The sequence below is a fragment of the Pygocentrus nattereri genome, chromosome 3, assembly GCF_015220715.1.
Source record: "Pygocentrus nattereri isolate fPygNat1 chromosome 3, fPygNat1.pri, whole genome shotgun sequence".
In the NCBI taxonomy this organism is placed as follows: Eukaryota; Metazoa; Chordata; class Actinopteri; order Characiformes; family Serrasalmidae; genus Pygocentrus; species Pygocentrus nattereri.
The window spans coordinates 16,658,605-16,802,783 of record NC_051213.1 but is presented as its reverse complement, the minus strand read 5'-3'; the positions used below and the strand labels follow the sequence as shown (position 1 = coordinate 16,802,783).

The 144,179-nt window shown below is 39.1% G+C and overlaps 2 protein-coding genes across 6 annotated transcripts; both read right to left on the bottom strand.

The window, feature by feature from the left end:
* Positions 1 to 46,771: 46,771 nt before the first annotated feature.
* scrt1b (scratch family zinc finger 1b) lies at positions 46,772 to 55,393 on the bottom strand. 2 transcript variants are annotated; one of them, XM_037536573.1, is made up of 3 exons: positions 55,249 to 55,393; positions 51,698 to 52,117; positions 46,772 to 49,045 (listed from the first exon to the last, which is right to left on the bottom strand). In XM_037536573.1, exons 2-3 carry the CDS (start codon positions 51,810 to 51,812, stop codon positions 48,327 to 48,329), a joined length of 834 nt encoding a protein of 277 aa, XP_037392470.1. In that variant the 5' UTR covers positions 51,813 to 52,117; positions 55,249 to 55,393; the 3' UTR covers positions 46,772 to 48,326. The 2 variants fall into 2 exon arrangements, with proteins under 2 accessions (XP_037392470.1, XP_017568573.1); XM_017713084.2 differs by lacking the exon at positions 55,249 to 55,393 and having other exon boundaries at positions 51,698 to 52,250.
* A 1,867-nt stretch (positions 55,394 to 57,260) lies between these two features.
* On the bottom strand, positions 57,261 to 137,209 carry mroh1 (maestro heat-like repeat family member 1). 4 transcript variants are annotated; one of them, XM_037536743.1, is made up of 43 exons: positions 136,917 to 137,209; positions 135,936 to 136,019; positions 133,900 to 134,045; positions 132,511 to 132,642; positions 132,234 to 132,396; positions 131,814 to 131,912; positions 131,507 to 131,658; positions 129,576 to 129,716; positions 127,851 to 127,943; positions 127,237 to 127,315; positions 125,696 to 125,809; positions 125,072 to 125,145; positions 124,796 to 124,918; positions 122,828 to 122,935; positions 121,379 to 121,523; positions 120,731 to 120,774; positions 120,222 to 120,363; positions 119,990 to 120,042; positions 119,760 to 119,867; positions 119,385 to 119,504; positions 118,737 to 118,859; positions 118,318 to 118,464; positions 116,649 to 116,675; positions 114,890 to 115,012; positions 114,590 to 114,669; positions 111,812 to 111,950; positions 110,720 to 110,815; positions 110,527 to 110,631; positions 109,543 to 109,678; positions 109,052 to 109,164; positions 108,542 to 108,694; positions 108,226 to 108,380; positions 107,935 to 108,100; positions 107,061 to 107,266; positions 106,620 to 106,757; positions 106,183 to 106,297; positions 105,328 to 105,474; positions 104,721 to 104,909; positions 103,378 to 103,527; positions 103,089 to 103,223; positions 102,312 to 102,414; positions 102,040 to 102,105; positions 57,261 to 57,424 (listed from the first exon to the last, which is right to left on the bottom strand). In XM_037536743.1, the coding sequence occupies exons 2-43, from the start codon at positions 135,964 to 135,966 to the stop codon at positions 57,279 to 57,281; spliced, it is 5,025 nt and encodes a 1,674-aa protein (XP_037392640.1). In that variant the 5' UTR covers positions 135,967 to 136,019; positions 136,917 to 137,209; the 3' UTR covers positions 57,261 to 57,278. The 4 variants fall into 4 exon arrangements, with proteins under 4 accessions (XP_037392640.1, XP_017568647.1, XP_017568649.1 ...); XM_017713158.2 differs by lacking the exons at positions 57,261 to 57,424; positions 135,936 to 136,019; positions 136,917 to 137,209 and adding exons at positions 98,714 to 100,551; positions 134,333 to 134,376; XM_017713159.2 differs by lacking the exons at positions 57,261 to 57,424; positions 136,917 to 137,209 and adding an exon at positions 100,469 to 100,551 and having other exon boundaries at positions 135,936 to 135,966.
* Between the last annotated feature and the right edge of the window lie 6,970 nt (positions 137,210 to 144,179).

Genomic DNA, 144,179 nt, shown 5'->3' with positions numbered 1-144,179 from the left:
TGTGCATTGGTCTGAGCAGTTTTTGGTGTATTCTACACTGCTGCACAGCTGATGGATGCCACTTGTCAAGCTGAGCTGTGGAGCTACGTGGAAATTCCGTGGGAGCTCGGCGCAAAGTCTAATATTTCCTCAGAAGGCAATCTCTTTGTATGCCCGTATCTATTTAGACAAGATTTCGTTCTGCCTGTCAAAACTTCAGAGCAGTCGACAAATTACATGACTATGCTGATGACACACAAAAGTAGCTACCTCTCAGTACTCCGGGTATCAGTAATCACAAAAACATATATAGTCTACTGTATAACAGTCCAAGCAATATCATGATTTATAAGAAAAGCTGTGTATATGTGCTTTATCTTAAGATTCTAACTAAAAGGGCTCTTCCAGCTGTAACACAAGCTTGAGCTTGAACACAGTTGCTATTAATAGAAAGACTTTACATTTATTCAACAAGCTGTCTAACTGTAGATCAGTGGCACAGTTGTGGTAAAAACATGCAGTGAGTAATGCTAATCACCTAAGCCATCATCTCTACAAACGCATATAACAATAGCACACTTGGGCTAGATTTAAACACACTTCTGTTGTGCTTTCGCACCAAAGAGAGAATCAATCACACATTATGAGAAGAAGAGAGACTGAACACATGCTTAAGAGGTAGTTTGATGGACAGGAAAACAGAAAGGTATCATTTTTATGAACATTTATGCTGTAAATTCATCTTGTGTGATAACTAGGGATTGTCACAGAGAAATCTCAGCTTAGGGAGGCCTGCTTGTACGTGCTGTATTCCTTTGCAATGACATTTGTCACAGTTTGCACAGAGTGGCTTTGCTCAGCCACTGCCAGAGTAGATGAACCCTGTGGGCCCTGCCTAATAGACCTCCAACCAAAACCATCCATCACCTAATCTATTTATCTGAGCACATTCTGAAGACAGGCAGGGGTGAAATCACTGCACTTGGTCACTTCTAGTACAGTAAATTACCAGGCATTCATGACTATTTTTAAATTCGTGTTTACAATTTGGATGACAAAGTTGTTTACGTGACCTTTTGTTTACCAGATTATGGCAGTCTAGTCTGCCTGTGTGTTTTATGCGGTAGGATGGCACTCTTGTTGCGAATTCAAGATTATCAAACAAGCAGTGTTTTTGGTCTCAGTGTGCATCAGTGAACTCAAATGATTTCTTAAGAATCTGACATCACATTATGACAAGTTGATTTAGGTAAGACTCATAAAACGTGACTACTATTGTGCACTTGTAACATTTATCTCCAGGCGAGGAGGGTTTGATAGATGAGGCCTCGTGATCTAGTGTTGAGCGTCAGGCATCGATTCCCCTGAGAGCAAACCACCTGCTCTCCGCTTCCCAGATTGTGAGAGACATGAGTGTGAAATATGATAATTTTATCTTCAACACTCTTGTCAGGGAGAGATCCTTGCACTTCTTCGCTTCAACTGAGATAAAGTATGTAGCTTCTGGCAAGGTATCAAACCAAAAGTGTTGCTAAGCTGGACTTGTTTATCTTCATGGAGAGAAACAGTGATTCTTTGTTTCCTGCATGCAAGATTGTCCTATTCTTCTCCTGGCATGATGAAGAAACTCTGAGAGGTATATTTGAGAGATCCCAGATAGCTACATGGGAAGTAAGTGTGGATTAGAGAATGTGAGTAAACATTTGCTGGAATGAGCAATCATCTAATTCTCTACAGTCTATAGACCTGTGGAAATTCAGACACCACCTTTCAATTATTTTCATTTCCAGTAAATAATTTTTTCAGGTGATATATGAGGTGATAACATTTAGGATTATTCACTTGCATAAGGACGAGCAAGGTCAAAGGAAAATAAATGAAAAAAAAATTCCGTTCAAAAAATGATCCAAAGATGGAAAGAGAAAATGGACTCTTAACAAGCATGCAAGACCTGGTACAGTGCATCTGGGAAGTATTCACAACACTTTTTCCACATTTTGTTATGTTATAGCCTTATTCCAAAATTGATTAAATTAATTCATTTTTTTCCTCAAATTCTACACACAAAAAAGGGTGTTTAAGTGTTTCACAAATTTATTAAAAATAAAAAACAATCACAAAAAATAAATAAATAACAGCCTTTGCCATGACACTCAAAATTGAGCTCAGGTGCATCCTGTTTCCACTGATCATCCTTTAGTTGTTTTGAAAACTTGATGGAGTCCACCTGTGGTAAATCCAGTTTACTGGACATGATTTGGAAAGGCACACACCTGTCTATTTATGGTCCCATAGTTGACAGTAGATGGAAGCCACTCCTCAGTAAAAGGCACAAGACAGCCCACTTGGTGTTCGCTAAAGGCACCTAAAGGACTCTCAGACCATGAGAAACAAAATTCTCTGGTTTGATGACACAAAGATTGAGCTCTTTGGCCTGAATGCCAAGCGTCATGTCTGGAGGAAACCAGGCACCACTCATCACCTGACCAATACCATCTCTACAGTGAAGCATGGTGGTGGCAGCATCATGCTGTGGAATTGTTTTTTGGAAGCAGGAACTGGGAGACTAGTCAGGGTTGAAAAAATGCATGCAGCAATGTACAGAGATATCCTTGAAGAAAACCTGCGCTAGAGCACTCTGGACCTCAGACTGGGGCGAAGGTTCATCTTCCAACAGGACAACAACCCTAAGCACACAGCCAAGATGGCAAAGGAGTGGCTTTGGGACAACTCTGTGAATGTTCTTGAGTGGCCCAGCCAGAGCCCAGACTTGAACCCGATTGAACATCTCTGGAGAGATCTGAAAATGAGAGATCTGTGCACCGACGCTCCCCATCCAACCTGATGGAGCTTGAGAGGTTCTGCAAAGAAGAATGGGAGAAACTGCCCAAATATAGGTGTGCCAAGCTTGTAGCATCATAGTCAAAACAACCTGAGGCTGTCATTGCCGCCAAGGGTGCTTCAACAAAGTACTGAGCAAAGGCTGTGAATACTTATGTACATGTGATTTTCTTGTTTTTAATTTTTAATAAATTTGTTAAATATTCAAACAAACCTTTTTCACAGTGTCATTATGGGGTATTGTGTGTAGAATTGTGAGGGGAAAAATTTATTTAATCCATTTTGGAATAAGGCTGCAACATAACAAAATGTGGAAAAAGTGAAGTGCTGTGAATACTTTCCAGATGCGCTGTAGATACCAAAACTGTCACCATCCAATAAACAGCATTGGATTCACAGCTTTCATCTTTGAGAGAGAGGAGAAATTCAAGCTCCACCCTTCAGATCTGAAAAAATCCACAGGTGTTTTTGTCCATCCACTGTGAGAAGACAACTCAGTGCTATGGGTCTGAAAGGATATGTAGCTGTCAAGAAGGTATTACTGAGAAAAGATAGATAAATAAGACGATAAAACAATCTAGCTGATGGTGTTCTCAGAATAATGGACCATCCAGCCCAGACCTCAGCATTATTGAATGTGTCTGAGAAGCAGAAATTGCAACTTCTAATATTAAAATAAATTGCAATGAGCATTAGTTATTGAGGCTTCTGTGTAATTTTCTGTGAAATGTATGTTTCTTGTATTTCTGATGCTAAAAAACTGTTTTGACACAAAATTTAATAAATGTAGGGTGGTCTCTGAGGTTTGCAGAGTACTCTGTGCTCTTTGTTTATTCCTTGTCTTTGACAGGGTTCAGGTTACATCATCATATGGAAATGAAGACTTTGATTTACAGAATGTCTTATCAACCTGCAGTCCTTTTTCAAGATAAAAAAGCATTTATTGATTATGCGTAAGGAAAGTACATTTCTACCACACCTTGGAGTTCGGAACTAAACGATTTAGCCTTCAGAACCTCATGATCACCCATTCGTTAGTGACCTAATCTATTTTAATCTTGATGTCCTTGTGACAATGTGCTTAGGCAACAGTTCTCCTGTCTAGACAAAAGACACTTTCCTGCTACAGATGTCTTCCCCCACAAAGGCTGCTTCTGCCTCATCAGTCAGAGTCTTTGATCCCTTCTCTCGGCTTCCCCTTGTCAATCTCGCCCGGAACAATGCACCTCCGTACTCAGCCCCCCTTGTGAAGAAGCCAAAGATTAGCCAGCCTTGCAGGGAGGGCTTTTGAATTAGACTTTAATAATTCAGTTATTTTAAGACCATCCACCACTTGCTTCCACTCTCTCTGCATGGATCCTGGTGAAACATGGCAAATAATGCATATTTTTCTTCTAACAAAATGGGATTTGTTTCAGCATTAGAGGTTTTGAGGTCTGTTGCATGCACTTTCCCTTCACACAGATATCCTCAATGTATAAAAACACTAATGAATCTGTAGAACACAAGCCGTCAATGAGAGTCTACATATAAATACTGGAAGCCAATATCTCCTACAATCCAGACTGATAGAGTGCTGTCAGCAGAGAACTGCAAGCATTGCAGGGGCTGGTCAGTCGTGCTTATTTCTCTAACATAACAAGCCCCTGTCGAGTTCAGATACTGGTATTCCCACCTTCGTAGCATGACTGGCATGTAATCTACCTGCAATTGAGTGATTAAATCAGAATACAGCTAGCAAGTCAAGAGGCTTTCATTATCATTCCATCTATGTACAAGTACACAGTGGAGTGAAATTACGTTCCTCCAGGAACAACACAGTGCAACAAGGAACAAAAAGTACAAAGTGCGAATATGCAGACATAGTGTGCAAACAAAAAATTAAACTTGAAACAATAAATAGGATAAATTAAACAGACATTAGACACAGTAAACAGACAGGACAGTGCAGTACCGACACAGCACTCATTCACAGCAGGAGCTTAACCTTCAAAGGGATGAAGTGGTTTTGATAGGGTATGGGTCTTTGGAAGGATATTTGCTGGGACACATTAGCTAAGAATGGCTTTGAATTGAGTTCAACACTGAATTTAATTGATTAATCTTTCAATTATGCACTATGCTGTTCACTTTCTAGAGTCATCATTGCTAATTATCTATGACTGTATCTTTGTACATGCACTTAGAGGACAGAGAGCATGATTACCTTCAGTTCAGGCTCTAATCAAACAGGCTATTTTCTTTAATCCCTGCTGAGATAAGCGAGCGCACAGAGGCGAGTGAATCAGTCTCTGACCTTTGTGTGGGTGTAAAGTCACCTCCGTGCCTCTCCCCGAATGTGCTGAGCCGTGAAAGAGGTGCCGCTGGGTTCTTTTTCTGTCCCTCGCATAGAAACGGTGGGTTTCGCCTTCGCGGAAGGGGGGGAAGGGGTATTGCATTGCTGCTGCCTGTCGAGCATGCCAACTTCGCATTTAAGACAATGATGTGGGTGCCGGCAGCTCTGCGGGTGGGCACGGCAGGCCAGAGGAGCTGCATATGCTCCAGTTGCTGCCAGCACACTGCCGGCAGCATATTTTTGGGCCTGGCTCAACAGGACGGCGTGTACTCAGAGACTGGAAAATGCTTCAAAGGCAGAAAATAGCCCCTCTCGCGTTTGGAAATTGGTGTGATTTCACTGTTTGAGTTTGAACTCTTTAGGGGGGTTGGGCGCACTGTAAATATTTAGAAACAATAACACGTCTGTGATGCAGGAGGGGGGTCTTAAAGAAACAGCCAGAGAAAGAGCCACGTTAAAGTAACTGCTATGCGGAGGCTGTTTGTGAGCTAATGCCACCTGCTTATTGCAGTGTCCATTCTTATGAGGATAAAGAACTCATTCGCAACAACCCAATAACAATCAGCTAAGCCTTTCGATTGATACATATCGCCACCGAACAATGACCTTACTTAGATATTCACTCGGCCTCATTCAGGGACAAGTAAGCAGAATGAATGGAAGCAAACACAGGGGATCAGCAGAACAATTATATTTCTTTATGAGTAACAACTGCACAGTAGGCAACGCTGAGGTCCCTAAAGCCATTTGCTTCGAATCAGATACTGCAATGCTTATCACAGTAAGAGACATGTGTCCAGGTTTTATTAGATTGCTTATTAATCCTGCTCTGCTGGCTGTCACCCGTGAAACAATGAAGTGTACACTTATCTATAACCTCAGCTCTTTCATTAGCTCCAATGGTACACTCCACAGTCCTTCATAGCCCCACAAACAGTGACCTTCTGGAATTATGTGGATGGTTAGTCGTCACCACGTTGTTCTGTACACCATTAAAGTCAGGCCATGTGTGACAGGAGACACATTTTCTCCCTGGTTTTGGCATGTTGGCAGGCTAGCAGAGCCAACGTGTGTATAAATACAAAACTCATTCCCTGATTATTGCAGAAAGTCATGCAGGACTCCGTGCAGTACCCAATCATCGCAATAAATGAATGTATTCAGCAATGAGCTGCAATCAGACTCCCACAGAGCTGAGCGCGCACTTCCACAGACTTCCCCCTCACTGGAGCCTAAGCTAGACACAAATGATTAATTAATACACCAGGCAAATGACTTACAATATTCTCTCTCCTCCTAAACAATTTCATCTGCCTTACAGTTACCGAGCAAATGGCAGTCTCACATGAATGGGTCATTATTTTTTGCCCTCAGTTAAGGCGAAAAAGCTCCCTCCACAGCTCCTGTCAGTGACACGCAGACTAAACAGCCACAACACAGAGCAGATTCGTCTCAGCGCACAAAAACATACATATAGTCATAAAGAATGGCTCTTATAAAATTCAAGAGAGCACATCAGAAAGTAATACTTGTCTATTGTTCCACCTGCAGGCGCCACACAGTGAAATCAGCAGTGTGGAATGAACTCCCACAGAGGTAAAGTGAATGAAACGTAGCTCTGTAGGAGTAAACTCTGATGATATTACCGCATAGAGATTAATCTCAAGAGTCAGTCTAAGCTCTTTAAAATCAGAGGGAAGTGAATCGTTTGGGAGTGGATGCTTGCATATTGACTTTATTATGAGCTTGTTCTCCATGCCTCCCAGAGAGATTCTCATCTCTTTTTGTCACCGCAAGGCAGCAAGAGCTTTGCATTTGATCATAATGTACACATTTCTATGCTGGTGATCCACTTCAGTCGTAGTGTGACAAATTTAGCAGCTTTGAAGATTTGTTTTGTTGGCATGCCTCTCCAAAGATGATGAAATAATGGATCTCTGGGATCTTTTGTTTCCAAGAAGACTGATGATAGACAAATAAATAAATGCACTGTTGTTATTTATACAGCCATGAGTGCTGTTAATGTGATAATTAGCCTTTTTGTGACTGTTGGTAAGGCACTTTTACCATCCTTCCATCAATCTCTGTTCCTTACTGTTGCTGGTTGGTAGTGTTCTTCATGTAATTATTTTGTTAATACATTTCATGAAAATCTATTAAATTATTAAGATTAATAACTGACCAGCACATTGATTTATCAGTCTACTCAGCCTTTAGCAGGGCTCAGTAACACAGATTAATAACTGATCATGTTGATTTATCTGTCTACTCAGGCTTTAGCAGAGATCAGTAAGTAACAGATTAAAGATTAATAACTGATTAATTTTTGTATTCTCTATATGTATTTTCAATATTTGCATTCTGTTACATCCTATCCCTGAGTAAATGATAAAAAGCACAAATGTAGTGGTATGCATATAATTTTGTTCAATCTTATAAATTATATTTAATAAGAACCTGGTGCCTCACATGAGGTATGTGCCAAAATCTGTGAGTGTCTCAGTGTTAGGTCTGTAGCACAGCACTGTAAAATTTCTGGTTAATGTGTTTTTGCAGGCAGATAGCTTCTTTAGAATCCCTCCCTCTTACAGCTTTGATAAAGTTCTGCTTGAAGCCCAAGGCCTACATTACACTGCTATAGAGCCTGCTCTCTGGCTGTCAGGGTGGTGGCTTCAGAGTGGGGATCAAATAGGTATCTCTCCCAGGCACTCGCTCAGTCACCAGGGAAAACGGAGGAATCAAAGGCTGACTTGTTACCGACCCCTCGCCCTCCTACTGCTCTCTTCCTGCCGACCACACCAAAATGAGTTCAAGTGAGAAACGCACAATTAGGATGAACTCCAGAGGAGCCTGAGCCCCAAGTGTCTCCCAGGGGACAACTAAAGGACACAAAGTCCCTCTACTCCTCCACATCACTGCCTGTAGAGAACCGTGCTGTTAAGTCTGAGTAATAGTACAAAACAAACAAAGAAAAGAGCGTAAAGGAAACGTCAGAGTATTACAATTATCTCTGTAATGCATCATGAATCACATTATATACAAATTATTCATATTCATATGTTTAAGAATATGCATGAGCAGTTTCATTTATAGCATTATTGTCTCAGTATCAGTAACGATGAATACTGTACTTAAAAAAGGCAATATGCCTTTTGTTTTCCCCACAACTTGATCAAATAGAGCTGGAGAAAATTCCTCTGATTCAACACATCTGAGCCAGATGGAACTAGTGGTCCATCACAATGTGCTTGACAGCAGGGATTTGACAACTTCAAAGTGCAGTTCAAACAATTTTGCAGTGCACTTTGATGAGGCGGAAGAAATACGACGCTCTTAAAACCCATATTGCCTTCTCTGCCAAAACTTTTTGAATATTCTCACATGGGGACATGCGCCATTTCCACTTCTAGAGATAATGAATGATTATACTGGGTCAAATAGTAATGCTTGAATACATTATTTTGCTCTGATGAATTTTATTTTTCTCCCTATAACTTTGCATGATCATTTCTAATGAAGAGGTATAATCAATAAGGTAGAAAACCCTTGCTTTCAATAAAGGCTTCTTGGCTGCAAGTGGTCTCTGTCCTATACACCTAATATTGATACATAGGGGACATACCTATTGCATTATAACAATCTCTTACAAGCCCTTTCTGTGTTAGCTGTGATGGTTTTAAAGAGCATTTAGGTAGGAACATCCACAGGAACTTTACAGGCCTGGATGACAGAACAGTTGGAAAGTGGAAACAACTTGATGACCTATACTTTGCTGGTGACCAGTCACTGCTGTGCCAAACATCAGCCACACATTGCCCTATATCCACAAGGGGAAGATCCTTGAAGCCTACAGCTGTAATGCAGAGCCAGTCACCCTGGAGGGCAAGGCAGTGTCAGTTTTATCGACAAAGAGGGAGGCACAGATGCCAATGTCAAGGCAAGAATTAGCAAAGCTCAAGCAGCCTTCCTGAAGCTAAAGAACATAAAGCACCAAGGTCAGACTGTTCAAAACCCAGTCCTATTCCACAGAGCAAAGATGTGCTGGATCACACTGTTAGCTACTAAAATCTTCAGACCATCAACACTTGTTTAAGCAGGATCCTACAGATCCGATGGGCCAACAATGAAGATCTTTGGCAGAGGACAGAGCAGTAGGAAGACACGGTGGATGGATTGGCCACATGCTCTGCAAGCCCACCACGATTGTCACCAGGTGTTGCCTTATCTGGAAATGCATGTGGAAAAAGGGACAACAACCCAATGCTGTGCTGAGATCTGGAGGCAGAAATGTAGAGATTGGGCTACTCCTAGAACCAGTGAGAAAAAAGGGCTCAGGACAGGGATGGCTTGTCCGTAGCCTATGGCCCAGGTAGAAGGCTTAAATTAGAAATGAAATAGCAGCTAGAATGGGAAAGAATGGAATCAAAACATATTACATAACCGAAATCTCATCTGCAGCACTGGACTCCTGAGGGCTCCTGGTGCTGGTGAAATAATAAACCGTGTCTATGCAAAAGCCCTCCTACTGTATATTTGTTAAGGCCTTTTTTCACTACCCCACTAGAAAGGACTATTTCATGTGGTTCTTTCCTTTTGATTTGTGGAATCTGCTCTCCTGTCTGTGATACATCTGCAGAATCTAATTAACTACAACAGTCTGCTTTCTGATTTGGTTTTAAACCTGAGAATGTGCTGCACTGTGAGGCTCCACAGTCTCTGGAAGTGATCTTAACAGATCATTCACTGTAAGCTTTACACAACCTAGTGTAACACGCAATTGGAATTGTCTGCTGCTTACAAACCTGGCAGAGCAGCCGTACTAGTGGTCTGCTTCCTTCCCACTATCTTTGATATGAAGAGAGATGCGTGGGGACAGTCCACTGAAAGACAAGACCTTGTGAGCTGATAAATAGAGCTAATCTACAAAGCATTATTGGCTGAACTTTCATTTTAAGTACAAGTTCATTGTAAGTGCATGTTAAGATGAAATACTACAGATGTTTATGCAGACTACTATTCAAATCCAGTGAAACCTCCATCAAGGCAGGCTAGGTGCTTAAGAAATCAATCAGTGCCTAAACTGCCTGGGTCAACATAAAATCACATTACCTCTAAAGACAGAAAGCCACCATTCAAATGCAGAAGAATTTCACGGCTGTTGGTACAGAAAAACATGAAAAACACATAGATCGGTAATGGCCATGACACTGAATGTAATCCAATAGGGCAGGGTGAAGTGATTGGTAACAAATTGAAGTCTCCTTGTGCCGGACCTCACGTCACTGCCAGTTTACCCCGGAAGGCTCAGGGCGATGGGTGAGAGTTTTTATCAAAGGAGCAGCTCTGAGCCTTTCATCGAGCGTCTGCCCAGAAATCAATACAGCAATATATTATAGTGGAGCAAAGAACTTTTGACTGTGCTTTCTGTCAGGGAGATCATCCATCATGGGTAGTAATGGAGGCCCTGAAGACTTTTGCTTGCTCCTTACATCTCAGTCTCAACGTCAGCAGAAAGACCATCCGATCGCTGTACGGTCACTCAGTGTACAGTGCTAGCTAGCAGTATGGACTAATGCCAAACCAGTGCTGCCAGGGTGGTTTTCACTTAGAAATGTGCTGTATGATGATCTAATACTGACCTGAATGATGATACATTTAAAGTGTGAATATATTTAAGAGAAGGCATTTTGATGATTGGAGATTTGAAAGACTTATGACATTATTGATGAAGAAAAAAAAAACACTAGATCAGAACAAAACGATCTCAGTGTATATAAGAATTGAGTCAGCACTAAAAAGTCTTCTGCTTAGCAACTGTATTGATCAATTTAGCTCTAGAGGCTTGTCATTGCATTGCATCCTACAGTCAGATCTTTCATCTGTGGTTACTGCTCTGGAGCTCCTCAACATCCTGTCCTCAGCACTGACAAGATCACGCTGACCTGACAGCACCTCCTACGGGGGGCCTTACATCTCCTCATGGTTACCCTGGGTTATGGGTTGGGGTTGGGTTGACTGACAGCTCAGTCACTTTCATGGAGCAGAAAAGTAAGGCTCAGGCCATTTGAATGTAGTACTAGGTGCTCTAAATTAACATGGATTATTATTATTATTTTAAACAGTATAGTCAAATGTATTATTGATTAGTTGCACATGCTCACATCTAATGGAACTGAAGGGATGTATAAAGCTCTGAGATTGCCATATGGAAAATTTCAATTGGGAAACAATAAGCGGTCCAAGCAAAAGCATAGCTTTAACAGTGTTTAATTCAGAAAAGTCTGACACATTAACTAAAAAAGGGTGAAAATAGTTTAAGCATGACCTTTAAAAGGGAGAGATAATAAAGAAAATCAATATGAGCACAAGCTTCTTCAGTGCATAAACACAAGACTGCATGTTGGTTTTATAGTCACATATATGTCATAAGACAAATCGAATGACCAGAACCCAACCGGTGAATACTGATAAACATGATACTCAGTGCAAAGATAAAATCATTGTACAAAAAGTGCTATCCACATAAAAGATAAAATATATAATAAGCTCAGGCATCAACAGTATAACATTTATTTGCCTGAAAAAAAAAACTGTCGCTGTCCAATAAAAAAAGGTGCAGGTAATGGTAACTGTAGCATTTTCCATTCCAGGTAATTTTGGACTATGTCTATTGGTCCATTCATCACAAAATTTTGAAATAATATAAAGGACAGCTGCTCAAATGTTGCTAAACAATAAAAATTAAAAAGGAGATCAGTTTTTTTTGACAACTATGAAATGTGTTCTTTTCTTTCTCTATTCCCTATACACTAAAAATCTATAAAAAAACAACGTACAAAGTCTTTACTGTGCCTGTCTTTCAGGATCTTACTGTCTAACCACATCAAGCACTCTCACACAACTATCACAGCTTTCATTTTTTCATCTTTTTTTCATCAAAAATGATGCAAAGGAATGACAACTTGCTTGGTATTAGGGGACTTGGTTGTGCTCTCATGGTGTTATCTATTTTATTAATGCTGTACATTTGTACAGATTTGGTCTGGAATGCGTTCAACATGCATTTCACAGTCCATAAGCCAAGTCACTAACTCCGCCCCACCAACAGCCTGTGAATGCACTTCTCTCCACCTCTTTACCAGTCTCTTCCACTGCAGCACCTTGAAAACTTGATTAATTGACTTGTCAGCAGAGTATTTTTATCCTGTTCCCCTGATGGTTACGGATCCACAGACCTTCCCAGTGTCCTTCTGTGTCCTGGGTGCCGCTCAAGGCCAATGGGGACCTTCCAGCACCTACTGGAATGGGCTAACCAACTCACTGGCTGCTAAGAGAGCTGGGACGTCCTGTTCAGTTAAGAAGCCTTGAATCTGGAGCTCCAAGTTACCTAATGTATAAACAAACGTACTGTATAGTCATTATGTCATTGCTGTAACAGTATAGGCTCCAGGTGGCAATGTTACATCACAGCCTGCAGCAAATGAATGGAGACATCTGTGTGGAGTTATGGAAAGCTCATAGGCAACCTTACACTGACAATGAGAATGACATTCACATTATCATAACACATTATGCAAACAGCAAGATATTTAGGCAGTTAAAAGAAAACAGGTTCAGCAATGCTACTGCATGCAGAAAGAGTTTGGCTAAGGAGCTTTGCCATTCTGCAAGCCCTTCAAAGCGTCCCTTGAGACTGTGTAATGCAATTAAGCTCATGAGTTTCTGCCATAGCGGAGGAAGTTAAATTCAATTCACTTCTTCTGATTGTTAACAAAAGCCCCAGTTGCCGCTTGCTATTTCTGTGAAACAGAAACCTTTGAAAAATATTTGGCTTGGTAATTATTCAATTTCATTTAATGGGCCACACCACCACGAGGGAGATGCTTAAAAAGTCAATGCTCTGTCTATGCTCAACATGCCATGCACTTCAAATAGTCAAGCTGGAAAGTAACTTATTTCATAGGATTCAGCAAAAATCTAACTTTCCTTGATAAGTGGTGTCAGTGGGGTGTGATGGGAAGGATGTCGTTTCATCTCAGAAGGGACTTGCAACTTGCAAACATCTGTCTAAAATCTTCCATTTTAGTTGATGAAGGACCAAAACGAATATGCTACTGTAAACAACATTCATTGCTTTGCTCCCAGATAAAATTAGGCTGTAACTGAAAGCATATCACAGTCGCTTAGTAATTGGTGTAGCAGTAAACAATATAGTCCCTATACACCTATGCTTTTCAGGCAGCTGATGGCAATGGAGTCAATTTCAGGACTTTAGAAACATATTATAGATTCATCTTGGTTGTGTACAGTCAGAGACTGCAGCCCATATTTTTCTATGCACAATTTGTGTTGGTCATATTCTAGTCCCTTTCAGTGGTCACTTTCTGGGCTTACGGCTGAATATTTCTCAATCGTCAACTTATTCTTATCCCAGCAATGGCACTGATGTGTGCATATATATAGCAATGCTGCTGAACAGAGTAAGCCATTACAACAATGTAATAACTTTTTCCTGTAACCATGTAGCATAACGCATTACAGGTTAAACTTATTAGTTCTTGACTTCATGAGAATTATATGAGCTAAATATGAGAGACTTGCATTGTTTTTATGTCTCTAAGAGAAGAATATCAATTATTCACATAATTGCATAAATGACACTATAAATTTCCTCTATATATTCATAATCTTTGCACTTATGTGTACTACCTGTGACAGTAGACAGTGTGACTCTAAATGTCAATATGAGCAGCACAGTGCGAGCGCTGTAAACTTTGCAAACAATGTGTCAAAGCATCTAATCATGTTAATGTGAAACTGATAGATAAAAATTCCCATGCTGAAGAAGAATGAGTTCAAACCTCACCTAAACAGGACAGACTGCTTTTCTTTCCAGGCAATGGCATTAGACAAGTGACATATAATCATAGAAATAAAGTGAGTGATGAAGTTCTTCCAGGGGTGTAATAAGTAAACTAATCCCTTTACAGTCTGAGAGAAGTAACTTGTAATGGATTCCTTTTTTTGAGTAACTGTGCCATGTGCTTGTGTTTGTGAGCATGTAACTATGCACTATATGCAGTGGTATGCTTGTGTGCATGTTTGTTTAAGCTTTGTGATGTTTGCAGTGTACCATTTATCTCGCACCAGTGACCAGCCTCGACTGGTCTGTGTGTGAAGCAGATTTGTTTCATGCATCACAGAAAACAAGTCACACATGAGCACTGCAGCCTCTAGATAGAGACGCAAAGCCTGCAGGGGCATTTGAGAGGAAGGCTTTGCATGGAAGAGAATATTAAGAGCACTACAGAAAACACCTACAGTTGTTCATAGACCCAGGATGTAAAACTCTGGTTGACTCCTGGTTGATGTGAAATGTGGAGGAGCACCATTTAGCTGGTCAAGTGTAGCCCTAGTGGCCAAATGGTGTCAAAAAGCTTGCTTCTATATAGATTTTCATTCAAAATGACCTTCTTTATCTGACCAGTTTTTTTCCCAAATAACATTTGTCTCTCATTCTTCATTTTATTATGCTAATTCGTTTCCCAGTGTTTAATGTTTTTAAGAGGCACTAAAGCTGTTTCTTTTTTCATTATCTTGTGGTTGGTAAACCCACAAATGCAGAGCTCAGTTCTCATATCTAAGCTTTTGTCATGAACACCAAGTTAGTGCCATCATCCAGTCAGTGTTGTTAACAAAAGGTACACTACCAGTCGAGACATGCCTGAGACATATATGAAAACTGGACATCAGACTCTATCTATCTATCTATCTATCTATCTATCTATCTATCTATCTATCTATCTATCTATCTATCTATCTATCTATCTATCTATCTATCTATCTATCTATCTATTTTTTTTATCTAAGCCACATGTCTTTTTGGTTTGCGGCAGATGCTGAAACCAATCCCAGTGGTTATGGGGCTGAAGGCAGGAATCACCCTGGACAGGTCACCAGTCCATCACAGACAACTCTGATACCGTAAGAAAAATTTAATTTACAATATCAGATAGACGGTTATATCGCCCACTGCGAATTCCAGGAGGAAGCTGTGTATGAGAAAGGCAAGACAGTATAACATTCATAACAAACTAAAATATAAGATAATGTTAAATTATCATTGCATACATTTATAGGTTTTGTTTCAGTTTAATGTCTTCACTCTTATTATGAAGTGAGTAAAATTGCAGGCGAGAAATAAGGAAGGAGCTTCTATGAATAGGCGTATCCAAACTTTTGACTGCCAGAATACTTCCCACTGAAATGAATAGGCGTTGATGCTAATGACTCTGTCCATGGTAAAAATGTCTTATGACACAAAAACAAACAAATTCTATTGAGTCTAAATTGTTTAGAGTCTGTGCAGAGAGCTAGAGCTTGCTTGCTAACATGTAAAAATAAATAAACTCTCAGCAGCCCAGCTGTTCTCAAGAGAGAAGGACTGATTGGCTCTCTGTTGGGGAGGATTGTGGAGCTGACAGTGAAGCTTGTCCCACAGCTGGCTTAGCGCTGGCTTTGCTGGAACTAAACAAGCCTGCAGCTGTGTTTAGCAAAGCATGGCTCTCTAATTAAAACAGGTAGGCCTTCATAAAGGCATGCTGTCCCTTGACACCAGCTTTCAAACAATCATGACTACTTCATTGTCGTCATCTGAGGTTGAGATTTCTGTCAGTACAACTGCAAATTTCTCTATGATGGGACCAAAGGGTCCACAGTATCTATTTAATATACTGCCTTTCCACTGTATTGTAGAACTACAGTGCCCTCCACAAATATTGGAAGAAATATGGGCTGTAAAAACCATTCATTATTCAGAATATGAATAAAAATATGACCTTCATTTGAAGTACAGTGAGTGAAAAAAACTATATTATTATGAAATAAACATTTTTCTCAAATCCTTCTGCTATAATTCTTAATGAGACTGGAGAACACATGTCAAATGATCTGAGGCCATTTCTCAACAGATTCTTCAGAACCCAAGTTCCATACTTGCAGACTTTCCTCTTCAGCTCATCCCACAGGTTTTTTTATGGGGTTAAGGTCTGGGGACTTGGGAGGCAATGGCAAAACTGAAACGGCCATGGCCAAACCTTGATGCCGTGGTCAGCGAACTATGTTTGTGTTCTTTGGATCATTGTCCTATTATAAGATCCAATCACAGCACAGTTTAAACATCCTTGCTAATGCAGTCAGGTTTGCTGCCCATGATACCAAGTATCTCAACAAGTTCTCCATGGACTTTGGAAGAAAAGCAGACCCAGAGCATTACAGATCCAAGACCATACTTCACATTGGGGAGGTACTTTTCTGCCTAGCTATCTTTGTGTCCACGCCAAATTCACCTCTGGGGTTTGTTTTCAAAAATCTCTATTTTGGTCTCACAAAAAGATCTAGTAACATCTGGCAAACTATAGATTCTTGAGTTTGTCTATTGCTTTCTAACAACCCCCCCTAACTTATGGTTAGATAGGTGTTGTCTGATTGTAGTTTAGGAGATGTTGTGACCCCAAGACTTAAGTAATGTCAGCAATTCCCCAGCTGTGACCCTTGGAGATTCTTTGTCAAACTGTCCTCTTCACTGTGTGTGGGGTCAATCTAGACATATGTCCACTTCCGGGCACATTCTTAACATCTCCACTTAAATCTCCTTAATTACTGCTCTGTGGATAGGGGAAATTTTCAAGTGTTTAGCTATTTTCATATAGCCACTTCCTGATATGTGCAGTTCAAAAAACGTTTGTCATACATCAGTGCTGTTTTCTCTGGTCTTTCTCATAGTTATGGATGACTGAAGGAATATGTCCTGTGTGTCACTTCATATTTACACCCCCGTGAAACAGGAAGTCATGGCTTGACATTCAAGTGTTCCTAATCCTTTAAAACATAAAATATGGATAGGAAAATATAAATGGGATCTCACTCATAATATCTGGCATATAGATTTAAGATGTAAGATTATTTTTTCAATCACTGCACTTTAAATAAAGGTTAGATTTTTTTGTTAATATTTTGAATGAAAGATCAGAATGATAATCAATAAAGAACATTTTTTACAATCCATTTGGCTCATGTTTACCAGTGGTGCCAATATTTGTGGATGGCACTGCACATATCATATGTATTCACATTCATCATGGAATATGTGGAAGAGCTGTGCTTCAGCAGGAATATGAGCTCATGCAGGAAACCACTGCCCATTTATCCACCCTATGATGTCTCATGTGCGTGCAAGAAGCTGAAAGCATGCAGCGTGTTATTGATTGCTCTGCTGTTATGCATGCTTAGCATATTTTCCCCAAACCATTGTGGCCAGAGGGAGAACACAGATGAAAAATAAATAAATAAATAAATAAATACAGGAGCTGCTGTTTATAATGAAGAGAGTGGTAAAATGCTGAGCTTGTGCAGGAATATGAGCACCCATGTGGCAGCTGTGCAGATATGGCGCATGAGAGGTGCTTCATGTTAGCATACAGAGCCGCTAAACAGTGTTTAAGTGCCCAGAGGAACGTTGCAGGCAGCGTGAACAGGTCGCTCTCTGATCAGTTGAGCCCTTGCAATGAATACAGTACACGTGACATTTGTGGTAACAATCATGTAAGCATAAAAGGGTCAGAAGGAGAAGAATGTCGCATTCCTGTTCTATACCTCCACATGCCTACACATATACTCATACCTAACTGAGGTAAACAATTACAGGTTTCCATCTTCTTATAAAAACAGGTAGTTTTAATTGTATCTGGGCTGTCATGTGTTCCATCATGTTAACATGTTTGACCTTTTGTAACCATTGAATTGCTGGGGGATTAGGCTTCATCCAACTTCTTGGTAGAATATTTTTTAAAAACATACGCAACCAGTGGGGTCCTGAAATACCTTATTGTAACCTTCCAATCAAATTATTTCCATAGCTGGCTCCCAACCCCCCTATGACATCACACACACACACACACACACACACACACACACACACACACACACACACACACACATCTTCTAAGCCGCTTCTCCTCCTGGGTCACGGGGGGTGCTGGAGCCTATCCCAGCGGTCATCGGGCATAAGGCAGGATACCCCCTGGACAGGTCACCAGTCCATCGCAGGGCAGACAGACAGACAAATATATTCACTCACACTCCCCTGTGACATCTGGATACTTAATGTTATTTTCTTTTGTCTTGTGTATTCTTATTCTTTGAGTATTTATGCAGAATTGAACCACAGGCACACTGAAACACAAGCAGCTGATATTGTGTCTTACTTTACATAAAGCGTCCTCTTGTTTATTGATGACAATATGTATTATTGTGGAAATGGGACAATATATACTGGGGTGGCTGTCAATTTACTTTCAGGGCTCAATGTAGCCTGTGTGTGTGAGAAACACTAAATTTTACTAACTTGTGTTTCACAACCTTTTTAACATGGCTGTGATGAATGGTGGAACAACGCAGAGTCAAACACATCCACAAACACACACATAACACCAAAGGAGAGAAAGGCCTGGCTTGCCAAATTCCCATCTAGATAAATGTTTTACGCTATAAACTACTCGAGCAGCTAATTTGCTCAAATAATTGGGCATAAATCAATGAACACCATTAAGCCAGCCAAGGTGCTTAAAGCATTACAAATGTGAAATAGATAGTTCCTCACATTAATTCTATCAAAAGGCAGTTGAACTGCTCCTATATAGTTACTGTTTATTGATGTGAGAGTAGTCAAACTCCATTACTTTGAAAATATGACAATCTGTCTGGTCTTCAGTGGAATTAGACAGAAGACTTTGACGAAGTGCAAATGAAAACAGAACTTTGCAAGCAGAACATTTCTATGCTCCATGACTATCATTTTGAAGCAAGATGTATTTGCTATATTGAAAAAGTGTGTGAAGTGCATGACATCACCTATTTAAATGTTATTTAAAACTTTTCCTGAACCATTTAGAAGTTAATAAATTAGAGCAAAAGTATTTGCCTTCAAATGTACTTAAGTATCAAAAGTAAAAGTACTAAAAGATTAATTAACTTAATTCAACTTAGTTACAAGTTTAAGTTTAACAAAAACTTGCTTTAAGGTTCCTTTACTACATTGCGTCTGCAGGTCATGTTATGTTCCTAAACATAAACTAGCCAAAACAAATTTACTATAAAATGAAAGTGTTTGTATAAATTAAGAAAAAAGACACGGCAGTCAAAATTGCATATGTGTACATATTTCTGTATTGTGGTCTATTTACACAAAGTTAGGTTAGTTCCATCACTTATGTTGAAAAGACACTCCCAAAATTTTACATTGCTGCACTAACGTTGAACCCGGTGCTTGCACTGCGTCATATGCACCCTGATTGGTGCACATTTTGCATAATGTAGTGGAGTAAAAAGTAAAATATTAGACTTTGAGATGTAGTGGAGTGAAAGTAAAAAATCATCCAAAATGGAAATACTTAAGTAAAGCACAGATACATGAAAAAAGTACTTAAGTACAGTAACTAATTACATTTACGTAGTTACTGTCCACCACTGGCAGCAGGTCACCTATTTTAAAAGTCACCAACAAGCCATGTTTAAATAATGACCTGTGGGTGGTTATTGGGCATGTCAGTCAAATGGCTTTTTCTGTCAAAGTAAGCAGTTTTGGTCATGTTGAGCAACAAAACACACTAGACTTTCTGACAAATGTCTGGCTTGTGTATGGCAATTGGCTCCTCGTCCCTAAAAACAAATCTTTAATTGAGACTAGAAGAACCTACACATATGGTCCTTTAAGGGGTCTTTAGGAAAGGAAATGACTCTTGATCTTGAACATTAAGTGAACCCTTTGCATGATTTAAGTAAAAGGTTTCTTCAGATTTAGCATATGTTATATATGGTTCTAAACAGCACCTTTTTGAAAAGAGTTCTCTGTAGCACCAAAAAGTGTTGCGCTGTTGTTTGCTTGATATTGTAATAATAGAAGAATGCTTTTTGGTACCTTTAAGTATCAATGATTCTACATAGAACCATTTTCTTTACTAAAGAGCACTTAAAGAACCATCTTTTCTAAGAGTGTATGCTTTTGCTAATCTAGAATGTTGCAGAGTTTGAGAAAGATAGTGAGAGAGAGAAACAATTTAGTACAAAAGAATAACTGAAGTAGGTGAATGTGAATTACAGGAAAGCATACATCCTGTGGGTTTAATACCCTGCTGCACCTCTTTGAGGGAACTGTCCCTGTAATGCCTTCAGCGCAGGTAACTACAAATGAAGCGATGGCTCTTTGTAGAGCACTCAGGAACTGTCATCATCTTCATTGAGATGCCGATGAAGACGTCTTTGGAAATTTACTTTCAACACACGCCATTATTTTCTCAGCAAAGTAAACACAAGGTGTTTACTTTTATTTGTTATGGAAATGTAATCTACATTGCAAAATTATGCCAATGTTTAAAAGTACAGACAGGTCACAAGAGCTTCTAACCTGTTGGGAAAACTTTGCTCTCGCTCACCTTGCAGTGTCAGCTCGGCAAACCTGTGCATCCGTCACACTGTCAGTATGACCACAGAGCCATGTGAGAATGGAGCTGATTGACTGACAGTCTAGATATCCTCAAGAAGCAATCTCACACAGCTAAAGGCTCTTAGAAATGCATGTGTGTGTGTGTGTGTGTGTGTGTGTGTGTGCGTGTGTGTTTGTGTGTGTGTGTGTGTGTGTGTGTGTGTGTGTGTGTGTGTGTGTGTGTGTATCCTCTCATCCTCCTCCTGAGGAGTCGAGGGAGTCACTGAGCAAAATGTAAAATAACCATACAATAAACCAACATGAAAGACTCACTACATTCAACAGTGGTAAGCTAATTATGGTAACAGCCTCAATGCAGCTTCATTACTTTAGCTGTCACTGAGTTCCATTAGAGCCCATGTGCTCTGTTTCAGGCTCTGACAGAATCCTGACATCTGCATGACACTTCACATTAAAGCTGATCACATTCATCTGTGCGATCATAATCATTTTAGCTGCACATGTGACAAAACCCAAGACATGAAAACTTTAGTTCAGTTCTCAGTGTGCTGCGGCCACACAAAGGAAAAACCTGCTGTAACTTACGAAGGCTTTTGAAAGCCAAGTTGATTGAGTTGATGGAGGTGCTGAATGTCAAACTAAATCTAGAGATTACAGTAAGTAAAGTGCAACAGTGGATGAACACTTGAATGCTTCAATCCACAGCTCTTAGAATTTGAGAATTATTCGTTTTGTTGTCTACATTTGGTTCTGCAAGCAATGCAACAGTACAGTGTTGTAAGTACTGGGAGGGGAGAGGGGGTCAATCACACTGGGTCATATGAATAAGGGCAGCCTTTGATTACCTGCCCCTTTCAGAAATCTTTATTGGGCCCCCATAGCGATACTGCCACAGATCTACAGCTTCCATTAGCACCACAAAGATGTCTGTTTATTCATAATGTATCCCATGGCAACCTTCACAATCTGCAACATGATATTCAATATTTATCATTTTTAAATCTTAAACAGGCAGTCTAATGTAAACATTTAGGTTAACATTAGATGCTAGTGGGCGGAGTGGCATGTTTTGATAGCATCAACTTGTTTTAAAGAATAGTGAAAGAATAAGAAACTACACTGTAATTTTGTATTAACTAAATATTTTTCAATGGGGGGGGTATGTTTTCGCTCTGTGGCAGCCCATAATAAGTTATTAAAATTACAAAAAAATGTAGTAATATTTTGTATGAAAGTTGATTCAGCTTTGTCATTTTTAAGTATATTTAATCCATTTAAGCCACTAAAAATATACTCGAACAAATTGCCACAGTAAAACTGAGTCACTAAGTCAGTGTAATTTTTATTTACTGTCAATCCAAAATATTTTGTTGGAATTTACTGAAGGTTTGTTTTAAATACAACTAAATTAAGTCTAAATAAAGCACTATCCTATGTGCATTTCTGTCTATTTCTGTCTGTTTAAATGTCATGAAATGCCTAAACTGTAAACTGCAAAAATGTAGAGAATGGTTTTGCTTTCCATAAAACAAGACCACGCATAATAATTAAATACAAAACATAATAAAATATCTCTTCTATCTATTTATCTACAAACACAAATCACCTGAAAACACTTTCAACAGAATTTATTTTAAATGAGCAGTGAGTGATACATAATTAATGTAGATGATGATCCACTGTTGATATTGTCAGCAATTAATGTGACTTATGCTTAAATTCAAAGTAGCATATCAGTAATGGTTGGCAGTCACTCAGTACGGAAAGCCCAAATAACATGAGGGTGAAAATCAGAGATAGTGAGAAAGGTTATACTGACCTACAAAACAGCTGCATTCTGGTTGTTTACCTCTAAGCCATCCTCTTGCGATCTTCAGGTTCCTGAGCGAGGAGGGGTTTGCCTTGTCCAAGCACAGTAATGTTCAAACGTGGCTGCTCCATGGCTCTGCTGTTATTACTGAGTAGAAAAATGAATACGTTAAGATACCGGACAGCATTTGCGTTTCTGAAACATGCATGCCTTTACATTATTATTTGTTGTTTTCAAGGGCGCTTTGTCTCCTTTTTGAGACTTCTTTATCAAAGGACTTCCTTCAATTTTACATGACAGACCTTGAGACCAAGAGCATTTCTAATCCTTTTCAGAAGACTATAGGACAGCTTGACCCACTTTCACTGGGGATCATCCAAAGTTTGAGAATCATCACAGGCTTTTATTCTGGATTCTAGGAAACTCTTCTGCTCCCCACAGCAACGCAGCCTTCAAGAATTAGCCTCATAAAATACATGAATCTTTAATATACTGCAGTATATAGTCTGTGTGGTTTGACTGGAAATGATAGAAAGAGCAAAACTTCAATCTTTATGCAACAAAACTGTTACTTACTAACAGACTTATTTAACAGGTTGTGAAGTTATGCAAGATTTTTGAGGGTTGGGAAATGAGCTGTGATCAGCCAGTGAAGTGGGTTTAATGTTATGATATTGCTAAGGTGTTTGTAGCGTGAAAGGAAACAGAACAAAGGAGGTGATGATAAACCATGGCCCATTATTTTTTACACTGATAGCAAATGACAGATCAAAGCTCTTTCTCTTCAAACCCGTTAGTAGGGTTACCTGTCACAACTGTCCAAACCTTTTTATTTTTTATTTTATTTTAAAGTGACACTATGGCCAAAATGAAACAATCCTACGTCTGCTGTAAACAAGCTTACTCGCATCATACAGTGGTGTGTCAGTAGTCTCTAGAGTGAGATTTTCTGGTTTAAGGCCTGTAAACAGCACCTTCTGATGATGTATGTTGAAGGTGGGAGGAGTTTTTTTAACTATCAATAGTAATGGGTCCCATGGGCTGGGTGCTCTATTTTTCCACTTGTTCTTTGACTACTGTATGTAATATTAATATTTTGGAGCTTTGTCTCGAAAATAAAACATTTTCTCACAAAAAACCCTCTTACTCAGAAATAGTCAAGCAGCGTTGCCGCAAGACCGCAGCAAAACACGTTTAGAGCAATGCTGAAACTAATTCTTAGCGAAATGTTCTAGATGATGTATGTTCATATTTTCAGATAAAGTGGCGCATTGATTTTTAAAAAAGCTGCAGCATGAAGTTTGAGTTCAACATGTTTCATGTCACATCTTCCTCTGTGAGTTTATTGTTGGGTTGCAAAGCAGAAATGTCATTACTGCCTGACTCATGTAGACACAGGCTTTTTTGATGTTGGATTTTTACCCAATTAGGTAAAATGATACCCAATAAGGATATGATGCCACCAACTTGGAGGAGAATGCTGACTGTCAGTTCTGTTAGATCACCTAACAGACAACGACGCAGACTTTAATCACAGTGAATGATGGGGGGAAAAAGAGGGCCTTCTACACTGACAACACATATCAACATAGATTTCAAAAACTGATCCAACTGCTCGCAATTTGCTCAACATCCAGTGACTATGCCCATTCATACAATTGGTTCTAAACATTAAAACAGTAAAAGGTATGTATGCAAATTCAATGTAATAGCCATGACACACTATAACAATTGATGACTAGGACATACTATAACAATGAAATTTATAACATTTATGTAAATTATTGTATGGAAAAAGTACATTTAATTCTTTGAAAGAGTAATAGCTAAAAGTGGACAAGAAAAAGTGCAAATGTGTGCATGCAAAATGTGCAATAAAAGTTCACCCTTGCAGTGAGATATTTTTCATGATGCTGACAAGTAAAAGCAATATGCTGATGCTAAAATGCACGTTTACCCCTCAAATGGCCAGGGCTCACCAACAGGCCCAGAATTTTATTACACACTACTAAATCTAATAATAGCTCAGCTAGTTTGCACTTAAGTCCCCGTAATAAGCCTGGGACTTTAAGGAGTTAAAGTAGAAGCAACATGCCAGCTACATCTCCACTGGGGGTCATAGAGCAAATATGGCTGCATGATTACAGAGTGCATCTGAAATGACACATTTCTGACGTTCTGTAAGACCTATCTGAAGTCTGATGGTGAGAGAAAAAAATAGACAAAACTCCCTGGAGAACCATCAGTTGCACATTGTCAGCTTAGAGGCACAGGGCTAACAGCTCAACACCTTCAGGAACACTTTATCAGTTGCTTTCACTCAGTAAAGGTAAAAGCCTCCACACACTCTGGGGGTGTAAAAGGGCAAGTGGGCCATCGTTACTGAGCTCATAATACAGCACCAGAAAAAAACAAGCCAAGAGATCAACTGCTCATCATCTTATCTTGCCCTGGTGCTGCCCCACAGAATACAGATGTGGTTGGCTCACACATGATTTTGCTTAACTGGGCTTTGTTGCCATTAGCTCAATGAAAAACACTGTATCCTAGAAAAACAGAAGAGACCACTCTGTCTTAATGATCCATGCTTAAGCTAGTTATAAGGAATGAACACAATTGATTTAAATTGTTGATTTTTTCCCACTATATTTATGTGCTGAGGGGGATGACACATGAAAGGATGCATGTGAATTTGAAATGCTACAGGTTTGTGCATTCACAATTAAGTTATGCCCTGAACCGCCTTCCAACTGTGTTCCTAAGTCACACACACACACACACACACACACACACACACACACACACACACACACACACACACACACACACAGTCTGGAAAACATTCTAATGAGAGCCTCTGGGGATGTCAGACGCACACACTCAGACACAGACACCTACATATAAATATACAGTACATGCACCCAAACAGGCAAGCAAAACATATTCACACCCATTAATAGGGCATCTATTCAACACACACACATACATTTGTTTTTATACAATATCAGGACATGGGGTCATACAGTGTCATAAATGTATCCCATATGTAATTTATATAAGTAACTATCTATGTGTAATGATCATATGTATATGTGTGTATAACATATATCATATCACTGTTGTCGGAACAAAACCTTTTATCTCCAAAATGGTAACTTTACAGGAGAAGGAAAAAACCTACTTTACTTTTAATGTAAGTCAGTGGAACCAGACATTTTTCCAAGTCATTTTGAGTCATTTCTTTTAGTCTATTCATCATGAAATTTACACATATATACATAAACACACACACACACACACACACACACACACACACACACACACACACACACAATTTATATATATACCCATTATATATATAGACCCATTATATTTATATAATTGAATAACTGTAAAAGAACTACAGTTTTGGAAACCTATTTTCACCTATTTTCTTTGACTTTTCTTGTCATTGTACACAGTGTGACCTATATGTAATAATGTACCACTGATTTAATTGTACAGGTACATACAGGGTTGGGATGTAACAGAATACAAGTATTCACAATGCAAAAAAGAAGTATTTGTATTCAGTACACATTACATTTTGTAAAGGCAGTATTCAGAATACAGTTACTTTTTTTGGAGAATACTTTTAGAATACTTTCCCTTAAATCTAAAAAATCAATACCTTAACTACTTTAAAATCAGCATAGCATGTAAAAACATCCCTAAAGAGGAACTCAAAAATGGCTTCTCTATAAGCGCTGCTAAACCTTCCTGCTAAAGCTTGAGTAGACTCTTAAACCACCGTGATGATCAGTTATTAACCTGAGTGTTAGTAAACTTTTTGAGGGAACCGTCTTTTCAGATGTGGACATGTTCATGAATGATCAGCTCGGCTTTGGTATTGTACTGGACTTGTGCATGTGATCCCTAGAAGGTTACAGACATTAACTGAAAGTTATACAGACATTTACATTACAGTCAAATTTACAAGATGCTGTTATTGGGATATGGTGAATTGTTGGTTTAGTTCGTGAAAGGGCGGTGGGATTTTGGGAGCAGCAGTAGACTGAACCAGGTGATAAGAGTCAAAATAACATTGAGAATTTTGTAGTCATTTTTTTGTATTTCAATAATTTACTGTTAATGAAACATATTACTAGAACAATTACATGAACAAAACTGCCAACCAGTGAAAGTGAGATACAGTGTGAATTAAATAAAAATTTAGGTTGCCGGTTCGATCGCCAGTGCTGACAGTCCATGACTGAGGTGTCCTTGAGCAAGACACCTAACCCCCAATTGCTCCCTGGGCGCCATGGATAGTGCTGCCCACCACTCTGGGCAAGTGTGTTCACTGCCCCCTAGTGTGTGTGTATTCACTAGTGTGTATTGTTTTTCCCATGTGTCCTGAACACATTTCAGACAAAATGTTGAGTATTCAGCTGTAACTACTAGTACTTTGCTCCACCCTGGGTACACATGTATGTGGAAATGTTAGTTTGGTTTAAAAAAAATCACCTTACAAAGACAGGATTCTTACAAAGTCACTCTATGGATTTCCTATAAAATCAATATATTTTCTCCTGAAAATGTACAAAAACAAATACACACATACACACACAAGTGTGCACACTCACACTAGTGTTGACCTCACCTTTGCTTTCTTGTGTGCACATCAGTATGTTTGAAGTGTGTGGAGGTGACAGGCTGGGTGGCTCTTGCAGAGCCCCTCATCAGCAAGCTCCTCCGCCCCATAAATCTAACACACACTCCCTCACATGCCCCTCCTGCCCAGCTGAGACCCTCCCTATACCTCTTTCACACTCACACCATCTTTCTCAGTCTGTCATTCTTCTCCCCCTGTCTACTCCCCCTCTCCCTCTCAACATGTCTGTGCCTCCCCTCCGCTCCAATTTATGGAGTTTGATGCCTTCAAATAAGTGCCCATAATAAGGTCTGAGTGGAGCTGGGAAAGCAGCCTCTAGTTATTACCTTTGTCTGGCTTTTGTGCCACAGACATCCAGTGCCTGAGGAAAGACCTCAATGCTTTGACAAAGATCATGCCACACAGCTGTCCTCTCCAACCAGGGCCACGCTGTGTAGATACAACACAAGGTTTGGAGATTTAAGAGTTCATTTTACAGGTGAAATGATAAAGATTCATACTAAACCTGATGGATTCACTTTGTGATGATTGTGTGTTTGATGTTAGCATCTAATCAAGAAGAAATAGCTTGCTTGTGGAGTCCTTACAGTGAACACAATGCCCTGTGGCTCCAATTAGTACTAATGGGTTCTGCAGTAATGAGAGGGTTGTGTAGGGCTGCAAGGTATTAACACAAAACATTTTAGGCTGCACGAACACAATATCATTTTATTCTAACATGGTGCCATAATGGTAGATATTCTCATTAACAATATCACTCAGATGTTTGGAAAAAAACATTAAATAATCTTGTCAAATGTAAAATGTGGCTTATTAAAAGTGGCTGCTACCAAATTTCCTAATTAAGTTTTTTTTTTTTTTACACCACTTAAAAATGACATGTTTATGTTTGAAAATGGCATTGTGTCTTATAACATTAACATCATTAAAGAATGTTTTTTTCCTTCTCCTATAAAGCTATCATTGCAGAGGTACAATATATATGTCCAAAAATGTCCAGACACCCCTTCTTTATTCTTTTGCATAAATGGTTGAAACTGTGATAACTGCAATTTCCCTCTGGGATGAATAAAGTATTCTGATTCTAATTCTAATTAGTAAATCTAGCTACATCAAGGTGCACCAGTGGCTTACTATTGTTCTATTGTACACACAGTTTGCATAATGTCCATAGGAAAGCACTGTCAATAGAATGGGACGCTCTGGAGAAATTCCACATGAGCGTAAGGTCGCTATGACCATTGCCAGGCATCAGATAGAGGGGTGTAAAGCCCCCCGCACCTGATCTCACTAATGTTCTTGTGGCTGAATACAATCAAATCTCAGTAAAGCGTTCCCAGAAGAGTAGAGGCTGTACCTGCAATAAAGGGGCACAAACAGGCCAGGGGCAGTCGTGGGCTGGAGGTTAGGGAACCGGCCCTATGACTGGAAGGTTGCTGGTTTGATCCCCAGAGCTGACCGTACATGAGTGAGGTGTCCTTGAGCAAGGCACTTAGCCCTGCCACTGCTCCAGGCAAGTGTGCTCACTGCCCCCTAGTGTGTACGCTCACTAGTGTATATGTGGTGTTTCACTTCACGGATGGGTTAAATATGGAGGTGAAATTTGCCCTTTAACTAACTAAACTCTGTATTAATACCCTTGATTTCAACAGAAACACTGATTGAGCAGGTGTGTACTACCATTTGAACATGTACGTTTGCTTTATCCAACTCATTTAAACACCAAAGAGGGAAATGAAGGCGTTGTCTCAGGAAAGAAAAAATATGTAAATGGAATTTAGAAAATTCTTAATGAATGAAACAGGTAAAAATAGACCAGACATTAATGTATATGCTCAAAGATCTTGTACCTTTCATAGAAATGACTTGACTGTATTGTTGTGATGCACAACAGTACCAACACATTGAGTATAACCAGCACACCCCCAGTACTGCACTGCTTCTAGGTTCACATCAACCTTCAGTGCTAGCTAACCCAAAATTATACAAAACAACTTGCTCACTGTCACATACTGGAAATGTTGAGGTGAAATCAGGATAACAAATGAAAAAATATTCCATCTCCAACATAGGAAGACACTTTTACTTGGGAAGGCATTTCCACTACAACTGTAAAGCTAAAAATCTTGGTCTGAGGATGGAGATGTATTTGATGTCTAATATTATCAGCACACCCAGAACTGCTTTAAGTCTAAAGGCACTCAAAGACATGGAACTGAATATAAATTGAAAACAATTGTAAAGAGATATTTAAGCACTACTGTGACTGAAGGAATTCATACCATTGCAATGACATTCTCCTGCCATCCAGTCAACAACAAACAAGCACAGAAAGAAACAAACAAAGCCCCTTGAGTCTGATTATCCCTATTGAATACTGCTTAGAACAAAACTGAATTAACATCACAAGTGGCCCATGTCTTCCCCTCCTCTCTGCATGTGCTGAGTGAGATACGGCAGGCCTGTGATTGTACACAGTGCTGAGAGGCACATAGGAAGAGATGGCTGATAGGGATTGGAGTCATGATCAAGGTATCCAGCAGCAAACTCTGCTACTGGAGCCGGCTGCTTGCTGTTCTGTGAAATGCACATTCTGTTAATTGTTTACAGTCGTTAATCAAATTAGTACATGCTGCTGACATCAGAGGAGAGGCTGTTTGTGTGCTTGACCAAATCTAGGAGAAATCAGTCTCAATCCTCTCACACAATTTGACAGGAAACGTAGTTGAGAAATGGTTTTAAGAAATGTGTTTATCTGGCTGTATTTATAGTTGGGTTTGAGATTTTGTATGTTATCTTCATCACATATATAAATTGCTTCAAATTTGACTACATTCATTCCCTTAATCAAAAGATCAAAGTAATATATATACATATTCGGTTTCTCCATTCCAAACACTCGCTCTTCCAAGGCATCATTTATCTGGATCTACCATCTTTCATCGTGAAGCCCAAAAGATGAGATGCTCAGAGTAAATAACTGAATACAACACAGCAAAAAGCACTAAAGAGTGGAAGATCTACTCAAGAATATATCCTGTTTGTCCAACTGTCTGTAGACAACTGCTCACCCATTAATAGGGACTTTATTGCCCTCTGCTGCAGCAATAGCCTCTATTCTTCTTTACACTGGATGTTGGGACATTGCTGTGAGGATTTGATTGCATTAAGCCACAGAAACATCAGTGAGGTCAGGTACCGTGTTTTACCCCTCTAGCCAAAGCTTGGTCCTGGCTGTCATGACCTTAGGCTCATACGTGGCTGCTCCAGAGCATCCCATTCTATTAGCAATGCTTTCCAAGGATATTATAGCTTTGTATGTATGATGCCAAATTTTGGTTTTATTAAAAAATGCTCAACGTTTATTTGACATTATTGTCTAAAATATTATCAATATTCTTCGAGCAACTTTATACGTTCTTCAAGCAAAGAATGCCTAAATGAAATGATTCTACCTGTGTTTACCCCAGGTTTTGCTACTCAGATAGACTCTTGGTCTGAGGTTTCCAAGTTAAAATTGAAGATCTATTATACAGTGAAGTACAATACCACTGGAAAAATTTGTCGACCCCACCTCTCGTTATTGTCCACATACACTAAACACACTCTCCAGAATGTATGACGGCCACCACTGTCCACCAGTTTGTTAGCAATTAGAGCTAACTAACCTTAGTTTGTAATATACCTCCAGGTCAAAGGTACACGCACTGATAACATTATTTCAACTATTTTTCATCATGATGTACATACATTTCCAGACTTTTAGAAGACAGACAGTAAACATATTACTGTCTATTCTATTACTTGCATATTCAAAGCTTGATTATACATAATGCTTGTCAGGAAACTGTGTTTCTATGAATTTTGTATAACCATCAGAGGCAGTGTGATGCACAGTGGACACTGTGTCTGTACAGAGGTCAAGATCTTGTACCAACAAAGTCAACAGTGACATACAGTGTGACGCAGTCAGTAATATAAATACCCTGTGAGTCACTGACAACTCTGGCTCATCTGGAATTCATAGAACCACAGTTACATTCTTGACTTGAGTTCTGTTCACTCCTACAAACTATCACACAAGCGCAGTGGATGACAAATACCAACAAAATCACAAGAAATAAGACTCAGCTAGAGTGAAGCGGAAGCAGCCTCTGATAGTGCTTCCAAAATCACTGTGAGGGGAGGTCACACTGACTTAGCACCAAGAGAATGTGCAGGGTGATGACAAAGTAACTTCTGCACTGAAATCTACTAAGGAAACTCTTTACTATGTGGACACTAGTAGGCTGACAATATACAGATCCCATTTTCAGACTCCCTAGAAAAAGTCTGTGACAATCTAAGATGGGCAAAATTCTTCAACTTTATACGTCTGACCAGACTGAAGACTATATATGTGTGCTGAGCTATTCCATCTTTGGTGGCCAGATGGATTGGACTTACAGTGGGCTTAAGGCAGTGTCACAGTCACTAAAGGGGCTACTGCAGGCTACTCATCTGACTGAATCACCACATGAAAGCTGTGCGAAAACATACTGGTAACGAAACTTCTGAAGCACACATAGTTCTAAGGATGAGGCGCTAAGTGTATATAACTAGCCACACAAGCTAGTCCAACAGAGGAATACGTAGTAATGGGGTATAATTCTCACAAACTACTCAATAAATATGTGCTCCAAGGCAGGACTACACAAGAACACCTTGCCCAGGGATGAGGTTTCTTTAATTAAACATTTTGTTTTCTTTCTCATATAGATAGATTCATTTGTAACAGCCCTGAATATAATTATTAAAAGAAATAATTAACTGCAATAGTCATTCTACAACTTCCAAGTTTTGTTTACTACTAAAGTCTTCCTCTGAGCAAATTGCCACTCAACTTGCTCTTGAAAGCACAGTTTCTGTGTAATGAAAGCATTATAACCTACTTGCAGAAGAAGTGTTTTCATTTGTAGGGAGATGTGGATTGCTGGAATAAAAAAAAAGCTTTAAATTAGATCTCTACATTAAAATTTTTGATACATATATATTTCACTATATATATATATATGTTATTATATACTCATCATATATATTTGGTTAATATTTTGTCATGTCATAGAAACAATTATATATAATGTTGTCTCAGATCCCTCAAGTTTTACATTATTATCAGCCCAAGAGATATTGTTGCCTCTCAAATAGGATATATCAGACAGTGGACATGACTGTGGACTATAGTGAGATCTTATTGTATATAGTTATATAATATAGTTATATAATATACTTATTATTTTATATTTGGAAAGGTATGTAAATACTGAATGCTATCAGGGACAGACTGTCTTGAGAGACCCCTCCATTCTCCAACAATAATTAATGAGTAATATATAATAATTCTCATCTGCCTTCACACGCACATGAATTTGAGTGACATCCCATTCTTAGTCCATAGGGTTTAATATGATGTTGGCCCACCCTTTGCAGCTATAACAGCTTCATCTCTTCTGGGAAGGCTTTCATCAAGGGTTAGGAGTGTGTTTATGGGAATTTTTGACCATTCTTCCAGAAGCGCATTTGTGAAGTCAGACACTGATGTTGGACAAGAACGCCTGGCTCACAGTCTCCACTCTAATTCATCCCAAAGGTGTTCTGTTGGGTTGAGGTTCGGACTCTGTGCAGGCCAGTTAAGTTCTTTCACACCAAACTCACCCATCCATGTCTTTATGGACCTTGCTTTGTACACTGGTGCGCAGTCATGTTGGAACAGGAAACCACAAACTGTTCCCACAAAGTTGGGAGCATGAAATTGTCCAAAATCTCTTGGTCTGTTGAAGCATGAAGAGTTCCTTTCACTGGAACTAAGGGGCCAAGCCCAAGTTCTGAAAAGCAACCCCACACCATAATCAGACAAGTACTGTTCTCCTGGCAACCACCAAACCCATGTTCATCCATCGTATTGCCAGACGGAGAAGCATGATTCATCACTCCAGAAAACATTGAGATTTATCACTCCAGAGTCCAGTGGCGGTGGTTTACACCACTGCATTCAATGCTTGCATTGCGCTTGGTGATGTAAGGTTTAGATGCAGCTGCTTGGCCATGGAAATCCATTCCATGAAGCTCTCTATGTGCTGTTCTTGAGCTAAACTGAAGGCCACATGAACTTTGGAGGTCTGTATCAAGTGACTCTTCAGAAAGTTGGTGACCTCTGTGCACTATGCGCCTCAGCATCCTCTGTCATTTTATGTAGCCTACCATTTCGCAGCTGAGCTGCTGTCATTCCCAATCACTTTCACTTTGTTACAATACCACTGACAGTTGACTGTGGAATATTTAGTAGTGAGGAAAATTCATGACACAGGTGGCATCCTGCGTAGCTTTCTGAAACTTTTATTATTATTAGTTTTTTACAAAATGGCAGATTGTCCAATCTCAACTCTTGGCCTCTTCATGCTCCTTATTGTAAAGATTTCCCATTTCGTTTAAGACTTTCTTATGCTTGAATTCATGCTAAACATATCAGTACAGTTTTAAAACATTCTAAAGTCAGACTCTAAATGTGCTGCCTGGAATGGGAAACTTCTGGTTTGTTTTCAAGGATAAAATATTTTTAATGCTATTCACCATGAGTAAATCTCATTCCACTAGGCCCTTCCTGAAATCCCTCACTGTTCCTTTAAACTGAAATCATTTCACGACTAAAATCAACACAGTGAAAATGTACGCGTGCTGATACTGGTCTCACCTTGTACTAAGAGCCCCATCAGCATATATTTGAGCTGAAGTGTATTTATAGCTCCCGGTTGCATGTTTCAGTCCCAATATCTCCCTCTCCTCATACACACACACACTCAAAGACACATATGTGCTGGAAATCATGAGTTGGTGTAATTATCTGGTGAAACACGGCTTACATGGAGATGATTTAGGAATTTTGAATTGGTAGGTTTCTTGTAATGGGTCCATTAGTGAACAGGAAGAATTGAACAGGAAGAATCAACTAACCCCAAACACTTTTGGGAAAATGGACCCAGATCAAGACTGAAAAAAGGAAATTAAGATCTAATGGAGACTTTTTATTAAAATGTCTCTTTACTTAAAGCCTGTTTGTGCCTTGTGTTATACTTTCTCCTGGTGACATTCTCCTCTAAAACACCTTGAGTGGTGTCTATAAATATGACTTTGTAGTGTGTGTGTGTGTGTGTGTCTGTGTGTTGAACCCAGAGGAAGTGTAGTGTGGCTAAAAGGTATTTGATGAAGCTGAATGCTGCAGTGCCCCCTGCAGAGTCAGTCTGACCTGTGGCTTCTGGTCTGAACTCTGCTTCTGACACATCACAATTCAAGCTGTGACACAGTCATTCATACCTCTTATCTGCCAGCTCTTTTCCAGCTTGACCATAATATACTACCCTAAGCACCTAAATACACTCACACACACTTCAGGGTCCAACTGATGTTTATATAAAGTCAGACATCTTAAGATTAAATATTTTGGTGAATATGTTGCCAATAAACCACTAATAAATACTTGGGGTTGTATATACATATATATATATATATATATATATATACAACCCCAATTCCAGTGAAGTTGGGACGTTGTGTAAAACATAAATAAAAACAGAATACGATGATTTGCAAATCATTTTCAACCTATATTCAATTGAGTACACTACAAAGACAAGATATTTAATGTTCAAACTGATCAACTTTATTGTTTTTTGCAAATATTTACTCATTTTGAATTTAGTGCCTGCAACACGTTCCAAAGAAGTTGGGACAGGGGCAACAAAAGACTGGGAAAGTTGAGGAATGCTCAAAAAACACCTGTTTGGAACATTCTACAGGTGAACAGGTTAATTGGGTTATAAAGGGAGCATCCCTGAAAGGCTCAGTCATTCACAAGCAAGGATGGGGTGAAGTTCACCACTTTGTGAACAACTGCATGAGCAAATAGTCCAACAGTTTAAGAACAATGTTTCTCAACGTGCAATTGCAAGGAATTTAGGGATTTCATCATCTACAGTCCATAATATCATCAAAAGATTCAGAAAATCTGGAGAAATCTCTGCAAGTAAGCGGCAAGGAAGAAAACCAACATTGAATGCCCGTGACCTTCGATCCCTCAGCCAGCACTGCATTAAAAACCCACATCATTCTGTAACTGATATTACCACATGGGCTCAGGAACACTTCAGAAAACCACTGTCAGTGAACACAGTTTGTCGCTCCATCTACAAGTGCAAGTTAAATCTCTGCGATGCAAAGTGAAAGCCATATATCAACAACATCCAGAAACGCCGCCAGCTTCTCTGGGCCCGAGCTCATCTGAGTTGGACTGACGCAAAGTGGAAAAGTGTCCTGTGGTCTGACGAGTCCACATTTCAAATTGTTTTTGGAAATCATGGACGTTGTGTCCTCCGGGCCAAAGAGGAAAAGGACTGTCTGGATTGTTATCAGTGCAAAGTTCAAAAGCCAGCATCTCTGATGGTACGGGGGTGTGTTAGTGCCCATGGCATGGGTAACTTGCACATCTGTGAAGGCACCATTACTGCTGAAAGGTACATACAGGTTTTGGAGCAACATATGCTGCCATCCAAGCAACGTCTTTTTCAGGGACGTCCTGCTTATTTCAGCAAGACAATGCCAAGCCACATTCTGCACGTGTTACAACAGCGTGGCTTTGTAGTAAAAGAGTGCGGGTACTAGACTGGCCTGCCTGCAGTCCAGACCTGTCTCCCATTGAAAATGTGTGGTGCATTATGAAGCGCAAAATACGACAACAGAGACCCCGGACTGTTGAGCAACTGAAGTTGTACATCAAGCAAGAATGGGAAAGAATTCCACCTACAAAACTTCAACAATTAGTGTCCTCAGTTTCCAAAAACTGTTGTTAAAAGGAAAGGTGATGTAACACAGTGGTAAACATGCCCCTGTCCCAACTTCTTTGGAATGTGTTGCAGGCATCAAATTCAAAATGAGTAAATATTTGCAAAAAACAATAAAGTTGATCAGTTTGAACATTAAATATCTTGTCTTTGTAGTGTACTCAATTGAATATAGGTTGAAAATGATTTGCAAATCATCGTATTCTGTTTTTATTTATGTTTTACACAACGTCCCAACTTCATTGGAATTGGGGTTGTATATACATATGTATATATATATATGTATATATATATATACACACACAGTGCTCTCAGAGGAGAATCCCTTCTTCATGGTTAAAACCACACAACTGCACCCAAACCTAGTTTTTACCATGAGAATAACATAAAAACCTGTAGGATAAAAAGAACTAATGAGAAGAAAACAATAAAATAATAGCTGATTAATGGAGTTTGTAAAATAACTGCTAGCTCCACATCTCTACTGTCTACTTGAGCTTCATAAATTTGTACTAAATGACTGATATCAGTCAGTAAAGCACTGTGTAATGTAAACTACTTTGACCTTCAAATTATATAGGCTAATATTATCAGCTTCTTACAATCCAGTGACATGTCAGACTTTCAGTTCAGCTCCTGAAGTCCTGACCAATGGGAGAGCTTGCTTAGCTGTACCTATACTGAGACACCATGGAGAAAGAAATCCTGACTGGATAACACACTGGGTGTTAAAAAAATGTATGTCTTTTGTTTCTCGCAGACTTAAATAACAAAAACAACTATTATTATACTAAATAAAAACAAACTAATAAATTAGAGATGAGGTCTTGGAGGTTTCCCTACTGTTAAATCAGTAGAAGTGTCTGTAATAACATTTCTATATTGGTCAGGCCTAAACACACACACCCACCACACACACACACCAACACAAGACCAGACAATATTTGTAAATCACCCGAGTCATCAAATCTGCAGCTTTTGTTTCTTGTTCCGGTGAAGAACTGTCTGAAGACCATGCTCAGTATAATGTATGTGGCATGTATCAGGAGTGTGTGTGCAACCTCATAAAGAGAGAGAGAGAGAGCATGTGTGTGTGAGAAACATGTAGTAGCTGCTTTTCCGCTGCAGGGCTCAATCGATTGGAGAAGAAAGTGCTGAAGCGGCTGCACTGGAGCTCCGCCCGCACTGACTCACCGGAGCTGAAAAACATGAACAAGACTGCTGACTTCTGAGACATGGCCGACACATATAGAACACTTAGCGGCCTGCCATATCACTGCTGTCGAAACAAAACTTGTTTCTCAATTTTTTTTTGCAGTTTTTACATTATTTTAAAAAGCCTGTTGCCCTTTACATTGTGTGTAAACTTCATGATGAATGGACCAAAAGAAATTGCACAAAATTACTTGGAAAAACATATGGTTCCACTGACTTACATTAAACCTAAAGTAGGTTTATTTCCTTCTCCTGGAAAGTTACTATTTTGGAGATTTTGGAGCAATATACATTTTTCCATTGTTAAAATGTCCATATCTGACACATTTTGTATTTCCACAAGCTTTACTGTGGAATAATATACCACAAATTCATAATTTATTTTTACATGGCCATTTTGCAACATATTATTGTTCCTTAATTAAACTGACTGTTTTTGTTATGGTGGTTTACATATAATGTATATTAATGGCCTCTACTCTGATTGGCTGCTCATACTGTGTTTCATTAAAAGAACAGCCTGGGTTCAAATACTTTATTTAGCTTTAATGTGAATAGATGGCGCTGCATTACTGTTGGCTGAATAGGCACAGGCATGACCTCATAAATCAATCATTTCAAAACAGACTAGTTGCAGTTTGGTTTCTATATATATGGAGTTGTTGACAGTATGTTGACAATGAAAGGTTCACATAACACATTTCATTAGTGTAAGGAAAATTTGCTTGAAAATGTGCATGATATGAGCCCTTTAAATATATAGTGAAGTAAATCCATTACTTCTTCTTTGGCAGTGTCGACTGATGATCGTCCCCTCTACACCATCACAGCACTCAGAACACAGAGGACATCCTATTCAAAAAGTGACCCTGCTAGTGTTGCTAATGAAAGGACGCAAGCAGGGACCACTTAGTTCTTTACAATATGCTAACAGGTGCCTCCGCCTGCTGTCATCCATTGTTAGTCACATTAGCGTTTTTGGGTTAAGTATTCCTTTAAGAGTAATCAGTGGCTGCATGTCACTCATTTTGTCTTTTAGCTTCTCGTTCTTGTCCTGCTAGCCTGGAAGTGGAGTGCGTAATTTATAACTGCTCTCCCCTGCTCCTCTTCTGGAGGTTATTATGCTATATTTAATGCCTATGTAATGATGGCAGGTAGTCTAACCGTGGGTGAGGATATGCCTGAGAGAGAGAGAGAAAGAGAGAGAGAGAGAGAGAGAGAGAGAGAGAGACAAAGAGAGAGAGAGACAAAGAGAGATATAGAGAGAGAAAGGCAGAAAGAGAGACAAAGAGAGAGAGATATAGAGAGAGAGACAGGCAGAAAGGGAGACAAAGAGAGAGAGAGAGAGAGAGAGAGAGAGAGAGAGAGAGACAAAGAGAGAGAGAAAGAGAGAGAGAGGGAAAAAGAGAGGGAGAGATGCATAGACAGAGGGGGAAAAAGAGGGAAAGAACAGGGAGAGAGAGACAGAGAGAGAGGATAAAGAGGGAGAGTGTAAGAGAAATGGAGAGAGAGAGAGAGATGTATAGAGAGGGGGAGAAAGGGAAAGAGAGGGAGAGGGGACATTGGAAAAAAGAGTGAGAGAGAAAGGGAGAGGGAGAGACAGAGGGAGATGTTGAGAGAGGAAGAGAGACAGAGATCTTGGAGGTGTCTGGTGGAAACAGATCTCAGATAAGACGTTGCAGTTTTTGTACAAGGCCGGCTGAGTCCTGATGTGCTGACAGACAGACTGATTTAAAGAGCCAAGCCTTCGTAAGAGAGTTAGACATTGTGGAAGATTTGGAGATCCTTCTGTAGATGTTTGTCTTTAATAGCAGAATGAGATTAGAATAGACCCACAGGCTAACGTGTCGGTAACGGCGCTATATATCTGCTCAGCCGTAAAGTGGCATTGTCATACTACAGACTTTATGTTCCTATTGTAGCTACTGAGCAGAGAGTACTGAGAATGATGTATTGCACTTCACCCTCCTACACTGTGTACCATTGTCTTCAGAATGAAGACAGAGAAACAGTGCAGACAATGCAAGAGTGTGTACACTGGAGACGGTGTGTGAGCTCAACACTCAATAAACTGTGTGGTAATACCACACAGTAGCACACTAAAAAAAAGTGATGCCTTATCTTCATGTAATTCAACACAATTATTGTAAGTCCACCGAAAGACAAAATTGTGATGATGCAACATACTTTTGGAATATGCTTGCGGAAACTTGGCTTCTGAATATCTTAAACGTATTACTTTTTCAGTGTACTGCTCTAATCCTCTCATTGCAGTGTATCCCTGAGAGCCTTGCATTAACCTACATTTAATGTCTGGATCTATCTGGATTTACTTTGGCCAGATTTCATTTACACTTTTCACTGCAATACATCCACAGTGTGCCTGTGAATTTACTTACTGTCTTGCATTTCAGTGTTTATCCTCTCACCTGCACTTAAAAGTTAACATAACTATACGCAGATAAATAAAATGCATCCCATTTAAACCTGTGTTGAATGTGGTCAAGCTCATATGCTGAAGGTATATACATCGCCTCTAAATCTGTGGTCACCAGCTCTGCTCCTGGAGATCTACCTGCCTGTAGAAACAAGTTCCAACCACATTCTGCTACAGCTGCTCCAGGTATGGGACGTCATCAGAGGTCCCTGAATAGCTGGATCAGATGCATTAGTGTTAGAGAAGGTGGGGCACCATGTTAATGCAGGTTATAACTAAACAAGAAAGTAGATTTCCAGGAAAAGTGTTGAGGGCCACTGTCTTGTTTTTATTAAGCTTTAGTCATTTGCAGACTCGACTACTGCAATTCCCACCTTGTGGGCCTTCCCTCATACACCAACTCTGCTCTACAGAGCATTCAGAATTTTGCTGCTTGTATAGTCTATAACCTCCTGAAGTTCTCCCAGGTGATTCTTCACTGGCTTCCTGTGAAAATAGGAATAAAATACAAAGCTCTGGTTCTCAGACTTCTAAGGGCTCAGCTCCTCACAACCTCTGTACCCTGGTTCAGAACTCCACACCTATGCACCAGCTTAGGCCTTCAGCTTTCTTAAGATCCTTCTTTAAGGTCTAAGCATGTTTGTAAGACTAGGTGCTGCTGCTATAAAGTCCTATCCCCTCAGTGGTGGAACAAACTTCCCCTAAACTCCGCACTGCATCATTCAGTTCCTTCTGTTACAGCCTAAAGACACTCTTGATGTGATACCTAGGTTAACACCTTTCTGTACTCATTAACACTTTGTTTCTGAATCACTGTACACCTTCTTAAAAATACTTAAAAAGTACTTCCTCAAGGTGTACACGTGTATTTTTATTAGATATCTTTATGGCATGAATTCTTGCAGTATCTCTAAGTCTTTTGTGTCTGTTAACTTGCACACTTTGCAAGTTGCATCTGCTAAATAAATATAAATGTAGATACACTATGCATAGTAAGGTTAAGTCCAATAAAGGAATGGTTGCCAATACAAGTATAATCATTACAGTATGTGTACCATGTAATACTTTATAGATTCCTGTGCACAGCCAATACAATGAGAACAAAACTGTGATATGCACCAGTACTCAGTGTAGTGTGCTTCAAATAGCCATTATTGATCCAGAACGGCCACAGCAGCTGAACCTGGACCAGCTGCCTTGTTGAGCTCACAGAAAGCTCCTGCTTGGCCAATGGCTGTAAGAGCTGACACTAAATCAGCAGTTAAATAGTATAATGAGACCAGAGCAGTGCTCCCCAGTAGGACATTAGTCAGGGTGCTTGGTTTGGAGGCTCGGGTCCAAATCTTACTGCTGCTGATAAAACAGAGAGAGCGACCTTTGGTGTGAAGAAGAGAGAAAACGTGAGGGAGCGAGACAGAGCATAGAGGTACAGACATGAAGCTGAAAAGAGAAGCATCCACATTCTATTCACTGCTCCATTCACTCACAGCAATGTTATCTCTTCTACAGAGTGCACGAGGTTGCAGATTGAACTCTGACCCCCAGGTGTTTCTTTGGACTAAGTGGTCCACCTCCCTCCTATTGCTTACTGTAGGCAGGTGCTGGTCTTAAGTCAGTTATGTTGCATGTAAGGATATTTCAAAAGTACATTTCTTTTCATTCTGAGAAACCACAGGTCAAAACGCTGTCCTGAGGGTTGAGAGTGCGATTGCATTTGCAACATGAGCCTATGAGTTTTGCTTGATATATGCAATCAATAAATGAATAAATAATGAATGATCTTCTGGATGTGAGAATTTAGACTTGACATGGCTATCTGAAGTTCACTGCAATCTAAAGAAGTGTAAACCCTGCACTAAAGTGAAAAAATGAAAAATTTAACCATAGTACATCTGCTATACACATGCCTACAGCAGTGCCACAGTAAGAAAAGAAGGAATTCAAACTGGATCTTAAGAAATGGGCTGGTGAACACAGAAGAAAGGCAGATATCTTACTGATGCCATAGAACTGTAGTAACTATTTTCAAATCATTATAATGGAGGGAATACATTGATCAAACAACAGAAATTACTGATCAGATGAGGACAACAAGCTAAAAGCTAAAAGCAAAGAAGCTACCTGGCTATCTAAACACCTTACCTCGGTGTGGCTTCTTTTTTCCGAGCTGAAAGAGAAGAAAACTTCCATCCATTTTGTGCTGGTTAAAGAAAGAATTGCTGTTTTCGTCACAATTTTATTCGACAACCGAGTCACATTAATACTAGCTTGGTTGTATTTATTAGCCTACAGGCCAGTAGCCACACTCGTAATCAGGACTGTTTGACACAACACAGATCTGCAATGCAGGCTGGGAATTGTAGTGACAAAGCATTGACAAAGAAAAACATGAAAATATTTAATAATTTCCAAAAAATCATGAATTCTTTCAAATTAATGAGGCTGAAGGCTATAATGAAGGCCTGCATATATTCCAAAAAATGGCCAAAAAAGTTACTAAACTGTAGTTTTAAGCCTCTTCAAGACTGTTAAAAGACTTACACATGACTGAAAACTTTGAATCTGACTAGCTCTGCACCTTCAGTGTATTTTGTTGCACCCAAGAATTAGCTCTGGAGTAGTGATGAGCAGATGACAGTTCCCACTTCAGCATTCATTAATTGTGCTGTACAGATTCATTAATTGTGCTGTACAGATTCATTAATTGTGCTGTACAGACAGTTTTTCTCAACCCTGTTCTTGGGCCAACTAGACAGTCCATGTTTTTACTCTAGCCCAGGTCCCAGTACACCTGAACCAGATATTCAGTGTTCCTAACACCTTAATGTGAGAGAACAAAAATGTGGACCATCTAATGGGCCCCAAGGACTGGGTTTAAAAACACTGCTCCTGCAGAACACCAAAGGGATGTCTACAGATTAATTCTGCTTAGATTAGACATGTTCTCCATTAGTCATGAAAAGATAACAGATGAAAATAAAGATATTCAAAATCCTTTGTTGTTCTTTATAGGACCTGTAAGACAATGTCCTGCATAACACCAAAGTGCTTCTCATAGTGGGATAAGATCAAGAACCAAAAAATGGTTGTACTTGGAGTCCTCATTAAACGAGTAAATAATTTACAGTCCTTTTAAACCTTCATCTCTCCATCTTTCACCTGCAACAGATCCTCTGCAACACTGACTCACTCACATCAAAGACTATTGTGGGGCCTATTCTTTCGCTTTCCCCACTGAATATTCATGATGTGTTAATTCTTTCCACGTGTTAAGCAGGAGGTCGAAACAAAAGCACCATGCATAGCCGATCTCACTGCATTTGCAGGTCCACTGCTGATGAGCTGCAGTGCACATGTATACATGAATCATTGTCATTGGAAATAGACACAGTCTCATCTAGATTGCGTGGAAGCTGCATGGAGACAAAAATACTTGCTATGGTCATTAACACTGATCGTCCGATAGACAATAAAAGAGTCATGGACACAATAAGAGACACGCTCAAAGAGACACAGGCCTGCTCAGTACAGATATGCAAGTAGTGCTATTAAAAATGTACTGGCTGAATGGGCTCTAGTGTGCTTCCTCAGCTTCATGTCATCCAAACTGGGTCAGCCCACCTCCCCCCTTCTATTCTTCCATCCCTCCTTCTGTCTCTCTTCCTGAAAGCACTGTTCTCTGCATGGGAATAGTCTCTGAGTTACAGAGCAACACATGCTAAAGGCAGTCTCCTTGCTTCCTCGCCTTTTTCTAGTAAAACACATACTTAACACATATTCCTCATTATTTAACAGCCCATGAATTATTTGGAATCATTCACTGTCTGCCAGAGATGTCCCTGATTTGAATTACATGTAATGAGAAGTTGTACTCTTTCTCAGACTTTTGTAGACAATACAAGCATGTAAGACAATATGCTCTTAAAAATAAAAGAGTCAGGATGGTTCCCTGGTGTGATGCCACAGAAGAAGCCCTTTTGGTTTCATGAAAGGCCTTTTACAAAACTGAAATGTGCAAGTGTGTAGAGCCTTATAAAGTTTAAAGAACATACATATTGTAAAGATTTTATACCAATTAGTATAAGTTTTTTTCTAGAACTTTTACAATATGTGGAAGACTCTGTGGCCTATTCCTGCAGTTCCCCCAGTGGCCTAGGGTGCTAGTATCAGTACCAGTGGAATGGAAATGGACTCAGATATTTTTAAATAACATAATCAAATAATTTGTACTCTGTTATCGCATTTACTAGGACACTGTTGACTCCTTGTGTGTGAAATGTTGAGTGACTCAAAAGCTAAACGACTTCCAAAACCAGTGGAAATCTTTATTTTATGGCTACTGTAAAAAAGGGTTCAACTTCAAAAAGGCTCTTGACACCCACAGGTCTCATTTACCAAAATGGTTATCAAAAGAACTTACCATTACAAGGTTTTTAGGCAAACAAAAGTGCTTTTTCTATGATTTTATTACAACAAACCCTTTGGATTCCTTTATTTTTGAGAGTGTACCTGGTAACATATTTCACTGACCACCACTGAGAGGCATTTCTAGTTAACCAATGGCAAGAACATGCAGGTCACATGTTGTGGTCTTCTAATCCCAACAGTCCTAGCCTGAGGTGTGCAGTTGTGTTAGACTCTTACTCAGCCATGAGGCCATGATTCTACATGTATTCCCTCCCAGTCAGGCAGTGAATAGTTTATGTCCAAAGGCAGCGCTTTTCAGGATGTCTGCTCTGATAAGCGGTAACACTCTCTGAAGCGACTGCTCACCAGCTAAAAAAAACCCTCGCTCGCTCATGCCCCGTGGCTGCTAGCTATACTGAAGCTTGGCTGAGTGAACTTAGCCTGCAGATATCTCTCTGTGGAACCTCCTCTTACACCATGAGGTATAACGTCCACACTCAGTCTGAGAGGTAAACAATGACCATTATAGAGGTATTAAAAGAACAGCTGGTGTTTACCATCTTTACACTAAACCAGAAGCAGTATGAGTTAACACAGTTAACTGTTCATAACACACTTATGCATTTCTTCAATTGATTCTGACAGATCTAGATTAAATATTGAGTTTGGCACACACAGAACAGTATAAAGATTAAATAGAATTAGATCTCAAAGTAAACTTGACCTGGATTGAGAACTGTTACACACACACACACACACACACACACACATATATATATATATATATATATATATATATATATATATATATATATATATACATATATGTGTGTGTGTATGTGTGTGTGTGTGTGTGTGTGTGTGTGTGTGTGTGTGTGTTCATTCAAATCAAAATAATGTGGATGGTTTTTATGCCAAGAACCCAAGAGTTCAGCAAGGGAGTACAGTAAAAATTAAAACATACAGGTAAAAAAGCTAAAATGTTCTGGAAACTCTGTAACCCTTTAAAGAACACTACAGAAATGCTTTAAGGGTATAAAGAGATGAATATAATCAAATACATGAGATAGCATAGAAAAACAGATTGCCTAAATACTGGAGCTAGTTCCTCAGGTCTGAAGCTCATTCAACAGCTCTGAATTAATTCATCAGGTCTAAATAAGTTCTTTGGATCTGAAGTAGTTTGTCAGCTCGGAAGTACTTTGAGACATGAATCTAGTTTCCTCAAATCTGTAACTAGTTCTTCACATTGAAATTAGTTCCTCAAATCTGAAGCTAGTCCCTCAGCTCTGAATTAGTTCTTCAGCTCTGAAGCTGCTTACTCAGATCTAAACTAGATCTTCAGAATTGAAGCTGGCTCATCAGATCTGAATCATTTCCTTAGATTGAAGCTAACTTCTCAGATCTGTGCAAGTTCCACAGATCCGATCTTTGCTCCTCAGATCTTAAGGTCATTCAGAGCTGAAGTTAGTTCATCCACTTCATTAGCTCTGAATTACCTCCTCAGATCTGAAGCTCATTCCATAGCTCTGAATTAGTTCCTCAGATGTGAAACAAGTTCTTCAGATCTGAGGCTAGTTCTTCGACTCTGAATTTGTTCCTCAGGAGCTCTGAAGTAGTTCTTCAGATTTGAAGCTAGTTTCTCAGATCGTTGCCAGAATCCTGACTCTAACTTTTCTTCTGTCAACAAGTGCTTTTCTAGTAATAATTTCTCACTGGTGTTCTGATCACCTGTGATGCGCATTGCAGAATGTGGCTGCTCTGCCAGTCTCTGAGCACGAGTAAGGTTTGTGCTGAGCCCTAGAGCTGCTGTCAGGACCCCATGATCCTAAAGTGGAGCGACAGGGATGTAAAAGCAAACAGATCAACGTGTGCAGCCCCTCTCGCAGCTGTCTGCTGTTAAATAATGGCTCCTGCTGATTCCACCCTGCCAGCGCAATTACCCGCCGCTCTGGAGACTCGAGTGCACACTCTCCGAACACTCAGATAATGATTCCCCACAAATTGATGACACCGGTGGCCTCGTTTGCACAAGCTAGATTAACCTAAGAGAGGGTCTAGGTTTTTTTTTTTGCTGTTCTGAGGGAGCTGAGTGGGTGATAGAGAAATTCAATCTGAGGCAGCAGCAGCATTACTGATCATTCACCACATTTGTGGAAACTCTGTTAACACTTGACCCTTTCTTCAGCAGATATCTTAGAGTTCAGAGTTCTGTACCTAATATAGTCCAGCAAAGGTTTTGTAAGTATTTCTTGTGCATTTCTGCCAAACACTTAAAGGACTAAATCAGGCAAGTCACATGGTGTTGAAGATTACAGAACAAAAATGATTTAACAGCATTTGTATGACTCTCAAAACTAAAACCTACATACTATCTACTGACAGTTCACTAGCAGGGAATTATTACATTACACCAGTAATACAGTACATACCACAAACTTATTTCAAAAACACTTTATAAAGCACTGTTGGGAATTGAAGTCACCTAACATACACTGGACTGAATGATGCTCTAGCTTTCTGGTGTAAAGCTAAAAGCTTCCTCTACTGCTTTTGTGTGCTGTACAGTTTCAGGCTTGTGCTGCAGTCCATCATTCTGCTGTTTGCTTTGTCAGAGTGAGTGCATTGATTTTCATTCATCAAGATTAATTGGCCTATTTAATAGACTAATTTCACAGAGGAATGGCAATAATCAGGAACAAACAAGGAACAGACTGGGTTTGTTTACTTCATCTTTATTATGAAGTGCCACAAAATGCCTGGTGCCTTGTGCTTTTACATCAGTTGAAGACTGGCTCAAAAACCGCAGGACATTTTATATTTGATTCAGAAATCTCCTGATCAGGAGTCAGCAGACTCGTCTACAGTTGTAAAAAGGTTCTTCTCTTCAAATGAGTATTTACATTTAGGCTACATCACCTCTTTAAACTGAGCTTCTCAGATATTCCTCATTTATGATACAAAAACTAAGGTCAGTCTAGTACAGTAATCTCTACCTGAATCTAGGGTTTTGTGCTACTTTCTCTCTAAAATGAAGTGCTTTCAGCAGGAATCTGAGGGACACCCAGGCAGGAGAAACAGAGGAATCTTGCATTAATCCGAGCCTGAAGTGCAGTGCAAGTGGTTTACAGCCCAGCTGTGCAGACGTTTGTCTTCCTTGCTACTGGCAATCTTCCTCATCCCTTCGGGTGAACTACAGAGGGAGCCTTTACTTTTCCAGGCCTGGAGTTCCAGAGATTTGGAGAAATGATTCTGAACTGCTTAGAGCAGAGTTACAGCACTTCAAGCCTACGTCCTAAAACTACATTTAAATTAGAGGCAGGCAGTGCATAACAACAGAGCGAAAGAAAAAGTGGTTTATACTTTTCTTTTTAAGTCTTGGCGACTTGGCTAACTCTACACTGGCGTTTTCCCTGATGTGGTTTTTATTTTATTTATTTATTTTTTTCATTTGATTATTAGGAGATCAAAACATACCTGATTTTAGAAAAAAGCTGCTATAGGTAATAGTTCATTATTTTCAAAAAATACCATGCATTACGTGATTATTGCTGTATATATCCTCACAAGAATCCCAAGAAATATTGCCTGTTGTTGTCTATCTAAGTTTTGGCAAAATGATAAGCTTTATGCTATTGGCATAGATTCTTCATCTTTTTTTGCATGCATTACATAGGCATATAAAACCAAAGAGGTGGAAAATCATTCTCATGGATCCAAACGCTTTGGCATGTTAATAAGATAAAAACAAAAGAGAAAAAGGGAAAAGAAAACGTACAGAAAAATGTACAAACATCTGCCTTTCATGAAAGGAAAGTAATGGCCTGTGAACAATAAATAAATAAATAAATAAATAAATAAATAAATAAATAAACAAATAAATTAAAAATTACCTCAATTGTGACTAGTTGTGAGGAGGGGGAGGGGTCACTTGCAGCAGTATGATAATATCCAGTAATAAGAAAAGAAACAAAGAAGAGTTGGAAGTCATTGATCAGCACTGTGTCACTCAATCCTGTCTTCCAAATCCAGAGTGCGCGCGCACGCACGCAGGGGGCTTGGGGGGGTTGGGAGGTGCGCACCCTCAGGACGTCTTTCTGGGGACACGTTGCTGTGAGGAGATGCTGAGGGTCATAAATCCCCTCAGGCACGCAAACAAAACTTTGTGCTGCTGTTGCTCTCGGCTCGAGCTGGAAGTTCCCATAAAAATAATAATAATAATAACACTGTCACGTGCAGCCCGAAGCAGGCCTCCTCTCGCTCCTCAGTCTCCTCAGGCCTCGAGCGCCGAGAAGGCGCCCTTGAAGCACGCGGACTCGTAATGCTTGTTCAGGTAGGACTTGAGCGCGAACGTCTTGCTGCACCTCTTGCACCTGAAGTGCTTAAAGGCGGAGTGCGTCTGCATGTGCGCGCGCAGGTTGGAGCGGTCGGCGAAGGCTTTGCCGCAGTGCGCGCACGCGAACGGCTTCTCGCCCGTGTGCGAGCGCATGTGGCCCTGCAGCAGCCACGGGCGGCTGAACGCCTTGCCGCACACGTCGCACTTGTGCTTGAGGTCGTGCGTGAGCAGGTGCATGGCCATGGCCGGCATGGACACGTACGCCTTGCCGCACGTGGGGCACTTCTTGGCCAGCTGGCTGTCCAGGCTGCGGTGCGTCTGCTTGTGACGGCTCAGGTTGGACGACGTGGCGTACGTCTTGCCGCACTCGCCGCACACGTGCCGCTGCGGGGCCCGCGCGCCCCCCGCCGCGCGCCGCCGGGACCGGCCGTCCGTGATGAAGAAGGCGTCCGCCGCGTATCCCTCGCTCACCGCTGCGTCCCCGTTGATGTAGCCGCCGGTGAGCGCCGACTGCGGGCTGTCCGGCTGACTGTCCGAGTCGGGCGCGCAGTAGTCGCTGCGCAGTCCGTCGTAGAGCGGCCCTGGAGAGGGCACTTTGACCGCGCCGTCGCTGTCGCCATCGTAGGTCGTCGGTGTGATGTAGTCGCTAATGTATCCTGTAATAAAAGTGCGGAAAGAACAAGGCCTCTTAGTCAGTTATTCCTCGCAGGAGGAACGTGGAGACGCAACGATTGGGGTTAATGGACTCAGCAGCCTCGCTCACACCTTTTATTCCCACTCCGGCGATCGGCGGTGGCCTGAGATGCGGCTGCTGCATAAGTGAATGAGTGAGTGGACTGGCATGTAGGCACAACACAACATGAAAGAACATGAAAGACATTTGGAGTATCAGTGAGTTTTGGAGACTATAAGATTGCGCACAATAAAGCCACCAGTTCTGAATGAACATCTTCAGTGCTGGATTAACATCTGCAGAATGGAATTAACATCTGCAGTGTTAATTTAACCCCCACAGTGCTGGATTAACATCTGCAGTGTTGAATGAACATTGGCAGTGGTGGATTAACATCTGCAGTGCTGTGTTAACATTTGCTATACTGAATTCAGGCCTACAGTGCTGGGTTAACATCTCCAGTACTGAAGTTACAGTGCTGGGTTAATATCTTAAATGCTGAATTCACATATACAGTGCTGGATTAACATATGCAGTGTTGAATTAACATCTACGATGCTAAATTAACAACTGCCATATGGAATAAACATCTGAAGTGTTGAATTAACATGCACAGTGCTGGACTGACATCTACATTACTGAATTAACATCTGCAGTGTTGAATTAACATCTAAATAGCTGTGTTAATGTTTGCTGTACTGAATTAAAACCTACAGTGCTGGATTAACATCTACAGCACTGAATTTACACCTGGGTTAACATATGCAGTGCGTGATGAAACAGAATGCAGGATTCATAGTTGCAGTACTGATTTAACATCTGCAGTACTGAATCAACATCTACAGTGCGAATTTAACATTCACAATGCTGATTTAACACCTGCAGTGCTGAATTAACATTTGCAGCATTGAATAAACATCTATCTACTGAATTCACATCATAGTACTGAATTTAGATCACAGTACTGAATTCACATGACAGTACTGAATTCATGTTTATGGTGCTGGATTAACAACTGCATTGCTGCATTACATTTGCTTTAGCATCTACTGAATTAAACTTTGCAAGGTTGAACAGACACCTACAGTGCTTGATTAAATTCTAGATTGCTAATTTTACACTGTTACACCGTTAAAATAACACACTGTTAAATCAATACCTACAGTGTTGAATTACAATATAAAGGTGTAGATTAATATCTACTATTGATGTCTTTTTGACACATACAGTTCTGATTTACATGTTTAGTGAACAGTGTAGGATCAACCTACATGATTGAATGAACCAACAGCATGGAATCTTCAATGTTGAATCAACACACATGCAGCACTGGAAATAACACATGCAGTATCAAATTAACATTTACAATGTTGAAGTTACACAAACAATGATGGAGTAACACATACAGTGTTGGATTAGCACCTACAGTGATTGATTACACCTACAGTATTGTATTAACCTCTACAGCAATGGACTACCACCTACAGTGTTGTAATAACATGAGGAGTGCTGGTTTAGCCTCTACAGTGTTGAATTAACAAAGTTTGGAGTGGTTATTTAACACATACAGTGAGGGCTTGACTCTCATAGTGTCAAACCATCTACAGTTTTAGTTGAACACCTTCACTGTTGAGTAAAGTGACTCTCTGCAGTGTGAAAATGAACAGATAGAGTATGTGTTCATTTAACATCTTCAGTGTTTTTACACATCCAGCTGGAACCAAATAAACTCGGAGGATTTTGCCATGAACACATTGAATGTTACTTTTTTTCCCTACTTCGTTAGTCCGCAGTGGCATGACATGCATCAGCCATGTGTTAAGAACAAGCTCACTCCCAGACATTTGGAGCACCGTTGACATTTGGATCAGATAGTGACTGTATGCGCTGCATGTCTGCTGGCCATTCCGATAAAAAAACAAGCAGACCAGAGAAGCCTTAAAGCCAGCGGTCAGTGGTTGGTTGTGGCATGAGGTGTGGGTGCTGGACAGCTCTTGGAGCATGTGGGTAAGAAAATGCACATCGCAAAGCTTTCAGAGCACCAGTGAGTGACGTTTGGAGCCTAGTGTACAGTAACTGCACACAGGAAAAGCCACAGTGTAACACATACAGCGTTACTTTAATTCATGAATTCTTACAGTGAGCACTGAAAAGCAGCTGGATCCAGATGAACACTGATTGGGGATATAATAGCAGCGCATCCTGTTTGTCTGCAGTTCACTCCAATAAACTGAAGAAGCAATGCACAACAAGTGCATGCAACAATTACAGGCATATTCACAGACAATTAACAGTGAAAGCATGGCTATTTGTAGGCTGCATATATTTTCAGAGTATAATATGAACCGACGAGCAAAGACATGCAGCTTAAAGCCTTTTCTTGGCGGAGCAGAGAAATCAGCATGCACTCATTCGTTAAGAGCAACTTGCAGGTGGTTAAGACGTGAAGCATCGTGACTGTCTAAGCCCTTCAAATAGGTTCGTGTTCCGCTGTTTACGTGCGGTTTTAAGAAGAGTTAGAACTTTGGACGTTCATGTGTTGCGCTTTTATTGCTTTTCTCGACCCTAGGCGTGTTTAGGCTGCCAGACAAACAGCGCAGAAACACCCCAACAAGCCCGAGAGACTTCCGTTTACCTTTCTGGTGGATCCGCAGGCTGAGATCGCTCCTGGACCTGCCGTACGCGCTCTCCAAATCTGCGGAGGAGAAATCATCGAGCTTAACCTTCTTCACCAGGAAAGACCTTGGCATGTTTAGAGCGTCCAGCACCGCGTCCTCTCTTCATCCACCGCGGAGCAGAGGAGCTGGACGGAGACCAGAGATCCCTGCAGGGCCAGCGATCGGACACCCGGGCAGAGGAAACACTCCGGCCGTCCTGCGCGAGCTTCTTCGGCTCGGGTGCAGCTCTCGGTTTCTGCTCCGCGCGGGCGGAATGAAACTTCAGCACTGGACAGCTCCCGCGCAGCAGCGCGCATTAGGCTTCCTGTCACCACACCCGTATTCCGGCACAGCCGCGCCCACTGCGATGCGATTGGTTAGTACACTGTGGAAAAATTCTGTTAAAGTACAGTAGAGGGAAAAATCTGTCAGCAAATGTTTGGTAGAATGCTGTTAAAAAACAGTACATAGTTATGTAGATACAACAGAGAAAAAACCTTGTATTTGCAGGAACTTAAATTTTTTGAGGCACATTGATTTACTATTTAATGGCGTTTTTATGGCTGTGCTATATATATATATATATATATATATATATATATATATATATATATATATATTAGTTTACAGGTCGATAGGCTGTAATTGTATTTATATTTTCCAGTATTAAAAAAATAATAAAATAAAAACAAAAACTGGTAGCATCGAGCATTTTCCCTTTTAAAACAGTCCAGGCTGATCTGTGTAATATCTCTCCCAGCCAATCGCAGCTCAGTGGGTGGGTTTTTGGCTAAATACGGGTGGAAAACAAAACAACTGCTCGTAGTGACAAATCTCTCCGCGTTAGCTGAGAAAACAAACAGCCTGGGTGTTAAAACTGAAGCCCCCACAGAAGAGTGGAGGTTGAAGCCTCGCTCCAGAGGTGTTTACTGAGCTGAAAGCTGAAGGTGCCTGAGGTTTTATGATGTGCTGCTGTGATCAGGTGGGAGATGGGGAGATGGAGGGGCTTCATTTTAATTTAATCTATCAGAAATCTCCCTGGGATCAACGTTGGGTGAAAATGATTTATTGATGCTGTTACTCTTCTCCTCGTCTCATTTTCTTTCGTGTGGGGAAGATGCGCCATGTTTCTGTAAGATAAGGCTGGGATTTATTGTTTTAGATAGAAAAAGAAAAGGACAGAGCAGACTGGGTTTAACCACAGAACAGCTCTTACTGTGGCTGCAGGATTAATTACTGCCCAGGAAAAGACAGACGCGCGACTCTTTCATGTGTGCAGAGACGTTGAGGTGCTCTTTCAGCACTGTTTGGCCTACTTTCAAAAAACAATAATTTATTCTTTATGATGCTTTTTTGTCCAGAAAAAGTAATAATATATCTGTGTAACATGTCGTTGTTCATCCCTGCATATGTGACTTATTACTGTATATTACATAGAGCTATAATATCTGTCATGATTAGTGTTTAATTTCCTCCTAAAATCAGTTTACATATATAACCTAGTTCTCTTTCATAAAAATACTCAGTAAATCTGAAGGTGAAGTTTTCATTCAGTCAGGCACTAGAACGTTTGACATAATAGAAAATGGACCACAGACAAACAGCATGAACAAGCAGTAGCTTCTTAACTCTGATCAAGTACACTGTGAAAAATACATTTCCTGTCAAAGGTACAACAGTGTTTTAAGGTCCAATTGTCTACTGTAAATACATTTTTTCCCAGTGGAAAAGCACATATTTGTATCTTTTCATGATATAATGTTCTAAAACAGAACAACAAAATGAAAAGCCTGGAGACAAAACGGGGTGTGTGGAGTCAATACAACTCAGAAAATATAACTTCAATGGATTTTGGTACAATTATGTTCCCTGACCAAAAGCAAGAGATGTAGCCTTGAGGGAACCACCCCAGTGACAGTTTCATACTTTTTTTTCTAAGAGTGCAGCACAGAACCCATTTTGGCACCTTTATTTTTAAGAGCATAAGATATCAGCCCATTAATTCCACTATAGTCCATCACTGTTAAAAATTAAAGCACCAAAATGAGTTATTTTAGTTTACTAGGGAAGGTTTTAATGGATGATTCTTAAAAAAACGAAATTTTTTTCAATGATGTTTGCAAATGTACAACAACTTGAAAGTTTAAAGAGTCTAACTCTATTTAGCTAGAACACTGTAGCCCCTTATTGATTAGCTACAGATGTTCAAATTGTTAACACAGTACCTGGAGAAAGTCAGTTGATTCTGGTATGTGTTAGGGTTTGGGTTAGGGTTCAGATAGAGATCTATGGACAAGGGAGCTAAGCTTTTACTAAAGGGGGTCTGGGGCATGCTACCTCAGGGGAATTTTTTAATGGCCCATCATGAACTTTGAGAGTCGCAATAAGTTGAGAATTGATCAACAATGGCCATTTGGTCAAGTTGGCGTATAGTAGATCTGTCTCTTTATAGTTTGTATTAACCATAGATCTATGACTTAAATACTAACACACACAGACCAAGAAAATGTGCCAAAGTCAGGGAATGTTATCTTAGATAAGCTGCAGGTCCGAAATATATTAAACAGATGCACAAGTTTATATTAGTACAGTCTCAGTTAGTGCCACCTGGAAGAATGTGATTTTGTTCTGTAATTAAGGTCCTATGTTTAATAACCTGAGAGATAGAATTGCATGATCACAGTGATATTTGGCACCACAAATATTATGTTTTCTCAAAAGAATTATGTAGACTTACATATGATGATATACTTAAATAAATCCCCCCCAAAACTGGTACAGGGATGCCCTTGGGACCAGGTTAAGGATTAGGATTAAGTTTAGGGTCCAGGTAAGTATAAGGTTAAGGCTGGTATTGAGGCAGCAGTGTAGTCCTTGCAGGTTTATGCCACATGCCCATAAGGAAACCACTAGAATTTGCACAGATTTACTTAAAAAGGTATAGTGATGTTTGTATCTAGCTGGTATTATCACTGTGTGTAATAGTGCCAGCTAAATATTGAAAGTAATTCTGAACTCCTATGGAAACAAAACTCTGTGTAATGAGGAGCGATGAGGTGGCGGAGACATGTGCTGAGAAGAGTGATATTTATTGAGGGCAAATCCATAATCAGGGTTAAAACAGTCCAGGGTCAGACCGCCAATATGGAGAACAGGAGGGATAGACATAACGAAAATGAAAACAGGTTAAACAAACAACGGGGGCTGGAATAAACAAACAGCACAAGAATACAACACACTTCAAACAGTACATCCAACATATCAAACCTACAGCACAACCAGCACAATCAAACGAAGACCAATGACAACAAGGGGCAAAAACAGTGCTTAAATACACGAGGGCTAACTAGGGATAACAGGACATAGATAGCAATAATCAGGGGTGGAGTCAGAAAACAAGGGGGCTGGACTGGGAATCAAAACAAAGAAAGCACATGGACATGTAAACAGATGCACGTAGACAGGACTGGGAGGGGCCAATCATGACACTCTGACAGGCTGACTCTCTGGAGTTTTCTGACAAACTTACCTTGTCTTACCCTGGCAAAACCCCTCCCTTTAAAGGGGAAAAACCTTCAAATATAAAGATGTAAACAAAGTCGTTCAGAGTTGTTTAATATGAAATGGTTCATTGCAGCTAAACTTTCCAACTTAGATTTCTAATGAAGTTGGGATGTTGTGTAAAACATAAATAAAAACAGAATATAATGATTTGCAAATCCTTTTCAACTTATATTCAATTGAATACACTACAAAGACAAGATATTTAATGTTCAAACAGATAAACTTTATTGTTTTTTTGCCAATGTTCACTCATTTTGAATTTGATGGCTGCAATACATTCCCAAGAAGTTGGGACAGGGGCAACAAAAGACTGGGAAAGTTGAGGAATGCTCAAAAAACACCTGTTTGGAACATTCCACAGATGAACAGGTTAATTGGAAATAGATGAGTGTCATGATTGGGTATAAAGGGAGCATCCCTGAAAGGCTCAGTCGTTCACAAGCAAGGATGGGGAGAGGTTCACTAGTTTGTGAAGAACTGTGTGAGCAAATAGTCCAACAGTTTAAGAACGTTTCTCAATGTGCAATTGCAAGGAATTTAGGGATTTCATCATCTACAGTCCATAATATCATTAAAAGATTCAGAGAATCTGGAGAAATCTCTGCAAATAAGCGGCAAGGCAGAAAACCAACACTGAATGCCCGTGACCTTCGATCCCTCAGGCAGCACTGCATTAAAAACTGACATCATTCTGTAACTGATATTACCACATGGGCTCAGGAACACTTCAGGAAACCAATGTCAGCAAAATATGACAACGGAGACCCCGGACTGTTGAGCAACTGAGGTTGTACATTAAGCAAGAATGGGAAAGAATTCCACCTACAAAGCTTCAACAATTAGTGTCCTCAGTTCCCAAACGCTTATTGAGTGTTGTTAAAAGGAAAGGTGATGTAACACAGTGGTAAACATGCCCCTGTCCTAACTTCTTTGGAATGTGTTGCAGGCATCAAATTCAAAATGAGTGAATATTTGCAAAAAACAATAAAGTTGATCCATTTGAACGTTAAATATCTTGTCTTTGTAGTGTATTCAATTGAATATAGGTTGAAAAGGATTTGCAAATCATCATACTCTGTTTTTATTTATGTTTTACACAACGTCCTAACTTCATTAGAATTGGGGTTGTATGAAGATAGTCCTCAAATGCACATTAGAGACCTTTTTGTGTGCTCCTTTCTGAGATTTAGGATTTATTGCTTTAAATAGCAATAAACAGTCTATCATGCCTTTGAAACTCTATGTAACTCCAATAACTCCAGTCTTATCTGACGTAGCAACAGTAACCAATGGGGGTAGGCTTGACACAGGGTCTCCTACTTTAAGACTTTACTGTTGCCAAGGTTGTTGCTGGAGGCAGAAAAAGGTAAACAGTCCTTTACAATCTAGATAGAGTCTAGATATTCTCTATAGTTCATCAGAAAAATTCTCCTTCACCGTAGCAGTGAGGAAATCTGAGTGAGGCATTCACGTGTGAATGGTTGCATGGTCTGTGAGGGACAATCCTTTGAGTTGAAGTTAAAGTTAGCTACCTTCTGGAACAGATTGGAACAGAATTTGCATGATAATAAACATTAAGCAAAAATACTTAGCGTTAGAAATATACAAAAGTATTTGAAATTGTAAGTGCAGTAAACTTAGTTATTTATGTAGATAGTTACGTGTTTTAGTTCTATGGCTTTGTACCAGTGAGGCTAATCTTGCTAACATCGAGTCAAAATATACTTACCGCTTCAGATTAGACTACACCACTGGATTAGGGTTAGGAAAAATGAATGCAAATAAAAGGTAAGAATGGAAATAAAAGGTAAGTATCTACAACGTGTACTGTCCAAATAAAGAGACAGAGATAAAAGAATATAAAAGTTCTATACCAATTGAAGTGTTTTCCTAGAGCTATATGCCCAAGTCAAGAACCAGTGAGGAACTTTTACTTTATATATTTATATAGTAATTCAGTTAGAATTTTGGGAAAAGTATCAGAGCTAGTATATTCTAATGTGGTCTGCAGGATGTGCGACGGTGCTGTGTGTGTCCGGTTGGGAGGGAGGCTGGTTCACAGCTGGTGCAGGAGAGAAGGAGGAGGAGGAGAGCAGGCAGGCTGAGCAGCTGCCGTTTCCCCCTCAGCGAGCAGATGGAGCCTGCCGGGGACAGCCAGGGGAGCGGAGGACCAGGCCAAGGACCACCAGCACAGGGATGGAGGGAGAGAGAAAGAAAGAAAGCTCAGCCTGGACAGCTCCTTGCTCAAGGAGAAGTCTGCACTGCAACTTTGTGTTTCCAATTAAAATAGGCAAGGCAAGAATCTGCATATCATTTATAAAGTAAACTCAACTCTTTTAACTCTATCACAAACACAACCTAAAATGTCAATATTAAGTCCTCTCAGCTATTTGCTTTGCTAGAGCTGGATGAACTCAAGGACGGGTATGTATTTTATACTATTCTGGGGCCGCTTTCAGAGACAACCCTGCTTTTTAAAAGTATCTTCTTATTAGAGAAAAAAGAAAAGATGATTCAGCTTCACTGATGCATACTCTATACTTGGTAAATAAATATGCCAGTTTAATTTTCTCTGTTTTGTGATTTTCAGTAAAAGTTAAGATAAACTACTTTGTGAGTATTTTGAAAAGATAATACTTTTGCATCAATTTTTACTGAGTAACATTTCAGTTGTTTTTATTTTATTCTTAGCTCCTTCATTTGGCTTATTTCTATTCTATTCTGTAGGCTCATCTCATGAGCTGCTTTGCTTTTGTGCACACGTCTCATTTTTAACTTTAGCATTTTATTTCAGATCAAAAGAGATCCCCAAAGGAGAAGAAAAGTACCCTGCACACCAGTTTCTTTGCTGATAGATGGTGGATGTACTAGGTGTTCCTCTGCAGATCTACAGTGATGTGATAGTTTTTTTTACTCAAACTGTGTTTTAGCAGCACCTTTCACCACTTCAGCTGTAATTTTATGAGTGCAGTGCTTCCAGAAACTCTTCACTCCTCATTCAGTTAAGGTGTAGATATGGTCGAACTATAGCATAGTTACTGTACTGTGCAAAAATCAGAGACCAACATTTCATAGTCAAAATGACCACTAAGTACAAGTTTCAGAAAAAAAAATTAACAGAGAATAACACAGAAGCCTAATATAGAAACATAATATCACTTCAGTGTTTAGTGCATCATCTTTTGCCTTCATTACAGCTTCCATTCCTTTTAGGACTTTCAGTTTTTCAAAGCAATATAAAGAGATATTTTTTTTACACCTTCTAAGTTCAGTCTTAGAAGTTGGTTGCATTTTCTTTCTCTTAAAGATGAAAGCTTTAATCTCTGCAAATACATCTATTGAAAAGTGATTAACTTGTGTTTAATGGCCATTTTGACTGGAAATTGAATAAATAGCGGGTAGTCTCTTTTGTTCAGTACAGTATAAATGCAATCTTTGTACAGTCATATGCAGAAGTGGACAACAAAACCCTTCTGCTAACTGCTGTAAACGTAAGTTTAAAAACTAGATTTACAGTCTTCTTCTTCTTTCGGCTGCTCCCTTTAGGGGTCGCCACAGCGGATCATCTGCCTCCATCTTGCCCTATCCACTGCCTCCTCTACTTTTCCACCAACCATCTCCATGTCCACCTTCACTACATCCATAAACCTTCTCTGAGGTCTACCTCTTCTCCTTCTGCCCGGCAGCTCCATCTCCAACATTCTTTGACCAATATATCCACTATTCCTCCTCAACACATGTCCAAACCATCTCAACCTGGTCTCTCTGGCTTTATCTCCAAACTGCTCCACCTTCACTGTCCCTCTGATCTGCTCATTTCTAATCTTGTCCATCTTTGTCACTCCCAAGGAAAATCTCAGCATCTTCATCTCCGCAACCTCCAGTTCAGCCTCCTGTCTTTTAGACAGAGCCACAGTCTCCAAACCATACATCATAGCAGGATGCACTACTGTCTTGTAAACCTTCCCTTTCACTCTTGCTGCTATCCTTCTGTCACACATCAGCCCTTCACCTCTTTTCTACACTGTCCATTGCTCTGGATGGTTGACCCAAGATATTTGAAGTCATCCACCTTTACGACCTCTACTCCTTGCACTTCTGTCTTGTCTCTACTGACCTTCATTCCTCTCCTCTCCAGTGCAAACCTCCACCTCTCCAGATTCTCTTCCACCTGCTCTCTACTCTCACCACAGATTACAATGTCATCTGCAAGCATCATGGTCCATGGAGCCTCCTGCCTGACCTCATCTGTCAATCTTTCCATCACCATTGCAAACAAGAAGGGGCTCAAAGCTGATCCCTGATGTAACCCTACCTTCACCTTGAAGCCATTTGTCACTCCAACTGCACACCTCACCACTGTCTCACTATCCTCATACATGTCCTGCACCATCCTAACATACTTTTCAGCTACACCTGACTTCCTCATACAGTACCACAGTTCCTCTCTTGGCACCCTATCATATGCCTTCTCTAGATCCACAAAGACACAATGTAGCTCCTTCTGACCTTCTCTGTACTTCTCTACCAACACTCTCAATGCAAAAATTGCATCTGTGGTACTCTTTCTGGGCATGAAACCAAACTGCTGCTCAACAATTCTTTCCCATACCTTCATATTGTGGCTCATCAACTTCATACCTCTGTAGTTACTGCAGCTCTGCACATCACCCTTGTTCTTAAAAATGGGGACCAATACACTGCTTCTCCACTCATCAGGCATCCTCTCACTCTCCAGGATTTTGTTAAACAACCCGGTTAAAAAAGTCCACTGCCTTCTCTCCTAAACATCTCCATACCTCCACAGGTATGTCATCTGGACCAACTGCCTTTCCATTCTTCATCCTTTTTAAAGCTGCCCTCACTTCCACCTTACTAATTCTCTGCACTTCCTGATCCACTATCCACTTGTCCTCCTCTCTCTCTCTCGTTTTCCTCATTCATTAGTTCTTCAAAGTACTCCTTCCATCTACTCAACACTCTCTGTTCACTCACTAGTACATTTCCCTCTCTATCTTTTATCAGCCTAACCTGCTGTACATCCTTTCCAGCTCCATCTCTCTGTTTAGCCAAACGATACAAGTCCTTTACTCCTTCTTTACTGTCCAGCCTCTCATACAGCTCATCATAGGCCTGAGCCTTTACCTTTTCCATCATTCTTTTTGCTATGTGACTAGCTTCACAGTACTCCTGCCTACTTCCGTCATCTCTCTGGTTATCCCACATTTTCTTAGCTGCCTTCTTCTGAATACTCTCCTGGACTTCCTCATTCCACCACCAACTTTCCTTGTCTTCTTTCCTCTGACCAGACGAAACACCCAACACATTTTTGCCAGTTTCTCTCACCACCTTAGCTGTAGTTTCCCAGTCCTCAGGTAGCTCCTCACTGCCCCCAAGGGCCTGTTGCAATTTTTCCCTGAACTGCCTGCAACCATCCTCCTCCTTCAGCTTCCACCATTTAATCTTTGGCTCTGTCTTCACTCTCTTTCTCTTCTTTGTTTCTAATCTCATTCTACAGACAACCACCCTATGCTGCCTTGCTACACTTTCCCCTGGTACCACTTTACAATCTCCAATCTCCTTTAGGTGGCATCTCCTGCTAAAGATATAATCCACCTGTGTGCACCTCCCTCCACTCTTGTATGTCACCCTGTGTTCTTCCCTCTTCTGAAAATGTGTTCACCACAGCCATTTCCATTCTCTTTGCAAAATCTACCACCCTCTGACCTTCTACATTTCTGTGTTTCACACCATACATACCCAGCACCTCTTCATCGCCTCTGTTCCCTTCACCAACATGTCCATTGAAGTCTGCACCAATCACTAATCTCTCCTCTCTAGGGACACCATCTACCACTTCATCCATCTTACTCCAAAATTCCTCTTTCTCCTCTAACTGACAACCAACCTGTGGTGCATATGAACTGACCATATTCAAAATTATACCATCAACCTCCAACTTCAGGCTCACGATCCTGTCTGACACTCTCTTTACATCCAGAGCACTTTTCCCAAGCTGTTCCTTTAGGATTATCCCTACTCCATTTCTCTTCCTCTCTACACCATGATAGAACAGTTTGAATCCACCTCCAATGTTCCTGGCCTTGCTTCCTTTCCATCTGGTCTCTTGGACACACAGAAGATCTACCTTCCTTCTCTACATCATGTCTGCAAGCTCTCTGCCTTTACCAGTCACTGAACCCTATGTTCAGTGTCCCTACTCTAACCTCCACACTCCTGCCTTTCCTTCTCTCTTGCTGCCTTCTAACCCGCCTTCCTCCTCTCCTCTTTGATGGTCTTCGACCTACAGTAGTCCAATTTCCACCGGCACCCTGCTGGTCAACAGCACCGGAGGCGGTCGTTGTTAACCCAGGCCTCGACCGATCCGGTATGGCAATCATATTTGTGATCCGCATGATAGTTTTGGTACAAGTTTTATGCCGGATGCCCTTCCTGATGCAACCCTCACCATTTATCCGGGATTGGGACCGGCACCAGAAGTACACAAAGTACACCCCTAATGGCTGGTTTAAAAACTAGATTTACAGTACTGTAAAATAAAGTCCTACCAAACAATTAGACAATTAGAGGATTTAATGGAAAATGCAGTTAATAGAGTCATGTACAACCATGAATTTATGCAAAAATACTGGTTGCTTTACCTTTTACTTTAACCAGGAAGACCAGTCTAGAAGAACCTAGAAATCAACGTGATGATCATGTAAGGATGCCAGTACAGTGGCGACTTGAAGCAGACTCTGGATGTAATTTACATTCAGAGAGTCAGAGATGGTGATGTTAAGAGTCGCCTTTTGGCTCACATCTCTCTTCTACACTCAAGTCATCTTAGATGAGTCAAATAGCCGAAGTATCAGTGTTTGTCCACAGCTCTCTGTACATACATGCACCCCCACACATCACCAGCACCAGCAGCAACAACAACAGAAGGCCAAGTATCCTGATGAAGGGGGCCGCTGGGTATTGTCCCTCGGCCTGCTGTCGCAATAACACTAAATACTGCTGAGTCCACTTCTCATCAGGCACCTCAACACATACACATAGAGAACTGCTGGGCTAGGAGCAAAAAAATAAACACCCCCTTCACTATTCTTCCTCTTTTTTGATGACATCAAATGAAACACAATACAGCATACATTAGCAAACCCGAGGCCAAAACTCTCCCCCATCCCACCAAAGACCCACAGTGAAAACAAGGCAGATAACACGCAGAGCTGAGCTCATTTTTCTCCCTCATTTTTCTTAAGCAAATTGAGAGTGATGCTAGCGATGTGGAGTAATTAGGATTCCCCCTGCTCAGTGCTTCTAGGGTGCGACTGATCTAAGTCTTCACTGCAGAGTGTGAAGGAAACTGCGAGAGGAACTTCGCCTCCAGCTCTTCCCCTGACAGGGGTCTGCTGCCATCTGCTTCTTTGTACTGTCTTCATACTGATGAGGAAAGATCATCTGAACCTCCTCCAAGGTAATTGCCTTGAATCAGTGAAATTGCATTTCTATAGACACTTGACATCCCTCGCAGTAAGGGAGTAACATATTGAACACCTCAGAAATTCTGTTTTAGATGGAGATAAAAATGAGAGCGCTAAGATATCATTTCCTCTCACACACACTCCAACAATGATGTGTCAGAATTGATCAGGGGTTACATCCTTCTATGCTGGGAGAGGTGCAGAGCCAGGGGAGAACCACATTCATGCCGGCTCACTGATGACATTATTACACACACACATACACACAAACTCACATTTGTTTTTATACCTTCAGGACATGAGGTTCTATATATATATATATATATATATATATATATATATATATATATATATATATATATTATATACACTACTGTGCAAGAGTCTTTGAGAAAATGGTATGTAAAGTTATTTATCTAGGCAGTGAGCACATATTTGTTAAAAACCCATTAAAATAAATGCAAATATGTGTTGGTGTGTCAATTTTCCATTTTCAAACCTCTCCTAGAGGAAGTCCAGTACTTATATACACACACTCACATACATTTTCTAAACCGCTTATCCCTCTGGGTCATGGGGGTACTGAAGCCTAAACAAGTGGTTATTGGGTGGAAGGTAGGAAACACCCTGGACAGGTCACCAGTCCATTACAGGGCCCAGTATATACAGTTACCCTCAAATTAAATGAAACCAGGTGCTGTAAATAGAATTTAAGAAATATATACAGTGAGTGTAGCACACTAAGAACTCATTTTTAACATTTTTAAAAATCAAAAATAACATCTTATTGCTTTTTACTGCAAAACACACACCTAACCCTATGATAAACTGTTTTAAACATTTTTCTTGGCTTCTAAAGACTTTTGCACAGCACCTTAAATACACATGACTACATATCATTACAGTCGTATGAAAATGCAGACTGCCCTTTACATTGTGTGAATGCTCATTACATTAAGATACTTCAAAGTTATGAACATTTTTTTCTTCCGGCACAAAGAAAGATATGGACTTGACTGCAGACAAGCCAGTTTAGCATCTGTAGTCTCTGATTACTCAGCCATGCTGTTGTAACACATGCAGAATGTGGATTTGCATTGACAGATTTAAATATCCATAAATGTCTATATATCTTTCAGCACTGATGGTTTAAATTACCGCAATAATACAACCACCTCCCCCAATATAATGAACAACTGAATGGTCTTTTTCTCTTGGCCAGAACACATCCATTATTTACATAAATAATCTAAAAGGCTGGTTGTGTATTTACAAGAAAAACAAAGTAAATCATGAAATATGTTGTCTTTGTACTGTTTTCATTAAAAGATTGGTGGATTTAAAAATCAGTTAAATTTATTTGCATTTCAGATATCATCCCTTTTGGGGCTGAGTTTTTCATAGTTTAGTTCTTACTGTCTGTACTGTGATGATTACTGATATACATGCCTTTGACTTTTGTGTTTGGCCTCTGTCCATCGAAGCCCAACTGGGCAAGGTCTCCTCCTTCACGTGGTTCAGCATGTGTCTTATGGGCAGCAGCTGAGAAAGTCACCTATGTGTGCTGGACTGGGGGCTGGTGTAGGGGAACTGCATTAATCTTATTTGTCATATAGCAGTCTCTGGAGAGAAGAACGAGTCAGCTAGAGACTCAGCAGACCCCGCTTATCTCACAAAATCACACGCACACACACACACACACACACACACACACACACACACACACACACACACACACACACACACACACACACACACCTCTATCTCAGGCTTGCAGTCTGGAGCTCTAATTAAACGTGAAAGTTGAAGTGACTGAAAATGGGGACAAAAGCCACATTATGCAAAATGGTGTTTGATTTTTGCCTATTCTCTCCTCCATCTCTCACTTTCTCCCTTGCTCTCTTTTTTTCTCTTTGTTTCTTTTCACACTCTGTCCCCGACTTGAAAAAAAAAAGGAGAGAAAAGAACGAATATCTTGGAGCGGGGGGCTCACTGTGTGGCCCTCCATGTGTGAAGAGTCAGCTGAGTGAGTCTGATAATTGGACACTTTGGCTGGAAATAGTTTTATAACTGAGTGTGTGTGTGTGTGTGTGTGTGTGTGTGTGTGTGTGTGTGTGTGTGTGTGTGTGTGTGTGTGTGTGTGCGTTGCAGGTCTTTCAGAGGCGTTGGGGGATTTGTACTGAGATCAACCCAGTCAAATGCCAGCTATGCCAGGCAAAACCGCACAAAATGACTTTGCAATTGTGTGCAATTATCACCACTATAATTCAACAGCTCATACATCCACAGCATAATACTGTACAAGAATACAATAAAGCACACACTCTGCTTGGACACAATCGTCCAACAATACCAGCTTGTCAAATGCAGAGCCACAGGTTTAAAACAACAGTTTGACCTTCACAACAGAACAAAACTCACATCAGTGAGTGTTGTAGAACCTTAACATCACATGGAGGTTCTTTAAACTTTAAAAAGGTTCTTCACTCTTACACATGTACATGTTCATGTAAAAATAGCTGTTTAAGCCATTCGGCTTAATCAGTTAAAGTCATTCAAAGTGGTTTGATGAGAAATCCTCTCTTCTTAGAGAAACTCAAAAATGTTTACAGTGGTGGCAATAGGAACAAGATGTCTTAAGTTGACTAGTTCAAGTTTGAGTGAAGTGAATATGCTGTCTGATTTCTGAGACATTGTTTTACAATACTTCTGATAAAAGTTTTTGACCTTGAATTTCATTTCTAAAACACATCCATGCTGTACACATACATGCAGGACACTGTAAGGCAAAAATGTACCTAAAGAAAACTTACATTTTCAGATTTATCACTATTTTACCTTCATCAACAATACATATAAACATAGCTGCAAGCGGTAATATGTGGGGTCCAAGCATCAATCATCTCAATGAGGTCTAATTTGTCAAACTGGAGCCTTTTTGCAGAGTGTAAATAATTCAAATTTTATCAAAACTTCTTCATATGACTATTAATCAAGTTTAGTACAGATTGACCTTTGGACATTTGTAAACTAAGCTGCAGATATTGACCAAAAAGGTTAAAATGCTAGAGAAACATTCCAATTTCTGACTTGCAAAGTTGTTCAGCTAAAAACCCTGAGTCACATTAGAACTATTATTTATCTGTAGGAAGAAGAAAATAATAGCAATCAGTAAATTGGTAAAATTAATAGCAATTCTTTTGAAACTTCACAGGGTAGTCAAGAGTACCTACGTAGAAACACCATTAAAGTTTCATGATGATTGGTCAATGAAATCTGTAGCACCCAGAATTATGTCTGTATGACCAGAAACACTCAACGCAAGTATTTGAATGCAAATGACAGGGCTAAGCCAACACATTGAAAATGCTATGTCCTTCTGTACAAACTCACTGTGTAAGTACACTCAATCCTGAAGGGGACAATAGAGGGACAAATCAGAGAGGGATCTACTAATATTCCAGCAGCCTTACCAGCTAATTGTGGGCAAGTCAAGGCGAGTGAGCATAACCTCTTCTGTTGTAATGGAAAGGTGATAATCAATCATTTCTTACATTTATGTAAGCCATCTTTGCAACATCCTAAGCCTATTGTTAAGAGTGAGGAACTGAAGACCAGACCCATCTGTTTAAAGGACCCCTGTTTTGGCACCTTTATTTTTAACAGTACATGTTAATTTGGTTCCATAAGGTGCAATATATGTCCAATATCTTAACCACACCCTGCATTCCTTTCAATCATACAGCAAAATCCCCAGTGTTGGATAAACTCTTCTGCTGTTAATTTGAGTCCAGCTGGACTTGAATGCTGTAGGTGTTGATTCAATGCTTTGGGTGTTAATCCAGCACTGCGATTTTGCTGTGTAGCTGTTTGAGTGTTCAGCAGGTTGCTGTGTGTGATGCAGACTGGCTGTATTGGACAAAGTACACCAACACACATGTGATCGAGAATACAATGAGGGGCGGCTAATGAAATGAAAAGAAAGTGTGAATAAAGAGAAGCATAAAAAGGAGGAAGAGGAAGCGCTTTGACAAGAGCTGCGCTTGGCAGAGAACTCCCGGCCTGTTGACAAGGAGCATGTGGTCAGGGGAATTAGCCTGATTAGTGTATTCATTTGAAAGGCTGCTTTGCCTCCCTCATACTACAAGAGCAGCAACCAAACACACTCTGCTCACCTTCGCTGTGCAGATAAAGAGTGGAGAGGAGAAAGTATGTTTCTGGAACAGCACACAAGTGGCCAGTGAAGATGAACTGTTCATGCACTTCAGTTCAAACAGTTGTAAATGCAGATTAAAGCAGAGTTTTTTCAATAGCATGAAGCCAAGTTTGTTTCAGACAAATGTATAAAATGACTGTGATACAGCAAAGCTGCACAAGTTCACTGCTTTTAAAAAATTAGTAGCAAGCTGTAAAAAATAAGAAATTTTAAATGTGTCTACAGTGATAAACAGCTGTACACAGTTTTACAATGTTGGTCAATTAAAGGTTGTCAACAACTCAAAGAACCATCTAAATGCACAAAAATGGTTCCATAGAATCTTTTTGCCAATAGTGTAGATGAATCTAAAATGACTGTGCAAGGTGTTCATTAACAATACTGAATTAATAACAAAATGAAGATCCCAGAAAAGTTCATATTGTGCAGAACCATTCTTTCTTTTCTAGTCAAAACTTTTAAGTATAAGCTATTTATTGTTCAGGAGATATTTCTCAGGAGCACAGATATAAGCTAATCAACTTGAATCAGGATGAGGAAAATCAAAAGAGTTTCCAAAATAGTAATTCAAAACATTATTAAAAGATATCAAGAAAATGGGACTCCTAACAACTGTGTAAGACCTGGTAGTTCACCAAAACTGCCCATCAGCACTTGAGAGAGAGGAGAAAATGAAGCTCCACTCTTCAGATCTGAGAAAAATCTCATTTGCAAATCTGAACAATGGTCTGACCAGCCCAGAGTCTAAGCATCACTGAATGTGTTTGGGATTACTTGGGTTGTGAGAAATAGGAAATGCAACCAACTTCTAAGACTGAACTTTGAAAGTGTGGATAAATATTACTGCAGATTTCTTAAAAAAAAAAACACTGAAAGCAAGTCTCCTAAAAAAGGAATGGAAGCTGTTATAAAGGCAAAGTTTGGACTCACTAAACACTGGAAACATTTAAGTAGTTGCTGAGGCTTATGTATAATTTTCTGTTAAATACATCCTTTCTGCTTTCTTCCTGATGCTAATTTGTACTTAGAAATTAAATAAATGAAGGGTGGGCTCTGACTTTAACACAGTACTGTATATAATGCAACACAAATGAATTAAACACTTCAATGGTAGTGCTTCTCATAGCTGTAGACCAAATCATTCTGCTTACTTGAGTTTTTTTTGTGTGTGTGTGTGTGTGTGTGTGTGTGTGTGTAGGCTTATGTGCAGCCTATTATAGCTCTGACACTGTAGCTCTCTCGGCTCAGTTGGAGTCTGTCTGCAACTCCTCTTTGCTCCTGAGCATGAAATCTGGGCGAGATAATTAGTTCATTTAACTTCATTGAGCATGCTGGCACACTATGTATGGGAAATGAGCTGGCAAAGTTGCACCCTTTTATTGCATTTATTGCTAATGCAGGGACAATGTTTTGTGATTCTACGTGATGATGACACCGCTGAGCTGTGAGTAAATACTCATATCACTTTCGCATTCATGGCTTTCTCTCGCACCAGCAATCGCAGGCCACTGACATCAAATCAAATAACGATGCACTTTTTATTTAGCTATGCTGTGACTGGGGAGAAAAATTCTGTCGCATCAAAAGAAAGTTTTGAGAGGAGACTCATTTACTGTGATGAAACTGTCCCTTTTATTGAGGGTAACCTACAGGTCAAATGACTTAATCTTCCAGCTGTGCACATGAAGACACTGCCTTTACTAGCCCATCCAAAAAATAGCTGTCAAGTGGATTTATCTGCTTTCTTTCTCTCCAGTTCATCAGTTCATTCCTATTGTAAGCAAACCATCAGCAAGAAATTCAAATGACTGCAATAGAAGCATCTCAATATCTTAACCACATCTTCCCCAATGGCACAAACTGAAAAGGGCTACATTAAGTTTACTTTGTATTATTTTTTAACATCATTTGCGCATGAAAAAATATATTACATCAACACAGTGCCAAAAGTAAGTAAGCTGAAAGACAAAACTGCATTGACATAATAAATTTTCTTCATGTAAAAATTATGCATTTGAACCAAGTAAATCCAAAGCATTACTTTTTCAGTTAAGGACTGCGGTCAAATTTGATGTGGGCTTCAGGAAAAGAGCTTGAAGCATCAGTATACCATACCCTGCACCTCCAGCTGAACTTTCTCCTTCCCCTACAGCCAAGAGAGAGAAACAAAAACATTCTCATTATTTTCTAAGTGGGTGATAGAGTCTATCACTGTCAGCGGGCAGCCATCAGATGGAGAGGAATGAACTGGTGCTGCTCTCTTATACTGATAAGCTCACTTAGAGATTGATGGCGGCACACAGCTGATGCCTTATCGCTGTGGACTGGCTCAATGATATCTATCTCCTCTGAGAGTATCGTCTCATCAAGGGTAACACCAGATGAAGAGTTTATGGGCAATAAAGACAAATGCTCCACTCTATGAAGGAAGCCACGGTGAAAAAAGAGTTAAGTTCGTTTGTCAGTGTTTGTGGTCGTAGCGGTAAAACCCCCAATGCCCCGTGGCTCCATGAACCACTCACATACAATATTGTCTTTAACTGAAGTCTAAGTCTTGGGTCAGTGCTATGGCAACCCCATATGGGGCAGCTCTGCAGCTAATTGTGAAGCTCACTCTCTTCGTAGCCTTCAGCAAACAGTTTCCCTTTATTTTTTAAGTTTTGTACCAATAACACATACCAAGTCGTGGACTAGAATTTCTCACTAGATTGAAGCTCGTCTAACCAAGTAGCTACACAAGAATACATTTGTAGGCAGAGCTTGGAAAGGTCATTTTAAAGGTTTCTTAAGGAACAAAATGCTTTCCTTCTATGGTGGTGCACTGAATGCACAGTGACTCACGTGGAGATTATTCTTTTTTTCAGAGGTCACACAACCACAGACGAGAAAAATGACACAAGGCCAAAGCAGTCAAACTTAAACTTTATACCAGTACCACAACATTACCAAAGTCTGTCCACTCAACTGCCACCTCCAACCCCCAGACTGTTATTTCAGTCATATAATGCCAGACTCCTTTTCAAAAGCACATTTGAAATTACTAGTGAAATCTGACAAAACCAGTATGTATAATTTTGCGATAATAACAATATTTTATAGCTTGTTCTGTTTGCTGCATGTGCATATCTTCACAATGAGAGACCGCTTTTCCAACTTGCATCTTTTACCAGCAAGCCAACTGACTGTTCCTCTTAAAAAAACAGGACTTTCTCCAGAAAAAAGATTTCTCATTCATTTTTCAACCTGTGAACTGCTGCCTTCTTTACAATGTTTTTGGTTATACCCCATTCCAAAAGTAGAAAAGTCTTGCACCCAAATATGGAAGAAGCTCCAGCTTGGGGGGTGACAGATGGGACAAGGGAAAGAAGGAATTCTTGGAGTCTGGAGCTAATACTACATTAAGAAAACATACAAAACAAAAATGATATAAATAATGAACTAAAGAGTGGTGCAACTGTCAAAACAGTTACCACATCTTTGGGTTCAGTACACAATAATTCAACAGCCATCCATGGCTGAGAGTCCAAAAGAGGATAAGTGGCTTTGCTTTCTCTGGGTTGGTAGGATAGACCACCCTCTTCCCATCACTCAGTGTGATGCGAGCCAATGTGGGCATCTGTTAGCTGAAGTAACAGAATTGTCCATTTGTCTTCTCCTCCATGCGCATTTAGCTGTCCAATGACAGTGCATTAGTGGCAGTTTAAAAAGATGTGGTAGCTGGTTTCATGGGTCTTGGAAGAAGCGTGTGCTAACCTTCACCCTCCCAGCTTGATAGCAACGTGTAACAGGGGGATAAGTCTCCCCCGTTACCCATTGCTATCACTATAGAGAGTGAGTGCAACTGGTCATGACTAAATTGGACGAATATAAACAACAATGCATCGCTATAATACTTGATTCTTTATGGCATATCACTCACAAGCAAAAATTGCAGTTCACCAATTTCATTGCCCCAAAAAACCCTTTTTGCACCATTTCTTTTCAGAGAAACTCGAGAAATACTGCATTTTCCATATTTTCACTTTTTATGATGCTCATGCTTGCTGTGCTGTGGTGGCCCTGTTGCCATAAACAATCAGCATTTGGACTGAGAGAGCATGCTGCGTTTGTCTGCATGTCATTTGCCTAATGAATGATTGCCTTGATTATGCATGGAATATAATGAATAAACAGAGGGTGAATATGGATGATGAAATTAGTCGTGATAACGGGAAGAAAAACATGTATCCATGAATAAACGATGCAATATGCTCATAATCTTTTCCTTGCTGTCCTTAGAAGATAAAACAGCTTTCTATAAATATCTGCTACTAAGTTGTACGAAGTATTAGAAAAACTATGGTGTCCTGCTGAAAACTAAAGAAAGGCCAATTACTGCTTCATGGCTGCACAGTGCACCTGTATATGTGTACTGTTCTTAGGATTCATGTTGACATAAAGTCATTGATAAGTCATGCAAGTGTTATTCTGTCGAGGCATGGCTCACTCAGAGTCTCCCACGGTGCATCAGCATGCTCACACACTCATTCTACGCCAGATGGTGCAGGTAACACAATCTGTTTGCTTGTTGTTTACACACACAATTGCAAAGTTTCTAACACTGAACAGCACTTACTGTGTAAAAACATTTGAAGAAATATAGAACTTCTGACAGCTGTTGATTAATACCAGTGTATATAAACAGAATGATAGTAATTAGTTTTGTCTACTATTCACTTTGCTTCTCACACTATAGCTTAGCAACAAAACTGTTCAAAAACAAAACAAAGCATTTAAAAAATCAAGCTTCTTAAAAGGGTTTGTTGTAGTTATGTATACCTACAATAAATGTTCAATAAAGAACCTTTCTTTGGACGCTTATTTGAAAACCCATTTGAAAACCCATTTGAAACTATCATTATAATAAGGTATTTTCACAGACAAAGTACTGTAAAGTTTAATGGTTAATATCTGATTTTTTTTAATAAAACATTTTAACACTACTTTAATTTACAGAAATAAAGCATAAATTCACAAAAACAAATGATCATCTTTAAAAATTTGAAGTTACATTTTTTAATGGCTATTATTGTTATTATGATAGAACAATGCTTTGTGCTAGAATGGCTAATTGAACCAGTGAAACCGTTGAATACAGTAAAATGCAGTATTTCTAACAAATTAAAAGACTAATTTTACAGACTTTTACCATCATTTAGAAAATATACTTTATGGCCAATTAACAAGTTTTGTCTGGTATGATTGCCACTGGATTTTTTACAGTTGTTTTTTTTTTGTTTTTTTACAGATTGTTTTTACTGTGCAAAAAACAGACCTATACATACATTCTGTCAAGTTAACTATTATGAGGTTAGACAGGCTTCAGAGAATGGTGGAAAAAAATTCTAAGCAATCTAATGAGCGCATGCAGCATAATTTGTTTACAGCTGCTAAACAATTAGCAGTTTAACATGCTACACTACTTTGGTGGGTTATGTTTTTGAGCTAATTGAAACTAGACAGCTTGCACAGACTACAGATCATTTGTGACCACGCTAATGTTACCTTAACTACACAAAAACTACATCTGAACTATTCCAACAGTGTAGCCTTCCACATGCACATAAAAACAGCGGGACCCGAATGTTCAAGTACTTGGTTATTAGTTTGATGGGTAGGTTTCAGATTTTTTATTTTTTTTGGCTAAATGTAGGCTATCAATAAAGGCAAACTGCAAAATATTATAACATTTGGATGACTTGTGCTTATGGACCATAACACAGATTTATTTTTAATTTGCTTGAAAAAGTGTCAAACACAGAAGAAGAAACACATCCTCTCCATCTCTAACTGCTAAAAACTCAGTTTTACTACGGAATACCATCCATATTCATACATAAATGTCCTAGCACAAATTAAGTTAAAACAGCCCAACAAACATTTTGTCTCCTTAAAAAACTAAACTTCTTACAATGCAGCGCCGCATCACCACAATCCATTTTGTCAGCACAGTCTTGTATTACATTTATACTTTTTAAATGCATTGTTAAAATGTGGAAATATATACCATCTTAACTTGAGCACCCGACATCCCCTGCAGCTGCAACCAGTACCCCGCCATACTGGACCCTTAATAGGGCCGTGATATATGCCCTTCATACCTCGAGTTAGACCACCTTCGTGAAATGAGATGAGATGATGAGAGATTTATGAGATGATGCAACTGAGCTGTCTAAAGAAAGCTCCATGTCCTACTGCAAATATTTAGCATTTTGAGCTTTCCCCTCATAAATCCGTAGTACAGCATATTTTCTGTTTTTGTCATGTTCAGACATTCTAAAGTGAAGACAAAGTACAAAATGATTCTTTGCCAGCTATGCTCCCCATTATTCCATGACTGAATTTCACAATCTATAGCTGGATAAATGTGTATGTTTGTGTAGATTTTATTGGGCTTTCAGTAATGTATCTGTCCTAAACTAATAAAAAAAAAAGTTCATCATAGAGTTTTGCTTCAACAGCAAAGATGCAACACCTGTGCAAAGCAACAAGCATTACATTTCCATTAGTTGCATTATACATATATTCATACTCACAGCTTGTTTTATGTTTAAGATAACAGTATGGTGAAAGGAAAAGTTGGAATAATAAAGCTGTCATAAAGTAGAGTTATGAAAATTAGGCATATTTTATTGTTGTGACAGGTTCTAGTAAAGCAAAGGGGTGAGGTGAGGCAAAGGGCCCATGCCTCAAATGTTCAGGGGGCCAAAAATAACTACCGGATTGCTCCAAGACCCTTTTCTAGCACTTATTTTTAAGATTTTCAGGATCACTAATATCACTTGTTTAAGAAATGTTAAAATGGCTTACACATATGACAGTCTTCATTGTCCCTGACAAAAGGCTAGTGTAGGATCTCCTCAGCTGCATCGCTACAACCTCATCAGTGCCTCATCAGCCTGACTGATGAGAATGCCCTGCTGATGAGGAATTAAAACTGGATTTTCTGAAAACTCTCCTTGACAATAGTGCTTAAAAAGAATTTGGACAGATGACGGTGGACTGGGACTAATTAATGAGAAAAGTCCGTTTGGTGTGATGGGCCACTGCGTCAGGCGGACCTCTTGCATTAAAAAGGTCAAGCCCACGCGCATCCATCAACCCTCTCACACAGACCTGCTTAGCAGATGTGCAGTGTGTGTAGCTGATTGGGAAAGCCTGTGAGTCAGGGAGGCTCACTGCAGCAGGCCTACATTAACAGTGCTGATTAACATGTGTGTCAGCACGAGGCTGCTGGAGAATTCCCTAATGCTCTTTGAATAGGAGCATGCTGAGAGGCGTCAGAGCAGTGTGGCTTTCTCAACTCTCCTACCACTCAGGTGATAAGAGAGAAAACACTTCGATGCGCCTTGACTTTAAAATGTGTTGACGGGTTGATACATACATGAATAATCTGAGGAACATTAGAAAATTCCTGCTTTCATAAGAAGACAGTGGCCAAAGGAAACTGGAGATGAGACTGTAATAGCATACACGGCTGGATAAATGTAAAAATATGTAAAATGTATTTTTTGTATAAAATGTATAAAATATACTATGTAAAAATAATCATGTAAAAATAAAGGTTTCTAAATGGTTTATGTTATGTGAACATTCTATAGCCTCTCCTCTAGTGGACTTTAATAAATCGACTTGGATCATTTTTATTAATGAAATCAGATAAAATATCTGCCTTGTACTTCTATTACGAGGTTAACTAGGTCACTGTTGTGTGAAATTACACTGTGTTGGTCTGCTAGTGAGCAATGATGGGTGAGGGGGAGGAGGGAGAACCCCTGGGACAACTGTGCTAAGATAAAATGGACAGCACAACTTCAGCTTGATTCTTTATCTAATACAATTTATTATTTAAATGCATTGTTCCTTGCTTGTTCACCTAGGAAGACACAAATCTCATTTGCCTCTGACTTTGTAAATCCTTCAATTTCTTTTTATTTTTAGGAGTGAGAACTGAGAGAAAAACATCCAGACCTAGCATCAGGAAACTATTTAAAAGGAGCTGAGAAATTTTATTCTGCCCCTTTTCAACCGCCTCTGAAGACAACCCTGTACCTGGACCTTAACAAACAAATGCTGGAGATAAGTGGATGTAAGTGAGAGTGTTAGCGTTTATAGAGATAAACGAATAATGGGTACGATGACTGTGGGAAACCAAACAAAACTTGATCTAGAAGAAACAGACTAAGAAAAAGGGCCAAGGAGAACAGGCTATAGAAAACTGAATTAGCAGCAGGCCTGACCAAGACCCAGAAACACAAGGGTTTAGCCATTAACCTCAACACTTACATATAATTACATAATAAATTGTTGTTGCTAGTTATGCAGGGACTGACACCTTCAATTTACGCATTGTTGGATCCGAGACTGCACTCCCGACTATACATATCTGTTTGTTTCATTGTCAACAAATAAGGAGAATTTGGCACAAAAGCAAAGGATGGACAAATCTGTATGCACAACAAAATCATAACACAATATTCACTTATGAACATGAATGTAGTATTGATTGAAGTCATTCCACAGAATTTCTCCATTTTTTTCAATGAGCTACACATCAGAAATATTTACCATCAGAACACACCCTGCCAGTTACTGAAATGTCTAAAAGACACAGGTGAAGACACTAATTAATAAACTTAGGGGGCCAGAAGGGGAGACAGAAAGTAGTGCAGCCAGAGCCTTGTGTTCTTTCTGCATGTTCTCCTGCATAGTTAGAAAATAAACTACTCCACTTTATTCATCACTTTGTTAACTGCTTTAAGCCTCTCTCCCTGATACATTTCCCTAAAATACAAAAGCTGAGGGCTCTTGTTGAGATTAACTCAGAACCAGGACATTTGTTAAGCTAATTTTTATAAAATGGAAATTGACAGGGACTTCTTGCATTATTTAAGTGCTGACATTAAATAATCTCTGAATGCAACTGCCCTTCTAGTTCTGAATGAAAGAAAGAGTATTAGAGCTTTCCATACCTGTACTTATGGAGCTGAAATCATTTATATTCCTCTCAGTGCCATCTTCCCAAAAAGCTTGTATCCATAGTTGTGCACTACTCCAGGAAAACAAGAACTGTAATTTGGAGCAGAATTACATACCTTTTCTTTCTGCTCAAGTACTAAACTGTTGCCATCATGACACGTTGTATAGCAGTAAGGACATAGGTGGAATCTCCATGAAGTCACCTTGCTGTGATTTGCATTGACTGCAGGGGCCTTGATCAGTTGAGCTCAAGCTAATTATCGGGATTCTAGGCAAAGCAACGCATTACTGCACCTCCTCATGAAGCGGGCGGCATGGCCCATACTAATGCGCTCTCCATCCGGCCTGCTGAGTGAAGACGGTGATGAGGTTGCGGCCCCAAGATTTCGCCTGATTATGCAAAGCTTTGCGAGGTGACATGGATTAAGTTTAGATAACGTATGATTGAGTAACCAAGACGGGCTGTATTAGCCAGCAAAGTTGCAGAGCAAATTTGACTGTATATTTGAAGACAAGGACATTGCAATATTGGCTCTGTGAATCAAATTTGATTGTGGCATGAAAGAAAGAAAAAGGTAATGTGATCTGATTGTTGAGAGACAGCAATACTCAACAACACAAGAGTGGGAAAAATCTACAATAATATAATCCCCATCTGATTCTAACACCTTAGCAAAACACGCTTCTTTTATTTTAATCCAAAGACAGAATCAAATCATTCCTTCCAAGAGAATCATAGGAAGGAGTACAATATCAGAGGTTATAAACTGCTGGGAGCTGTGGGCTGACTGCCTTGTCTCCACTTCTTTCTCCAAAGCCAAAGGTTAGAGGTTACAAGAATCAAAACAAAGTTTGGACAGAGAATGGCTAAAAATATGTCTGTCTATTAATTATTAATGGGCAAGGTTGTAAAGAGTACTGAACATCCCTACTCAAGCACAAGTACTGTTACTGTAGTGATAATTTACTCAAGTACAAGTAAGAGTAAATAAGTAGTTCCTTAAACAACTACTTAAGTATTGAGTTACTTAGTTCATATTTCCGCTGTCACAACCTGAACATATTTCTGAGCAGAAAAACACTAAAGCTAAAGTTCTGATCACAGTTCGCTCTGCTAGACCACATCTACACACCTTTCTGTGAACTGTGTAAAGAACAAGGTTTACATTAAACCGCATGTGCTTCATGGTAAGATGATTATATAAGATGTCCTAGTTTATCTGTTTCCAATCAAGTATTTTATAATCCCTAAACGACTGGGCAGATGATATTACTGTTTAATTAAGTTCTTTTAAGAGGACAAAATGAGTCAAAGTTATGAGTAAATTGCTTAATTAATAATGTAATTAAGCAATTTACTCATATGCTGCCCATCAGCTCCCTGGACTCAATCTTCCAACTATACATTTTCACTGATAATATATTTCACTGGTCATCATGCTGATCACTTCATACAGAATCAGACACTATTACTGCATTTCACAGTTAAACAGCTACACTATGGGGGGCAAATCCGGCCAAAAAGGAAATGAAAATGAAAACAATAAAATGTAAATGCAAACCTCTTTTTGCCATTTCTTTTTCTAAACATCTGTGCAAATATCCTGCCAAAATTGAAAATGAAATGAAATACCTTTAATTGCAATTTCATTTTTCACAAGGGCTCGAGCCGTTTTGAAATTTTAAATTGAAAACAGCTATTTGTCATTTGATTTTAGTTGTTATTCTGGTATTTCATGGCCAAATCTAAAATGAGAAAGCTAACAGACAAAAGAAAACACAAACTTCACTTTGGCCTTGGCTTTTCTTCGCGAAAAGCAGAAGTCGTGTTAAAACTAAAATCAAAATGCAAAGTTTACTTTCTTATTTCTTTTTCATAGCGATAGGCTGCAAATCTGACAAAATTAAAATGAAAACACAAAATGAGTAAATCAACAGCAAAGTGACAGTTTGTGATTCAGTTTTTCATGCACTTTAACTGTCAAAACAAAAAGGCAAATGTAAACGAACATCAACGCCACCTGCTGGAGATTCACTTTTAATTTTCCAGTTTTAATTTTCTTTTTCTAACTGACCAACATGCAAATATATGCTAATTAGCACTAGGCGGGGCTACGGTGTACATTTTAGGACATCCTCAACCGTCCGAGAAAAAACACCGCCATGTCTCAGATCTGGTGAGCAAACAGCCTCAGAGAAAAGGTATCAGACCAAACAGCCTCAGAAAAAATTATGGAAATGTTATACTGGCATTCATATCGAGATACACAATAGTTTTGTAAGTTATACGAACCAGTCTATGCTCGACCAGGTTTGCGTTTACCTTTCCTCTGAAGCCGTTTGGTCTGATACCATTTGGTCTGATGCTCAGTTTCACTAGATCAGTCATAACGGTGGTTTTTCTGGAGATTGGAAGTCTTTCATCTTGAGGAATGATGACGATTCTGACACGGACGGCTGAGGATGTCCTTAAATGTACCCGTAGCCCCGCCTAGTGCTAATTAACATATATTTGCATGTCGGTCAGTTAGAAAAAGAAATGAAAACTGGAAAATGAAAACTGAATCACAAACTGTCACTTTGCTGATGATTTATTCATTTTGCATTTTCATTAATTTTGTCAGATTTCCAGCCTATCGTTATGAAAAAGAAATAAGAAAGTAAACTTTGCATTTTGATTTTAGTTTTGACACGTATTCTGCTGTCACAGAGTTTACCATGGTAATCATCTACCTACAGCAGAAACACTTGCATCAGATAAGCTTCCACAGTCACTATTATACCCAATTCCTCATTACATTCTTACAATTTGCAACAAATTTATATCAGTATCAACCTAGAGGTGTCCACTAAACACCACACATCTCTGTTCCTCTAGTACACTCGGTGAAGCTCTGAGGATGCGTTCGTGATGGGCCATGAGTGATCTCTGCAGTAGCTGATGAAGGTGTGAGTGTGATTTCCCATAGTGTTGACCATTATGTCCTGCAACACAATCAACACCTTGTATAGCAGCTTTACAACCAGCTCAGAGATTGCTCTTTATCTGATCCTCTTCTGGCTTGGTCTTTTTTGTTGTTGTTCCTTTCATTCTTTTTACCCTCCCCATATCTTTTTCCTCTCTCCTTCCATCTCTTCAAGGTAGTGTGACAAGCTGCCAGGATGAAAGAGCAGTGGAATGGGAGGAGAAAGGGGGCAGAATTGAGCAGAGCACTGAATCTGCTCCGTGTCTCTCCGCTCACCCAATCGCTCCTCCCAAGGTGCTGAATATCATCATCCTGTTCTGGTTCTGGGATTGATTTTAGCCATCGGGCACAGGCCCAGGGACATGCACAAAACTTCAACGGCAAGGAGAGGGCATTTCCTCCTGATGTAATAAACTGAGAGACAAAGCCATTAAAATGACAGAAAAACCAGATTGCCTTCAGCACAGCCTATCCATTACAGCGCCTGTGATGTCATTTTGGCTGAGGTGCTTCCAAACAGAGACATCACTGTAAACTACACCTAGAAAATAACACAGATGGGAAGGAGCATGTCCTACCTCTAGCAGAATCTTTTTTAGACAACACTTGTCATCAAAAATGTTTGAGAATTAAAGATGCATGTGACACTTTGAGGAGCTACCGCTCCATAATCCCTTGAATCCTAAGGTAATTATTCAGTTATTAATCTAAGGCTGGCTTCACACAGTGAATATTTAGTTGCTTGAAACCTACACGTCATTAAATTGCACTTGAATTGCAAGGGTCTCAACTTAGCACTTAACACAAGATTCAGTAAACAGCCAATCAAAGGACCAATAATGCATCACTTGATCACACCAACATATTTTCAAGCTACTAATTTCATTGGAACAATGTAAAAAAAAAAACAGAAGATGGTTTACTGTGTAGTTGGAAAGGAGACCCCCAAATGACTCAAGGTTGGTAGTGTTTCATTTTGTCAGTTTCCTGAGCACTGACAACTAACATGGGTTTCTCGAGGCTAACATTTCTGTAACCAGCTGTGTTACCTCACCATCTAATGCTAACAGCTGCTTATGTCACTATTTATTCTTCTTTACTCTGCTGTTAATGTGATCTGTGTAGCTAGATTCATTTTCCACCTGCTTGACACCACCTAATTTTACACAAAGCTCTATGAGATCCAAAGGATGAAAATTATAAAGGCAAGATAGAGTTTGTGATGAACTTATAGTTCTTCTAGGACAGAATGAATGAGACATCAAATAGGTTACAACCACAGTGGAAGCATTCATTTTCAAAGGCTTAACATACACACAACAGATACGTCAAATACATAGTAAAGAACCCTTAGTAAACGAGATAGATAGATGTAGACCTATAGATACAGAAAATAAGAGCAGCAATGACAGCTGCAGATAATACACAAAGACGATAAAATGGTGAAAATATGTAAATCATGGATGGCTTTTACAGTCAGAATGATACCGTGCATCAAAATATACAAGTAAAAATATAAAAATACTTACTTGGCTATCTAGTGCAGTAGCTGAATGTGTTGTGTGCATTGTTTACAAAATTTCTTTTTGTATCTGTGAAGTTGCATTAAAATTATATTTCACAGTAAAAACCAACCTCAAGGCTTATTATCCAGTAACTACTATGTAAGTGAGGAACTGAAGTGTATTCCCAAGTAGGCCCTAGTCTCCCAAGTCTAGAGTTATCATCCTGTATGCAATTACATGATTAATTACATCGTTATAAAAAGGAATTACATTTACATTTGTTCTATATTCTGTATTGACAGGTCTGCATGTTCATTTTTTTCTTTTTTTATGTCAGCAAATGATAATGCATAGAAGCATAGATTATCAACAAATTCTGTATGAATACAAAGGCTGGAATTTGTACTCGTCACTAAACAGCTCATATCAAATTATATCATGCTTCTGTTTTCACATGACATATCTAAGGTTAAGTGTTAAGGTCAAAGGGTTAAAGCAGTTCTTTCCCATCCCTAAGAAATTCACATTTAAATTCTGTTTCAGTCCCCAACCCTGCTGAACCATGTTATCAATGAATAGAGCTGACTGGATTACCTGACAGAGCTGTGAACTGAAATTGAATAAAAATAAAAACCACCTGGGGATCCTTCAAGTCTGGGATCGGAACCTTTGCCCTAAGGCATGACTGAGGGACAACCAAGTTCCTAACAGCTCTTTCTTTTGTTTTGTCCCAGCAAGCGTCCTCAGGCTGTGCATCCCAGCCCAGCACCCAGACAGTGGTAGCAGTCAGCGGGGGAGTGTGAGGAGGGAGAAGTGCCTGGTGTGCCTGATACAGGCCACCTGCTGCTGTTGGACCATTCTCACCCAGCTTATCTCTTTCTCCACTGTCTACAGGCTTAGGGGAGCTTTCACTGCTATTACAGCAAAGCTACAGCAATGGCCTCTGTTTATATTTGCCATTTGTTTGCAAATTCAACTATATTTTCTTAAGGTGGTGCAAGGTCTTTCTTAATTCTATGGAAAATTGATGGGTACTGAGAGAACACATGTAACTATAGGGATTAAAACAGCAGCAGTATTGGGGGAGCGTCTCATGTGACCCCTAAGGCATTATCGCATATTCAAACAGCCACATCACTACATATGGATATACAGTAGTGCTGAACCTGCAGGATTTGGCATGAGGGGCAACTGCATCATAGAGGGGTGCCACTGGTGTCTTTGTACTCCCCTCTCTGCTGTTTTTTGGCACCATTATTCAAGTGCACAGCCGTGGCAAGGAGAGCGCTTAATCCCCTTCCTATTGTTCACACACACATGCACCAGATTTTTTGTGTACTCGTTCCTTGTCATGTCTGCCCCTCCCCCTACACCCCCCCCCCCCCCAAATATTATGAGGTGATGGGCTTTGTGAATATGCATGAGTGTTTTGAGCGGAATAAATCCATGATATCTTACATCAAAAAGAGGTTTATGCTTTTTTTGACACTTATTTTGTTTGTAAGCCTGCATAAGTCAGATTTAAATGTGCACTATTCAATTAAAGTTTAAAAATTTAGCGGTAAAATGACACCAAAGAACTACTGAGACAGAGCTTACTTTACTAATCATTCTGCAGTATAATTACACTTGTGTTGCATTTTATGGTGCATTTATACAGCCCAGTAAAATGAACAGTACTGCATGCCCCCATCATTTTTGAATAAATCCCTGCTAGCTCTCCTTTTAGTGCAGCCTATGTGACTGTAGCTCATTATCCTGTTCTCCTCACTCTTTACGCACTCCTCAAGAGCTCTCTGCCCAAATTGCACTGAAGTGCCTATTCAACATCTTAATGTTGTGATAGACCTACAAAGCAGAGAGGTACAAAGGCAGAGCAAGAGCCTCTTATATGTGCTTAATGACAAAGAGGCCGGTGTGGTTTAAAAGCAGGCTGGCCTCAAAGCCGCAAACAGGCAGCTTGTTACTTTAAAAGCAAGTCACTTCACTTCCATAGACCAATTACTTTCAAGACAAAAATACGTGGGGAGATTTGGAGATAGGCTTTAGGCTACAGGGTTGGTACCAACCAATGAAGGCTGAATTTTTTTTGCCCGTAAATCGTCTTCTTAAGGGACGAGGTAGTGGGCATTAACTCAGATGATTATTGGCACCATGAGGTGAATATTTGTTGGGGAATCTAGATTTAATTTAGTCGCTATATCAACCCCAAACAAATTTACAGCCCTAGAGGTCTGACTTTGCCTGATAAGCGCTCTGCTAATCCTGATTACGGAACCCCCTCATGTTCACACGCACGTGCATATACATACACACTCTCACCCTGAGACTAGTCTAGCACACATATTTGGATGTGAAAGTTGAAGATACATAGTCAGAGACCACACTTTACATATTTAGTTTCCAAGACGAGGATTAATTTTAATATATTTAAAAGTGCATCAAAGCCTCAAAAAATAAATATAAAATAGATTATTGCCCACCCCTTGTCTTTACAGCTTCTATTCGTTTCAGCAGAAATGCTTTCATTTTTTTTTAAGAACTCCGCAAAGATATTTATTCACTCCACCAAAGTTCAGTCTGACAGGTTGTTTGCACTTTATCTTCTCATGATCAAAGTAATCCCAGTTACAAATTTAAACGAATCAGTCCATAAAACCTTACTTCACATCTCACATAGCTGTTTTTGGGGTCTTAGTACAAAGTATCTTCTTTTGTGTCTGTTTCCTTTTCTCAGTAACAGCTTCTCAACAGCTACACATCATTCTAGAGTCATAGTGTTGTCTTCTTACAGTGAAAGGATGGACAGAAACACCTTCAACTTTTCAGATCTGAAGCAAGAGCGGAGCTTGATTTTCTCATCTCTCTCAAAGATTTTTAAGCTTTAAGTTATGTTCATCAGATGGTGACCGTTTTGGTGGTATAACAGGTCTTGCATGGTTGTTAAGAGTCCCATTTTTTCTATCATTCAGTGATTGTTTAAACTTGTTTTTTCACTTATTCTCCTCTGACTTTCCCCACTTTATGCTTGTCTTTGTGCTTTTTTGCAATCTAATTTTGTCATAAACATCTCCTGAAAAATTTAATGATTTGTACTTAATGGCTGTTTTGGCTGGAAACGAAAGAAATAAAAAGTCATCTCTGACTTACACAGTACTGTCCATAATGGAAAAGCAATAAAAAACCTGATGGTGGTGAAAGGCTACATCTGAAAACAAATACCCAAAAACACAAATACCCAAACAATTCTTACATTATTGGTAAAGAGGAAAACTAAGAGGCAATTATTGTTCTGAAGAATAGCAGATGAGAGCCTTCCAGCCCTTCAGTGTTCCATGTGTGTGTGTGTGTTGTGCTGATGGTTTATAGAGACAGGGAAACATCAGGCACCCACTGCTCATTATCAGATGTGTGTGTCTTAATGTATTCATACAGCCATGTGGATGACTGTGACTGTGCGACTGCAGCCTAATGTGTTCCAGCAGCCAAATGCAGGGATGTGTATGTACGTGAGGGTGAGGCGGTGTGTGCGGCCGCTGATGTATTCCAGTCACCATGTGGAAGGCTGAGCCGCTTAGCATGCGCTACAGGTTCCTTTTGTCCCCAGAGACAGTGATGAACGAGCACTTCCCTCACATAAAGATCTGGGTGTCACATACATACACAAACACACACACACACACGGGCGCACTCTAGTCGGACACAAAGCTCTAATTAAAATGGTTTTTACACATTCATAACAAGCACAAGCAGGTCTACCTATAGAGACATGGAGCGGTGTGTGTTTGTGCTCTCTCTATTCTGCCTGTTTATCAGAGTGCCTTGCAAACAGCATGAATGTAAACAGTATTTGTAAAGCAAAGCTTCATTTTCAAGTAAATACAAGGATTGTATAGTTTACTTATGCATTAAATCAAGTACTTTGATTTCCAAATGCTGTGTATTCATTTGTTATAATTTTGGATAAAGAATAACAGCTGACGCATTTAGTCAAATACACATTTTAATTTCTCTAATCAAGTCGGTAATAAACACAATATAAATGTATATAAAGCCTAGTTCCAGTAACATATATAAAAATAGAAAATTCAAGAATGATGCATTTTGAACAGACCCCTTCTCTTAGATAGTTAGTTCACAATGAAAGAACCAAAACATACAACACTGGAATGATGTTTCAGGCTATATGAACGCAAGGGATGTACCGACATGGAATTTCTTGGTCAAGAGTGATAACTGACAATAGACACCTTCTCGTTTATTGAAACACAGTACAAAGTTACACATTATAGTAATTACTTTTTACTGTGAGAATGTAATGTAACACAGTTAGTGACTTCATCTATATAGATTATCTGTGCTTAACCTTGAACAGAATTTTCACATGTGTACTACCTGCCACAACAGACTGGGTAACTTGGTGAATGAGACCAGTACAAGTGTGTAAAAACTCCAGTAAACTCATGACTAAAAATCCCTGTTCTGAAGAAGAGAAAGCCAAACCTTACCTACACAGGCCAGACTCCATTTTCATTCAGGAAAAAAAAAGTTTTATACTTCATTCATAAAGATTTTTTAAGGTGGTTGTTTCTGAACTGTTTCACTGACTAGTTTATTGGTTTTTAGCATTATCCATTTGTTATGTTAACAAGTATAACTGGCTGTCTTCTTCAGAGCAAAGGCAGGGAGGGTGACTGAGGTCTTTTAAACCCTTAACTGTCCAAGCAGCCCCAAAGTTTTATTACAAATTACTGTAACCCAATAACGGCTCAGCCAGATTGCATTGTCCTGGTATATAATAATGAATAATAAGCCTTCTGGGATTAAACAATGTTTACTCTGATTGCCTGTTTCTTTCTAAGTAAAGTACTGACAGGACTACAGGATTTTGCTATATACTTTTCAGTTGGTACAGATTTGTGCAGGTTTTACTGAGTAACACAGTAATAAGTAATGAGCACCTCACAGTGGATTACCTGTTTTTCAGTAATGGCCATTTTAAAACAAGTTCAAACTACAGTCAATATACTAACCATAGGATTAACGCATAATAGTTTCATTTTACATTGCTCTGACACAGCTAAATCAGACATTACTATTACCAACTTTCACATTCTGTAATATAAATATTTCACATGTAGCTGAAACCTGAATGCTTTTATCTTTACAGTCATAGAATGTACCATTTCATCCCAGCCCAAGAAGTCAAGGTGCATACCAGATGATTTTTAGCCCAATTTTAACTCTAATTTGCCTCTTTGGGCAACTTTTCAAATCTGAAGCAGATTTCCAGGCCAGAAACTCAATGGCAATGAACTGACAGCACAGATTTCCTCTGGTGTGAGAGGAAAATAAACCTTGATCCTTCAGGTTTAACTCCTGTGTAACCAAGAGTGATCAGAGAATCTTCTGTATGTGTGATATGATCTAGTAACTGAACTAGTGATTCAGGCAATGGCCAATGAGAGAGCTGAGAGAGAGAAAGGGTATATACAGTGCATGTAGAGTGGAGGAGCTATTTGTTATGCACTAGCATGCACATGACTGCTCTTGTAATGTACACTGTTAATTAGTGCCAGGACTTCATAATATTTAACACTCATTTTGTGCAGTCAAACACTGTATTCATCACTTTTATTGTGAAATCAACTCAAGATATTTCTGTAATAACATAACAACTAACAGTTAAAAATGAACATTTTAATAAAAAGATTTTAACAATGTCTGTAAAATGTGTATTTAAAAATGTCATATTTGAGATTTTCTGTGCATATACAGTGCACAACATGTTGAAAAAATGTTCGTTGATTCATTTTTTTTGTTAACATATTTTGATCAAATTAAAAGTCAAATTATATGTAAATTTACTGTAAATTACTGGCTGAGTTGCATTACTTTTACAGTTATTATGTAAAAATACAGCAAAATAACAGCTATCACAGTAATCTTGGTATATGTGATTGTAGAGCCACAGTACACAGCTGCTATTATGCTGTTTGTTCTTTAGTGTTATAATGGTTCAGTAAATTACTGAGAAAGTAACTAGTAGCCAGTAATTCATTAGAATTTATATTGAATTTTTTACAGCATATGGAACAGAACTTTTACCTCTCCATTTTTCACTGCAGTGTTTCTCAACTGCATATTTATTGCCAGTTCGCATTATCACTATGCTTCATTATGTGCATAAAATCCAGTTTCAACTTTCTTTGTCTACTATATGGACTTGAATGACTCTTTGAAAAAGATGGAATCTAAACCACTAGTGTGTATGAGATAAAAACAGAACTCTAAGTGAATATTTGTACAAGGTAAAAATTTTAATTTCTAATTCATCAGTGAATATCAACCATCAATTTACTGTGCACCCCTACTGAGTGCTGAATCATTCCTCAACATTATCCAGTAATAACCATGACAGGTATTTACCCCCTACTGATCGTCATTCTGTCTTAAATCTAAGACACCAAAAGACTGAAACCAAGAATCCTGCCAATAAGTCCTCATTGTGACCTCTGATGACCTTAGACATCTAAGCCAGACTGTGAGAACATTCAAGGCCCTCATCAAAGGAAGCAATTACTTATACTCAGCTGTTCTGTTCACAGCAGACTGCGCTCTCTCCTTCTCACTCTCTCTCTCACGCTCTCTCCCATACACTCCCAGGTGGGAGGTCTCTGCTGTAGCCAGCAAGGAGCAAAAATCTGTGTGGTTTCATAATTAGTGTGTGTTATGGACATTATTGCAGAGCTTGGGGATGTTTTAATACCTACAGCAGCACTAACACACTTGAGTCTGCTAATAAGCTTTCCTCTGGCACAACATCTGGAGTCACGTTTATTTTAGACTACAGCAGGAGTCTTATTCTCCTCACACCACTTTGATGTCTCTCTTTAGTGAGAGCCAGTAAGCACACAGTGCACGCTGAAGCACTGAAGCTCAATGTGTGATTTTTTTACGTTGTTGAAGAAAGAAAGCTTGACAGTCTTAAACAGTCTTCAAATAGTCTGTCCTGTCTACGCACACTCATTTCGTTGTTTGACACCGGACGAAAGTGAGGACAAAACTCAGATGTCGTGATAGGCAGTACTACTGTTTTTATTTATACTGAGTAGCTTGCCTGTCAGGTTAAAACAAATCACTATTTGTGGATCTGCCACAAGTATTTTAGAATTTCAGCGTGATTCAGTGATAGAGGTGTAGCCATTTTAATTCCTATCTATACTGGCCTGTGAAAGTATACACTTTGAGTATTTATATGTAATAGGTCAATGGTAAAATAACACTAAATCTGGGAGGAAAAAAAACAAACAAAAAAAACAAAACAAAACATGTTCTCTTTGGGTGCTATTGTACCCTACAATGCTCTGCTTGTACCTCTCCACCATGACTGTGTTTTAAAATACATTAAAAGTTTATCCCAAAACTATTGTAAAACATGGTCTAGGGTATGAGGCAGCATATTCTTATTCATATTCATTCTGTGTAGTATCATCTGTGACATTTTCTTTTTTTATCTGGAAGTGTACATTCAAGCCAAGAAGTGCTGAGAAACATTTTAAGAAATAAACATTTTAGTGTTTTATTTAAGCAGTATTTTTCACTTTAGGACCACAAATATTGGACAAAAGCACAGATTAGACAATAGCTGCTTCACCTCAGCTATTTTCAGATTAACGGATAGATCAGTCGACGGCTGCATTTGTTTCTAAAATATTTTATTTTTGAAATACCAAAAAACAAACAAATACAATTCTCATTCATCTCTACGTTAATTGACTCTTAAGTCTTTAGCTGTGATAGACAATTAAATGATGTGTGCGCGTGGCAGCCTCTCTGCCTCGACTCCTCTCTCCACAGGATATCCTTCACTCCGGTTCTCACGCAAGATTCCGGGCAATTATTCCAATTAGTGCCAGTGTGAAGTGATTAAACATATGCAGCTATCACTGAGGGAAGATTTCACCAGGTGTTCCTTTCTCTATATGTCTCTCCTTCTCACTGCTTCTTTGACTTTCTTTGCATTTTGTGTTGAAAAAGAAGCAGAATTTGGAGTCTCCAACCTGTCTGTCTGAGCCTCTCAGGGAAAGCAGATGCTCCTACCGTAATTATTTCCTGTTCGGAGGCTGACGGCTGACAGGGCAGATATGCATCAGTCTAAATTGGCGTGGAGTGACCTGTGGCCATGGCAGAGCACTGAGGGCCAGGAGAGAGACAGAGAGGGAAAGGAGGGGAGACTGAGGTCTTAGTGCACTAACAAGCAGGGAGCCTGGGACATGCAAAGCTGCTGGCACTGGCCAGAGCGAGATGGGATTCATTCACTCTTGTTCTTTTTCCTCCTCCCTCTCTCTCTAACAAGCAGCTAGACTACAAGGGCAGGTTGGCCAATATGGACAGCAGCAGGCATGACCTTATATTCTCTCAACCTTACTCTTTCACAGGCATAGTGTGTCTCTCTATGTGTAAGATATGAACACCAAAGACTGTTTGCATCAGCCTGACCAGGCCTAACTTTCACTCATTCAACATATTCACATATATACCCTCTCTTTTCCTCTCTGACCAGCAATGAAAGGATGGCTGATGTTAGGGGAAATCTGACCGCTCTGTCTCTCCGTCATCTGCACTGTCTCTTCGCCACTACGGTTAGTGAACAGCTACAGCCACGCAAGGCCTCTTACATCAGCAAGAGCAGGCCAGGCTTCACTAACTCATTCCCTTTCCTCTCCAGCTCATTCTCCCTTCATACTGGTCATAAGAAAGTGCACATAGCAACTGGTATCATCCACACCAACTTCTTATGTTCGCTTTTCTTTATCTCTATCTCTCTTCCACCCACATTTTGCATGACGCTACTCTGTATGTAGCCAGTAATAATGCTTTTCCACCATATATGGCATGGTATGTCTACTAATCCAAATCAGGCTTGGTGTCAGGGATCAGTTATTATACCAGTCAATTATAATGCCCCTATAAAAGTCTGAATAAAACAAGTTATCTAGAATATTTCTTATTTAATTAGAAATTATTTGAAAAGTGGCTAGAACACTATGACAACAATGTTTTAAGTGCCATTTTCACCAGTCCAGTGTGGCATGCTGAAACAGTTTTTCACTAGCATTTTTCTGTGCTAACGATTCAGTTTAATGTGGAAGCGAAAACGAAAATCATCAATAAATCTCTGAATCGTGTCTGTTAGGACAGTGAAAAGTATGTTTGGGTGTGATGCTGAAGACCAGGGTTCAACCTCCCCAACAAGGTGAACACACGCTTTACCAGTTGGGATGTCAGAGTGGGTAACAAAGGTGCCATTCACACTGAAAACTGGGGTTCCATTCTCTGCCTGGGTAAACACTCCTTGCTATAGCAATAAGAGTCCTTGGGCAAGACTCCTAACACTGCATTCACCTGCATTTATCTGTAACATGATTCAGTTGTAGTCACTTTTGCACAACGTGGAAACATGGAGATTTTCATGAAATTAGGTGCCAGCCTACTAGGATCTCATTTACATATAGTTTACACATAGTACAACTTGATTCATGCTTTTAGGCAAGGAAGCAGACAAAACAGCAGCACTTGTGCCTCGTGAGACAATAGCTGTGCTCCTAAATGGAGTTTAAGGTGGAATAGTGAGTGCACTCCTCCCTCCACTAATCAAACCGCATGATGTTTAAATTAGAACAACTGAAAGGAATAAAATGTGAAACAACCCAATTTGTGTTTGTTATTTTTAAGAGGATAGAATGAGTGTGTAGTTCAGTGGTGTCCAGTCCTGGTCCTGGAGAGCTACCGTCCCACAGAGTCTAGTTCCAATCACAATGCGCCACAGCTGCTCCCTGTCTCTGATTGGCTAGACCAGATGTATCAGATGAGTTAAGTAAGGGGTGGGGCAGCTTTTTAGATTTACAGTACTGCACAAAAGTTTTAGGCAGGTGTGAAAAAATGCTGTAAACTAAGAATGCTTTCAAAAATATAAATAATGATCATTTATTTTTATCAATTTACAAAATGCAAAGTGAGCAAACAAAAGAAAAATCTAAATCACATCAATATCACTAACTTAATTTAAATAATTGTAACTGCTTTATACCTGATGTTTCATATTACTATCACAATCAATGCCACCTTACTATACTCATAAGTACTTAAATCTTGTGTACATACTGTAAATTCTCTATATTGTCTTAAATTATTAGTAAAGTGTTTATTTTACATAAATGGCTGCAACTGTAACAACTGCAATTTCCCCCTGGAATCAATAAAGGAATCTGAATCTGAATATTTGGTGTTACTACCCTTTGCCTTCAAACCAGCACCAAGTCTTATAGGTACACTTGCAAAAAGTCAGGGATTTTGTAGGATTGCAGTCAGGTGTATGATCAACCAATCATACCAACCAAGTGCTAATGCTCATCAATGTCACATGTAGGTTGAAACACAGGCATTAATTGAAACAGAACCAGCTGTGTAGGAGGCTTAAAACTGGGAGATGAACAACCAAACTCTGCTACCAAGGTGAGGTTGTGGAACACAGTTTCATGTCACAGGTCATACACTACGGCAAGACACAAGAGCACAGCAACAAGACACAAGGTAGCTATACTGCATCAGCAAGGTCTCTCCCAGACAAATATTTCAAAGCAGACTGGCGTTTCAAGACACGCTGTTCAAGCTCTTTTGAAAAAGCACAAAGAAACGGGTAACATTGAGGATTGTAGAGGCAGTGGTCGGCCACGGAAACTTAGTGCAGCAGAAGAAAAACACATCAAGCTTATTTCCCTTCAAAATCGGAAGATGTCCAGCAGTCCATCAGCTCAGAATTGGCAGAAACCAGTGGGACCCAGGTACAGCCATCTACTGTCTGGAGAAGTCTAGCCAGAAGTGGTCTTCATGAAAGAGTTGCAGCCAAAAAAGCCATACATCCGACATGGAAACGAGGCCAAGTGACGCAACTATGCACGAAAACATAGGAACTGGGGGGCAAAAAATTGGCAGCAGGTGCTCTGGACTGATGAGTCAAAAATTTAAACATGTGGCTGTAGCAGAAGGCAGTTTGTTCGCCGAAGGGCTGGAGAGCGGTACAATAATGAGTGTCTGCAGGCAACAGTGAAGCATGGTGGAGGTTCCTTGCAAGTTTGGGGCTGCATTTCTGCAAATGGAGTTGGAGATTTGGTCAGGATTAATGGTGTCCTCAATGCTGAGAAATACAGGTAGATACTTATCCATCATGCAATACCATCAGGGAGGCATATGATTGGCCCCAAATTTATTCTGCAGCAGGACAACAACCCCAAACATACAGCCAAGGTCATTAAGAACTATCTTCAGCGTAAAGAAGAATAAGAAGTCACGGAAGTGATGGCATGGCCCCTACAGAGCCCTGATCTCAACATCATTGAGTGTGTCTGGGATTACATGAAGAGACAGAAGGATTTGAGGAAGGCTACATCCACAGAAGATCTGTGGTTAGTTCTCCAAGATGTTTGGAACAACCTACCAGCAGAGTTCCTTCAAAAACTGTGTGCAAGTGTACCTAGAAGAATTGATGCTGTCTTGAAGGCAATGATTTAGATTTCTCTTCTGTTCATTCACTGCATTTCGTTAATTGATGAAAAGAAACTATTAACACTTCCATTTTAGAAAGCATTCTTAGTTTACAGCATTTCTTCATACCTGACTAAAACTTCTGCACAGTATTGTAGGTTGGAACTAAACTGCATAAAGTTGCAGTGTGATTATTTTCCTGAAATAAACCCTACATTATTGTGGTGTTAAAATGGCTTCTTTTGGTTTATGGTAATTTTCATTTTCATATGATGTCAGAAGTAAAAGATAAAAGCACATTGTAAAACGTCTGTAACCGGAACATGGAATAGTCATGCAATGTGTTTACACTAATGCGCCAAGTAAGTACATCCACTTTTGTACTGGCATGCGCGCAAATGATCAGTATTATTGTTATTATCTATCTTTATTCTTTGTATTGGTATTATACATAAAATTAATACAATATTTGGTTAGGTAACCACAAATGAAGCATTTCTCTTGAGATGTTAAACTATTATGTTGAAATTTACACACACACACTCCTACCAGGTGAGAGTTTGATTGTACAGATTTGTCAAAGACGAACTTGATGAATAACAAGATTGTGTTTGCACTATTTTTTGATTACATTTGACCATATACAACTTTGATAAAAAGGGCCAGAGTGAACCTCCAAGGAAAATGTTGTGCACCTTATTCCAGTAAAACACAACATAACCCCCCCTTATATCCAACATCCATGTAGCTTATTGCCTGCATTTGTATTTCTGTCACATTATAGAAAACAAATTTGACCGTACACAACTTCCCTGGGGAAGAAGAACTATGAACATGGCTCAATATGTGAAGTAGCTTGCTGTATGGTCTGTGCTTTATTAGGCTGCCCTCTGTCTCAGAAAGACCAATCATTCACTGTTTAGGCTTGTTCTTGGATCAGAACTAATCAGAACTAAGACGAGACCTGAGGGCACTCATCCAACCAATTTAAAACTCACTAAATAAAGTTTTGTTTCTCCCATTAATGCAATTTTGCAGATACTAATTTGTGTCACATCTGATGTCATTTTAAGACACATTTATGACTTGTCCTCCTCAGATCTTGACATCATTAGTATTAATGATAGATGATGAGGCAACATTCCTGAACTGTGATGAGTTTGGCCATCTGAGAGCTGAATTCATTAAATGACAGTTATTAACAAGTAGCGGCATGTCCTCTACTGCAATGACACTTTAAATTGATTCTGAGTGGATCAAGCAGACATTTAATTTGGAGAAGCAGACTAATTCTGCGAATGTCCTCTTGACAAAATAATTCCCCGCTCTCCCTGAGGGACAGTACTTTTCTCCATCCACTAAAAACAATTTAAGAGCTGTTACGATTAAATGGTTCAAGTGGTGTTTAATTAGTTTAAAGAAGTGGGTGATTGGTAGTTAATTAAGACAGCATTAACAGCCAGTGATTCCTCATTAAGAGTAGGACATTTTTAACTAGATAAGGCCAAGTACAGATGCACAGTACAGATACACATGATTTAATATTGTGCTACTGCTAATAATGCATACAGATCAACTGATTATTGAAACAGAAAAAGGACCTCAGGTCTCAAAACTTTCTAAAAGCACACAATGGTTTTACATTTCCCTCTGGGGCCATTCAGTTCTAACCTTTTCGATGTCAGTTACGTTAATGACCTTGTCCACTGAAAGTGGAGAAATTTATTAAGCACTGAAGCTCAGCAGCAGTGGAGTCAATCCAATGGGCAAAGTTACTTTATAGGTAGCCAAATTCAAACTGTTCTGAAGGTGTGCACTTGAAATAGATTTCCCACTCTTGAGAGGAGGCCAATCTGTTCTGGTCTATACTTTCCAGCACCATGATAAGCAGCAGAACAGCAGCACCAAAACACAATGTGGCCTGAACTATGGGAGGATGTTCTCCCATTGCAGCCCAGCCTATGAACTGATGGGCACCATCACATGTGAGCCAAAGCAATCGAGCTCTAGATTAGAGCCATATGTCCTGAAACAGCCTGGTCAACTCCACATACACACACACTCCGTCACACGGGAATGAATGAGTGCAATTTCAGAGAGAGAGAGAGAGAGAGAGAGAGAGAGAGAGAGAGAGAGAGAGAGAGAGAGAGAGAGAGAGAGAGAGAGAGAGAGAGAGAGAGAGAGAGAGACAACCTTAACCAGCACGTAATTCTTAAATGTAAATATTCCATTACACTGCTGGAAAACAGACAAACGAGCAAAAAAACCAAGCATGTTTATATGCATATACAATTGGCTGCAATATGCAAACACACACAAACAGCTTTTCCTGTCAGTTTCTGTGTTCGCAAGAAATCAATCCAATAATCAAACATAAATAATTTTGGTCAAAAATAATCCAGACCAATCTTTAACCCCATTCAGATGAAACATTCACCGATGTGCTTTAATACATTCTATGCTGAATCACAAAATGTAGCAAGCCACATTGCAGGTCAAATCCAACGTCATACTCATTCTTACTCAAACATAAGGCCTGATTACTATAATGATAGTCCATGTAAGAGAAGTGCATTAGAAGCAGCACTTAAAACTGATTTAAATCAGAGCACTGCTTCATTTTATGGTTGGTATATAAGGAGCAGCTGTGGAAAGGTAGGAGGAGAGGGAACCCAGTTCGTGTGGAGGTTCATGAGAGCTTCTCACTTCTCACTACATTTGAAGTGCTTATATCAGTCTTAACCATGTACTCTTCAGCTTGTCACAAAAGGCTGCATAATGCCTGTGTGTACATTTCTATCGTACCCATTCATTTGAATTCGCTTTATGCTTTTCAGCATTAAATGCAAATCTGATTTAATTTAAAAATATATTAAAATTACAAGCACACAAACAGCTCCAAACTTTTAACCTAAAAAAGTCTGCAACACAGTCCATCCAATTACTGAATAACAAGTCAATCAATGATTTAAGGGGTTAAAGAAAACACAAGGTATTAATATTGTTCAGCAAGTAACGACTGCCAAAAAGAAACATCAGCATCACAACTACTTACACTTCAGTATCTATCCACTTTACACTACTATGCTAGACGCGTCTCCCTTTGAAAGAAACCGGTGTAGAAGTCAGGAAAGTGGGTGCACAAAAACTATATCACGAAATACGCAGTACATTAGATAAATGAGAGCCTAAGTTTCAGGCAGGGTTCACTTCCCAAACATCATTTATTTAACTTCATTAAGTTTAGCAACTTAAAATCAAGCATTTAAGAAGTGAGTTTTCCAGACAGCAGCAATGTCACCCTGATGTAATGTTGGCGAGACCTGGGCCTATTTATGCCTGAATGACTCACTGCACTTGTATATAGCGTTCCTAGACACTCAGGTTGTTTCTACAGGTAATGGGAAGCGGTGTGTAGCACCATCTTGGTCATGCCATGGTGTGCCAGACTGTGTCTGTCTTCTGCTATAAGAGGCTAATAAGGGCCAAAGTGTGGAACATGGCCAGGATGTCGGGGTTAACACGCCTGTGCTTAGAGAAAAATGTCCAGGCATTTTTAATGACCTCAGAGAATCAGCACCTCGGTTCAGACTGACAGGGAGTATCACTGTTAACCCAACATTTAGCTCCAAGTTTGACAAGAGAAGATAAATGATGTGTTTTTCCAAATCCAATATATCAAAACTTTCCACTCTTTCTCAATCCCATATTTTAAATAGCAAACATAATGATGTTTTTCAGACAAGGTGCAGAAATAGAACTGACAAACATCTAGCTCAAAATGATCTCAGAGTTTAACCTTGAAAGAAAAACTCACACACAGCTAATTAGCTCATTTGAATTTACATCTGACCTCCTGTATAAAGGCAGATCTCTATAAACAGACAATCCCATACATCTTGCCATTATTAGTGTTATAAAGGAGAGCATAATGAAAATGTTATCGAGGCGCAAACAAACGAGTCCTAATCTCTATGCTATAGAGAGAAGAGCAGTCGATATGATGCCAAGGGGAAGATCAGCTCGATTAGAGTGAAGGACGGTAAGACTGCAGCAGAGAAACTTCCCCTAAAGCCCACTCTGCAGTCTGGCCTCACATAGCGCTCTATGCACATCCAGCCTCTAATCTTCACTACCCCCTCATTTAGGATTAAAAAGGTCCTACTATTTGCCTACAAACGATAATGGCTTTGAATAAGCACAATCTGTGCCTAATCATGGAGAGCCTGACCTTTTAGCCCAGTGTATTATGGAAGGATAAGAAATCTGATTTACATTAACGGCTGCATTTAGAGCTACTCGTTGCTCTTTAGCTGAACATTGAGGAAAAGTTCAAGAGCATGAGATAAAAGAGCATGGAATGGTGAGCTTTAGCTCCATCTAGTGTTGAGAACTAGCTGATGTAGGCTATTGTGCCTGGGAAAACACTCCTGTCTAATTTAAACTTCTCAGCTTTTGCCTTTCTCTCAAGGGAACTGGACTAATTACATGTTTTTCTTTTTAAGAACAACTACAGAAAAGACCCAGAAGGTTATTACTTAATGTGAACAGCATTAAAAGTTAAGCAGGTACGAGGTTTTAGGCTAAAAGGCTGCTAAGCAAACACCACACATGCAGAGCGTATTTGAGCTATGCTCTGTTCTTACTCATCTGAGCTGATCAATTCTAAGCCTAAATACCAATTCTCCTCTACAGGCCTCATCTACACGCTCTGTATGTCACATCGCCTCTACTGAAGCCTCTCCAAATGCTTTTCAGTGATCAAATTACCCTCAATGTCATTATGTAAAGAGGGTCAACTGAGAATTGAAATCACCCACATTTCCATATAAACGCTTGCAGGCCATTTGAGGCAAAGCATTTGTGAGGCTCCAACAGAAACGGTGTCCTTCAGGTGCAATGGAGTGTGGGATTTGGCATGCCTATTAGCCTGGTCTATTCTAATGGTTTTGAATGAAAGGCATGGCCTTATCATGCAGCCCTGTGTGATGCGGTAAACAGAGCTGTGCACCAGCTGCTTCACCATTACAGGCCAAACTTATTCTGAGCCAAAGTTCTCTGGTTCAAACACATTAAAAAATTCGCTTTATTTATTGTGGCAGTGATCCACACCCCAAACTGCCTAATTAAAGTCAAACCACAATGGAGATACAAAAATACTCCAAAGTCTGCAGTAGATGTAAAGTTTATACACCATCACTGAAAATGCAGATTTTAGTGCTGTAACACCAGAAATTAAAATAAATCATACTAGACATCTTCCTCTAACATCTAACATCTCTAATTGGACTGAGCAACCATTAAAATTCAAGAGTAAAAGAAACAATTAAGAAAAATATGTGAAACTAAAAAACCTCTCACCCCAGTTGCATAGGTGCACAACCCTTCTAAGGGATGCAGCTGCACTGACATCCAGACAAATGACATCCAAAATGATGTCCATATATATGTAGCATACACTTTCCCATCAATTAAAGTAACTCTAATTACATCCAAATAAAAATCAGTTGTTCCTCATGACTGCATCCCTCTGGGATTGATGTAGTTTAGGATCACTGACAACAAAATCTTCGAGTTAAAATGTAAAGAACAGCATGATATAAAAGAATATCAAAAGCATTGAATGTACCATAAAACAGACTCTCATCGCTGAGGTCAGGAAAATGCTCAAACTTATCACAGCTACTAACAGGCCTACAAAAACATTAGCTGGATGTATTCAGGGCAAGAACTTATACTCCAGGCATGTGACAAGAATCTCCTCATATTCTGTATATGTCTGGGCTTTGGGCTATAGCAGAAATCTAGCCAACTTGGCTAACAAACAAATAAACAAATAACATTAAATCACCCCAAATCATCTGATGAGGAAATGGTTAAAATCTTTGGCCTGAATTCTACAAGGTCTCATCATCTCAACATCATACCTACTTTGAAGCATGGTGGTGGGAGCACCATGTTTTGGGGTTGCTTCTCTTTAGCAGGGACAGGGGCTCCAGTCAAGAAAAGTGGGATAAATACTAGCTTCACTTTTTAAGTTGATAATTATGCAAAGCCCACATCCAACTCAACCAAGGAATGGTTTAAAAAGCATAGAAGATCTGTGTCTCAGAATGGCCCAGACAAGAGTCCAGGCCTCGATCCCACAGAAAAGCTGTGAAATGAGCTAAACTGGAATCACAGATGATCACCTGGCAACATCATGGATTTTGAATTATTTCAAAGAAAGAGCAGAAAAACACTGCTGAGTCCAGGTGTAGTAGCTTATTTACTTAAAGACTTAATGCTGTAATACATCCAAAAGGTGTGTCAACAACTTACTAGTTGTGAGGGTGTGCATGTCTATGCAACCATATTGTATTTCTTAAAAGATTTTTCCTGCTCATCATCACCACCTCTTGAATTTTGTTAGTTGCAATGTTACATTAAAGACAGAAAAATAGACTTTATCTTCGCTGTATGTCCACTCAAGCTAGATCTTCCATTACTGACTTACAAGTTCACTAATGCCATTTCATAGTTAAGCTTTTTCAACTGAAGGGCACTAAAATAAAAGACATAGTTCAATTTCCTGTACTAAAGCATCTCCTAACATGGGCCTCGAACAAGCTTCAATGATTAAACCTGCACTCTTTCTAGTTGATCGATATCAGACAAACGCCTTTTTACTGCTTCCAAAGAATACTGAATAGAAATTCACTGTAATTTATTTTTATTGTAACACAGCCCTGCTGGGCACATCAGCATGAAATGCTAACAAAGAATGCTTGTTAGCACACAAGACTGAAAAAGAGGATGCACAAAAAAAAAAAAAACCTTATACATCAACAGGAATTCTAGCTGGCTTTTGAAATGAATATATCAGTGCTGGGTATGTAGTGCGCAACAAGTTTAATCAATAAGAGTTAAAATAAAATTATTTTTGCCATTGTCACTTTAGATTTTCCAGCCCTCAGTACATGAAAATTCACCCTAATTCCCCCACTATTTCTCAAAAAAAAAAAAAAAAAAAGAATGGAAAAAGAAACAAAGATCTGATCTCACAAAGATATCTAAAGCAGCTTGCTTAAACCTGAGATCCACAACCAGCATGAGCCAATCTGGCCAACTAGACATCCAGGAACAAACACCAATCTGAGCAACAAAGCCCATTATCTGAATTTAACTTTATTTAACTGATTTATTTGTAGGCTACATCTCATACTTTAACCTCTACCACAGCCATTTTCAGTTGTAACTGGCTGGAATGAAAACCAATCTGGAGTAATAAAAAAAAACATGTACAAAAACAGAAACAATCATGATAAAAACTAGAGCACTGTGATGCTCCAACACACTGTGCTGCACCATACAGTGCACTGTAACCTAGACTTAAGAACCGTATTCGTTAAACATTAATTGTTTATTAGGAATACTGATTTAGTTTTACTATAGCCTAAACACCTGCTGAAGCTACTTCTGGACATCTATGTAAAGTTTAGTTCCAACCCTAATGAGTCCAACGTCCATATGTCCTGACTGTTATGCTAAGATTTCAGAACCACTACATGATCTTACTGAAATAATTTACTGAATATGGTTAACAAGGAAGCACAATGAACAGGGAACAGAAAGTGCTACTGAAATTCCACCAGTGGTCACTGAAACTCACAAAGGCATTACAAAGGAGTACGACTCACTGTGTCCTCTGTTTACAACAGTTTTTCTTACACAGGTCTACAATTTTGGCACTGGTTTGTTCTACGTGGGGTCTTAAAGGAAGCCCAACATACTTTCGTTCACCTCAGAAGGTGTATTTATCATGATTGGTCACCTCAACAGCGTTATGCTACAAAAGTCTGGCTAGCTTGCTTGCTGTCTTCACTATTCCTAACTGTAGAGGAGACAGAAAGGGGGAAGCCAGTGGCTTATTGCTTATTGCTATTCTTTTCAGTCTATATTATTAGTCTACACATATTAGTCTACCAATTAAGGTAGCCATGTCAAACTGAGAATAGAACTTTCATCCTAAAAACGTATTAGGTCAACTGAGCAGCTGATAGAAGCATGCTCTGATCAGCTCTGACTGAATTCTGTAGGCTCAGTCTACAGCAATTATACATAAAGACAACTATGGATTGAGTTGAACACCTCCAAAAAAAGACCGGTTCATGTATTATTTTTAGAAGCCCATGATTTAAAGGGTCTCTTGTAGTTTTAAAACTGTGCTGCCCACTACATACGACAGTCTATTAAATATGAACAGGGACACAATACACAATTACACTCCTAAAAAGCTCCAAAGCGCTGGATTGACCAACACTACAGAGCTTTTCTCTGTCTTCTTGTTTTTGAGAGTTAGTGCACAGTCTTTGGTCACTAAAATTCTTTAAAGGCTAATTCAAGTACAATGTTGAGGTTTTTTTTTCTCCCTCTCCAATCAAAAAAGGGCTAAATGCAGGGATGTGAGTGTTCAGTGGAATTGGCCCATGGCTTCTGCTGCTTTCGCCCGGACCAAAGGATCTGGATCCTGCAGTAGCATGACTAGACCTAGGACAGGAACAGGAAGGTGTGTTTGAACAATCATGTGTTATCAATAATTCAAATTAATTCAAATAAACCAGGTATAAAGAACAGTGATGCTGTGTCTAGAAGTATAATTATCATCAATCACAAGTGCATAATTAAAATATTAAGTAAAAAGATGCCCAAATGGTAACTCGATAAGCAAAGCTACATGTTCAAATGAGCTGTAAAGTTCAAGGCAGGGTTTATTTATGTGACTATTTGTGTCAAAAAGTGATTGGGCAAAAACATTTTGCTAAAATGTGCTAGTGGACCTTTCAGCACCACACACTGGCTGTTTTCTCACTGTAACAGCTAAGGTCAGTGAAGCTTGCCCAAAAATACATTACGCTACCCATATGCCAAAATCAAACACATATCTTCGCTATTATTATATTGCAAGAAAAGCCTGTCATGAGTCAGATATTGAACAGGCAGAGTATGTGGACAGTAAAGCGCCAACATGCTGCTAGAAGATGAGGAAAGCACAAACTAATGTTGAATTCCTTAGTTCGGTGCAGACCATCATAAAAAAGCACAACTGCCTGCAGCAAACTGGAACCAAGATCTGTGGACCTGAGTACAGGTGGACTCTTCAAACATATCAAAAACAGACTGAACATTTTGAATAGTCTGCAGCAAACAAGGCAGGTGTAAAAGCATCCATAAGCACTGTCACAGCTACAACATACTAATGAGTTCAGACCCTGCATGCTTCACTCAGGTAAGTCTGTAGCTGAGAAGAACCTTAAATTCTATCTTAGCAACATAGCAGCAATAAATACTGCAAACGACATTTAATATATTTCATAGAATGTAGTGGAAAAAACTATACGACCAGTGCACTAGTGCATGCATCACAGTAAAAACTTCTGCTGTGATAAATACAGATTTCACTTTTGGTAAATAACTGTAACTGGTTCTGTCATGGAGGCGTGTCTCATGGTTTGACTGGTCTGTGCGGTAAGGGAGAGTGGAGTTTTTTTCTAAATAATCACCTGAACTCAATCAAAAAGTGGTGGGCTATCATCCCAGTACTTTGAAAAATGGTGGGTCAAATGCCTGCTGGCCTCCTGCTGTACCAAAGGCAATGACTGCACGGTATTGTGCACTTAACACTTGTTTCCTTTTCAGTGGGTGCAATACATGCTTGACTGGATACATATCCAGAGATCAACTCTGCCTGGTGTGTTTTATGAAGTACTAGCCAATGAATCAACAACGGATTTCCCTGCACATAAGCAGAGAACGCCATTCTGCTTGTGTGTTACTACATTCTGATGTAAACAACCAGTTTAAACAAACAAAGAAGCCTGAACCGGAGCATGCATTCCTAAGCCACAACATTAACGCTGAAATGCTTAAGTAAAGAGCAAAACTCATGAAGCATAACACGGAGAAGAAAACTATTACATGCAACAATCCAGCTTCTACACAGACAGAAAATATTTACTCAAGAACAGTTAAGTTTACCCTTAGTTACTGTTCCCATGTTCATATGGGAGAAATACTCCTCAGGCAAGTTTCCCAGTAGAAACCCTAGAATCCAGAGGACAAGACAAACACAAAGGATTTAGCTGTGGACACAATTATGAGATCCTAACGCTACATATATACAAGCATTAAAGCATGCATGTGGCAACTTTTTGTGACTACAAACAATTTTAGGATTCTATAATTTTGACATGTGGTGAATAAAAAAAATATATATAAAAATTAAAAAAAAAGAATAGGAATAATCTCACCTATGAACATAGCAGCACTTGCCCGAATCTCTGCCCAGTTACTCTTGAAGAACTGGACAACTGTGACGTGGTAGAAATTGAGCATTCCCGGGAAGTCTTGGATCTTTAACCACAGTATTTATGCACAAATTTAGATGCCAGCACATTACTATGAACAGTGCTACAGAACAACAGGACATCTTACTAGTGAACACTAGAATCTTCAAAATTGTAGTAGTCACTTGCTTAAAGCAAGAGTACTGAAGAGCTTTTACTTTCTAATTTGTTCCGATTATACATCACAGCTGGGCTCACCATATTGAGGAAAATTAAAATGAAATACAATAATTTTTTATTAATCAATCTACAGGCATTTTTTTCACTAAGAAGACCAGCATATATGACTCTGAAGCTTGAATGCATGCATGTAGTGTTGGCAGGCAGTTCACAAGCTCTGCGATATATTTCCCAACATAAAACTTAAGACAACTCTGATTAATGTAGGATATAACTAAAATAGGGGCTCTTGTGACTTGAATGTTGCCTCTTTCAAATAGCGATATAAAATACTTTTTGTGTTTTGATATTAAAACTATTAACTGTTTAGTCCTATAAGACAACATCTGAGCCCGCAACAAAGTCTTTTCTTCTTTAAAGAACATTTTTCTGAGAAACAGAAGCTGTTGTACAAATACTTAGAAACACTATTGCCTCGGCTGTGTAACTCAGGTTTAAAAGTATAGGAGGCAGATTTCAATTCCCCATCATTCATCAACTAATTTGCCTATGTTCACTCACTATGTATTTGATGAGGTCGTTAATGAATTCGCCATAGTGCAGACTTTTCTCCTCATGCAGATGATTCTGAAACATGGCAGTGATCTGTTCAGAGCCCACCACTGGAGCACACACACGCATTGCATACTTGCAAGCCTAGAAACAGGTTGGAATGAGAAACGGCAAAAACAAAGAAGCTTGGTTACATTTGAATTGGAATGAGCTCATGTAATTTCAATTGTTCTGTAATGCAACAGAACTGCTGACAGAGACTACAGAGCCTCAAATAAGACCTATGACAGACACTAACCTTGACCACTTGTGCGTTTGGGTCACTAAGGTGCAGTAGAAGACTGACAAGCACATTGTGAATCTGGTCTTTAAAAACAGGCTCCCCAGAGCCAAATTTCGACAGGTTTCCCAACAGCATGATGGAGGCACAGCGGATCTCATCATTCTCCTGCAGAAAACACAACCAAAGTAGCATGGGCCATCACAGATCCACTTAAACACAGATTCATTTAAACATTTGCTTAAATGGGCCTTGAGGCTGTATATTTTGGAAAATATAATGAAAAGCTTTTGTACAAAATGGCTTTACAAATGATGAACATAATGGAAACATCAGAAGAAAAAGCAGCCCTTTTTTCCCCCTGGAGTGACTAAACCACAATTAGAATTTGCTAGGAATACATTCAAAGAATTAAAGTGCAGAACACTTCGAGTCTAAACCATAAACATCAAGTAGCCAAAGCACAAAAAAAAAACAAAGAAACAATCCACTAACCAACCAATAAATCAGTAAATGAATAAATTCTACAACATTGATTTATGGGCTAAAAGGGAAAACAGACCCATATACCTAAATTAGCTCATTAGCTTCACAAAGTTTTTATTCATAACAGGGCTGGCATTTGCAAAGCATTTATAAAAACATAAGTTGCTGTAATAAGCATAAAATGTTCTGAGCGGTATTAAAAATGGCTTTGCTATATATATATATATATATATATATATATATATATATGGTCTGGCACCTTTTACACTTTTTTTTCTTATACATCAAAATGAAGCCTTCCAACCATACTGCTCTCAATTTGCTCAATGCAGAAGTGGGTTTGTTCTTTTGAATAATGGCCTGATTTGGCCATTACAAATTAATAGTATCAAAGCTCTAAAAGAAAGATGCTCTAAAGCTCTGAAAATGAAAAAAGCAGAGTAATTACTTCCAAATCACTGAATATTTTTTGATGCTTAGTATAACTAATACCATAGTTTTATTACATAACTTATTACTGTACAACTGTACACTGGAATAGTGCAATGATAGTGTATATTCAGAGTCGGTGTGCACACAAAAACACACACACACACACACACACACACACACACACACACACACACACACTTTTCTTGTTAGATATTTTTTTGGTATTTAAATTCTATAAGAGAGCTACGCACTTAAGATTTTCCCTCACTTTCCACCTGTGTAAATGCGATGTGACACTAAACATGATTTGACTTTTGGTTCAGCCAGTGCGTTTCAGGAGCCAAATTTCAGCACGTAGCCCTACCGGTCACACAGACCCCGAAAATTCAAAACATCTTAAATCCCAAAATCCTTAAATACCACCTTAAAACCTCCACACTTACGTTCTCCAGGAAGGGTTTGATCTTCATGAAGATGTAAACGACCAGGAGGTGCACATTCTTCTGGTCCAGGTAGAGCAGTACTTTGGACAGGCCAGACATGGCTTCCAGAGTAATGTGTTTACCTGGATCGTCCTTCTCCTCCATTCCTGAACTCATCGCTGCCAACAGCTCCTTAGCATACTTATTCACCTAGACATGAAGAACATGAGAGCATGTGATTGAAGGCTGAACTGCTTACAACTGAATAAATAAAAAAAGCTTCCACAATTCTGTACAGACACCTACCAGATGCCATGCACAGTATAGCCTATTCACCAATATTCATAACTAAAAGCACGATAATTTCAGCCTGTTCTCTCGAAATGAGAGACTACAATTTGTTTTAACTATAATTTGGCAACATTCACTGCATTAGGGGGAAAAAAACAAACAAAAACAAACAAAAAAGTGATTCATGTCACATGCACCATGGACAGAACCACAGACTGTAGAACCACAGATTTTGTTTGGTTCAAATCTGTTACAACCCCAATATATACACTCAGACAATCTTTACCAACCTGGACCAGCATTCACTCTTAGTCTAACAAAAGGTTTTGTCCAGTACCTTTTCAGGTGAGCCAACTGCAACATTCCCTAGGCCTCTGATGGCCAGCATGCGGACGGTGCAACAGGGGTCAGAAATCCTCTCCATCATGTTGTTCATCAACACATCCATCATCATCAATTCCGTCACCACATGGTGGTTCAGCAGCTAGTGAGATAGATAGTGAGTGAGAGAGACAAAGAGAGAGTAGATGGAGGGAGGAAAAGAGGGAGAGCATGAGTGAGTGAGCGAGAGTGTGACAGCACATAGTTTATGTTTGAATATGCACATTTGGTTGAAATGCAAGAGTTTCAACGGTTGAGAAGTGAAGCTTCCAAGCTGTTTCCCAGGCTGGTGCAGATGGGATTAGACTGAACAAGACCGTCAAAGACTTCATATTATTATCTCATCATTAGAAATAATAATATAGGGCAAGTAATGAGTGTGGAGTGACAATGCTTAATTGAGGTCTCCAAAATACTGAGAAGTGTTTAAAATTTTGAAAAGCTAAGCATAACTAACATTTTTGTGCATGTAACTACACCATGATTTGATTAATTAAATAACCTCTCCAGTAAATAATATTAGATGCAAATTGTGAATAAACTATTCTAATTGATATTAAGTATCTTTTTTCTGGAGAGAACAATAGCCTGACTGGTTGCATGTGCTACACTAGAAAGAAAAGACCAGCAAAACTGCCTTGTTACTACTTCAGTAATTAGTATTTTTGCTCTAACAAAAACACTGCTTTGTATTTCAAACATTTTCTGCCCAAATTCCACTACAGTGTTGATAGTCACCTATAGACTTAGTCACCTATAAAGTGAGGATATATTAAGCTAAAAACTATGAGAAAAAAAAAATTATCCTTACCTCAGAGAAGAAAGCTGTGACTGTGACTCTCTGGCACTCATAGATGTTGTTAAGGGACGGACATAGACTCTCTACTATAGCTGGAAGACGAGGGCCCGCATGCTTCGCCATTGCTCTGACGAAAACAAAAAGAGATGGCTAATAAAAGTCTAGCATATGTTCTATTACTTGGACCAATTCCAAATCTGATTATGCTAATATGGCTAATTAAGGTGAACTTGTAAAAAAATCAATTAAAAAATATAATTAACTTATAAACTGAAGAAGTAATTTAAAACAGCTTTTGGCAGCAGAAGTAAAGAACCTGCATTAGAAGTTATTACACAAACAAATTTACACATGCAGGTATGTATGTACCCGCGACCCTGACGGAGAGGCGGCTTAGAAAATGGATGGATGGATGGTATGTATGAAGAGTTTCAGAGACCATGGCACACCTTGAGAGAAGAGTGACCCCTGCAGTGTGCTGCTGAGAGTCCTTCATCTTGTCCCACGCTGCATCCTGGTCTAACGCCTTCACTACAGCATCCAGATGAGCTCGAGCCAACAGGATGTGCAAGGCTTCAACTGCCACACTAGAGGTACAAAGGAGAGGACAAAAAAAAAAAAAAAAAAAAAAAGAGAGAGAAAACGCTCATTCATAACATTGTTGATACTGGCTTTAAACACAAAATTATTTCCTTTGCATTAGTGAAAACAATTACCAAATACACATCCTCACACTCACTAGACACTCATGAGATACTGCACTCTAACAAAAGAGGACTGTACTGTTTCCATCACAAAAAGTGTCACAGCTACTATTAAAAACATGCAGAAGGTCTATCCAAAATACCAGCTTAAAAAAAATAAATCTGTAGCTGTCTGACATGACTCACCCACAGACATCAAAGTTGGCTGCAGTGGCTTTGCCACTAGCTTTGCGCTCTGCTCCAATGCTGTTGCTGTTGATGTCTTTGGGGAGCTGCACCCCAACACTGGAGCCCATACGCACCAGTAGAGCACTGAAAAGCTGCGAGAAAAGGGGCACTACAGCTTCTTCACTGTGTCCGTTCAGCATCATCTCATGCAGAGCACATGTCATCTACACAAATGCAGATGAAGAGCAGACATGAGCAATCATATGGACAATGTTCAAATTTGCTAATATGATATGCTGCTGATATTTAGCTTGATAAATCAGCCAGATTAAACAGGACTGTACAACATGCACATTTATGAACATTAGGAAACAATTTGTTATGAATGTACAAATAATAATAACGTACTTTTATTGTTTATTGTTTTCTAAGGTTACTCTAACCACACGTGGTCCTCAGCTTCAGTTCATCTAAAGAGGTAGCTTCGGTCACTAAAACCTCCTCGTTTCCACTTTAGAGTGGAGTGGCTAAACATTTGCTTAGGTTTGATAAATGTAAATGTGGTTTCCAGAATCCTCTTCTGTTTGTTTTTAATTGGCCTAAATGTATATACTGTTAGTTCCCAAACATTTATGTATGCACTAAACATCTTGTAAAGCCAGTTTATTTGGGAATTAAAATAACTGTTTGTACAAGCATTACAGACACAACCAGGTGGCTTGAATTTAAACTTTGACTGATATAGCAACAATAATTGGAGATGAGGTGGAACTTGTCAGGACTTGTCAGACCGTTTGCAATATTGTTTCAGCACTGCTGAGCTTCAGGTTGGTTCAACCTAAATGACGTAAACTAGTAAGACTCAGGCTTCCGTTCTGGTAAATTCACGCACCGCTAGAGGCTGACTGGTGGCCACTTTGTTCATGCCTGGTTTCAGCATGAACTCTTTCTTATCCACAAATGGCACCATGACATTCAGCTTCTCGATAATCATCTCCATGATCTGACGAGCTACAGTGCTGTCTGCTCCCAGAGCGATCCACATCTCACAGCTCCAACTGAGGACACAGAACATTGGTACAGAATCAGGTTTATGGTAAAGAGACGAGGTGCAAAGGTTTCCTTTCACATGAAAAAACAGTATTTAGCCTCAGAACTGGAAAACCCTGACTAACTTGTCTACCTGTCAAAAGGGAGAGGATAGGAGATGAGGGTGTTGATGACTGCCTGAAGGTGTTGTGTGGCAAGGATGAGGATGGACTGCGCAACTGCAACTTTCACCTGCTCTTCAGCAATAACCTGAAGCCGATTGTGTAACACCTCTAACATTTCTGGTACCTGATACACATATGAGAACAGAAGATAAAACAGAGAATATTAATAATGAGCACAACACAAGCCTATTCTACATATGATTGCTGACCCTCAAACAATTAGCACGACAATTATAGTGGAAAATGTGTAAGAGTAGTAACGTTAATAATGGTTAACCTCATTACCAAGTCCTGCAGTCCAGCTCCTCTGTTTTTGAGCAGTGTGTTGAGAATGACACTGGAGGCTCTGGAGCAATTGGACTGGTAGTCTACCAAACCTTCAAAAAGCATGAAGATCAATGTGTTCAGCTGCTGCTGAGGCAAACGCTTACTGATGATCTGCCACAAACAAGAGAAACATAAATGACACAAAAAAGTGTTACATAAATCATAAGTCATGCAGCCTCATCAAGCCACTCAAATGATAATGACCATTGTTATCATTTCCACAAAAAAATAAAATCCATATTATAGGGAAAAAAAACAAAACATGTATTATATTAATGGTAGATGATAGTTTGGATTTCCCATTAGCAATTTTTACCATGCCAAAGCAATAGAAAAGAAAAATGAACTAAGCATTTATCAAGCATCCTTGATGTAAGTGGAAAGTAAACATGACTTTTCATAACTGTCCAAAAATATTTATTTGACAATATGTTAATGTGACGAGGCCGTTACACGAGACATTTATACCTTAGCAAGATCAGAGCAGGATCTGTAGAGGATGGAATGGTCAGGGTCGTTCAGTTTTTCTCTCACAGTTAACAAACTCTCAACTGAGTCATCTCTGTAGTCCAGCGAAAAGCCTAATGAGCCAGAATAGACATGAAGAGGCAAAGAGAGATGCAGCAGCCACTGTATTAAACTGTTCATCGAATATTACCACTGCATGCACTAATAGTCCAAATTTATTCCTCAGACTAAAAGCATGTTCTGTAAAGAAACACACTTTCCAGCTGAAATTAAGCATGACCAACAGGGATGTGCAAAAGTGGGGCAACAAAACGTTACCAAGGAAGAAAATGAAAGAAGTTTAATTTAATGATTACCTACAAAAACACTATCAAACTTTTAGTCCCCATAGGAATGGTGGTGTTGATTTTTAAGACTGTCACTTACAGCACTTCTTCACTGGGCTTTCAGCATTATCTAAAGCATTAGCAAAATGAGAAGTAATGTATTACCTTCATAACGCAGCTGAATGTGTAAGAGTGCGTAGATACAGTCTATGGCTGCTCTGCGAATGCCAGGATTAGGGTCCGCACAGCGCGGCACCAGGCGCCCCAAAAGGGCTCCAAGGTTATGGAACGTCACCAAGTTCTGCACAGTAATGTACAGGTTGTTTGGAATCTGCACTGCTTTGGGATTCACTCACACAGTGTTGTCATATATAAAATAGCATTAATAGGTACGAGGGTGGCTTCCTACTGTGACCTTCTACATGAATGGTCAAATTGCATAAAGATACTTAAAAGTAACCTGGTAAACTAATGGACCATTCTACTGTATTTTTACTGTGGTCTCACAGTAAAAATAAATAAATAAAAATAAAAATAAAAATAATAAGTATTCAGACTTTAGATATTTACAAGGATTATGTTAGGAACTACTTAAACCTAAGGCATTAATTGAGATAGCAATAAGATACAGGCATACACAGAATAAGATACAAGAACATATACAGAATCATCATTTATAGGGTACTGCTATTGGCAGATGACTGTCCTAAACTCTAACCTTTAAATTTCAACTAGCCAAAGTAATACATCATTTTTATTTTTTTTTCTTCATTTTCTATTTGAATGTCCCTGCATGTATCCCACTGTTTGAAGTAAATGTGTCCCGAAGTCTAAAAAAAAAATCAGCATGTGAAAATTATGAATTGTCACTACCAAAACATATTTTGTGCAGTTAAGTAAACTTTTGCACCATTATCATTTTACGTGTGAGCTATGATTGTTTTGGGAGTGACAAAATGGAATGTTCCTTCATTTGTTTTAATAAAATAAACAAAATTAAAGAATAGGTCCATTAATAGAAAAGGGATTCTAGTTTAAAATCCTAGTCAGTCAAAAGTCCAAAAACGTTTTTTCAACTCTGACTTTGAACCAATTCAGTAGAATAATCCTAATACAATCTACTGCACCACCATTGTTAATATGTCTCACCTTCACACTGAGACTGTTCAGGTAAAACTGCAGAATCTCGGCTGTGGTTCTCACCGCTCTCTCTCGCTCATGGTCCTGCCGAGAGCTTAACCAGCTCTCTATATGCTGAGAAAAAACAAAGTGCTCAGTAACCAGGGTTTCAGACAAAGCTGATTACCAATGGTCAATTAACATCATATGAAACTAGGCTTACCTTGAACACTGCCTGAAGGCCGTCCGGACTTAAATCTCTGGCTAACACATTGTGGAGCAGTTCATGAAGAGCACTGAAGGTATCTGTATACAAGGTCTGGGAGACAGCAGAGGGTGTTAGAGGGGTGCTGCCGCAGCTCAGGCTTTGCAACATGGTGCTAATCTCTTCCACACAGACTTTAAGTGGTCATAAAGCAGCTGTATATAACATTTTCCACTCACACAATTTTTAAAGAGCTGAATGGAGAAAAATGCAAACTTTTGTACCATGATACATTTTCAATACAGAAGAAAAAAGTGTTAACATTAATTTAGATTTTATTTTTCTGGTTTTCTCAGTTGGCTCAGTTTCTTTTTACTTTAATGGTTTACTTTTAGGATTATCATTAAGTGTATTGTAGCAGTGAAAATAATTTCAACTGATGTCAATACATGACATCATAAATACTTTATGGCCAAAAATCGAACTGCATTCAACTGACAATTTCTCTACAAATGTCTCTGCTCCCCCACACTGGAGGGGAAAAAAACCCACAAATATAAATATTGTAGCATCTCTACAATGTAACATAATCTCTCAATCATACTACAGTACAATGGTGGAGAAACAGTTCATAATGATGCAGCCTCTACCATCTGATTTGATTGGTGTGACATGATGGTCAGTTAGTTAGTCCTTCTGCTTTGACTGGCCAGTCCAGAACTGCAGATATTTATACTGAATAACCAGTTTCATTTACTTCCAAATGTGCTGGCTTACAAGCATGGCTGGTTTACTTTGGATGAGGTTGAAAATGTCCCATCTTGCAGACGCGTCTCGTTTCCCAAAAGCAATATATCTCACGCTATGATGATTCTGGACTGAAGTGAAGGCGAACTGTTAAGATGGAAAAACCTCAGTGCCTCTTAAAACTAATTTGTTTTTGCCCATTATTCATATTTTACAAGTGAGGACTTTGCATAACAATATTCAAAGCCCTGTTGGAAAAAAAGGGCTATAAACTAGCCAAGTAGCCCCTGAGCAGTATATGAACACAGAAGATGTAAATCATTATAAACGTGTGTATGTGCCTCAAGCAGCACTGACACCCACCTCTCTTTGCTGGGGGTCCAGAACCTCTTCGTCCTTGGATTTATCTGCTGCTTCTAAAGAGGGAAGTCCATATACCCCATTTATACATGTTTTTAGCATGTCGAAGTTTTCATTTTCTGTCAGTGGCGGATCCAGATTACTGAAAATTCAAGTCAAGTACTTAAGAAGGCCAGTTTATCCATGTACAGCAGCTCAAGAAAATGAATGTCATATTTAAATACTGATGATGTAAATGTACTTCCTTATTTAAATGTGCTCTGTTCTGATCGTCTCGCAGTTGTATTTTATTCCAAACATGCCAAAACAACTACTCGATATATTCACCGACAGATACTTATATTGCTGATTTTTCATTTACATTTTCAAAGTGATGTCCAACCAAGAGCCAAGCCAACCAAGTTAAGAACTTAAGCTGAACAGTTTAGCAATTCATTGATGGGGTTATATTTATGAGAGCAGATATTAAAATAAATATTTAGTAGGCAAATTTAAAAAAAAACAAAAAAAAAACTATTAAACATTTGGCAGCTCTTCCAGTCACAGCTTTACATACATACACTGTATTGCCAAAAGTATTCACTCACCCATCCAAATCACTGAATTCAGGTGTTCCAATCACTTTCATGGCCACAGGTGTATAAAACCAAGCACCTAGGCCTGCAGACTGCTTCTACAAACATTTGTGAAAGAATGGGTTGCTTTCAGGAGCTCAGTGAATTCTAGCATAGTACCGTGATAGGATGCCACCTGTGCAACAAGTCCAGTCATGAAATTTCCTCGCTACTAAATATTCCAGAGTCAACTGTCAGTGGTACTATAACAAAATAGAAGTGACTGGGAATGACAGCAACTCAGCCACAAAGTGGTAGGCCACAAAATATGATAGAGCATGGTCAGCGGATGCTGAGGCACATAGTGTGCAGAGATTGCCAACTTTCTGCAGAGTCACTCGCTACAGACCTCCAAACTTCATGTGTCCTTCAGATTAGCTCAAGAACAGCATAGAGCTTCATGGAATGGGGTTCCATGGCCAAGCAGCTGCATCCAAGCCTTACATCACCAAGCGCAATGCAAAGCGTAGAATGCAGTGGTGTAACACGCCACCACTGGACTCTAGAGCAGAGGAGACATGTTCTCTGGAGTGACAAATAACCCTTCTCCGGCTAGCAATCCAATTGACGAGTCTGGGTTTGCACAGAGTCCTGACCTTAACCCGACAGAACGCCTTTGGGATGAATTAGAGCAGAGACTGCGAGCCAGGCCTTCTCATCCACCATCAGTGTCTAACCTCACATATGTGCATCTTCCTCAAGACCAAGGAAAAGATTGTTGATCCAAGGAGGAAGCGGGAGCTGCACACACCCCTGTAAGACTGAGGTGGAAAGGGTGAAAACCTTCAAATTCCTCGGCATCCACATCAGTGAGGATCTCACCTGGTCTCACAACACACACCTCGTCATCAGGATGTCCCAGAAGTGACTGTACTTTCTGAGAAGACTGAGGAAATTGCCAAAATTCTCAGCACCTTCTACAGGAGTATGACTGAGAGTGTTCTTACCAGCTCCATCACGGTCTGGTATAAAAACTGCACTGCTCAGGACAGAAAGGCTCTCCAGCGTGTGATCAAAACTGCACAGTCCATCTCAGGAGCAGCCTTCCCCTAACTACTGGACATGTATTATGCCAGGGTCATCAGGAGGGCCCACAACATCATCAGGGACAGTACACACCCCCAGGACAGACTCTTCACACGCCTACCTTCAGGCAGACGTTACAGAAGTGTGAAGTCCAGGACTACAAGACTGCAACAGCTTCTATTCACAGGCCATCAGGCTGGTGAATACCTCACTTACTACCTCATCCCCCCTTCCAATCTGAACTGGTTTAACCTTGCACTCAATAACTGCACCTTACCTACACTGTACCGCTGCTGTTAGAACAATACTCTTTACATCTATTACCTGCACAGAACAATATTGTTTACTGTTTACATCTATTACTTGCACAGAACACTGTTTACTGTTTACATCTATTACTTGATGCACTTTATGAACAGCTGCTCTACATATTTGCACATATGCACATGTAACTTTAATTTTATTTCAACTTTTCCCATACTGTACATTTTACTTTTTACTACTGTTTTTAGAGTTATTCTTATTTTTTTTTATTCTCTTGAGATTATATTTGGTGAATGGAGGAACAGCAAAGTAAGAATTTCATTGTACAGTGTAACTGCTTGTTCTGCTGTGCATATGACAACAATACTCTTGAATCTGGAAGAATGGTCAAAAATTCCCTCTTAACCCTTGTGGAAAGCCTTCCTGACATCATATTAAACCCTATGGATTAAGAATGGGACGTCACTCAAGTTGATATGCGTGTGAAGGCAGACGAGTGAATACTTTTGGGAATATAGTGTATATTAGCTAGCTAACTAGATAAAGCTAGTTAAATAGCTTAAAATGCAAATGAGCTGGCAAACATAGTTTTCACATAAACAAATGTCATCTACTTCTTGTGGAAAACTTTTTCACACACACCTCATCTAATGAACTAGCACATTAAAATATTACACTGGTTAATTGATGTTGCAGCCTGAAGAGCTACAACATTAATATACATATTTATGTACATTTATGATATATTTATGTCAATATGTATACATATTGAAATCAACTATTGTTTATTTCTCACTGTAGCTCAAAATTATGGGCAGGCTTAAACAAAGCGCCAAATGAGTAGTGTAACTCAAGCTTTGCTGCCATGAAAGGATACATGAGGTTGGCACTAGTGCTCATAACAAGCTGGCGCACAGGAGTGCGCAGAGCATCAGCCGGCTCTGCCTTAATGAAATCCTGTCACAAAGGAAACATAGCAATGACTTAATCTTTAACATTTTAGAGTTAATGACTCACATTTCCACAGCATTATGCAATCATACTTTCTGTTTTTAGAAATTCAATGGAACACTTTTCTAAAGTAAGATTCACAAATTCAAATGGAAAAGTAGAATTATAGTATGATTCATGTAAATTAATGGATTTTCAACTGTTTCATACAGTCAGTGATGCATACCATCATTACTCCCATGAGCTCCTGCTTGCGGCTGAACATGTAGCCTTGTTTGCGAACACAGGTGTTAATGGCCTTAGCAATTAGTCCAACACTTTGAATTAGACTCAGCTTCATTGTCAGGTCCTGCAAACATTTTAAACAAACACACAAAAATACTCAAAGCCTTAGAGTGTAAAGTGTTCACTGTCAAAAAATCAAAGGCCAATCACTTCACTCCACACCCTCTAAGCCAGATTCCACACGATGATTCAAAATTAGTATTTAATCAAGAGCTGATCAAGGGGTGCTTCACAAATCAGTAGCTCCAAGTTAACCAGACAATCATGCTTACTGAATAGAAGGAGAGATAACGGGCATTCCTGTTGGACAACCCTCTTCTACTGGCTCAAGTTATTGAGAATTTTGTCTTTATAAAATATCCTGTGGCTGGTATGATACAAAGCTGTATTTTAGTCAACTCCTATTTCAAAGTAAGGTACACTGAGCTTTTTTTGCTGAGATTTTTCAAAATTTCTGAAGAATTAAATGGTTGAAATATAAACAAAGTTATTCAGAGAGGTTCGACATGAAATGCTCCATTCTAGACAAAAGTACAAAGTAGGAATTGATTATAGTGGTAGTGAGTGACAGGAACGAGATGTCTGAAGAATTCTATGGCCCTAAAAGCCACCTCAAAGGAAGTTATTAAAAAAAATAGATACAAATGCCTATGACATTATTTTGCCATAGATCTGACATAAGGTTCTGGTCTAAAAAAGCAAAACAGTCCCAAGAAAAAGAGTAACCTTGTTTTCAGATGTACCTCTATTTTACCATTATCTAGATTACATATAAAATCTCTGAAGACACATGTAGGTGTAAAGCCAGTTTTGAACAGTAAATACAATGACTATTTCCATTGTAGACGTCTTGACCCCTGGGATCAATCACCACCACAGTAAGAAACCTGAGCGGCTAAGTTTCTCTACAATGCTTCATTTCACATTAAACCACTTTGTATGATGCTGTTCATATCTCAACCATTGAATTATGACAAATTATTTTGGCAAAAAAAAAAATCTATGGAAGATCCCTTAGGACTTCAACAAAGAATAACCTTAAACTGACCCCGCAAGCTTGTGAGCAGCGTAGCAAATCCTCTTACCATATAGCCTGCTCATTATAAAGATAATTTAAGCTGTTCAGTTCAACTTGAACTTGCAAATAGTGATGTGATTAACCATAGACAAAAGCTGAAAAAAGTGCAACCTTAAAACTGTAAATGAGAAGATAAAGTAGGCTGTTTGATTGAAGCAGATTTGTTGAATCAAACCATAAGAAATTAAACCTGGCCAGAAAGCCACATTCATAGAACCACCAGAGTGATGTTTTAGTAAAAGAAGACTTTGCGTTAGTAGACAGGTGTTCCTTTTTAAACTTTCTGAACTTCTCTAAACAACAGAAGCACTTTTTTTTCTAAAGGGCTTTAGAAAAAAAGAAATTCGATCTTCAGATGATTTTGTACTTAGTATCTGAGCTTTTATAAACAAACATGGTGAATGTCTTGGTGATTGTAATGTTTAAACTTTCTCTCGTTTGATGAGATTGGACCACACTAAAATATAGAGACAATTGAAGTGTTTATTTTATTTTTCTGTCTCTTTTTGGAGAAGTTCAGCAAGCCATAGCCCTTGGAAGTTTCATTCGAGACCTTGAGAGCAAAGAAGAAAAGGTTTTAGTGTAAGGTTTATAAGACAAAGAAAGAGGCTCCTCATGGTACCTTGGTCTCTACTTTAATTCCCAGAACCTGTGCAACATAAAAGTAATGGAGTTTAATGATCAGTTTAATGCTTATCAAATATATATATATGCACACACACTATTTTATAATCTGAAACATAATATATCCTGCTGAAATTTCCTCCTAAATAGTATGAAATTGAATTTTCTGAGCATACAGATGAAGGCACACAAGAAACTGTGGAGCTTACTACAAACATAGCTAAAACGGATAAAATGTATGTAAAATAAAAGGCGTAAATATACATTATATCTGCCTATAAGTATGCCATAGTATACTTAGTATACTTCTGCAATGTCATCTATGTGGTATACTAACAAAGAAATGCATGTGTTTGCAAAGCTTCAATCCAGAGAAGGAACTATAATGTTGTATTTAGCGCGGCTGCTGAGACACATCAGTTATATGCGGTTAACAAGGATGTAGAAATGGCTAAGAAAAAATACATTCCCATCCACATCTGAACTGAATACACAGAAGCGGCAGCCAATGAAACAACCGATACCTTCACATTTCCCAGTAATCCCTAAATTAATCATTAACTCATATTACATGAATATTTGAAAAACTTGCGTAACAAACAATTTTGGTCAGGAGTTAGATCAATTTTACGCCCCACATAATCTCTATACAATATACAGAACAACTACATCAGCTATGTTAACAATTATCAGGCTACAGTGGCACAAATCCAACTTTATGGATTTCAGGGCATATATCTGTCACATTGATGACAATTACGAGTCACATAAATATGCACTATTAATTTAGAAAGACTGGCTAAACATCAGAATTGAGCAATGAGGCTTGGAATGTGAACGCAGCCATAGTAAAAAAAAAAAAAAAAAAAAAAGACTACCTTTAAAACAAGTATCAGCTGAAGTGCAGTAATAAAGATGGCGTAGCTGAGCTATGTTGAGTTATGTTATGCATGTTTTGACTGAAAAGTATTTAACTCTTCACTGGAGTAAACAGTAGTCTAAACACCTACTATAAACCTCAGAATCATCTTCAGGAGTGAATTGTACCAATTCCTTTTCTGCTCTTTAAAAAGGGTGAGCTTTGCAGAATTTCTGATCAGGGCTTTCAGAGGGTTCTAGCTCAATCAGGATCCCACTGACATGAGGTCATTCAGGGTAAGTGCCAAGCTAAGCATGGCTGCCTCTCCAGCAGGCACTGGATTTTAAGTACAATGCTAAACCACAGATTTTTTTCTGCTCCATTTAGGAAAGTATTACAACTCTCTGGTTAAAACCACTGTACACCTCACTCATGGACTTTTTAAACAAAAAAATGGAAAAAAGATTGTTCAAATCATAAAAACTGCCTTACTGACATAAAATGGAAGTTTTTAAATGGAATATTTTGAGATATTGTTAATGATTAACAGACAGTGAAACATTATACTGAGGCACATTTGACAAAACCTCAAGCTTATACTTTCAATTAATTTGCCTGTTAAAGTGTTGATTCAGGATAAGGGTCTGCACGTATAAAGTGTCTCAGGCAAGACATATTATTTCTATATAACAGAGATAAGCATCTGACCCCAGTCCAACTCTGAGACGGTATATGAATATGCATCTAGGTTCCTTCTCTCTCATCTTCTCAGTACACCAGAAGCAGAATTGTAGCTTGATCTTTTTACCTTGGTGTTGAAGTGTTTGCTGATGTTGCGCAGTATGTCATTGTCAAGTCGAGCAAGAAGCTGTTCTTCAGGAGCGTGCAATGCCACATATCCGTAACACAAAATTAAAGTGCTCTTCATCTTCTCCACATCCACATCGTTCTTATCCTGTTTGATGAAGCATGAATTCAACAGAAAATTGGCAGTAACAGGAACAACATATATAAGCAAACAGAAACAAAACCCTATACATGTGACTTAAAATCAGACAACAATACAGTTAACTTTCCCTATTTGAGATTACATTAATGCTATTCATTGATTCACGTTATCAAATAATGTCACACATGAATATACGTTTGTGTGTCTTTTGTAGGTCTTTGAACTGGAATTTGAAAGGTATTAGTTTTTTCCTCACCAAGGAAGCAAGCAGAACCTACTTTGAGCAGACTAAAGATCCCCGAGGCTTTCTTGAAGGCATCAGATTTCCCAAACTCGTCCAGCTTGGCCAGAGTGCCATCCAGATGACTGCTGGCACACAGCCCAATACCCATCGCTACTCCCTGTGAAACCAATCATTCCTAATTACTCTCATTATTACCTATTAGTGGCTTTTAAATGGATCTTTAAGCTTTGGATTTCCAAACAGTGGATCAGTGTAATCATCAGCATGCACCACTCTGCAATTAGAAACTGTCGGCCCAACAACCTCTAATCAAATCTCTCAGTGATAAAGTTTAATGTTGACTGAAAGCCAGAAATTACAGCTTTGAACCTTTGAGGCATGACCTCTGAAAATAAACATACAGCCTAAAATGCATTCTTGTCACAAGACCACATCTCACTGAGCAACTCCTAAGGAATGAAATGCACAAAGGAGAGCCTGTGCTTTTAATTGGCCAGTCAAACAGGAAACTACATCGAGGTCACCTCAAACACGTGAGCAGATGAAGCCACAGCTGAGACGAATACAGTTTCTGGACTCTAAAACGGTGAATGAGGGGCCAGAGAGATGCTGACAGATAAAGGAGGTCAAAGCAAACAATGGCGGTGATAGCAGTGTGTGTAATGTGTTTTCTTTGCTGTACCGCTCTCTCAGTGGCGTCGTTATGGCGGGCGCTGATCAGGATCTCTTGAAGTTGTTTTCTCACCAGCTCCTTATTGGTGCACTGCTGCAGAGTCACACCAATGCACTTATACAGGAAGCTCTAGAAAGAGGGAGAACCCAATGTGTTGTAGGGACCACTTTAGAATGAGCCAAGAGACTTGCCAAAAGCAACTGAAAAACTCCAAAAATTACACATAGGTCTTTTCTCTAGCATTACTTTATGCCAAAGTCCGTTCCTTCCACCAAATGCAGGATAATTTGAATTACACCACCAGAAACATAGATAAATACTAGTGCAAAAGTGAGGCAAAGCTGCACACCAAAAACGGAGGAGACTTGCTTTATCGATACTGACCTTTTCCTCCAGAGAGTTGCTGTAGGTAGAAAGGTAACAGGTTGCCTCGACCACCAACTGACAGCTCCACTGGCCATCATCAATGGTTACCAGAGTTTTGGATAGGAACTTCACCAAAATAAAACAGCAAAAGGGTTGTCATAATATACCACAGATAGATACTTCAGCAGGAGAACAGGCTGGCAAGCTGATATTGTTATTTATGGACATAAAAGCCTTCAACTACTTACCTGAAGGAGGCTGTTTTCCCACTTTTTTTTATCCAGAGTTTCCAATGTGGATTCTGTTTTTAGACACAAATATTTGGACCATGAAAAGAAAAATGAAACCAACAGGGTAAAAAAGGCACATTAAACTACCTGTAATATCCTGTTCTACTCTTAACAGTGATAAAAAAAAAATACTATTTAATTAAGTTGACTTCAAGTCTCTCATGGGAGCTGATGTGGCTAACCCACTGACCTTCCAGATGGCTAAGAAGTTTGGGGATTTCTGTGTCCCATAGTTCTTCAGCTTTGGGGTGGATGTTAGGACTGATAGCATGCAGTAGACTCAGAGACGGAGTACCATGACCTCGACACCGGAACGGAAAGGCAGCATTCACCTGGGACAGTATAGAAGCCTTCATTTCAGGAAGGTTAATTATTTCCATTCATACTTTCATTTTAGAAATTTTCAAGATAATGTCTAATGTCTACATATAGAATAAAAAAAAAAACACTCATGAGCAGAGTAATACTGTATAACTATACCTTAGCACAATTTACGGTCATTCAGATGCAATACACTGTATTTAGCATTTTATGGACAAGGTAAGACAACATTTATATTCAAATGAAAATAGAGAAAAGAGAATAATAAGCACTGTCAATTAATGTTAATCTAAACCAGATATTCAATTATCTGCTTTATCTGGATTATCTGGATCCCTGAAATGACTGATCTCAAACTTCTGACAAAAACTCACTTACCAAAAGCCTCGTCATTAGTATATACTGCGAGGGAAGATTGGAACCTAGAGAGAAGATATAGGAAAAAGTGAAAGAAACAAAAGGGGATGAAAAACAGAGGAAAAGTGAAAAGAGAGCAGACCAGGGTAAGACATTTAACACAGGCACCCAATCCAAAGAAATTACAATTAACGAGTAAATGATTAGCGAGACGGGATGTTATTTGTCCCACTAAGAGCTGAGCTTAATCATTGCTGCTGCGAGAAACAATTATCATCCCCTCCAGGACCCCAGTGCTTTATTCACATGATAAATATGGCTTTTCATTTGACTAATTAGAACCAGACAGTATTGGCCAAGCAAACGGCTGTTAACGAAAGCAAAATGTCTGTAAGTAAAATTCTGCTTCCAAAAGGCAGTGGAAAAAAGCAGGCAAAAAAAGAGGCTGGCCAGCATTGTGAGCTGTTGAAGAGACAGAGTATGTTTACGCACTGGCCTCGTGAACCGGTGCGGGATGGCTTAGCCAGTGGAAAAGCCCTCTACATTTAAAAATGTCTGGAGCTGTGCTCATCGATGACATCATGAGTGCACTTGTGTGCCAGTGTGTGTGTGTGTGTGTGTATGAAGCAGGCAGTGTGTATGTTTTCTCCTGTGTGTGCACACATTCACCTGGTGCGGTGAAGTCAATGATGAAATTGGACTCTTGGGCTGCTCGCTTCTTATTGGCCAGCAGGATGAGGCTCTTGCAGAGTGGAGCAGTGGCATTGGAGTATTGAGCTGGGGTTAGATAGCACAGCAGCATTGGCCACAGCACCTATACGATAAACAACAACCAACTTCTAAGACTGAACTTTGGAGGTATGAAAACACGCACACACACACACACACACACACACACACACACACACACACACATATATATATATATATATATATATAGATGATTACACACACACACACACACACACACACATTTAGTTGTGGATGCTTTCGTGTAGTTTTCTGTTAACAATGTTTTCTGTTTTATTCCCCTGATGCTGAAAAATGAATAAATTGAAGTTAACCATTTTGATTGGAAATTAAACAAAGAAAGGGTGGCCTCCAACTGTAATGATTTCTGGCTTTTGTTCCATCCCTTAAACAAACTCCTAACAGCCACAAATTACTTATTTGTATAACATTAGAAATTACTATTGTTTTTATTTTTTATTGGTAACAGCATTTTTGTATTGGTAAGGCATTTACAACACAGATCACACATACTAAAACATTGTAGCTGTCCATTTTAAAAACAAAAATTATTAAAATAATCCAGCTATTTTCTGATGTCCCTCTTTAGTTAGTAACTGACAACAAATCATCTCCACCTTGTAAACTCTTTGAGTGAAAGTGTGACAACAGAACCCTGTCATCAGCACACTGTTAATGTTGGGAGCCACACAAGAAAGAGCTAATCTTTTCCAGACCAAACACACAAACTGCTGTTAGGGAATTGTGCTGGTGACATTGGCTGAATAGATGATTTACTGCTAAACGTGCTTTAGGCCCCTCTCTCGCAGTGTCATGTAAACAAAGTCTTCCACATCAACAGAGACAGTTTTCTGATTTACATCTGAAAATACTTGTTAGTCCCACTACTACACACAAGAATGCAAAACTGGGATATTTACTGCATCCAACCATGATTGTTTTTGTGTTTAAAAAGTATATAAAATGTATTTAATACTCAAATTATACAATTATCATTTTTTCCTGTTTTATTTTTGTGAAAGTCTTTAAAATAATATATGAACACTGACAAAATTTCAAAACCAATTACTCTCTAGTCTATATAAGACAATTTTGTATTAGCAAACCTGTTTTTGTTTCTCTATACATGATATAACTTTAGCATATAGTAATTTAGCCCCATCCATTACCATCCATGATTTACCATCTATCAGGCTTAGAGGCACAGTAGCAAAAATGGCCTGATTAATTCTAAGATATAGACAGATGTTGAAAACAGTCATATACATATGAATTACAGCTGTGGACATCAAGGGGAAAAAAAGTTCAGAACACAAGTCATTAAACGGCTGGCTACGTGAGTGTATGCATGCATGTGCGTGCTCTCACGTCAGTCAGGCGGCCCACAGTTGTGGTGAAGAGGTGAAGCGTGTTATCACACATGCTCCTCAGTGCCTCATTGGTCACCTCCTCCGGGTCTGAGGGACGTTGTCCACGCTGTAAATACAGTCAGACAGTGGGTACACATCATTGACACAAACCTAAATCAACAATATCAAACAGTTTAGCACAGTTTACTTCTAAAGTAGGTTCACCAATGAGGTCTACGTTGACCTTTCAGTCACAGTGAGAACTGATAAAAAAAAAACCTGATGAAAAATGCTTGCCTTAAAGTTGACCATTTTCATTCAAATTTTAATTCCTCATTCAGGACTGGACAATAAGTATTTTTACCATTACTGTAATATGGGTTTCTGCAATAAACACATCGTTAAGAGTAGCGAAGACAAAACAGACCAAACTGCCTCATATACACAGGGCCGGAGAGATTACATTACATCATTACATTGCAGGCATAAACCATTTGAAGCCTAATGACCGTTTCTACGCCCTGGGACTGATCACTGATCTCCCACATGGAGGATAAGTAACTCGACCATTCAAATAAGTGGTCATTTATAAAACATACATGCACAACCCAAGAACTACTCCTGTAAAACCACATCAAACACTATGATTGCTTTCACACCATGAAGCAGTAATGGCTACTGTCTTAAACATATTTAATAACTAAACAAAAATAACTAAAAATATTATTAGCTCTCGTAAACTGTATATTTGTTTTTGTAGCCATTATAGTAAAAGCTGTTGAGCTAATGTCGACTGTTTCTCACCTTTCAGTGCAATAAAATGTGCTTGAGGTTCTGATGTAAGTAGCTGTTAGTATTCCTTTTTCTGTTTGTGTAACAGTGAATGGTGCTTTTGTAATTTTATATTTTGCTATTTGCTAGAAGGAGAGGTTAGATTTCTGTTTACACATAATGTAAAAGAGAAGAAATTGAAGTGTTTTGATAAAAGAAAAGAACATCCTTCAGATTACGCCTGTCAAACTAGGCTCATTCCAAGCTACAGCTCTGCAGAGACTAGTATTTCCCTTTTGTCTAATGCTCTGAATTCAATTAATTAACACTTTGATATTCAGCTAATTTTAGTCTTAAAAAAAAAAAAAAAAAAAAGAGCCAGAAAAACATGACAAAAAATGAAGACCTCAATTGAGTCCGTCAATGCAAAATGTAAAACAAATGTTACGTTGCGCAATTACATATAAATAATGATGTTAACCTACTGTCAATAATAACTCCAAAATCACTGACATATGTGATATAGAATTGTATAGCATAAAAACACAAGTGAGTGGTCTGTTACATAAACATTTCACTGATCAAATAAGACATCATGTTAGACTTCGCTGGCAACGTATCAAATTTTATCAAACTAAGCTACACCTATGAACAGATGCACCAGAAGACAATACAGAAGATTCATGGTAGAATTTGGAGTGGCAACAGGAATTTTCTGCCACGATTGTTGATACAATAAATGGTGGAATTTCACATACCATAAATTCAAAAAGAAGGGCACTGGGACACCATTCTTGACAACCTCATTCTTATGCTAAAAAAATCCAACACTTGATGTTTTGTTGATGCTGGAAAACTCCTAGAAACAGCTTTGAATTCTTCCATATATTCTTCAGGTAGGCTAAAAATTGCTTTCCAGTGGGCCGATGCCATATGGTTTAAATTACATTCATGTTCAACAAATCATTCAGTAACTGTCCATGCCCTGTGGATAGGAATCAACGTCATTATGGAAAAGACCACCCACCATAATGGCACATGATTTTTACAGATGTGCAGGATGCCTCATTAATTTTCTAGTTACCTCAAGTACCTGCTTTCAACAAATTTGCACTCCTCAGTCCTATTATTTTTGGAGCTACCAGCCTACAAGTGATAAATACAGAATAACAAAGTTCACAAGGATGGCAGACAGCCCTGGAAGAGAGACACGTACGTGGTAAGTGTCAGGCAGAGCACAATGTTGAATGATGAAGCGCACAAGCAGGTCTCCACCCTCCAGCTCCAGATAGCCATGATGAGCCATTGCACTGATCACCTGTACAACCCTCTTCTTCACCTGCACAAACAGCACAAGTGAAACTCCAAGATGTCTATGTGCTTTATATAAAAAAGGAGTTAAATTAATATTTGGAAAAAATAAATTCATATTTTTGTGAGATCTAAAAAGAAATCTCTTCAAATGTAGGCATACACTTCCATGAATGCTCACCTTATTGCTGTGGTCTGCTAGAGGCTGTCTTATGCTGGCAAGGATCAGAAGCTTTTTGGTTTCCATTATGGAAGCTAGTTAAGGAAAATTTAAAATATTTGTTATTGTTCAGAAGATTTCAAACCATCTGTTATGATAACAGACATTAGTGGCTGGCTGATTCAGGGTCACATCCTCCAATTTTTCCTCTTAAAATCCACTTACGGCGTTTGTGTGTTTTTATGTACAAAAACTGACTCCTAATTACTTTTACATCACCATCCTCCAGCCTCTCTTTATCCCTTTTAAACAGCCTGATTTTGTTACTGTGCCTTTAAGACTGACATATATCTAAACGATCTCTGCTCTGATTGGCTGCCCTGTATTGTGTCTCAGTCAAAAATCAGTCTGTTAAAACGGTCACTATAACTTTCGTCTGCTGTTGGCTGAGTAGGCAGATATATGTAAATGTGTGGTTTTTGTGATATTACAATGAACAGTGAATGTAAAATGCAGTTTTTAAGTTCAGTTTCCATATTTGGACAGGGGAGTTAAATGTATATTTTGTTTTGCTATTATATGGTCCCTTAAAGAAAGGCTATTGCTCTCTTAAGTGTGTTGTTTAGTGTGGAGTGTGAGTCTTACTTGTAGAGTTAATGAGGTGTCTGAGCACAGCTAAGGAGCCCATTCTGTTTCTCTCATTACTGTTTTCCAGCCTCTGCAGGACAAACACCATCAGCCGGTCTGGGAAAGTGTTGGCTGCGTCAAAAACAGACAAACATAAAATATCACGTTCATGTGAATTATGGTCCAAGACTTTAATACTGTGCTGTGTTTCACAACGCACAAGACAGCAATGCATATAGACAGTTTCCTATTTTAAGTGCTCCCCTGGACTAAATTACAGTCAGCGACAATTCTTCACACAACAGGCTTAAAGGTCAGCTGAGAAACAGGCTCAAGCTGTTTAATAGGTCTACGAAATTAACGGCACATTAATCAAAATCATGATTTTGACTTCTGCATTAATTGTGAAAGGTCATGGAGAACTGTAGGTGTTCACCTGCTTTCAGATGACATTCACTCCTGCAAATAGGGCATTCATTCAAGAATCATAAGGACAACTTAAAAAAAAAAAAAAACTGCAACAAGACTGTATCACAACTGTGTATGTTGTTATTGACCAGCTCACAAAGTATGTTTGGAATAGGTCACTGTGAAAAATGTCACCTCTTTAAATGCTGAAGGAAACTCCAAATTGTGAAAAGTAATTTCAGTGATGGCATCTGAAGCTTAACTCAACATTAACTTAACCCCCCCCCCAACCAAAGCATTAGACTAAGTCACCTGCCTACAACCACACACAGAACTCTCGTGATTCTAGCCATTTACGTTCTAGCCTACGATCACAGTCCCCTTAAAAACAGAAAATTGATTTATAAGGTGAAAAACAGGACACACTGATTTGCTCTAGGCAGTTTTGAAAATCAAATTATTTGTAAACAAAAATTTAAATCCAAAATATATTCACATACTACTTTTCAAAAGTTTGGAATAGCCACTCCACAGTATTTTCTACAGATGCACAGAAATTCTGGCATTTCATCCTAAAATGGTCAAAAGTGCTACTTTTATATATGTGGAAGGGAAAAAAAAGGAAAAGATTAAACAGAAGTGTTTGACATAATTTTTCACTTCACTGCATTACTACCGTTTTCAATAAAATAAAACCAATCTGGTTGCAGCAAAGTGTAAGAAATGAATATGATCTGCTAGTCTTCACAGGTTTCCAACAATCAGTAGGACATTAGAAAACTGTTAATTAAAAACAAAGACATTACAATGATAAAGAGAGCTGAAGAAGACTGTAAACAAGAAAATTTGTATATCAGAAAGGACGAAGTTATAATAAAATGAATATCCAGAATTAGTCATTCTTCTTTTGAAAATTTGAGAAAAAAAAATGTTTTGCTATTTTATATGCAATAATAATTTAAACATTTTGGATTTGAGCATTATAAATTATTCAAAATTTCAAGTTTTATAGTGCTTAAATCCAAAATGTGTAAATTATTATTGCATATAAAATAGCATGTTAGTATGGCAAGAGATTCCAAACTTTTAAACAGTAGTGTATGCATTTCAGTATATTCTTAGAAAGTTAAAAACAAACAAAAAACATGTACCAAGGATGGTGAAGCATCGAAGTACTTCGTTGTGATTTTTCACAGTTGGAGGATTGTTGAAGTCCACAGGTGAACAAACCTGTAAGAGCATATCAGGATAAAAAACAAGATGAATATCTGCTGCAAAGAAACAAAAAATGGAGGACAAAATAGCTTCAGTTTCACTACTATTGCTGAACATTTGGTGGAACATCCATTCTTAATCAGTAAAGGGCAAAATAAACTGCTCAGTTTGCACCTAGAAAATGTGTGACAGAAACATAATTGGCAAATATTTGCCTACCAAACTGAGAGAATAAATTACCTCATCATTTAGACTCAGTAAGTCTTTGCGCATGTATTTACAGACAGTAGCAGGATCAGATCTTAAATACTACACAATAGAGAGATCTGGCAGGTCTATACATGTGCGCCATGACTGTGAGAGTTTAGTTAAACAAGGAAAACCAGTTAAAAGCATGTTCTACGGCAGTGACGTAGTAGAGAGAACAACTTGCAAAAGAGAGTTATAATTTACCTCAGCCTGTCTGTATATTGTACATACAAGAGAGAGGGGGAAATAGTGAAAGAAGAAAGAGAAGAATATTTGAAAGAAAAAAAGAAGGTTGCTTTACCTGTTGGTGCAGAGTGGAGAGAAGGCTGTCCATCTGAGTCTCAAGCACTCTGCTGCCCATATTCACAGAAGCATCCAGCACCTGGCAAAGGCTCTGTACCATATAAACACATACATAAACGTATATATACAAACAAGTTTCCTGTTTATTAAGTACTTTAAATGCACACTCACTGGCCATTTCATCAGTTACACCTGCCAAATAGATGTCATATAGACTTCATAGATATGCAGTTACTGACTGTAGCTCATCTACTGCTGCATAATATATTAGACCTCCTCTACTCCATCAATCAAGAGAAAGAGACCACCACAGGGCCACCGCTGACTGAGTGGTGGAACAATGTCATGCACTGACATCAACATGGTAGTGGAAGATCAGTATGTGTTACAGAGATAATAGTGTACCAGGCCCAGCGACTTTGTTGGTATTTTTAAACACCTCTGTGTGACTGCAGGATTGAGAAGACCACCAACCAGTAATATACAGCCAACAGTGGCCTTTTCTGTTAAAGGACTACAGGATGACTATTATAAATTCAGCCTAAAGATGCAGCACAGCTACAAATATGTACTAACAAGGCAGTCTAATAAAGAAGCCAGTAAGTGTATGTGAACTAAGCTTGAAAAATGAGATCAATTTAGACAAACTATTACTGTCCACAGAAGTATTATGACCAATAATATCAATACAGTTAAAAAAGGGGGACATTTAAATATTAAGGAGCCATGCTGTATAGCTTGCATTTTCCCTGATGGTAATATTATTAAGATATAATTATGAACTGATCTACCTTCTAATATTACTCAAAAATTTGTAAATTATGACAGCTGTGTACAAATGATTGGGCACTTCTGGCCAAATTACATATTTTGTTGGTTTTAAAATCTGAAGGAGCACACACAATCCCTGCAGCAACCTATTTAAAAAACACTTTTCGGTAAGTAGTTATGCAAATATTTTATATTTGATTAAGTTAGAAACAGAAAAGGTGATTGTATTAACAGTTATTGTGGCATGTATGAAGTTAAAACTTAGCTCTGACAGTTATTACAGCTGAAAAATACTTTTTCTAGTTAGCTAATCATCTTCTCTTAAACTTTTCCCCATTCTTCCCTGGAGAACGCTGATAGTTCTGCTATATTCTGAAAACCAAAATCTTGCCAATCTGGTGTGGTGGCACAGTTTGTCCATTTTACTGTAATACTGCAGTTTCCTTGTTTTATTTCAGATTTGCCAGACTGAAAATCTACATTATAATCTTTTCACGGGGTGTTCAACGTATATATGTGTGTAGTTAATGAGCTGGTGATGTTCTGTTTATAAAACCTGTAATTAAGTGCAATCTTTTCTATTCTACACAATTTTGAACTAACCGTAGATAAGAGTGACTGCACTAAAGAAATTGCTAAATAAGCGAAAAGAAAAAACAAAAAAAGAAAGACAGTAATATCAGTAATATTTGTTTTATACCAGCAGTTATTTAAGTAATGCTCATTATCATCAATTATGGGCACAAGTCAAATGTGAACACAGTCGCGTTATTGATTAAGGTCAGCTTCTGAAATATTTTAATAGATCTGCCTTCATAGTTTCTTAAACTTTCTTAAATATATAAAACTGAAAAAACAAATGTAAAAACTGTGAAGGCAGTAAATAAAGAGTTTTTAAAAATCTCAGAGCAACTGTGGTTTTAGTAAATGAGGCCATCCTGTAGACAAGCACCTTGCTGATTATGTAGTGTTCAGGGTTTTTCTTGTACAGGCTGAGGATTGTGGGGATGAGTTTGGGAAGTTGTTCCTCCAGTTTATCATGAGCCATCAGGTGGCTCATTGACCCCAGAGCCTCTGCTACAGTCAGACGCAACTGCAGTATACACATGCACACAGAAACACAAAGTTAATCATCATACCAAACCAATGAACTAAAGAACAAAGAGCTTCAGCCACTCAAAGCACATAGTTCATGGAGTTCATAGATTTTCACTGGCAGGCCTCTGAAATGAACAGCTCTCACTGAAGTGCTCCAGAGTGCTCTAAAAAAATCCTCAAATGGTCGATGTGATCCATTACTGCACAACATTATTATGGAGAGATTATACATTTAATTATTTTTTACTTAAGGGACCAATAGAGTGAATAAAGAGTTAAACCTCCACCAACTGCTCATAGCTTTTAAAATTGCTGTGTGCTCTGGAGCTCTCTGGTCTCCCAGATTGTGGAGAATACTCTCTTTGAGTCCAGCATTGTGAATTTCCAAATGTCTGGCCCAGTAGTTTCCAATCCCAGTCCATGTCCTGCATCTTTTAGTGTCTTTCTAAATCGAACACACTTGATTCAACTTACCCGCTAATTTCCAAGCTCTTCATGAGAGTGTTTTGGGGTGTTACAGAAGAGCACATAATTAAAGGAAAACATGAAAATGTGCAGTGGAGTGGATCACTGATATTAAGAACCACTGGCCGAGACATAGTGAGAGTGTGCACAGAATGTATGAAGTCACCATAGATTTGCAAGTACAGTATACTGTACTCTGGCTAGGGCTGGGCAATATGACAATAATTATCGTCACTGTAATGAATTATATAGCAATAAGCTGATCTGAGCATGTAGTGGAAACTCTGACCAACCTCATGTTTGATTACAAAAAGAGTATAATTAGTCCTGTTTAACTGGATGAAGTGCAGCACAATATATGAAATACTCTCATAAAACAAAAACAAGCATTTTGTTTCTAATATTGTCCACGACAGTTTTTCATGCGCTGATGCAGCTCTCACTAGTAAAATTTGGTGAAATGTGCTTGTGTTTTTGTTTTGTTTGTTAAAAACACAAACGTCATAGACCAAATGAGAAAAGGTGATCATGCATGCTTAAACATCCTCCACCCCATGAAGTAAAAACCGAGTGTCAGACAAAACAAATTATTGGGTAAATTAGGCCAAAAACACATTTTAACTTTCAGTGTTATACAAGTAAGTCATCCACATTTCACCTAAAAGTATAGGATTCCCATAACTGATTGTGATTTGTTACACTCTTTGAAATGTCCCAGTTTTCCATTCATAAATCTCCAACTGAGCAAATTTTCATGATAATTTCTTGAGTGTACTTACAACATATTTTTCCAAATAGATGTTTTGGACTCAAGACTACCCACTTTAGTTCAAACCAAATACTTCTGGTTCTGAATTTTCATATTCAACTGCCTTAAGAGTAAATACACATAAATAATACACAATTCGTTTTGAGCGACAGAACTGAAGGACAGTGTAATCCTTTATTTGGCTCTACAAGCAAGTATTATATACTTGTAGAGCAAATGTCTACAAGCATATAATACACAAATTAAAAACTGATATGCTTGATGAAATATAAAAAGCTTTACATCCTCCTGAATTATGTCTTCTTCGGTTACTAAAAGTTGGTCATTCTAACCATGCAGACTTTATATTTTGGCTGCTGCTGTCATTAAAGAGTCAAATCCTCTTCCACTGCCAAACCAAATTTAATTGACAGTCTTACTTTCTTCTGTCAGACAGAAGAAAAAAGCCCAGACAGCACAGCGTTGTGACTTCTTTTCAAACAACAAGCTCTCTTTGACCTGCAAACTGAGTTATTTCTAATTGGTTCCCTGCTTCGTCTCATTCAGTGTACCTTGGGTTCTCTGGTCTGTAGCCAGCTGTTGAAAAGCATGTCATAGGCAGCGAAGACTTCGCTGGAGAATGTGTCCTTGCGCACAGTGGGGTCTGGGGCTTTGTCCAAGTTGGCCAGGTACTCTAAAATGCTCTCACTAAAGCGGAAAAGAGCTGAAAGCACACAAAAGTGAGTTTCTTTTATTAAATCCTCCATTGTGGACAAAAGATCTGATCAACCATATAACTGCAGGAACATTCAACTAAATATCCATCTTCCCAAGTAAAGGCTTTAAGATGAACCTGTCCTGCACTAGCTGTAAGCTTACCAGAGGAGAAGACCCACTTCATATTGTCCTGCTTAGCCATGCTCAACATTGGCAACATGGTACCCAAGATTGCACTGAGGAACGGTACCATGCCATAGACTGCAAGAACAAACAAGACATTCAAGGAATCAGTTGATGTGCCTTTACAAAGTGGAAACTTGCAATACATGACATAACAGAAAGAGGAAATAAAATTGGCAAACAAGTCTAACATAATATAGTATGATGCTCATGTGTTTGAAAGAGGAACAGAAACAAAGGCTTCACTAACGAATTGACATGCTAAAGGTAAAAAGATATTTATTAAACATTTGAGGCTGATAAAATACACAAACTGCCAAACAATAACTGCAAAGGAGATGTAGTAAGTTATATTCTGTGTCAAACAGACAAGAGACAGAGAATAGGCAAAACATTTACCATTGGAGTCTGAAAGACTGGCTAATGTTTGGACCACAAAGAAGTGAGGTAGAACCCCTGGCTGGAACTTGCTGAGGATCTCCTCCATGATGTCATTGATGTATTTGTTTCCTACAGCAACCAAAATATTACTGGCTGCTTGTTGCCAATCAGCAGCAACTTCCTGTAGACAGAAATAAAGTAAAGGTGTCAAATAAATAAATACTAAAAACATTTAACCGTTAAGAAAAACAGGATTACTTTATTCAACAATTTTTTTAAAATAATGAATTATTACCTTAGACCTGGTCATCTCATCTGAAGCTAGTGATATGATGCTCTTTATTTTGATGTAACTGATGTCATCTATCTTGCTTTTTACCACCAGCTCTATGGTCTGCAGAACCACCACTCTGTGCCCTGTTACCAGCTACACAAGACAGAGATCCATGTTAAGCATTTAACAGGCAGCTCTGCAGAAATTAAAGCTATTTTAAAGTCACAGAAACTGACCCACAAAGAGCCATAATGTAAGTTGCATATCACAGCAAACTTCAACATAAACTCAATTTGTCCTTATTACATAAGCCTAACTCTCTAGACTTCCTTATTCAGTATATGTCGAATTCTACAGGTTTCTTCAGGAAACTGTAAACAGTTGTCTCAGTGCAAGAGGAGAGGACTAGCCATATGATCTGAATAGCAGATGCACATTCATGTGCCACACCATGTGACACCAATTTTTGCAATGCAACTGGACATGGAATATTGCTTAATGTGATGCAAAATATCAGTCACACTGTCAGGAGGACCACATGCTGAGTCACATTAGCACAGGAAGGAACTGACTGACTTGTAACATTAAAAGGCTGAAGGTTGGGCTGCTGGGTATTCTCAGTATTCTGAAAAGTTCTCATCCAGTACACATTTTTATTGTATTTCACTGATAACTGCTTCTGAGCCAGGAGCCAATCAAGGGCTATCAGACAGTGATGATTACCTGGATCAACTGTGTTGGAAGCTGGAACAGAAATGAATCTTAGACGGACTGGGTTTCCTTGAGAATTGGGATGAACACCAATATGTTTTCTCCTTTGACTGTTTCAGAAAACAGTTTCAGCACTGCTGAACAGTCAGGCTTTTTAATAGGGACATTAAGCACCCATAGCTGTAGGGAAAGCTACAGCAATGGGAAATAAATCTGCATAAGTACCATAGCTGTGGAAGCTCTTTTGTCATATTTGCTCACCTGATGACACATTTTTACAAAAAGGGAAAAAAAAAGAATGTCTTTGAAGAATTTGCACAGGACTAACTGAAGGAGGTGATGGTGTCATAGCGCAAGTAAGATAACAATAATCAAACATAAAGTAAAAATTTTACATAATCTCATGTTAACCTCCCACGTTAGTGACTACATCTGAGTAATTTTTTCCGGTAGTAGAACAGTAGGATATTATGGCAAGAAGCAGCAAGTAAAACTGGAGCATGCACAGAACCACACTGTTTTTCCAACATAGCCATAACTCCCACCATCATTCCTATTAAGACTCTCTTACAACCAAAAGATTAAAAACAATCAAATTTAAATATAAAAGTGAGATGTCAGTTAGTCGTTCTCAACGAATAACAACGTTTACAATAAGCTGCTCTGCTTTTCATCACAAAGTCAATAAAGTTATCTGACCTTGGAGTGTTTAACCAGGTAGTCCTGACATATGGAGAGGACTTTATCTGGCTGTTGGTTGCCTAACGTCAGGATGGATTTCCGAACCTGCTCCTGTACACCTGCATCTTTGTCATTGGCAGCATCCAGCAGGGCCAAGGTCACCTCTGGTTAGATAAACACAACAATGAAAACACAAAGAACATTAAAATAACAGCTAAATTGTGAGATTTGTCAGTTACGAACCATATGTCTTAATTATAAAGCTCAATGGTAAAACACTAAACAGATTTATAAAACTTGACCACCTCTACAGCACATATGCAAGCATAGGAAGGTTTCCTACTATGTCCTTTTTAACGCAATCTCAACACTCCTGCTTAATATAGAAAAAAGGCATTTAACAGCTTCCATTAAAAAGCTGAGAAATTTTAATTTATAAAAATGGTGTTACCAAGCAGCAGTGTGTCTAGAATGTCACAAGATGCCATGAAGAAATGGGTCTGCTGTGCAATGCAAGAAAGATCCGAATTTTAACGGTATGTTAGTTCCTGCTTAAGTTTCATGGCAACAATGCATGTGACCATCATCCAGTCAGTGATGAGCTGTAGTATTACACCTTACAAACAAAATGCAGAAAACACTAATTACTGCTCCATTTACAGTTATGAAAATTCTTGGAAAGGGAAAAATGTGGATCAATCAGAATAGTTGGATTAACAGTATAACTGAGAGAACTGTAAGAAAAACAAAGCTTGGACCTAAACTACGAAGTAAGATTTTTTTTTGCAAAAGTGCTCTGAATCTTTCTAACATACACACATAGTTACTATTCATTACACTGCCGTTACAAGACAACTAACAATTAATTCCAGTCCGCGTGTTACTTCAGTAGCAGTTGCTGCATTTTTATTTGTGGAGATTCTTTCGAAAAAATAAATTACTCACAGGGACAGGAACTGGTAATTTGTTTGGCAAGGTGAGGAAAAGCATAATGTTAGTTGCTAGCAAAAAACTGCTTCTATCTTGAACCCTGTGGGCTGGATTCCCAGATTCAGATTATGCATAAGCCTAAACGAGATAGGGCTTTCATGGTGAAATCACTACTGCCATACTGCTGCTTGAGCAATTTGGTCCAAGGCTGCACTAAATCCATGGTTGGGAAACTGGCCCTTCATGTATTGTCTTGTAGTAGTCAAGGCTCCCAGACCTGCAGTACAGTCAATTAATCTGGTTATACTGAAACCTTTGAGGTCTGCAGTACTACTCAGAGACAAAAGATGATTGGAAGCATTAATATATTTCACTGCAAGATTAAAAATGCCCAATCCTAAAACAGGGCTCAAGGAACTGTGGCCTATTCCCATAACTACTAAGGACAAGCAAAGATTCAGCTTTCCTGATATGTCATTTTTCATGTCAGACACCAAGAACGTGAATAATGCTCGACATTTTAATCTCTGACGTTTGAGACACTACTACCAGACAAGTCAATGATGGAAAATCTTCATAGAAATATGGACATACTTATAGTTTGGATGCAGATTACATGGTATCCCCCAGTATGGTTGAATCAAAAGCAAGATTCAAGCTGGATTCATTTTATTTGAAGGCATTCTCTTGAGGTCAAGTTAAACAGGACTACAATCCTAAATCAGTCAATTACTGAAGCTAAATCACTCCAGAATTATTACTTATTAGACCTGTTAAGACTACAAATACTGCACATTCAAATGGAATTAAAATCTTGGATCTTGTTGGTAGTCACTGAAATTACATTTGCCTCCCTTGGAAAAACTAATCCAGTTGAAATGGGATTTAACACAGCCCATTTCCAGGAAAACATTTAGGGGGGAGAAAAAGAATTTTTCATAATTCCAGCTATTCACTCAAGCTATGGCTTTTAGGGCTAATTTAAAGAGTGAGGGCATTTTCTAATAAAGATCAACATGGTTTAGCAGGCCAGATCCACAGGCTTTATATTAATCAGAGACACCCCAAAACAGATGAGAAGGTGTAACATGGTGAAGCTGGCTGTGGATGAGAATGGTACTCACGCTCCACATCGGTCTCCTCGATGACCCCCATGACAAGGAAGTGGATGTAATTCAGGAGTGCATGTGTGATTCACAATAAAAGAGCTGGAAAAAAATAGAGAGAGTGTAACAAAGCAGGAATTGGTGATATGAGGACATTGCCTTTGTTGTGATAAACTATATCACAATACGCGTTTTTCTGAGTATATGACGGGTATCCTCAGTTGGTTAAGAAACCTGAACAACTGCGTGTACCACAAATACGAAGAACAGTTTAATTTTTCAAAGCATTTTTAAAAGGAGGCACCACTGCTTGGCTGGTACATACAGCCCAAGCTACCCTGCTCGAAAAAAACGAGACAGCGTATATCGTATAGAATACGTCTTTAGCGTTAAGAATGGTGAAGTCTTATTTTCGTAATACCACCCAACCATATTAAAATGAACACGAAAGCAGTAATGAGGGCTGCTTAGTGTAACTAAGTTACAGAGCTTTAGGAGGGCTGCCAGGGGTACATTTAACTGACCTACTGTCTGGCAGTAACTAACGCTAGCTAACCTAATTAACCTGCTAAATGCTCGCTACATTTCTCACGTTAAAGAGCATATTTGGCTGAACACAACGCAAAATGGCTGTGCTAAACTAGCTAAACTACATGAGAACAACACACAGGCGTTTTCTATCCAGAGAGCCAACAGCTGACTTCCCTGTCAGTCGACATGAACTTGAGAGCAGCACTGAACACGAAGCGGAGATCAGCTTCCTATTCGCCAGCTTAACAGTGTAACTGCTGCCCTTCTTAAGGTGGAACGGGAAAATTCACACAAGCTGGCGAATAGGAAGCCAACTTCAGCCTCCTACACTGAACTGGGCTCCGCTAGCTTAGTTAACTAACTAGCTAAGCTAATTCGACGGCCAGCTTTCAACATTTGCCTCGTGACAACAGCGACGCACATTCTTGCAGTAAAACTGCCTCCCTTCCTCTGCTAAGGCTGAGTTACCTTCGCAGCCCTCCTGTTAGCTTGCTGGGGGAGCACAGTCTTCGGTCCACAGCAGCACAGAGCAGTGCTAACGGTAACTTCTTCCTTGGCTCGACGCAGCTTCACACTAGGTCCAGTAAAAGGGTTCCGGGCTTCTTCGACGCTTACAAGAGTAACTCATAAAATCTGTGAAGGTCAGAATATGAGGGACTGTGTAGGAGCGTCCATGGTGCGTCGTGGCAGCGAGCCGCTGCAGGTAAACACCGATAATCATGTGCCTGTGGTCAGCAGGAACGGCTCAGGTGGGCGTGCCAGAGTCCTCCATACACCACAGAAGAAGAACTAAGTGTGTATGCGTGACTTACTGACTGACACAGTGACTGGCACACGCACACGCACACACACACACACACACACACACAGAATGATATTCTTGATTTTAAATTATTAGCATTATTTTTGAACTCTTCATTTTTATTCGAAATGTTTACAAAGTCACTCATTAAAAGTCCTAATTTCAATGCAGCATCTCTTGTCAAATATACACAAACCACAAGTAGGCCAAAATAAGCAGATAGATTAATAATTAAGTTTTAGTTTATATTATGATTGTGATTTAAATTATTTTAAAATGAATTAAGGTGTATGCCTTATTTACTGATATATGTATGTATATATGTATGTATTTATGGCTATCCACTTTCTCAGGCTTTAGGCTTAAATGCTGCCAGTTTGTTGTGGTCGTGCTGTATACAGTATATAGTTGTTCACTTACTATTACTGATTGGTCTAATTCATCCACTAGTGATGGTTCACGTGCTCTGTGTTATTTGGTTAAATATCTCCACGTAAAATTTAAGACAATTATGCCCCCTACCCCCACCCCCCCACCCCCACCCCGTCACACTGAGGGAGAAGCGACTTAGAAAATGTGTGTGTGTGTGTTAATAATGTAGGGTATAAACAAAACTGTAGCTCTTCCAGTATGAAAATTGTGCTCTTTCAAATTGCAATTTCAATATCAAAATGATGAATCTTTCAGCCCTAGTGATCCTATTAGGTGGTGGCCAGGTTTTAGCTATTTAGCTGGCTACAATTACAGCTGTACAGCTGAAATGTTGTTTTCTAACTGTATTCCAAAAGAGCAGTGTTTGAAGCCTTTAGTGCATTACAAGTTAAATTTAAGGTATATCCAAGGTCCTCAAAAGCATTTACTAATAGGAAGGATGGATCTGGAGTATATTCACACACAAATGAGTGTCAGAGATCATTTATGACCCAACAGAAAAACAAATAATAAAAACACAGGAGCTGTGGATGGGGAAATATATATAATATTGTGCTCTAGTTAAAGTTCTGTGGGTGTATTTTGAAGCTGCACTCAATAGCCATGTTTTCAGCCTTGCAAAAAGTAAAGTACATGACAGTGGAGTCAGCTGAAAATCCACATGCCAACTTCTTAGCTCCTTGTATTAGTGGATAGCACTCAACAAGAGATTTTAACATGGAAGTTCAAAATTACCCACAGATTCCTAATTTTAGGGCTGCACCTCACAGTCACAACTGCTGACTAGTATCCTATAACTGAAAAACTCATCTCACTTATTGATAAAGAAAAATAAAAATAATGGTTGGGGAATAATAAGTCTATTAATAAAAATAATTCACAATTTAACACTTAAAGCAGTAATGGTGTTCTTCATATGTGAAGTCGGAATGACCACATTCCCGCTGCCCCTAAATTGCACTAGAGGGAGCTAAACAGCTCTAAGCATTCAACTTTAAATGCCCAGCACTGTATGTCTCAGCACACATATCTCAGTGATCAACAATGTCATTAAGATCTGTAAAACGTGAGTCAATGTGCATTATAACATGTTCAGCTTGCAAACAGAGAATGTCACATACATACTGTTTCCTTGACATGTTATCTTTATTTTCCAGTCCACCAGATAATTCCTGTGTTAAGTAGCAAACAAAATGCCAGAGGCTTTGTGCATTTGGTCTGTAAAGCTTCTTTGTGATAGTGTCTGTTATACAAAGCACCATAAAAATACATTTGAATTGAATTGAATTGAATTGGTTCTTGGAAGATATGATGGAAGATATGATGTGAACTGGCCACGGTAGTGGAAGTGCAGTGCTCAAAGTCAACCTGAAATCATGTTTTATTTTCTTTTTTCTTTTTACCTTGATACACAATTCATCACCATATAATGTAAAATAAAATTCTCGTTTTCCTGCAACCTTCCATTAACATGTAATGATGTGTGCCTGCCTCTAAACATCTTTTGAATATTGATTATGTTACCATGCACCAATGATACCATGTTTCATCTCACTCTTCCATCACATCCAACTATCATCACATGAGAACAGATACTGTGTTTTACTTAAAGAACAAAAAAAGTGTAGGGGTGTATTATTTGCAGCAACACACAGCCTACTGATTTTATACAATTTCTCTAGAAAATGAAAAAAAAACATACAATAACAATAATTATGATTATGTAACATAAGCAGTAAAACACCCTGACAGTGTCCTCACATATAAAACCCACAGCTCCCAACAAGCAACACACACATAACTATAATAAATAGACAAGAAACATCAACATTTAGTTCCTTTGTTGGAAGGTGCTCGCTGTATGTGGTCATCTACACAGCCGTGCCAGTAGCAGATTCTTACAATAATAATGATAATAATGCATTTTTAAAAATTTTATTAATCATTCATTTAGGTGAAGTTCTCAAGGTGCTAAAATAGCATGTATAAACAATCCCTGAACATTGTATCAAACTTGTTTTAATACTGCCAAATCCTTCCTCCAAAAAGAAAAAAAAGAAAAAAACAAAAAAGTAGTGGCCTGCTCTGTTACCTTCACAATATCAAGTTCATCCAGATTAACCAGAAAGTTGTTTAATTTTAGTCAGCACATAAAGGATTTGTGACATGGAGCGAGGAGGCGGACGCACGTTTCTGAGATAAGCAAGATTTATTAAGGGCAAATCCAAAATCAGGGTCGAGACAGTCCAGAATCAATTAGCCAACACAGATAGATCGGGGACCAGACATGACATAAACTAGAATCAAACAAATACCAGTACAACCAACACAGCATATAACACCAACAACACAGACAGAGATTCAAACAAAGACCAACACTAGACTAATGAAAACACAGGGCTTAAATACAAGAAGGCTAACGAGGGTTCACAAGACCTCAGCAGCTACAGGCCGGTGGCACTGACATCACACCTGATGAAGACACTGGAGAAGCTGGTCCACAGACAACTCCGCCCTGTGGTGAGCTCATCTATGGACCCACTTCAGTTTGCCTACCAGCCTGGCATCGGGGTGGATGACGCCATCATCTACCTGCTGCATGGAGCTCTTTCTCACCTGGAGAAGCCTGGGTGCACTGTGAGAATCATGTTCTTTGATTTCTCCAGTGCTTTCAACACCATATAGCCTGGGCTCTGAAGGACAAGCTGGAACAGGCAGGGGTGGACCATCACCTAACGCACTGGATCCTGGACTACCTCACCAACCGCCCACAGTATGTGAGGGACTGTGTGTCCGACATGGTGGTCTGTAACACAGTGGCCCTGGTGTTAGAACGGTGTTAGCTCCGTTCCTCTTCACCCTGTACACTACAGACTTCATGTACAACTCATTAAACTGCTACCTACAGAAGTTCTCTGATGACTCAGCGATCGTCGGCCGCATCACAAATGAGGACGACTTAGAGTACAGAGAACTGATTCAGGACTTTGTGGACTGGTGTCTGCGGAATCACCTACAGATCAATGCGGGGAAGACCAAAGAACTTCTGGTGGATTTCTGCAGGCGCACACATCCCCCTCTAGCAGTGAACATCCAGGGAATGGACATTGAAAGAATGGACTCTTATAGGTACCTGGGTGTGCATCTTAACTATAAACTGGACTGGTCAGACAACACTGCTGCACTTCACAGGAAAGGACAGAGCAGACTCTACCTGCTCAGGAGATTGAGGTTATTTGGAGTGCAGGAGCCACTCCTGAGGACCTTTTTTGGTGGTATCAGTTCAGCGCTCCTTCACACACTTGGGGTGAAGGAGCCGGTCACTGAAGGGGTGGAGTCATGAAACGAGGGGCAGGACTAGAAAACCAAAACAAATGCACATGGAAGATCAAAACCAAGGGGCACATGGGCAGGACTGGGAGGGGCCAATCGTGACAGGATTTCACCACCAGTCCTGTTTGTTGAATTGTAACCTGTTCATTTTTGGCTAATTCCAGTTTATTTAGTAATTCTGCCATCACAGCAGCCAACTGAAAAGCTTTTCAGTTTTGCCTTTTTCAAAGACAAACTACAGGTTCACAACTTGTAGCCCTGCTGTCACATTCGTCTTCAGAATCTGACTAAACGAAAGTTACTTAATGTATCATTTGGTAGATTCTAGAAACTTGGTAACAGTTAACTGCAGCATAAATTAAGCCATTACAAAGGGTGCTCAGCTGAATGATATACTTATTTTAAAAAGAAACAGATTTTAGATTTAACAAATGTAACAAGGGGGTCACTGTGTTGTGAACTAACTGTTGTAATACAGGAAATATGTCACGGTGCGGAAGGACAATGTGTTGACTTTAAGATTGTTTTCCAGGGACTAAGCACTTGAGTGAAGAACTGAACTGAAAGTTCTACTGAGGTGAGCAGGTTGCTGTACATGCTCCTTCAATAATATTGTCAGCTTTCAATCATGAATGCTCTGTAATTAGATGAATGCATATTTTTCCTCTAGTATGAAAGTGACATTTCATTTGTAACATTTTTCAGTTACTTCTTAATTTGTAAGAAACATTCATAGTGCTTACATTAGATATAATATTCCAGTCCAGATTGTTTAATAAAGGTGAAACCTTAGTCCTGTGGCTGGGTCCTTTGTATAGTCTATATGGCTCCATTTCATGGAAATAAGCAGGATATGCAAAAGCACAATTAACACTGGGTTACAACTTTCCTAAAAGATTTAGTCCTAAGCTCAAGGGTTTAAGAGATTGGTGAAAAAAAAACAAACAAACAGGTAAAGAAGGAAAGCATCTGAGGTGAAGTCTGTGCCTTTCAGCTACTTATTTGCAGTTGAAGCACTGGTGGAGTCCACATTAAATATCTGTATAATAATAAAGTATGACAAAACAGGGCTATGTGTTTTAACATAAACTCTATAGAATCTGGTGGACTGAAACCTAAAATACTGTGACAAATGACATTAAATTACTCAGGAAATCTTGCTTAAGGGCAGGTTTATGTTATTCTTTTTCTCGCTGTGTCACTTTGGATAATCTGCTTTTTGTTTATAGAACTAGGTGTATGTTTCAGACCTTATCTAATGAATGTTCCCTGTCTAACTTCTTCATATAATGAAATATAGATGATACAGTGAGTCTGAACTGTGTGGATTGTTCATTCATGCTCAGCCCTCCTTTATATGTTTTGAACATTAATTAAAAAAATGTTCACTCATGCACTTTTAGTTCTTAACTGAAAAAGAAATACTATCTGGTCAGCAAGTGACCATCCAAGACTGCATATTTTCAAAATTTATATATATATATATATATATATATATATATATATATACAAAACGTAAGTTGATTTGTGAGACCGAGTGTGTGGATAATGTTGTAATTTCACACTACATATTTTAAAAGCCATCGAAGCTCCAAATGCCACGTTCTCCATTTTTTAAGTCAGAGACACGAATAAAAGCTTAAGTGCGATGACGAGACAAACCGAGGCCTTCCAGCGTTATTAAAAACACTAAACAAATGTGAGGCCAGCAGGCTGTGACCATTTTTAATTAGGAACACAACACCGCTGAGACAACATGATCTTGGCCTGCGTTTGTATGTATGCACATATGAAAGATTCAAGTCAAGCAAATTATCACCTATCGGGTCTGCCAGCACTAACCGGGTAATACTGTAACTGTAAAAGAGTGGGTAATATAAACAGTGCTCAGCATACTAAATCTGCTGTTATTACAAGGACCCATCAAATGCAAGACAGACACATGGATGGGCTTGTAGGCTATTCCATATCTTTGGTAGCTTAGCGGGAGGCTGATTAATTGTGGGAGGAAAGTAATTTTCTATATCTTGCAATATAGGGCTTATTAAGTTTGGAGATTAATTGCCCTATCAGGATGGAAAAAGCCTATACAATTCCATTCTAATTCAAAGTCTAGGTGTTGTCCTAGCAATGTGTTTTGTGTAGATTTCACCTGAAAATGTAAATCAATCAAGAGAAAAGTGATGCATAAAAGCTTAGGCAGGCCAACTTCAGTGGAACCATCGTGCCTAAATCTTGCATTGCTTGCTAGCTTGTATCCTGCTGGTCACAGCTAGCTACTTATTTAATGTTAAGAAATACTGTCATGCTTAAAAATTATGTCTATATCTCAAAATGAAGGCTTAGTAGGAGAACACTGCCCACCCCACTTTATGTCATCAAGTAACTTTTTGATATGTTCAGTGTTAAAATATTAGTTCATTTTGTCCTTTGCAGACAAACAAAGGGTGTTTCTCAATACCATAACACAAAGATCAAACTTGAGTTATAGGGAGGATTTTCTTGCCAAGTTACATTAAGAACAAAATCACCATAACATGAGAAGAGAATTTGAGATATGCTGCTTGTAATTGCAAAATATTTCCTGGCCAGCTGATTTCTAATGTTTAGTAGTTATTAATATCATTCACAAAACACAAAAACACTTCAGTACAATACAAATGACTAAATGGCCAATTATGTACAAAAATTGCTTCTTATTACCACAATAAAGTCAAAGACTACCTGAGAACATCTATATCATTGCTATAGCTTTTAAGTACAACCAGATTTTGGATTTCGTGTTGGATCAAGAGTGATTCTGGGTACTTTTACTGTTATTGGCACATTCTGGAGTACTGAGAGTGGTAAAATATGATGTCAAGTGAGTCCACAAGAATGCAAGAACACATATTGAGAAACACCCAAACTGTATTTCTGATATTTATGGTGTCCAAAAGGGCATCTCTTAAAACTCTTGCACATGAGCATTTCAATAACCAGAGTCAGTCAGGCAAGTGAGCAGTTCAGGCGAAATGGGGCACAATATATGATCTATTTAATAAGTGGACCTCAAGAAAAAAAAAAAAAAGATAAAAAAAGAAGGATATGGGTTATTTAAAATGCATTCATTACTTGATTACCATGTAATTGATCTGCACTGTTCTTGTAATCTATACAGAGGC

What these genes read in the sequence shown, in the direction of transcription:
- scrt1b (XM_037536573.1), bottom strand. Translation starts at nt 51,812, where the DNA reads ATGCCAAGGTCTTTCCTGGTGAAGAAGGTTAAGCTCGATGATTTCTCC. An exon ending in CCTGCGGATCCACCAGAAAG is followed by an intron (nt 49,046 to 51,697) that starts GTAAACGGAAGT and finishes CTTTTATTACAG; the next exon opens with GATACATTAGCGACTACATC.
- mroh1 (XM_037536743.1), bottom strand. Translation starts at nt 135,966, where the DNA reads ATGGGGGTCATCGAGGAGACCGATGTGGAGC. An exon ending in CTCTGCCTGACACTTACCAC is followed by an intron (nt 122,936 to 124,795) that starts GTACGTGTCTCT and finishes CTGTATTTACAG; the next exon opens with CGTGGACAACGTCCCTCAGA. An exon ending in CCACCAGTCAGCCTCTAGCG is followed by an intron (nt 107,267 to 107,934) that starts GTGCGTGAATTT and finishes GCATTTGTGTAG; the next exon opens with ATGACATGTGCTCTGCATGA.